Source organism: Pecten maximus, chromosome 18, assembly GCF_902652985.1.
Source record: "Pecten maximus chromosome 18, xPecMax1.1, whole genome shotgun sequence".
Lineage (NCBI taxonomy): Eukaryota > Metazoa > Mollusca > Bivalvia > Pectinida > Pectinidae > Pecten > Pecten maximus.
This window is the reverse complement of record NC_047032.1, coordinates 28,520,836-28,665,014: the sequence shown is the minus strand read 5'-3', so window position 1 is coordinate 28,665,014 and position 144,179 is coordinate 28,520,836. Positions and strand designations below refer to the sequence as shown.

General features: G+C 38.6%; 5 protein-coding genes across 5 annotated transcripts; 2 read left to right on the top strand and 3 right to left on the bottom strand.

Moving 5' to 3' along the window:
• Window positions 1-5,503: 5,503 nt before the first annotated feature.
• LOC117316755 (UNC5C-like protein) lies at window positions 5,504-40,744 on the top strand. Its single transcript, XM_033871517.1, has 5 exons — window positions 5,504-5,680; window positions 33,340-34,398; window positions 35,634-35,776; window positions 36,068-36,545; window positions 38,609-40,744. The coding sequence occupies exons 2-5, from the start codon at window positions 33,406-33,408 to the stop codon at window positions 38,771-38,773; spliced, it is 1,779 nt and encodes a 592-aa protein (XP_033727408.1). The 5' UTR covers window positions 5,504-5,680; window positions 33,340-33,405; the 3' UTR covers window positions 38,774-40,744.
• On the bottom strand, window positions 29,505-33,321 carry LOC117316350 (mucin-3A-like). The gene is made up of 5 exons (XM_033870891.1): window positions 33,318-33,321; window positions 32,227-32,959; window positions 30,964-31,844; window positions 30,082-30,857; window positions 29,505-30,035 (listed from the first exon to the last, which is right to left on the bottom strand). The coding sequence occupies exons 1-5, from the start codon at window positions 33,319-33,321 to the stop codon at window positions 29,505-29,507; spliced, it is 2,925 nt and encodes a 974-aa protein (XP_033726782.1).
• A 2,309-nt stretch (window positions 40,745-43,053) lies between the features above and the next one.
• Window positions 43,054-51,936, bottom strand: LOC117316349 (cysteine-rich motor neuron 1 protein-like). Its single transcript, XM_033870890.1, has 7 exons — window positions 51,666-51,936; window positions 50,014-50,142; window positions 49,244-49,405; window positions 47,998-48,123; window positions 47,385-47,528; window positions 46,343-46,504; window positions 43,054-43,267 (listed from the first exon to the last, which is right to left on the bottom strand). Exons 1-7 carry the CDS (start codon window positions 51,934-51,936, stop codon window positions 43,131-43,133), a joined length of 1,131 nt encoding a protein of 376 aa, XP_033726781.1. The 3' UTR covers window positions 43,054-43,130.
• A 24,101-nt stretch (window positions 51,937-76,037) lies between these two features.
• On the top strand, window positions 76,038-106,783 carry LOC117317047 (neo-calmodulin-like). The gene is made up of 7 exons (XM_033871832.1): window positions 76,038-76,684; window positions 83,216-83,272; window positions 83,597-83,633; window positions 102,836-102,979; window positions 103,820-103,917; window positions 104,875-105,022; window positions 105,779-106,783. The coding sequence occupies exons 1-7, from the start codon at window positions 76,682-76,684 to the stop codon at window positions 105,811-105,813; spliced, it is 522 nt and encodes a 173-aa protein (XP_033727723.1). The 5' UTR covers window positions 76,038-76,681; the 3' UTR covers window positions 105,814-106,783.
• Window positions 106,784-112,981: 6,198 nt separating this feature from the next.
• LOC117316879 (tetraspanin-1-like) lies at window positions 112,982-140,749 on the bottom strand. Its single transcript, XM_033871664.1, is given in 9 exon segments — window positions 112,982-116,453; window positions 116,918-117,001; window positions 118,353-118,541; window positions 124,018-124,128; window positions 124,368-124,442; window positions 129,956-130,135; window positions 130,137-130,172; window positions 135,597-135,759; window positions 140,677-140,749. Coding segments are annotated over 8 exon segments (828 nt in total). The 5' UTR covers window positions 135,666-135,759; window positions 140,677-140,749; the 3' UTR covers window positions 112,982-116,369.
• Between the last annotated feature and the right edge of the window lie 3,430 nt (window positions 140,750-144,179).

Sequence of the window (144,179 nt, the reverse complement as noted above, 5' to 3'; positions counted from 1 at the left end):
TTGCAAATAAAGGTATGGGAATGGTTTGTACTGAATTGTTGTACAAACATGTTCTCAATTTTGTCCTTAGTGCCCAATAGCGATATACAGGTAATATATAGCTTGGACGACCTGTTACAATGATATAGATTATAGAAACTTACCAAAGCAAATAATCGATCAAAGTAGTAAAACCCATAGGAAACAGTTTGTGAAAGGTTAAATATGCCTTATTTGTTATCACAGTACTAGTCTCAAAGGGACTGAACACTCTATTTCCCATCAAGCTTATTTTCATAAGGTGTAATATATTTTTGAGATATCTAATTTTTAGTTTTTCTAGTTTTTGCTTGTTTCCTTTTAAGATTGACTACCTTGTACATGTAGTCATCATACCTTATCTTTGGAAAGTCTGATAAACAAGCGCAATTCTTATGTGTGCAACGTTTTTTTTTTTTTTTTTGTTGTTGTTGTTTTTTTCTGTTATGTATATAACACGATAACAAATGAGCCTGGATCAGGGAGACCTCCAGTAACCATATTGATTTCAGGCAACCAATATTCCTTGTTAGATCCAGGTAACAGGGGAACCAGTCGTCGCTAAGAAGAACTCGCGGATTAATAGACAAAGTGTCATAGAGTTTTCAGTAGGGAGTAAGCTTTGGATTTATTAATGTGAGTTTTCGCTCTTTCGTTTTGAGGGACTGGTCTATTTGGAGTGTATTCTAACGTTTTTATTTCGATTTCTGATCTTATTACTTCAGACAATGCCAGAGGTCAAGGGTCAGTTGAAAGCCCCTGGGTCATACAATAACATATATTATGTAATCATCCTATATCAATATGACGCGTAAAGATCAACATGGAAATGAATTTAAAAAAAAATCATTTGACTATGTGTTATATCCATATTTTCCTCAAATATGATGTAGATCCTATGGTTGTAAGGGATGGGATTAATAGAATCTTTCACCCCCTTGGGGTTGAGACGAGGGAATCCCAACCCGAGAGAAAGATTCTAAGTTGCCGAACACAAGGCTTGCCGAGTGTTTGGCAGCTTAATTATCTTACCCCGAGGGTTGCGATTCCCCTGTCTCACTTCCATGGAGGTGAATGATTATTTTTCTCTTACCCTGTTTACCCTCTTATGTATCTAATATTGACGTTACATCAATGCAAGGAAATGTTGACGTGACGTGATTGAATTGTCGAAGTGACGTCATTGTTCTGTTGCCGTGACGTCATGGTATTGTTTACGTGACGAAATACAATTGTTGAGAACGTGATAAGAGCACGTATGCTTGTCTTTTCCCTAGGATGAGATTAGAAAATATCAACCCGGTAAAACTGCGGATATCTCTGTCCAGGGTAAGAGAAAAGAAAATCTCACCCCAGTAAAACTTCGGATATTCCTGTCCAGGGTAAGAGAAAAATCGATCTGACACAGGGGAGGGGAAGACACCCGACACCCGCTATGACGCTCCTCACAATAGCATAACGTCATCATTTTATGTAACGTCATCACATCGCTAATAGATAATGTGATCAACTTCGACGTACAGTTGATGGGACTTTGATAATATCACGATGAAAAGATCTAACGACACCCTTAAAATCTCTTACTTTTTTAAGTAGGTAAGTAAAATATTCAAACATGGGCCTGAACTGTTGACAGGGATACATGTACCTCAACTCTCGTGTGAGAGTTTGGCTGGTCAGCACTAGGCTTTGAGATACCCCTGTTCATGGTAAGTCTTTGGTGTGTATTACATGTGACATATATGGTCAAGCTATTTTATCACATTATTTGTCATTTTTGATATGTGCGCTGTATTGAATGAGTACAATGCAAATTACAGATAGCTTTCGTTCGAATGTTGCACTAAATGTCATATTTAAATAGTAAATTCCCACCTACATTTTATACACACACACGCACGCACGCACGCGCACGCACGCACACACACACACACACACACACACACACACACACACACACACATATATATTGATAAATGACTATCTTGTACTTTATATATGACAACCGTATTCATTGTACATACATTCATTTTGTATACCACGTCCCGTACACGGTAATGTAGACTCTGATGTAGTATAATATGATAAACCACCACCGTTGCCGAACATGGGTTGTGCTATGATATCGGTACAAGGGATTCCCCATTTAAACATAACAGTTCTGCTGATAATTCTATTAATATAACAACTTCGAGTTATAATTTGAACCCGGAAGGTCATCCCCGATATGATTTCCTAGTTATATAAGCATAGTTAGATTAACGTTTTTTTTTTTAATTATTATTATTTTCTTTTTCAACTTATTTTTAATCAATTATTTGAAAAAGCTTAGATGTATCTTATGTTTGTCGTATTTTATTAATCCCAATACGAGAATTTTTCTGAAAATTCGCTCTATGAATAGTTTACAAACTTGTCTCCTCAGGTTTACGAGACTCAACACAAATTGATATTAGTCAGAGTTATTCTTTACAAACAAACGTGTATTCTAAATTATCATTGGATAGTTTTATGAATTAGTTCTTACGATGTTTTCTATTGGCTAAATCATTGTTTATTATTGTAATAACGTGACATGGTTAGGTAAACAAAGCTACATACAATACATCGTGATGAATCATGCTGGATCTACCTTGTCGTATTCTCCTTGAACTTATCTAATTTCTCCATACAAATCTGTATTGCTGTTCGTATTCTCTCCTCGGTTGTCTTCGGCAGTATTCGTCAGTGAGGTAGTACTTTAAATCGCCAAAAATTCCGGACTACCACCAGGAGACTAAACACGAACATACCGCAGCCTCCCAAAACACACATTCGCACTCACCACAAGGATGTATGTCGCAGGCAAGGAAGGTCGTCCTTAAATGATATTGGCTGTTGATAGGCCGTTAAACAAAGGAAAGGAAAGCCGAGCCGAGCCAAGCCGAGCCGAGCCGTGCCGTTCCCTCCCCTCCCCTTCAGATTTATGTTATGTTTTACTTCAGAAAAAAGAGAATAACGGTATTTACGGGAAACCGAACTTCAACACAAAATCGATAAAACGAGGAAGGGAAGGGAAGGGAAGGGATGGGACGGGAAGGGAAGGGAAGGGAAGGGAAGGGAGGGGACGGGAAGGGACAGGACGGGACGGGAAGGGAAGGGAAGGGAAGGGAAGGGGAGGGGCGGGGAGGGGAGGGGAGGGAAGGGATGGGAAGGGAAGGGAAGGAAGGGAAGTGACGGGAGAAGGGAAGGGAAGGGTGAAAAGGGAAGGGAAGGGAGGGAAGGGAAGGGACGGGGTGGGACGGTGAAGGAAAGGGAAGGGAAGGGAGGAAGGAGGGAAGGGGGAGAGGGAGGGGAGGGCGGGAGAAAGGGAAGGGATGAAGGGAAGGATAAGGGATGGGAAGGGCAGGGAAGGGGAGGGGAGGGAGGGGAGGTGAGAACGGGGAAGGGAAAGGGAAGGGACGGGAAGGGAAGAGGGAAGGGAGGGAAGGGCTGGGAAGGAAGGGAAAGGGAGGGAGAAGGAAGGGAAGGGAAGGGATGGGAAGGGAAGTGGGAGGGGACGGGGATAGGGGAGGGAGGGAGGGGAGGGAAGGGAAGGGAAGGGGAAGGGAAGGGGAAGGGAGGGCCGATTGAGGAAGGGAAGGGAAGGGAAGGGAAGGGAAGGGAAGGGAAAGGGAAGGGTAGGGAAGGGAAGGGACAGGAGGAGAAGGGAAAGGGCAGGGAACCGGGAAGGCGAGGGGAAGGGAAAGGGAAGGGAACGGGAAGGGGAAGCCGTGACGGGAAAGGGCCGAGGGGAGGGAAGGGAAGGGAAGGGGAAGGGAACAGGAAGGGCAAGGGACGAGGGATGGGGAAGGGAGGCGAGAGGGCGAGGAGGGGAAGGGAAGGGAAGGAAGGGAAGGGAGGGAGGCACGGGGAGAGGAGGGGAGGGAAGGGGAGGGGAGGAGATAGGAAGAGGAAAGGGAGGGAGGGTGGAGGGGAAGGGAAGGGAAGGGACGGGAAGGGAAGGGAAGGGGAAGGGAAGGGAAGGGAAGGGAAGGGAGGGGAGGGAAGGGAAGGGAAGGGAAGGGAAGGGGAGGGAGGGAATGGAGGGAAGGGGGAGGGGATGGGAAGGGGAGGGAAGGGAGGGAAGGGAAGGCGGAAGGCGAAGGGGAAGGGAAGGGAAGGGAGGAAGGGAAGGGAAGGGAAGGGAAGGGGAGGGAAGGGGAGGGGAGGGGAGGGAAGGGAAGGGAAGGGGGAGGGGAGGGGAGGGGAGGGGAGGGGAGGGGAGGGAAGGGAAGGGAAGGGGAGGGGAGGGAAGGGAAGGGAAGGGAGGGGAGGGGAGGGGAGGGGAGGGAGGGGAGGGGAAGGGAAGGGAAGGGAAGGGAAGGGAAGGGACGGGAAGGGAAGGGAAGGGACGGGACGGGACGGGGATGGGAGGGGAGGGGAGGGGAGGGGAGGGGAGGGAAGGGAAGGGAAGGGAAGGGAAGGGAAGGGAAGGGAAGGGGAGGGGAGGGGAGGGGAGGGGAGGGAAGGGAAGGGGAGGGAAGGGATGGGAAGGGAAGGGAAGGGAAGGGAAGATTTTTACATAGAGCCCAATTTGTACCTCCAGATACATAAACTATGTAATGGATTTTTCTGTACAACCATTTCTCACATCTTCTGGAATATGGTCATGTTTTACAATACCATAACACTGTAATAACACGATTGTGACGTCATAAATAGATGACATCTTGATTAGCTAACATGCTTTGTTGGAATGTAGGCACGTTACTTTCCGAATCGAAATTAGCCTTATACTAATAGATTTTATATGAATATCATTTGATATTGATTTAACAAGCATTTTCTTTGGCTTGGCCTTACTTTACCTTATCAACCTACAACGTTGAAATGACTTTTATCTTATGCGGTTTATTTAGACTACAGTTTGTCGGTAGTGTGACCCAATAACATAATGACAAGAACAATAATATATTCAAGTTTATCAAAAAATAAGTTGGGCAGTTTTGTTTATATTCATATAAACATACGTGGTTAATACAATATCACATGTCAATAGCCAGAGTGCTTCCGTAGACATACCATTATAACGTCTAAAATGTTATAAATAATTACATTAATTGAAATCAGTTCCACGATACAAAACGCGAACATACAAATGCATACAATTAGATCATAATGGGGTTGTAAATGGTAGTCGCTCAAATCACTAGAAACACATGTACAGTTAGCGTATATATACAAGAAGGGTAGAGCTGACACATGCTAAAATCACCTGGTTAATTTCCAGTCTATTTTTAACCACACAAATATTCTATTGTACCTACGTTTTTCGTATACACATGTACAATGATTTTTAAGCTTTCCCATCGAAGTTTAGCTAAATCAAGTTTAATCATTTTATAAAATAATGTATGTCGGTTAAATAGATTAGCTTCACGTGCTACAATACTTGGGATTTGTAAACCCTTAACCAATGAAATTGCTGGATGATTAAAAACGGGAATTGCCCTAGAAGTTTTCCAGGTAACCAGTCAGGGTAGCTAGAACGCTCTGTGTGACCCGGTTTACCTCATATTTACTAGACTATATTTATCCCTATATTCTGTCTGTAATCACCGAACACCCAGGACTATCACCTTAATGTGGGAAACATTATGGAAGATTGTGGGTAACGTTATGGAAGTAGCACTCGGGACAGGTAGGTTCAAACCTCTGGAAACATTGACTATCAGAATTTGTTATGGTATCCGTTAGTGTTACTCTAAATCTAAGCAATGCCATATACAACTCTATGTAGAGTTTAAACTATATAGCGAACAATGTGTTCTGTTTACCGTAATATCTTCAATCATTGCTACATAACGGAAGACAATGAAAAACAGATGTCAATACACTATACTATCTTACTTTATTAGGAGTGACCAGCCAAGGTCTATTAATAGAAATGTTGTTTAGTAGGTTAGAGCATTCGTTGGCAGCTATTACGTATTCGGTTTAATACCATAATTACACATGATTTTAACGATATAGTACCTACCGGTAAACTCAGAATGTTAAAACAAATACATTGCATCTTAAAACTTACTAATGATGTAAATCAGTGAGACTAGAGGTCATCCACAAAGGAGCTTCGGAGAGGCTTTTTTTTATCTTGCACTTAGAGTTAAAATTATGTTCAGTTGTACAAACTTAACATGAAATACCCCTTTTCTTATAGGCCAAAGCGACCTAAACTAATATTACAATGTACAGATGAAATTCATAGGAATATATATACAATGTATATTGTTATTTCAGAATCTTAGTCTGTCAACTATTCTGTGTTGATTGTGAGACATCATTCCTAAAATGATTTGTTTAAAATCTAAATAATGGTCGAAGATCATGCAAATCTGTATTTTGTTTATCCTTTGCTTTCGTTTAATTGGGATTAAGTTTGAGTTATGTTCATGTCGATATACGGATACTATATCTAGTCGTTCCTCTCACTTTTAATCTCGATTGTGTACGGAAATATTTTCGGGTATATTCAGTCATCTTAATGCTGTCTTATCCAAAAGTCCCATACTGATTTTAACATACTAATTGAGATAAATAGTACCCCTTTTTCGGCACGATTATTTACTGTTTATAGCTGGATTATCGAAAAGCTTAACCACGTCATTCAGATGTACGTTAAAAGATGTCGATGATGTTGTGTCATTTTGTATCTTGTCTATTTGAAACAAATAATCTTGTTCATTGAACATTATGTTATTATTTTTTAATTATGTCATCAGCAGTGACTAACTACATTTGTATAACGATTAAAATCTCTGTGTTCGTACTAAAACAAAAACCGGTTTTGTCCTTCGATAAAGACCAGAACAAAAGAAAAAAAATATTGTGGAATAAATAATAGCAATAAAAACCAAAACAAATTTAAAAAAAAAAAAAAAAAAAAAAAAAAAAAAAATACCAACAAACAAACAAAAAACAAACAAATAGAAAAAAAATGAAATAAGTAAATAAAAAATAAATAAATCAATAAATCAATAAATTGAAGAAAAAAAGTTTATATAATGGTAAGTAGAAAAAAATAGTAGTGTAAGTATGCCTTTACTTTATCGATTATATTGTAAATTTTAATAACTAAAAAAACATGATCCATGGAAAAATACTTAATTTCTTTATTGTTTAAAAACAAGTATGATGCTAAAGTAGCAGTTGGATTTCAATTTTATTCATACCTGACTGCTGAAAAAAGATAAATGTGATTGTTTGGATCCTCAGAAACCCTTTTAACCGTTTAAAAATAATAAAACGTTTTTTTTTTTGTTTTTTTTTTGTTTTTTTTTTTGTTTTTGTTTTTTTTTTTGTAATATTAAAAAACTTTCTTTGATTATCTCATGCAGGCATAAAATACAGGAAGTTCTGAATTTTTGTTTTTTATGTTTTGCAAGCATACCAATCTCTGATATAAACATATTCATTTTGCCATACATTGTTTTCTAATTATTGTATCATAAGACTTTTACCTAGTTTAACAAACTACTGTGAAATATCTTATTTACATTTTTGCCGAAATGAGGAAACATATATATACAGCAACTACGAACATTGGTAGAGTATCCGGAATACATATGATTACATAAAGTATATCTCCGCCTGATCAGTTACCTTTGGTAATATCTAGTCATGGTTAAGAAATAAACAGTATTCCATATTCTTGTAAAGTAATCCAATGTATCAATGTTCTACCAAATTGATTGAATAATTTAATTATCAACTTCCCGAGTTTGGTTTTCCCAACTTCCAATTTGAACCTCCTCATTTTCCTCATATGCATCACAATATAGTTATATATTTATGTTCAGTGATATATGGTTATAAATTCATGTTTATTAATATGAAATGATACTTATATATTTATGCTTAGTAATATTTAGTTAGTTATATTTATGTTTTAAATTATATATAGTTATATATTAATGTTTAGTAATATAGAATTATACACGTATAGTTATGTTTAGTTATATATCTATGTTTAGTCAAATATATAGTTATATATAGTTATATATTAATGTTTAGTAATATAGAATTATACACGTATAGTTATGTTTAGTAATATTTAGTTATATATCTATGTTTAGTGATATATACATGTAGTTATATAGTTATAGTTATATATTTATGTTTCAGAAATAACTCATGTTTGTTAATTATTCCAATGTATCAAATCTGTACCAAATTGATCAAATAATGATTTTAACACTATAATATTTACCGGTATACGCGGAATGTTAAAACAAATACAGTGTACATTGCATTATACTGACATCAGAAATGCCAAAATGATAATTTCTATAAATTCTCTGTTCAGTAGTCGTTCCTTGGTCTATGGTCGATATAGATGCAAGAGCACAATATGACACGTTTTTTTTTTTTTGCAAAGCTCTGGCATCTATATAGACCATAGACACCAAAAAAAGACAGTTTAATGCTTATATTTACATTCTCGACATATTTTTTTCTGTAATTTTTGAAAATTAAATTGAGTTAGCATAAAAATGCCAATAGTCAGCGACTTCGTCAATGGGGTTCGACAAATGGAACAGCCTATTTATTCGAAATTCAGTTGTCACGTGCAGATTGGCAAACAAAAAAGTGCATTGGAATAATACGAAAAAAAAACAGTCTGTTCAATTCTTTTTATTATTTGTGTAAGAATATTGTATAAAATTTCTATTTGATACTTTTTAATTAACATAAAGCCATGATTGTTTACGTTAGTTACAAGTAGTTCCGTTGGGTGAATATATTCATGCGCGGCATGGATTGATGTCACGTTTTGGGTGTCAATTATGCTCACATAGACTGCAAATCTTCTTACTTAGTTTATATCGTGGCTTTGCCACCAAATTGTAAATATATCACTTTTAACGTCGATTGTGTACGGAAATATTTTCGGGTATAGTCAATCATCTTAATGCTGATATATCAGAAACTGTACCACATTGATAAAATAATAAAATATCCTATTTGTATCACCCAGGATAAGTAGTTATTTAGCTTTTAGCAATAATATGATATCTAACTGTGCTATGTGTATATAGTCCATACTGATGAAAATATCATCAAATAGATATTGTATTCTGAAGGAGATCATTTACTTAACTTTCTCCGTAATGAAAAATATCTTCAATTAAAGCTTCCAGTTAACATTTCAGTGTGGATAAATGGCCCTTTTGGTATAAAATAACTACTTATCATATGTGCACATAAATAATAGCCTCCGTGTGGAGTAAATTTAAATGCAAGCAAACTTATGAACCAAATTCCAAAGATATTTCTGTTTTTGTCTTTGATTATACGAACCTATCTAACGTGGGTCTGTTCTGTGGACAGGGATATCTCAATCCGAGTCTAAGAGTTTGGCTAGTCAGCACGAGGCTTCTATCTACATTGCTTCTTGGAATGTGTGTCAACATTGATGATGTAATCATTTACGGATTAAACGTAAAATTAGGACGTTACGTTATTGTGAGTAGCGTCATATAGCGCGTGCAAATTGTATTTCCTGACCCTAGCAGCCGCGGGATAATCCTTTGATGTGTGTGAGAATAAAACACTCCTTTGAAATTTAAAACTATAACTGGACATCTCATCCATGGTGCCACATGTGAAAGGACGGTACACATTCAATAAAATATAGTTCAGTATTTATGTACGCACACGTCGTCTTCTGTCATATCGTATCGGTTAACATTACATTTCCTGATTTATTTTGAGTAAATATCCCTCAATGCTATGAAAAAGGCCTGAAAATAATTCTTCATTTAATTTACACTAAAAGAACGCTGTTATTCAATATCGATGTACAGTGTATAGATATTATCTGCTAGTCAAGTGGAATAAAAGGAATTCTTCAGCTGATTTCGAAACATAAATCAAGGAGGTCTGGGATAACTGTATAGTTAGGAGGTCTGGTGTAACTGTATAGTTAGGAGGTCTGGGGTAACTGTATAGTTAGGAGGTCTGGGGTAACTATATAGTTAGGATGTCTGGGGTAACTGTATAGTAAGGAGGTCTGGGGTAACTGTATAGTTAGGAGGTCTGGGGTAACTGTATAGTTAGGAGGTCTGGGGTAACTGTATAGTTAGGAGGTCTGGGGTAACTGTATAGTTAGGAGGTCTGGGGTAACTGTATAGTTAGGAGGTCTGGGATAACTGTATAGTTAGGAGGTCTGGGGTAACTGTTTAGTTAGGAGGTCTGGTATAACTGTATAGTTAGGAGGTCTGGGGTAACTGTATAGTTAGGAGGTCTGGGATAACTGTATAGTTAGGAGGTCTGGGGTAACTGTATAGTTAGGAGGTCTGGGGTAACTGTATAGTTAGGAGGTCTGGGATAACTGTATAGTTAGGAGGTCTGGGGTAACTATATAGTAAGGAGGTCTAGGGTAACTGTATAGTTAGAAGGTCTGGGGTAACTATATAGTTAGGAGGTCTGGGGTAACTATATAGTAAGGAGGTCTAGGGTAACTGTATAGTTAGAAGGTCTGGGGTAACTATATAGTTAGGAGGTCTGGGGTAACTGTATAGTTAGGAGGTCTGGTGTAACTGTATAGTTAGGAGGTCTGGGGTAACTGTATAGTTAGGAGGTCTGGGGTAACTGTATAGTTAGGAGGTCTGGTGTAACTGTATAGTTAGGAGGTCTGGTATAACTGTATGGTTAGGAGGTCTGGGGTAACTATATAGTTAGGAGGTCTGGTATATCTATATAGTTAGGAGGTCTGGTGTAACTGTATGATTAGGAGGTCTGGGGTAACTATATAGTTAGGAGGTCTGGGGTAACTGTATAGTTAGGATGTCTGGGGTAACTGTATAGTTAGGAGGTCTGGTGTAACTATATAGTAAGGAGGTCTGGGGTAACTGTATAGTTAGGAGGTCTGGGGTAACTATATAGTTAGGAGGTCTGGGGTAACTATATAGTTAGTAGGTCTGGGGTAACTGTATAGTTAGGAGGTCTAGGGTAACTATATAGTTAGGAGGTCTGGGGTAACTGTATAGTTAGGAGGTCAGGGGTAACTATATAGTTAGGAGGTCTGGGGTAACTATATAGTTAGGAGGTCTGGGGTAACTGTATAGTTAGGATGTCTGGTGTAACTATATAGTTAGGAGGTCTGGTGTAACTGTATAGTTAGGAGGTCTGGGGTAACTATATAGTTAGGAGGTCTGGGGTAACTGTGTAGTTAGGAGGTCTGGGGTAACTGTATAGTTAGGAGGACTGGGGTAACTGTATAGTTAGGAGGTCTGGGGTAACTGTATAGTTGGGAGGTCTGGTGTAACTGTATAGTTAGGGGGTCTGGTGTAACTGTATAGTTAGGAGGTCTGGGGTAACTGTATAGTTAGGAGGTCTGGGGTAACTGTATAGTTAGGAGGTCTGGGTTAACTGTATAGTTAGGAGGTCTGGGGTAACTGTATAGTTAGGAGGTCTGGTGTAACTGTATAGTTAGGAGGTCTGGGGTAACTGTATAGTTAGGATGTCTGGTATAACTGTATAGTTAGGCGGTTTGGGGTAACTATATAGTTTGGAGGTCTGGAGTAACTATATAGTTAGGATGTCTCGTGTAACTGTATAGTTAGGAGGTCTGGGGTAACTGTATAGCTAGGAGGTCTGGGTTAACTGTATAGTTAGGAGGTCAGGGGTAACTGTATAGTTAGGAGGTCTGGTGTAACTGTATCGTTAGGAGGTCTGGGGTAACTGTATAGTTAGGAGGTCTGGGATAACTATATAGTTAGGAGGTCTGGGATAACTGTATAGTTAGGAGGTCTGGGATAACTGTATAGTTAGGAGGTCTGGGATAACTATATAGTTAGGAGGTCTGGTGTAACTGTATAATTAGGATGTCTTGGGTAACTGTATAGTTAGGAGGTCTGTTATAACTGTATAGTTAGGAGGTCTGGGGTAACTGTATAGTTAGGAGGTCTGGGATAACTGTATAGTTAGGAGGTCTGGGATAACTATATAGTTAGGAGGTCTGGGATAACTGTATAGTTAGGAGGTCTGGTGTAACTGTATAATTAGGATGTCTTGGGTAACTGTATAGTTAGGAGGTCTGTTATAACTGTATAGTTAGGAGGTCTGGGGTAACTGTATAGTTAGGAGGTCTGGGGTAACTGTATAGTTAGGAGGTCTGGGATAACTGTATAGCTAGGAGGGCTGGTGTAACTATATAGTTAGGAGGTCTGGGATAACTGTATAGTTAGGAGGTCTGGGGTAACTGTATAGTTAGGAGGTCTGGGGTAACTGTATAGTTAGGAGGTCTGGGGTAACTGTACAGTTAGGAGGTCTGGGATAACTGTATAGCTAGGAGGGCTGGTGTAACTATATAGTTAGGAGGTCTGGGATAACTGTATAGTTAGGAGGTCTGGGGTAACTGTATAGTTAGGAGGTCTGGGGTAACTGTATAGTTAGGAGATCTGGGGTAACTGTATAGTTAGGAGGTCTGGGGTAACTGTATAGTTAGGAGGTCTTTGATAACTGTATAGCTAGGAGGGCTAGTGTAACTATATAGTTAGGAGGTCTGGGATAACTGTATAGTTAGGATGTCTGGGGTAACTGTATAGTTAGGAGGTCTGGTGTAACTATATAGTTAGGAGGTCTGGGGTAACTATATAGTTAGGAGGTCTAGGGGTAACTGTATAGTTAGGAGGTCTGGTGTAACTGTATAGTAAGGAGGGTCTGGTGTAACTGTATAGTTAGGAGGTCTGGGGTAACTGTATAGTTAGGAGGTCTGGGGTAACTGTATAGTTAGGAGGTCTGGGGTAACTGTATAGTTAGGAGGTCTGGTGTAACTGTATAGTTAGAAGGTCTGGGGTAACTGTATAGTTAGGAGGTCTGGTGTAACTGTATAGTTAGGAGGTCTGGGGTAACTGTATAGTTAGGAGGTCTGGGGTAACTGTATAGTTAGGAGGTCTGGGTTAACTGTATAGTTAGGAGGTCTGGGGTAACTGTATAGTTAGGAGGTCTGGGGTAACTGTATAGGTAGGAGGTCTGGGGTAACTGTATAGTTAGGATGTCTGGTGTAACTGTATAGTTAGGAGGTTTGGGGTAACTATATAGTTTGGAGGTCTAGAGTAACTATATAGTTAGGATGTCTCGTGTAACTGTATAGTTAGGAGGTCTGGGGTAACTGTATAGCTAGGAGGTCTGGGTTAACTGTATAGTTAGGAGGTCAGGGGTAACTGTATAGTTAGGAAGTCTGGTGTAACTGTATAGTTAGGAGGTCTGGGGTAACTGTATAGTTAGGAGGTCTGGGATAACTATATAGTTAGGAGGTCTGGGATAACTGTATAGTTAGGAGGTCTGGGATAACTGTATAGTTAGGAGGTCTGGGATAACTATATAGTTAGGAGGTCTGGGATAACTGTATAGTTAGGAGGTCTGGTGTAACTGTATAATTAGGATGTCTTGGGTAACTGTATAGTTAGGAAGTCTGTTATAACTGTATAGTTAGGAGGTCTGGGGTAACTGTATAGTTAGGAGGTCTGGGATAACTGTATAGTTAGGAGGTCTGGGATAACTATATAGTTAGGAGGTCTGGGATAACTGTATAGTTAGGAGGTCTGGTGTAACTGTATAATTAGGATGTCTTGGGTAACTGTATAGTTAGGAGGTCTGTTATAACTGTATAGTTAGGAGGTCTGGGGTAACTATAGTTAGGAGGTCTGGGGTAACTGTATAGTTAGGAGGTCTGGTGTAACTATATAGTTAGGAGGTCTGGGATAACTGTATAGTTAGGAGGACTGGGGTAACTGTATAGTTAGGAGGTCTGGGGTAACTGTATAGTTAGGAGGTCTGGGGTAACTGTATAGTTAGGAGGTCTGGGGTAACTGTACAGTTAGGAGGTCTGGGATAACTGTATAGCTAGGAGGGCTGGTGTAACTATATAGTTAGGAGGTCTGGGATAACTGTATAGTTAGGAGGTCTGGGGTAACTGTATAGTTAGGAGGTCTGGGGTAACTGTATAGTTAGGAGGTCTGGGATAACTGTATAGCTAGGAGGGCTGGTGTAACTATATAGTTAGGAGGTCTGGGATAACTGTATAGTTAGGAGGTCTGGGGTAACTGTATAATTAGGATGTCTTGGGTAACTGTATAGTTAGGAGGTCTGTTATAACTGTATAGTTAGGAGGTCTGGGGTAACTGTATAGTTAGGAGATCTGGGGTAACTGTATAGTTAGGAGGTCTGGGGTAACTGTATAGTTAGGAGGTCTGTGATAACTGTATAGCTAGGAGGGCTAGTGTAACTATATAGTTAGGAGGTCTGGGATAACTGTATAGTTAGGATATCTGGGATAACTGTATAGCTAGGAGGGCTGGTGTAACTATATAGTTAGGAGGTCTGGGATAACTGTATAGTTAGGAGGACTGGGGTAACTGTATAGTTAGGAGGTCTGGGGTAACTGTATAGTTAGGAGGCCTGGGGTAACTGTATAGTTAGGAGGTCTGGGGTAACTGTACAGTTAGGAGGTCTGGGATAACTGTATAGCTAGGAGGGCTGGTGTAACTATATAGTTAGGAGGTCTGGGATAACTGTATAGTTAGGAGGTCTGGGGTAACTGTATAGTTAGGAGGTCTGGGGTAACTGTATAGTTAGGAGGTCTAGGATAGCTGTATAGCTAGGAGGGCTGGTGTAACTATATAGTTAGGATGTCTGGGATAACTGTATAGTTAGGAGGTCTGGGGTAACTGTATAGTTAGGATGTCTTGGGTAACTGTATAGTTAGGAGGTCTGTTATAACTGTATAGTTAGGAGGTCTGGGGTAACTATATAGGTAGGAGGGCTAGTGTAACTATATAGTTAGGAGGTCTGGGATAACTGTATAGTTAGGATGTCTGGGGTAACTGTATAGTTAGGAGGTCTGGTGTAACTATATAGTTAGGAGGTCTGGGGTAACTATATAGTTAGAAGGTCTGGGGTAACTGTATAGTTAGGAGGTCTGGTGTAACTGTATAGTAAGGAGGTCTGGTGTAACTGTATAGTTAGGAGGTCTGGGGTAACTGTATAGTTAGGAGGTCTGGGGTAACTGTATAGTTAGAAGGTCTGGGGTAACTGTATAGTTAGGAGGTCTGGTGTAACTGTATAGTAAGAAGGTCTGGGGTAATTGTATAGTTAGGAGGTCTGTTATAACTGTATAGTTAGGAGGTCTGGGGTAACTGTATAGTTAGGAGGTCTGGGATAACTGTATAGTTAGGAGGTCTGGTGTAACTGTATAATTAGGATGTCTTGGGTAACTGTATAGTTAGGAGGTCTGTTATAACTGTATAGTTAGGAGGTCTGGGGTAACTATAGTTAGGAGGTCTGGGGTAACTATATAGTTAGGAGGTCTGGGGTAACTGTATAGTTAGGAGGTCTGGTGTAACTATATAGTTAGGAGGTCTGGGGTAACTGTATAGTTAGGAGGTCTGGGATAACTGTATAGCTAGGAGGGCTGGTGTAACTGTATAGTTAGGAGGTCTGGGATAACTGTATAGTTAGGAGGACTGGGGTAACTGTATAGTTAGGAGGTCTGGGGTAACTGTATAGTAAGGAGGTCTGGTGTAACTGTATAGTTAGGAGGTCTGGGGTAACTGTATAGTTAGGAGGTCTGGGGTAACTGTATAGTTAGGAGGTCTGGGGTAACTGTATAGTTAGAAGGTCTGGGGTAACTGTATAGTTAGGAGGTCTGGTGTAACTGTATAGTAAGAAGGTCTGGGGTAACTGTATAGTTAGGAGGTCTGGGGTAACTGTATAGTTAGGAGGTCTGGTGTAACTGTATAGTTAGGAAGTCTGGTGTAACTGTATAGTTAGGAGGTCTGGTGTAACTGTATAGTTAGGAGGTCTGGGGTAACTATATAGTTAGGAGGTCAGGGGTAACTGTATAGTTAGAAGGTCTGGTGTAACTGTATAGTTAGGAGGTCTGGGGTAACTATATAGTTAGGAGGTCTGGTGTAACTGTATAGTTAGGAGGTCTGGTGTAACTGTATAGTTAGGAGTTCTGGGGTAACTGTATAGTAAGGAGGTCTGGGGTAACTGTATAGTTAGGATGTCTGGGGTCACTGAAGTCTCCTAGACACCCGTCCTCATTTGTCTCTGGCTGTTCAAGTCTTCTTTAAACTCGTCCTCATATTTCTCTAACTGTTACGAAACAGGTAAACCCCGTGCAAACAAAAATGTAAAATAAGCTTATCCAGAACCTTACCGATGTATATTCTAAATACTGACATATAAACTACCTTACAGAGTGCTATCCTTCGTGATTTATATCTATGTTATAACACGCTGGTTTTATAGATTTCCGTGTCTTGTCACGGATCATTCTGATAGCTTTCTTTAACTTTGATATCCATGGCTGTATTTCATGATGTTTGCAAAACTTTAAAAAGGTTTTTACATCACAGTATGGTCATTGGATTACATAATCGGCTTGTTTGTAAGGCTTCACAAGATAACGTGGTGTTGTGTTAAGTATGGAGTCCGAACAAACCAACAATTGTTGGAGTATTATTACATAGTGATTTGGGTTCAGAACATACACACCTAGTTCATGGTTTGATAAAAGAATTTTTATATCCGAGATCTACTAATTAAGAGTTATTTCTAAATCTTGATATCCAAAATTTGCTCATTAAGTTCTTTTTCAAATCTTCATATCCGAGATTTATAATTAAGTCCTATTTCCAATCTTAACGTTTATTTGGGGCATTTTACTTTCTTGATTTCCGTATTTTTGGCCCCTAGCAGCAATGACGAAAAGAGCTCCATGGAAGCCTAACGTTTACATACAGCTATTTATGAATTATGTTGATGTCGAGAAAGTTTTTGCCCATAGCAGAACTGACTAGTCCTAGAACAAAACAACTGGATGGAAACCTATATGTTTTAATTTAGCTAGTTTTAACTATCTATAAAAAGAAATTTTAACTATTAAAACTATGGCCAAATTAGGTTGATTGACGAGAAAATTTATTTTCAATCAATTTAAAGTAACGTATACATACCGATTTTTGAGTATCCAAATTTAAGCGCAAAACCTAATTAAAATGGATTAGCAGAATGAATGATTAGTGCTGCAACAATGAAACTACAATTAAACGCAGTTATACTTTAGGAGGATGCTTCCACCGTGAAAATCGCTAAATAAAGATAAGGTTATCGCCGAGATATGTGCATGTACATCTTATTATGACGTCATAACGGACATGGCATTCATGGTCATATATATCAATCGTCCTGTATTGTTAGCCTATAGCATGGTATCATCACGTAAATGTTTATGTTTACCCTGAACAAAAAGCTGGAGCTCGTACATGGTAGTTTATGTAGTAGGTTCCTATTTAATCATTTATTATTTACATTCGGGTGTGTCATTGTTTCGGAATTTATAATGGCACGCCTGTTCTTATCTCATAATCCTCATAGCTTATCACTTGGTATGTCGATATGACCAATTTTAGGGCTAACTTTGTATTTGTGACGCAGTAGGTTTTTCTGGCTAGACAATTAGGTATTGTTGAATCTTGAGTTTCTAGGCCCGCTCAGAACACGAGTCATAAAATTGTCTTCCTTCGTTATTTGTGCCACTTCATTTAAAGTTTTAACACACTTTATCATATGCACTATTTGTTGTTCATCCGAAATTAAAGATTTGAATTTTCTGTCGTAGTTTCACTGTATTTACATAATAAATATGTAAAATAGATGAAATAATTGTGATAGTTACCTAGATCTCCTATCTGAAAACATCAGCCAATCAGCCACTAGTATTCGGTGATTTCTCCTCTTTTGTGGTGCTATATAATAGTTGATAATGGTAACGTATATTAACTACAGTTTATCTGAAAGGATTGAAACTGGTGAAATATGTTAAAATAAAGATCATGATCCAGGGGCTCCAACCTGGCGATACCTGGGGTTTATCAGACAAACCGGGGTTTTTTTTCAAGCAAAAGTCATATTACATTTATTGTAACCACCTTTCCCCACTGATTTCCCAAGTTTTGGACCCTAAAATCACTGACGATACCAGGAAAGACAACTGACGAGTCCTGTAAAGACAACTGACGAGTCCTGTAAAGACAACTGACGAGTCCTATAATGACGAAACAGCTGTATGATGTCCCTAACATTACTGACGATTCCTAGAAGGACCAAACAGCTGTATGGTGTCCCTAACATCATTGACGAGTCCTAGAAGGACCAAACAGCTGTATGATGTCCCTAACATCACTGATGAGTCCCAGAACGACAAAACAGCTGTATGATGTCCCTACCCTAACATCACTGACGAGTCCTAGAAAGACAACTGACGTGTCCTGTAATGACAACTGACGAGTCCTAGAAGGACGTAACATCCGAGACTATATAGTTGATTTTAATACAGTTTGTGTGACAGGTGGTACTATACAGTCTATATTAATACAGTTTGGGTGACAGGTGGTACTATACAGTCTATATTAATACAGTTTGGGTGACAGGTGGTACTATACAGTCTATATTAATACAGTTTGGGTGACGGGTGGTACTATACAGTCTATATTAATACAGTTTGGGTGACATGTGGTACTATACAGTCTATATTAATACAGTTTGGGTGACAGGTGGTACTATACAGTCTATATTAATACAGTTTGGGTGACAGGTGGTACTATACAGTCTATATTAATACAGTTTGGGTGACAGGTGGTACTATACAGTCTATATTAATACAGTTTGGGTGACAGGTGGTACTATACAGTCTATATTAATACAGTTTGGGTGACAGGTGGTACTATACAGTCTATATTAATACAGTTTGGGTGACAGGTGGTACTATACAGTCTATATTAATACAGTTTGGGTGACAGGTGGTACTATACAGTCTATATTAATACAGTTTGGGTGACAGGTGGTACTATACAGTCTATATTAATACAGTTTGGGTGACAGGTGGTACTATACAGTCTATATTAATACAGTTTGGGTGACAGGTGGTACTATACAGTCTATATTAATACAGTTTGGGTGACAGGTGGTACTATACAGTCTATATTAATACAGTTTGGGTGACAGGTGGTACTATACAGTCTATATTAATACAGTTTGGGTGACAGGTGGTACTATACAGTCTATATTAATACAGTTTGGGTGACAGGTGGTACTATACAGTCTATATTAATACAGTTTGGGTGACAGGTGGTACTATACAGTCTATATTAATACAGTTTGGGTGACAGGTGGTACTATACAGTCTATATTAATACAGTTTGGGTGACAGGTGGTACTATACAGTCTATATTAATACAGTTTGGGTGACAGGTGGTACTATACAGTCTATATTAATACAGTTTGGGTGACAGGTGGTACTATACAGTCTATATTAATACAGTTTGGGTGACAGGTGGTACTATACAGTCTATATTAATACAGTTTGGGTGACAGGTGGTACTATACAGTCTATATTAATACAGTTTGGGTGACAGGTGGTACTATACAGTCTATATTAATACAGTTTGGGTGACAGGTGGTACTATACAGTCTATATTAATACAGTTTGGGTGACAGGTGGTACTATACAGTCTATATTAATACAGTTTGGGTGACAGGTGGTACTATACAGTCTATATTAATACAGTTTGGGTGACAGGTGGTACTATACAGTCTATATTAATACAGTTTGGGTGACAGGTGGTACTATACAGTCTATATTAATACAGTTTGGGTGACAGGTGGTACTATACAGTCGGTATTAATACAGTTTGGGTGACAGGTGGTACTATACAGTCTATATTAATACAGTTTGGGTGACAGGTGGTACTATACAGTCTATATTAATACAGTTTGGGTGACAGGTGGTACTATACAGTCTATATTAATACAGTTTGGGTGACAGGTGGTACTATACAGTCGGTATTAATACAGTTTGGGTGACAGGTGGTACTATACAGTCTATATTAATACAGTTTGGGTGACAGGTGGTACTATACAGTCGGTATTAATACAGTTTGGGTGACAGGTGGTACTATACAGTCTATATTAATACAGTTTGGGTGACAGGTGGTACTATACAGTCTATATTAATACAGTTTGGGTGACAGGTGGTACTATACAGTCTATATTAATACAGTTTGGGTGACAGGTGGTACTATACAGTCTATATTAATACAGTTTGGGTGACAGGTGGTACTATACAGTCTATATTAATACAGTTTGGGTGACAGGTGGTACTATACAGTCTATATTAATACAGTTTGGGTGACAGGTGGTACTATACAGTCTATATTAATACAGTTTGGGTGACAGGTGGTACTATACAGTCTATATTAATACAGTTTGGGTGACAGGTGGTACTATACAGTCTATATTAATACAGTTTGGGTGACAGGTGGTACTATACAGTCTATATTAATACAGTTTGGGTGACAGGTGGTACTATACAGTCTATATTAATACAGTTTGGGTGACAGGTGGTACTATACAGTCTATATTAATACAGTTTGGGTGACAGGTGGTACTATACAGTCTATATTAATACAGTTTGGGTGACAGGTGGTACTATACAGTCTATATTAATACAGTTTGGGTGACAGGTGGTACTATACAGTCTATATTAATACAGTTTGGGTGACAGGTGGTACTATACAGTCTATATTAATACAGTTTGGGTGACAGGTGGTACTATACAGTCTATATTAATACAGTTTGGGTGACAGGTGGTACTATACAGTCTATATTAATACAGTTTGGGTGACAGGTGGTACTATACAGTCTATATTAATACAGTTTGGGTGACAGGTGGTACTATACAGTCTATATTAATACAGTTTGGGTGACAGGTGGTACTATACAGTCTATATTAATACAGTTTGGGTGACAGGTGGTACTATACAGTCTATATTAATACAGTTTGGGTGACAGGTGGTACTATACAGTCTATATTAATACAGTTTGGGTGACAGGTGGTACTATACAGTCTATATTAATACAGTTTGGGTGACAGGTGGTACTATACAGTCTATATTAATACAGTTTGGGTGACAGGTGGTACTATACAGTCTATATTAATACAGTTTGGGTGACAGGTGGTACTATACAGTCTATATTAATACAGTTTGGGTGACAGGTGGTACTATACAGTCTATATTAATACAGTTTGGGTGACAGGTGGTACTATACAGTCTATATTAATACAGTTTGGGTGACAGGTGGTACTATACAGTCTATATTAATACAGTTTGGGTGACAGGTGGTACTATACAGTCTATATTAATACAGTTTGGGTGACAGGTGGTACTATACAGTCTATATTAATACAGTTTGGGTGACAGGTGGTACTATACAGTCTATATTAATACAGTTTGGGTGACAGGTGGTACTATACAGTCTATATTAATACAGTTTGGGTGACAGGTGGTACTATACAGTCTATATTAATACAGTTTGGGTGACAGGTGGTACTATACAGTCTATATTAATACAGTTTGGGTGACAGGTGGTACTATACAGTCTATATTAATACAGTTTGGGTGACAGGTGGTACTATACAGTCTATATTAATACAGTTTGGGTGACAGGTGGTACTATACAGTCTATATTAATACAGTTTGGGTGACAGGTGGTACTATACAGTCTATATTAATACAGTTTGGGTGACAGGTGGTACTATACAGTCTATATTAATACAGTTTGGGTGACAGGTGGTACTATACAGTCTATATTAATACAGTTTGGGTGACAGGTGGTACTATACAGTCTATATTAATACAGTTTGGGTGACAGGTGGTACTATACAGTCGATATTAATACAGTTTGGGTGACAGGTGGTACTATACAGTCTATATTAATACAGTTTGGGTGACAGGTGGTACTATACAGTCTATATTAATACAGTTTGGGTGACAGGTGGTACTATACAGTCTATATTAATACAGTTTGGGTGACAGGTGGTACTATACAGTCTATATTAATACAGTTTGGGTGACAGGTGGTACTATACAGTCTATATTAATACAGTTTGGGTGACAGGTGGTACTATACAGTCTATATTAATACAGTTTGGGTGACAGGTGGTACTATACAGTCTATATTAATACAGTTTGGGTGACAGGTGGTACTATACAGTCTATATTAATACAGTTTGGGTGACAGGTGGTACTATACAGTCTATATTAATACAGTTTGGGTGACAGGTGGTACTATACAGTCTATATTAATACAGTTTGGGTGACAGGTGGTACTATACAGTCTATATTAATACAGTTTGGGTGACAGGTGGTACTATACAGTCTATATTAATACAGTTTGGGTGACAGGTGGTACTATACAGTCTATATTAATACAGTTTGGGTGACAGGTGGTACTATACAGTCTATATTAATACAGTTTGGGTGACAGGTGGTACTATACAGTCTATATTAATACAGTTTGGGTGACAGGTGGTACTATACAGTCTATATTAATACAGTTTGGGTGACAGGTGGTACTATACAGTCTATATTAATACAGTTTGGGTGACAGGTGGTACTATACAGTCTATATTAATACAGTTTGGGTGACAGGTGGTACTATACAGTCTATATTAATACAGTTTGGGTGACAGGTGGTACTATACAGTCTATATTAATACAGTTTGGGTGACAGGTGGTACTATACAGTCTATATTAATACAGTTTGGGTGACAGGTGGTACTATACAGTCTATATTAATACAGTTTGGGTGACAGGTGGTACTATACAGTCTATATTAATACAGTTTGGGTGACAGGTGGTACTATACAGTCTATATTAATACAGTTTGGGTGACAGGTGGTACTATACAGTCTATATTAATACAGTTTGGGTGACAGGTGGTACTATACAGTCTATATTAATACAGTTTGGGTGACAGGTGGTACTATACAGTCTATATTAATACAGTTTGGGTGACAGGTGGTACTATACAGTCTATATTAATACAGTTTGGGTGACAGGTGGTACTATACAGTCGGTATTAATACAGTTTGGGTGACAGGTGGTACTATACAGTCTATATTAATACAGTTTGGGTGACAGGTGGTACTATACAGTCTATATTAATACAGTTTGGGTGACAGGTGGTACTATACAGTCTATATTAATACAGTTTGGGTGACAGGTGGTACTATACAGTCTATATTAATACAGTTTGGGTGACAGGTGGTACTATACAGTCTATATTAATACAGTTTGGGTGACAGGTGGTACTATACAGTCTATATTAATACAGTTTGGGTGACAGGTGGTACTATACAGTCGGTATTAATACAGTTTGGGTGACAGGTGGTACTATACAGTCTATATTAATACAGTTTGGGTGACAGGTGGTACTATACAGTCTATATTAATACAGTTTGGGTGACAGGTGGTACTATACAGTCTATATTAATACAGTTTGGGTGACAGGTGGTACTATACAGTCTATATTAATACAGTTTGGGTGACAGGTGGTACTATACAGTCTATATTAATACAGTTTGGGTGACAGGTGGTACTATACAGTCTATATTAATACAGTTTGGGTGACAGGTGGTACTATACAGTCTATATTAATACAGTTTGGGTGACAGGTGGTACTATACAGTCTATATTAATACAGTTTGGGTGACAGGTGGTACTATACAGTCTATATTAATACAGTTTGGGTGACAGGTGGTACTATACAGTCTATATTAATACAGTTTGGGTGACAGGTGGTACTATACAGTCTATATTAATACAGTTTGGGTGACAGGTGGTACTATACAGTCTATATTAATACAGTTTGGGTGACAGGTGGTACTATACAGTCTATATTAATACAGTTTGGGTGACAGGTGGTACTATACAGTCTATATTAATACAGTTTGGGTGACAGGTGGTACTATACAGTCTATATTAATACAGTTTGGGTGACAGGTGGTACTATACAGTCTATATTAATACAGTTTGGGTGACAGGTGGTACTATACAGTCTATATTAATACAGTTTGGGTGACAGGTGGTACTATACAGTCTATATTAATACAGTTTGGGTGACAGGTGGTACTATACAGTCTATATTAATACAGTTTGGGTGACAGGTGGTACTATACAGTCTATATTAATACAGTTTGGGTGACAGGTGGTACTATACAGTCTATATTAATACAGTTTGGGTGACAGGTGGTACTATACAGTCTATATTAATACAGTTTGGGTGACAGGTGGTACTATACAGTCTATATTAATACAGTTTGGGTGACAGGTGGTACTATACAGTCTATATTAATACAGTTTGGGTGACAGGTGGTACTATACAGTCTATATTAATACAGTTTGGGTGACAGGTGGTACTATACAGTCTATATTAATACAGTTTGGGTGACAGGTGGTACTATACAGTCTATATTAATACAGTTTGGGTGACAGGTGGTACTATACAGTCTATATTAATACAGTTTGGGTGACAGGTGGTACTATACAGTCTATATTAATACAGTTTGGGTGACAGGTGGTACTATACAGTCTATATTAATACAGTTTGGGTGACAGGTGGTACTATACAGTCTATATTAATACAGTTTGGGTGACAGGTGGTACTATACAGTCTATATTAATACAGTTTGGGTGACAGGTGGTACTATACAGTCTATTAATACAGTTTGGGTGACAGGTGGTACTATACAGTCTATATTAATACAGTTTGGGTGACAGGTGGTACTATACAGTCTATATTAATACAGTTTGGGTGACAGGTGGTACTATACAGTCTATATTAATACAGTTTGGGTGACAGGTGGTACTATACAGTCTATATTAATACAGTTTGGGTGACAGGTGGTACTATACAGTCTATATTAATACAGTTTGGGTGACAGGTGGTACTATACAGTCTATATTAATACAGTTTGGGTGACAGGTGGTACTATACAGTCTATATTAATACAGTTTGGGTGACAGGTGGTACTATACAGTCGGTATTAATACAGTTTGGGTGACAGGTGGTACTATACAGTCTATATTAATACAGTTTGGGTGACAGGTGGTACTATACAGTCTATATTAATACAGTTTGGGTGACAGGTGGTACTATACAGTCTATATTAATACAGTTTGGGTGACAGGTGGTACTATACAGTCTATATTAATACAGTTTGGGTGACAGGTGGTACTATACAGTCTATATTAATACAGTTTGGGTGACAGGTGGTACTATACAGTCTATATTAATACAGTTTGGGTGACAGGTGGTACTATACAGTCTATATTAATACAGTTTGGGTGACAGGTGGTACTATACAGTCTATATTAATACAGTTTGGGTGACAGGTGGTACTATACAGTCTATATTAATACAGTTTGGGTGACAGGTGGTACTATACAGTCTATATTAATACAGTTTGGGGTGACAGGTGGTACTATACAGTCTATATTAATACAGTTGGGTGACAGGTGGTACTATACAGTCTATATTAATACAGTTTGGGTGACAGGTGGTACTATACAGTCTATATTAATACAGTTTGGGTGACAGGTGGTACTATACAGTCGATATTAATACAGTTTGGGGTGACAGGTGGTACTATACAGTCTATATTAATACAGTTTGGGTGACAGGTGGTACTATACAGTCTATATTAATACAGTTTGGGTGACAGGTGGTACTATACAGTCTATTAATACAGTTTGGGTGACAGGTGGTACTATACAGTCTATATTAATACAGTTTGGGTGACAGGTGGTACTATACAGTCGGTATTAATACAGTTTGGGTGACAGGTGGTACTATACAGTCTATATTAATACAGTTTGGGTGACAGGTGGTACTATACAGTCTATATTAATACAGTTTGGGTGACAGGTGGTACTATACAGTCTATATTAATACAGTTTGGGTGACAGGTGGTACTATACAGTCTATATTAATACAGTTTGGGTGACAGGTGGTACTATACAGTCTATATTAATACAGTTTGGGTGACAGGTGGTACTATACAGTCTATATTAATACAGTTTGGGTGACAGGTGGTACTATACAGTCTATATTAATACAGTTTGGGTGACAGGTGGTACTATACAGTCTATATTAATACAGTTTGGGTGACAGGTGGTACTATACAGTCTATATTAATACAGTTTGGGTGACAGGTTGGTACTATACAGTCTATATTAATACAGTTTGGGTGACAGGGGTAATATACAGTCTATATTAATACAGGTTTGGGTGACAGTGGTACTATACAGTCTATATTAATACAGTTTGGGTGACAGGTGGTACTATTACAGTCGTATATTAATACAGTTTGGGTGACAGGTGGTACTCTACAGTCTATATTAATACAGTTTGGGTGACAGGTGGTACTATACAGTCGATATTAATACAGTTTGGGTGACAGGTGGTACTATACAGTCTATATTAATACAGTTTGGGTGACAGGTGGTACTATACAGTCGGTATTAATACAGTTTGGGTGACAGGTGGTACTATACAGTCTATATTAATACAGTTTGGGTGACAGGTGGTACTATACAGTCTATATTAATACAGTTTGACCGACGACAGTGTTGGTGTACATAGCCAACATTAAGGTATATTCCTACACTGACCAGATTGAAGCAAACGGTCTAAACACTTCAATTGGTGAAGTAAGGACATACAAACAAAACGTCATGGAATTTTAAATATTCAGTAATGTACATCCGGAGCACTCGGTAAATGATCCAACGTTTAGATGGCCCAGTTCGTGATTGACACGGGGTGGAAGTGTTTAAAATAGAATGCTCCCACCTGATTTTATCTCTATATGACAGGGCAGGTAAACAGTGTGAGCAAGAAATGCCTTTGACAAAAACAAGAAATAGGATCTTCTGTTTGGTTGCGTTATATTATAGAATTAGATCCATACGGTATTTATTGCATATTATGTTTGTATTATTGTGTTAATCGGGTTACAATTAAATGGGCAATCATTCTGCAGAACCAATTGTGTGCATTGCTAATACTACTGACTGACTAAAGACTTAATTAAATGACTCGACTTCATCACTTACCGTCCTACATAATGTTTGTTTTCCTTTCTCGATTAATACATCCACTTGCCTAACACTCATCAATATCAAAGCATTAAAATAAAGAAACTTTCCTGTAATAAGCATATTGATTAACTTTGAATTTTAAAAGTATGTGGTATCATGATTTTCTAATACCACTTTTAGTAAGTTTATCTTCCTGATAAAAAGCTATCAGATTTAACTGTTTAATTTGAACTGTTAGTGACTTTCAGTAGTTCTGGTTCAGTAGCTACTACAGCCACTACTTGAATCGATATGGTTCTATTAATAGCATGATTCAAGTGGCTTACCGACATTAGTGTAAAAACGCTGCAGCAATCCCTGATACAAATGAGTCAGGTGACATGTACTCACGTGACCTAAGGTATCGTGTTTCTGTACCTGGTATATACATGTGTGGAAAGTACAGCTGACACTAGTTGAAATTTCCCTTTTGCTTAGTGGTAGGACGCTTGTCTTGAGAGTGAGAGATCTCTAGTTGGAGACCCAGTACGGGTAGGGTATTATCTTTCCTATTACACGTCTATCTTAGTGTAATACATAGAAGTGTGCCTTCGTCAGATCAAATATATTTTATCAAGTTTTTATCAATGTAGTATTGGCATTCATATCACATTCGCTGAAATCATTACGGCGATAATAAAGATAGCTGAATGCATAATACATGTAATACATTTGTCAAACTTAATTGGATAAAGATTAATTTGAGTTGAGAGTTTGCCTCTTTGACGAAGGCTATCTGTTCTTTTTCCTGGTCGTGACATACCAAAATCATTTAAAATGGTACTCGACACTTCCTGTCTCATGATCAATTACCGAAGGTATGCAATAGACTGGATACTAGTCCCAAAGTTTATTATCATTTTTAATTGCTTGGCTTAATTCTAATACTTGATTATCTCCCAATAGTTTGAACTTAGGGTCTCTAGAATCAGACATATTCTAGGGACCACTATTGTAAAGCTCCATTATATTTATAATTCTATTATTCTGGTGACATTGAACGAGCCTATGAATGTCCAAATTTTGGACTGGAAGAAATGCCATTTCCATGTGCCTACGACTTGACATTTGATTTTAATGACACTATAAACCGTAATTTGGCCACATTGAAGTAGTTACCGTCCTTAATTAGTCTAAATGTGTTGATAGGACGAGTAACAACACCAACCACAATCAGTCTCGGATACTGTCACCAGATAACAGACGAGGGCCGCCATGTTTCGATAGGACAAGGAAGTTATGCTACGATAATAATTGGCCAACGTGCGAGTTTGGGCAAACGTGCTAGCTAACCTTTTTGACAGATTGTCCATAAATATTTTTAGAACCTATAAACAATGTGATGGTCGGTCGATCAGGCAAAATATCATATAGTGAGAATTATCACTGAAACGTTCATTTTAATATGTTTCATGATTTTGAAAAAAAGATTAATCTAAAAATAGAAAGTTATAAATTATTAGCTTCATACGCGAAATGTTAACGACAAAAATAATTTACCAATGTTTTAGACTTTAGAATAAGTGATCTAGTGTTTCTAGTGTCAAAGAACTCGGTAATTGGCCGTTATATAACACAACATTAAAACGTCAAAGGACATGTTTTTTCTTAACAAAATAGTGGACTAAGGTTATAAAATATAAAGTAAAAAGTTTAGAGTAGTGATCTGGAAGCAGTTTACCTGAAACCTGTATTACTTTGTTGTTTACCAAGCACTTAATGAGTTTTGTGTATGTAGCTGAGTGCATGAAATGTTGTGAATTATTTGTCCCCAATGTAACTACCTTGTAGCTGGTAGGACTATCTGTCCCAAGGTTGGCCGTAACCTTGTAGTTGCTAGGACTATCTGTTCCAAGGTTGTCCGTAACCTTGTAGCTGGTAGGACTATCTGTTCCAAGGTCGTCCGTAACCTTGTAGGTGGTAGGACTATCCGTCCAAAGGTTGACTGTAACCTTGTAGCTGGTAGGACTATCTGTCCCAAGGTTGGCCGTAATATTGTAGCTGGTAGGACTATCTGTCCCAAGGTTGGCCGTAACCTTGTAGCTGGTAGGACTATCTGTCCAAAGGTTGTCCGGTACCTTGTAGCTGGTAGGACTATCTGTCCCAAGGTTGGCCGTAATATTGTAGCTGGTAGGACTATCTGTCCCAAGGTTGGCCGTAACCTTGTAGCTGGTAGGACTATCTGTCCCAAGGTTGGCCGTAACCTTGTAGCTGGTAGGACTATCTGTCCCAAGGTTGGCCGTAATATTGTAGCTGGTAGGACTATCTGTCCCAAGGTTGGCCGTAACCTTGTAGCTGGTAGGACTATATGTCCCAAGGTTGGCCGTAACCTTGTAGCTGGTAGGACTATCTGTCCAAAGGTTGTCCGGTACCTTGTAGCTGGTAGGACTATCTGTCCAAAGGTTGGCCGTAATATTGTAGTTGGTAGGACTATCTGTTCCAAGGTTGGCCGTAACCTTGTAGCTGGTAGGACTATATGTCCCCGATGTTGGCCGTAGCCTTGTAGCTGGTAGGACTATCTGTCCAAAGGTTGGCCGTAACCTTGTAGTTGGTAGGACTATCTGTTCCAAGGTTGGCCGTAACCTTGTAGTTGGTAGGACTATCTGTCCCAAGGTTGGTCGTAATATTGTAGGTGGTAGGACTATCCGTCCCAAGGTTGGCCGTAACCTTGTAGGTGGTAGGACTATCTGTTCCAAGGTTAGCCGTAACCTTGTAGTTGGTAGGACTATCTGTCCCAAGGTTGGCCGTAACCTTGTAGTTGGTAGGACTATCTGTTCCAAGGTTGGCCGTAACCTTGTAGCTGGTAGGACTATCTGTCCCAAGATTGTCCGGTACCTTGTAGCTGGTAGGACTATCTGTTCCAAGGTTGGCCGTAACCTTGTAGGTGGTAGGACTATCTGTCCCAAGGTTGGCCGTAACCTTGTAGCTGGTAGGACTATCCGTCCAAAGGTTGTCCGTAACCTTGTAGGTAGTAGGACTATCTGTCCCAAGGTTGGCCGTAACCTTGTAGTTGGTAGGACTATCTGTTAGTCCCAAGATTGTCCGGTACCTTGTAGCTGGTAGGACTATCTGTTCCAAGGTTGGCCGTAATATTGTAAGTGGTAGGACTATCTGTTCCAAGGTTGGCCGTAACCTTGTAGTTGGTAGGACTATCTGTCCCAAGGTTGTCCGTAACCTTGTAGCTGGTAGGACTATCTGTCCAAAGGTTGTCCGTAACCTTGTAGGTAGAAGGACTATCTGTCCAAAGGTTGTCCGTAACCTTGTAGCTGGTAGGACTATCTGTCCAAAGGTTGTCCGTAACCTTGTAGTTGGTAGGACTATCTGTCCAAAGGTTGTCCGTAACCTTGTAGTTGGTAGGACTATCTGTCCAAAGGTTGTCCGTAACCTTGTAGCTGGTAGGACTATCTGTCCCAAGGTTGGCCGTAACCTTGTAGCTGGTAGGACTATCTGTCCAAAGGTTGTCCGTAACCTTGTAGCTGGTAGGACTATCTGTCCCAAGGTTGTCCGTAACCTTGTAGGTGGTAGGACTATCTGTCCCAAGGTTGTCCGTAACCTTGTAGCTGGTAGGACTATCTGTCCAAAGGTTGTCCGTAACCTTGTAGCTGGTAGGACTATCTGTCCAAAGGTTGTCCGTAACCTTGTAGTTGGTAGGACTATCTGTCCAAAGGTTGTCCGTAACCTTGTAGGTAGAAGGACTATCTGTCCAAAGGTTGGCCGTAACCTTGTAGTTGGTAGGACTATCCGTCCAAAGGTTGTCCGTAACCTTGTAGCTGGTAGGACTATCTGTCCAAGGGTTGTCCGTAACCTTGTAGTTGGTAGGACTATCTGTCCAAAGGTTGTCCGTAACCTTGTAGGTAGAAGGACTATCTGTCCAAAGGTTGTCCGTAACCTTGTAGTTGGTAGGACTATCCGTCCAAAGGTTGTCCGTAACCTTGTAGCTGGTAGGACTCTGTCCAAAGGTTGTCCGTAACCTTGTAGCTGGTAGGACTATCCGTCCAAAGGTTGTCCGTAACCTTGTAGGTAGTAGGACTATCTGTCCCAAGGTTGTCCGTAACCTTGTAGGTAGTAGGACTATCCGTCCCAAGGTTGGCCGTAACCTTGTAGTTGGTAGGACTATCTGTTCCAAGGTTGGCCGTAACCTTGTAGCTGGTAGGACTATCTGTCCCAAGGTTGGCCGTAACCTTGTAGTTGGTAGGACTATCTGTTCCAAGGTTGTTCGGTACCTTGTAGGTAGTAGGACTATCTGTTCCAAGGTTGGCCGTAATCTTGTAGTTGGTAGGACTATCTGTTCCAAGGTTGTTCGGTACCTTGTAGCTGGTAGGACTATCTGTCCCAAGCTTGGTCGTAATATTGTAGGTGGTAGGACTATCCGTCCCAAGGTTGGCCGTAACCTTGTAGGTGGTAGGACTATCTGTCCCAAGGTTGGTCGTAATATTGTAGTTGGTAGGACTATCCGTCCAAAGGTTGGCCGTAACCTTGTAGGTAGTAGGACTATCTGTCCCAAGGTTGTCCGTTACCTTGTAGGTAGTAGGACTATCTGTCCCAAGGTTGGCCGTAACCTTGTAGTTGGTAGGACTATCCGTCCCAAGGTTGGCCGTAACCTTGTAGGTGGTAGGACTATCTGTCCCAAGGTTGGCCGTAACCTTGTAGGTGGTAGGACTATCCGTCCCAAGGTTGGCCGTAACCTTGTAGGTGGTAGGACTATCTGTCCCAAGGTTGGTCGTAATATTGTAGTTGGTAGGACTATCCGTCCAAAGGTTGTCCGTAACCTTGTAGCTGGTAGGACTATATGTCCCCGATGTTGGCCGTAACCTTGTAGGTAGTAGGACTATCTGTCTTCGATGTTGGCCGTAACCTTGTAGGTAGTAGGACTATCTGTCCCCGATGTTGGCCGTAACCTTGTAGGTAGTAGGACTATCTGTCCCAAAGGTTGGCCGTAACCTTGTAGTTGGTAGGACTATCCGTCCCAAGGTTGGCCGTAACCTTGTAGTTGGTAGGACTATCTGTTCCCAAGGTTGGCCGTAACCTTGTAGTTGGTAGGACTATCTGTCCCAAGGTTGGCCGTAACCTTGTAGCTGGTAGGACTATCTGTCCCAAGGTTGTTCGGTACCTTGTAGCTGGTTAGACTATCTGTCCTAAGGTTGGCCGTAACCTTGTAGCTGGTAGGACTATCCGTCCCAAGGTTGACCGGTACCTTGTAGGTAGTAGGACTATCTGTTCCAAGATTGCCCGGTACCTTGTAGCTGGTAGGACTATCTGTCCAAAGGTTGGCCGTAACCTTGTAGCTAGTAGGACTATCTGTTCCAAGGTTGTCCGTAACCTTGTAGCTGGTAGGACTATCCGTCCAAGGTTGTCCGTAACCTTGTAGCTGGTAGGACTATCCGTCCCAAGGTTGGCCGTAACCCTGTAGCTGGTAGGACTATCTGTTCCAAGGTTGGCCGTAACCTTGTAGCTGGTAGGACTATCTGTTCCAAGGTTGGCCGTAACCTTGTAGCTGGTAGGACTATATGTCCCAAGGTTGGCCGTAACCTTGTAGCTGGTAGGACTATCCGTCCCAATGTTGGCCGTAACCTTGTAGCTGGTAGGAGTATCTGTTCCAAGGTTGGCCGGTACCTTGTAGGTGGTAGGACTATCTGTTCCAAGGTTGGCCGTAACCTTGTAGGTGGTAGGACTATCTGTTCCAAGGTTGACCGTAACCTTGTAGTTGGTAGGACTATCCGTCCCAAGGTTGGCCGTAACCTTGTAGCTGGTAGGACTATATGTCCCAAGGTTGGCCGTAACCTTGTAGCTGGTAGGACTATCCGTCCCAATGTTGGCCGTAACCTTGTAGCTGGTAGGACTATCTGTTCCAAGGTTGGCCGGTACCTTGTAGCTGGTAGGACTATCTGTTCCAAGGTTGGCCGTAACCTTGTAGGTAGTAGGACTATCTGTCCCAAGGTTGGCCGTAATATTTTAGTTGGTAGGACTATCCGTCCCAAGGTTGGCCGTAACCTTGTAGTTGGTAGGACTATCTGTTAGTCCCAAGATTGTCCGGTACCTTGTAGCTGGTAGGACTATCTGTCCCAAGGTTGGCCGTAACCTTGTAGCTGGTAGGACTATCTGTCCCAAGGTTGGCCGTAACCTTGTAGTTGGTAGGACTATCTGTTCCAAGGTTGGCCGTAACCTTGTAGTTGGTCGGAATATCTGTTCCAAGGTTGGCCGTAACCTTGTAGTTGGTAGGACTATATGTCTAAATGTCTTCAATATATGCCTACCCTATTACTTATTGATCTTATGACGTTTAACACATGTTTGTATATATTCGCAGATAAAATTGTCCAAATGGACACCTTCAACGAAACACCACGAATGAACGATCTGACATAAGACAATAATGGGCCCAGAAGACAATAGGATGAGTGAGAGGGGCGAGTGGTACTTGATAGGGATCCTAGCCACTCTGGCATTCCTATGTTTTCTGATCGTTATTGTACTCTGTATAGCAATATGTAAACGATTGGGAGGACGACGCAGCGATGATTCGCGATATGGAGATCGTAATCGTCCTGGTTGTAACACCTGTTATACTCCACAAAACCCGTATCCACATTATTGGGAATATAGGGAAGAACCACGACCGTTCACGACACGTCATCCTGTATCCCAGCTTCTTCAATATAACAATCCTGTTTTTATCCCCGAGGAACCAATTCGTGCGGTAGAGGTAAACAATCCACAGTCTCGAGTCGCTCGAGAGGAGGAGAGACGGTCACACACTTCGATTGAAGGGGAAGCCATTGGAGGACACAGTCAATCCTCATGGAGGGATATACAAAAGACCACAGACAGAAGTATCACCAAAATGGTAGGGGATAAGTTAGTAGTTTATATTACCAAGAGTATTGGTCACATTGGAGGCTTCCTCGTTCTGGATAATATGGGCATCTCGGTTGAAGTTCCTCAAGGAGCTGTTAATGTGGGCGAAACGAAGGATATCACATTGTTATTAAACTGGGATTTAGGTGATAATCCGGAAATGCAGTCAAGCCAAGCCCTGGTGAGTCCCGTGGTGTTTGTAGGACCTCACGGGATGAAACTCAACAAACCATGCGTTCTGAGTTATATGCACTGTTCTTTTGATTCTCGTCATATTCAAGTGATGAAAAGTGAAACGGATCTTTTCTCAGCAAAAAAATGGGAAGTGATGTGTAAACCAAATGACGCAAACGGTTCATGTGTACTGACAACCAGTACATGTCAATTAAACATTAACACGTTCACGTTATACACGTGTCTCCAATGTCCACCAGCTGGTGAGTTAGGTAGGAAGTGGCTCCAGATTGCTGTGTTCTCTGAAGGCATTAAGCCAGGAATAGAACACCAACAGGTAAGTAAAAAAACATCACAATGATAACTGTATCTGTTAAGAGGTTCACTGTCTCTGACAAAAAAGTCCAGTTCACTCTCATCGATCTTAAGTCCAGTTCATTGTCTCCGAAAATATTTTCAGTTAACTGTCTCCAACAAAAAGTTCTGTTCACTGTGTCCAAAAATAAGTCCAGCTCATTGTTTCTGGAAAGAAGCCCAGTTTGCTGTCTCCAGCAAGATATTATGTTTAATGTATCCGGCAATAAGTTTAGTTCATTGTCTTTAGCAATAAGTCAAGTTCACTGTCTCCAGCAATAAGTCCAGCTCACTATTTTCAGCAATAAGCCAAGATCACTGTCTTTGTCAATATTGTTTCTCTACTGAATCCGGCAATAAGCCTAGTTTACGGTCTCTGGCAATATGTTCAATTCAGAGTCTGCAGCAATAAGATCAGTTACATGTCCCCCGTGATAAGTTCAGTTCACTTTGTTTTGCCAATAAGTCAAGTTTACTGTCTCTAGCAATAAATCAAGTTCACTATATCAAGCAATAAGCTCAGTTCAATGTATCTGGCAATAAGTTTCCTCTACTGAATCCGACAATAAGTCCAGTTTGCTGTCTCCGGCAATAAGTGCAGTGCATTGTCTCTTGCAATAAGTCAAGTTCACTGTCTCCGAGAATACGTTTAGTTTACTATCTCCGGAGATAAGTTCAGTTCAGTGTGTACGACAAGTCCAGTTTATGTTCCAACAAATAAGAAGTCAAGTTCACTGTTTCCCTAAGGAAGTCCAGTTCACTGACTCTGGCAATAATATCAGTTCACTGTCTTCAGCAATAGGCTCCAGCTCACTGTCCTGTCTATAGCAATACGTTTATTCCACTCTCTCCGGCGATAAGTTTAGTTCACGGTGTCCGACAATAAGTCAAATTCAATGTATCCAACAGTAAGTCCGGTTCACTTTTTGTTCCGACAAAAGATTAATTATGGTCGATAGAAAACATCAATAGGGTGTTGTATATTTCTATACAATATTAAAAGTTACATATTATCATCGGGTGTATTTTAGATATAAAATTAATACAAAAGACCTTGTGCTCCTGCTCCTGCTCTATATTTGGTACGCAACTTTCAGTTTCAGTCTCGGTTGTATGGACGCTGTTCTTTTTTTGTTTTGTTTTGTTTTGTTTTATTTTTCGTTTGATATACATTGTAGTCCTAAACCGCACTCTTAGCTCAAATATTTACCGTTGTAGGTCAGGGTGTATTTCCTCAACAAGACTAACTGTGCTCTACAGTGGGCCATCCACAACGAGGCACAGTATGGCGGGAAACTTATATGTCCTGAAAAGCTCTTTTTGCTGTCCGGAACAGAGAAAGATGTTTTCGTAGTTATTACGTAAGTTTTTGTTTCAGATAAATTTGTCGTTTGTGTTACATTTTCAGTATGAATAAATTGTTGTCCAAGACAGTTGAAATGTAACAATGTTTTTAATACTATGGTACTGTCCTTTAATCTTAATATGCTCGGTCGATATTTTTTCTCCGTTTATAAAACCATGTGTCGACCTTACTAAAATGCTATAATTGTGTATTATATTACATTTTACACGTGCTGGTTGCTGGACCAAAACACATACTTTGTATGTAAAAATGCACGTGTGATAATGATACTTATTTACGTTTGTAGATATGTATCCCGGGGATGGACGTTGATTGACAACTCTAGACAAGATCGTATCCCGTACCTTAACATCTGGCATGGACAATGCCCTCACGTTAATGTAGGTTTTCGGCGGGAAAATCCGTCCATGCACGAATTCAACCTTAACTTAGATGTAAAGCAAGATGGTCGAGAAAATGAAAGTGAACGTATAATCGCACAAATTGTCCAACCGGAAGTGGCTCCACCGGAAGTGGCTCAACCGGACCAAGTGGCAATCTCGACACCTGTTCCCAGAAAGAGAACGATTCCTCAATGTCTCAGAACGAGGCTTCAAGTTTTGCTTGATGTCACATGTCCATTAGCACAAAATTGGAAGGGGCTTGCGGAGAAAATAGGCTACGATGGAATGATTCCATTTCTTGAGAGTAGGATCGGTTCTAGTCCTACAGAGGTGCTGTTGCAGGCCATGGAACAAAAAGCATACACGCTTCAGGAACTACAGGTATTAACGTTATTTAAAAATCATACACTTCCGTTGGTATAAAATTCCAAGATTTTCAACAGAAATATCAGAACACATTATTGGTATTTGCGTAACGTTTAACAAGTCTTGAAGTCGAGATCAACGGAAATAGGACTAAAACAAGGATATCATTAGTATTTTACAGTATTGAATGTCAGTAAATAGGATCCGTATCCACTTAAATTTTATCATCTGCTGTACATTTACTACTCAGTTATAATACACCAGCAGTCAACAATTCAAATTTCCCTTTATAACTGGCGTGGTGTAAACACGTGTCATTATTCTACAAGCAATAATAAATAATAAGATAAAGTCTATCATTTTTATTGTACAGTAATTAGTGATTAATATTTCCTCTATCAAAGAAAACAATAACAGATAAACTTCTTGCAAAGAAAAGAAATTGCATTTTTCAATTACCATATCTTTATCTCCATCTCTGAAAAGTTAATATTACATTGTTGTACACCTATCTACTTCAGGAATTTGAACAATAATATTTTTTATTTCCTTCAAATTGCCTTTTAAATCTCACTTAGAATCTGTAGAATTAACAGTATTTGACGTTGATAATATAGGATAGAAAGCTCAGGATTTCTACACCAAAACAAAGAACACAGTTATAATCAAATGCATTAACAAACTATGGTTTATTTGACAAAGTACAATCTAAGAACTTAATACACTAACTGAAAACTTCAATTATTTCTTTGATAACGAAATTTTGTTTATTTTTGTGAGTTAGTGTTTTTTGTTTTTGTTTTAATTAGAAATATATCATTTTGCGATATGTTTTCCTTATCTAAGACGCGTTCAATACCCGATAAATATACCTTATCTGCACAAAGACATGTCTGTTTATTGCAAAGTTTACAATCTATCCTCGATTCAGCCATGTGTCAAGTGACATTGTGTTCTTAGAGTGCCTTACTCTGGCAATCTTCAGACAAGTTAAAACAACCGAAACCTGGCTCATGACAACATGATAGAAAATGATTTAAAGTAAACCAATCGTTGCTTACAACTCACTCCTATTACACATACGGCTACTTCCATGTGAATTATTTCGATTGAAGTCAATGTATATAACGACAGTCTGAACACAAGGCAGGTCCCACTCATACATTGACAAGCTGTGTACACCTGGTCCAAAACTGATTGACCCTCAAATGATTATATCCACAATTCATTGCTCAGGGAAATCTTGATTAATCTTACTAAGTTATTAAGTTATATTGCTATACAAATGACTACCGCAAATATGTTCTGTACACAAAAACGCGAAATATTGACCCTACGAATTATAAACATATTTTATTGTGTTTATCTGTAATGCAATCTTATCATAATAAAGCGCTACATTGTATTTTGACAGCTGAGCTATGTGCAATAAATGATAGAAATTAAGACATGTTAAGTTTCCATTCTTTGTCATATCTTCGCTTGATTAAACAATGGCCACACTATTTAATTATCCACTTCTCATTATCGCATAATTTGACCATCCGTTATGATTGTTTTTGTAAAATGGATTTTGCCAATCAACGTACCACCCAATTATAAGCAACGCTTTAAATTCAAAAACAATATGCCTAGGTATTATGAATCATTTTCATGAAAACACGTGTAATAATAGTATACCATGTATAGCTTTGATAGTTTGTACTGCTGTATGAACTTGATGATTAGTTTACCAAGTTATGCTTTGATGTTTAAGTCCCAAATGTTTGCCGTAGTCTGCTTGTGGAAATCCTATATTGGAAATTATGAAATAAATTCATTTATTGAAAATATTAATCATTTGAATCCCACCGTCCAGATATTTCTTTTTGTCTATTTCGAGTATTTGATCGCCCACTACTATCACCTTCGGCCCCTAGCATCACTGACGAGTCTTACAGTAGAAGGACGAAACAGCTGTATGATGCTGTTCAATTCATTCTTGCTATAAGTTTTTAAATCTCAATTTATTTTTGAATGGTGCTAATACCCTGTGTGTTTTTTATACAAACCTTATATTATAAAACCACATGTTGTAGAGAATCCTTGGTGAGATGGGTCGGACAGATGCCGTCAATGCTATTCACGAGTATGTGGAGCCCTCGGAGGAACCCGATACTATGCTGCTCAAACCATGTCGCGAGGCTGTCGAAAACGAAAATGTGGGACATGCCTCCAGCGATCAACCTCTTAATGAATTCTAGTATTTACCGTCATATCTTTGAGGAGGTGTTAGAAAACATTAAACTCAGTCTGAAAACATTTTGATACAATGTGATGTAGTGTGCAATAAGAAATATAAGGCTTGGACTGATTAGATTTTTCATGTTTCATGTTTTACTGCAAATACCTTTAAAGTATTAAATATCAATAAAACCGCTTACATAAACTACTCCATGATAAACCAACTCCATTGATTGGCCAACAAAGCAGCAGAACAATCTTCCAATATTACTTAAATTGTCATATACAAAAAACGTAGGTTCAATTCAAAAGTAAATAGAATAGATATTTTTTCCAAGAAAATCTGTTGTTAAAAACCAGAGATGCGTATTTTTTAAGATGCCTATTGAGGACAATGTTCTGCAAAATATCACGATTAATATTTAATATCACTACTATGGATAGCTAAACAGACAAATAATCAGAGGGCAACATCGATTAGATATCAAATATTAAATCAAATGATACAAAATATATGATGTTCGATATGTTCACAAAACATATCATACAGAATGTTTGTATTGATTCACTGAATGAATGTTTACTTTGATTGCTACACTTTCCCCCCACGTACAGGAAAATACGATTGGGGGAACACTGTTCGACAATTTTATACCAAACTGCTGTTTCGATTACGCTATCAATTTTCACTAGAGACATAATAAGGAAGTCTGTCCTTATAACTAAACCTACACAATCCCTTATTTTATTGGTGGACTACTGTCTCTTAGAAATTACTATGCCGCTTTATTAGCCAATCAAAAGCGACATTACAACTGGCGACGTTATTTTAACGCGATTGACTGATACAGCTGTATGGACATTCCTCTGTAAAATTGATAAAAAAAAATGACAGTCGTCTTCTGATAAGTCTTTTTTGTCGGAATGGTACAATGGTACTGTGGGTATTGCCATGTAGGTGTTGCTTTTATATTGTGACATTGGCAAAAGCTGTTTCATTTTGATTTCATATTTAGTAACATTTGAAAGATATTCCTATCCTTTTAGCTCCTACCCGTCCATTAACGATAGGGATAGTTGGCAAAAAATGTTATTTATCTGCTTGTTCATTGATCATCATTTGCTAGATTGATTTGAGGATATCTTTCATAGTAAATGGGCATTCATGGAATAAACTACATCAAAATAGTAGCATTCTTATAAGTTACGTGGGCATGTGATGAATTTGAACTGGTCGAGTGAAAGTTGTATGGACTAGAGGATGAGTGGAATTATGAATGGGAAACGAACCTGCGCTCCTTTTCGGATTCGTATCAGTTGAACCGGTACTCGTCTACTGTATTCGTAATAGAACGCGCTGTAACAGTAGAACCAGTTCTCGTGGATCGCTATTTCAAACGTACCACTTGGATCCAAGATGGCGGAACTGTGGTTCTTCATTTGTCATGCAAAAGTGCTTTTTGTTAAAAACGGGGCCTCTACATTTGTCTTATTTGACGTAAGTATTAAGGTATTGACTGAACCGAGCGAGGGCCGCCATCTTTGGAACTCGCTTGATATTCAAATGCGATCCATTATATGATACCGTGTCAACTTGGTACAACTGGTACGAACCCGATAAAGAAACACACGGAAAGAGTTTAATCACAGGTTATTCCAATTAAATCTCTTACAGTTGTAAGAGAATTAGTCATTTCTATTTCAGATATCAACCCAACTTCTTATTTTTGCAAAGTAATATAATCTATATAGCAACTACATAATCATTATCATTATATTTCCCATTGTTGATAATTCTGTAATTATGGTGTAAATCTAACATTTAATATCTGGTGGTTTTTTTAATTGAAAATATTGAAGAGCTGGTCTCGACAATATTACATGACTGCTAAATGGTACGCACACAAAGCATTATTTATGGAGTTAATTTTCAATAGTCATGGTGTTACGAAAGATACGTTTTATTTTTAGAATAAAAAATGCCAATGAAACTTTGATTTGTTTTTGCTTTTGCGGTCAACAACATCACTTGGTAACTGTCATACAGGAGTTACCTCCCTTTACTTAACTTAATATACCTACATCTTGTGAATTAAAATACAGTACATTCAGAATAAAAGAGAATATATAAGATAATAAGAGTTTTATTCATCCCTACTTTATTGAGTTGGGGGCTACAACAGATGTGGCATTTTACTAGCCTTCGGTTAGGCCGGGGTAAATTGGTTGTTGCATATTTAGTTCGGTAGGTTCAGTTCAGTTCAGTTCTTTATATAACCTTCAGAGTTACGGCTCATCGATTAAAAACAACCATGCTAACACATAAACAAATGTGAATAACAAAAAACAAATAAATTTTAAGAAATGACAATCTCTTTCACACGCACAGTACCAAATTTACAGAGGGATATTACATTTCTACACTTCTTTTTCTTATCATATTTCATTTAAAAAAAACATAGGTGAAACTGTTGGCCGACTCCATGAAACTGAACGGAGCAGATTTGATAAGATATTTTGGGGGACTTAAACATTATATAATACATAAGATGCCCTCTTACAGCTAGGTATGTCATAACTATCTCAAATATATTCTGAATGATCATGTTCTATGAAATGTATAAGGTAGAGAGTTATTAGGCTGTTTACTATTAATTATGAAGTACATGTAATTGGATATTTCGTATTCAATTATAAGTCTCTATTTTCCAATTCAACCGTACTGGTTTTATTATAGGATCAATACACCTCATTTCCTGCCAGTCATCCTCTACTTAGACCCAATTTTCACATCTTTTCTGAAGTTCTTGACAATTTGTATCCGGGGTTTTATGTTGTATCTGAGATTTTGCAATAGGCAAACAGATAAATATCACTTTGAAATGCAAAATCAGTAAGAAATACATATTATAGCGATTTTCGAACTGGAAGCATTACGCTAATTACTATTTCCATAAACTATCCTGCAGCAAAACCTGTCGATGCGCCAATTCATCTCTGTGCTAATATGTTAAATTTGACAACGCCTAAAATTTGAGCCAAAATATGTTTACACTATACTGAGTCATGCCTTTTATATATGTATAGGAAATCACCCGTCTATACTCGGTATAAACATAACATGGAATATTCGGTAAAATACATTACTTTAGTATTTTAGTCTTTTCGCATACGTTTAAAATTTATTCTGTAAGTTGATGGTATCAAGAATGGTAGCATGAAGCTGCTAACACTAACAGACCATCGCCTGTTTGAATGACTAGGGACCAGCTGTTCAAAAGATGGTTAGGCAAATCACAGTTAAACAACAATTGAAAATTCCTGATAATATAATTTCTTATCAAACTAACTTGACAAAATTTTATGAAACTATAACACTCACCAGTCTGTTTCTACATTAACCTGCTTAATTTTCAGGAATACACACACTCAGGTTTTGAAGTAAGGGAGAAATGAGATGTTATTAAGATAATCACCGTTTGAACAACTGGACCAAGAGCTCTTCATAGGACGTTAATAAAACACTTAACCAGACCACCCCTTAATCACTGTCCTGTAATGACCGGAGCTGTTGATAGGACGTTAATAAAAAAATAATTCCGACCATCCCTTAATCACTGTCCTTTAATGACCACAGCTGTTGATAGGACGTTAATAAAAAAAACTTAACCAGACCCCCTTAATCAACATCCTTTAATGACCAGAGCTGTTGATAGGACGTTCAACAATACACAACCATCCCAAACTATCCCTTACTCCAACACCCAAGGGCAAAATACAACATATAAATTTGATATTTTAATGCGAGAAAGCCTAAACAGGTACATATAAAGGAGTCTGGAACTGAAATTGCTGGATGAATTTTTCAGCTGAAGTTAATTTGGTCAATTTTAATGCACAATATAATGTCATAATATGCTTTATGAATTGCCAATCTGTGCCGATAGTATGATAAATATAAATAGGGCAAAAGTATACTTATATACCTAGGAATAAATAAAAGCTTATATGTTGTTTTCCATTTCTACTGACAGATGTAATCGCATTGTGATTAAGTGAATTTGAATAAAAACTTGTCTAGACTAATATGGCTTTGAAGGCGAAATCATCATTTCTTTTGGACTCTGGCGGCGGCAGGATAGATGACAAAATTTGTTTCCACAATATGAAACATATGAATGATAACATTTGCAATATCATGTTATAAAACATGTTGATAGAAAACAGAACAGAACTCAAAACACTTTTAATGAGACGTTTAGTGAGAGTAAAACCCCCCAAAAAAGACAAAACAGTGATATATTATCGTATATAACATTTTTACTAACTTTTAATAAGATGAAATACAGGCAACAAACATAATCACTAACGATATTGTTATTGACGGTCGAGATCAGCTTCACAGTGGGGACAACAGTCACCGTCCGTCAACTTAGGGTTAGGACAAAGGAGAGGGGTACATTCCGGAGGGTTACACCAGGTGGATCCCAGCCATTGACACCGGTGGGGACAGGCTGTAGAGGATTGAAATATACATTAACCAGACAGATTGATTTACAAACAGTTTAAACATGTATGATTTACTAATGCCGCAACAGTCCACCGTTAGAACCAATCTTTCCATGAAACACTATCATAAACGTATAATTAATTTTCCATTATTTGTACGCAGAATGCGGCTTTCTGATTGGTTGAGATATTTTTTTCATACCACTATATTTCAATTTGTATTCAAGTTGGACTCAATGAAACTACCAAACTTAATCTGTTTCATTTGCTCATGAATTTGACCAGATTAACACTGATCAGTGCGTATGATTACATGGTTTAAATCCTTCCGCGGAACGATTTCACTTTTTCTACATTGTTGTTATAAACATGGAATAATTATTAAAATTATCAGATTTATAATGTATTCTTGTATTTTATGAAAACCAGATATGCTAGATACTTCTATTTTGACAAAATAATGTTGTTTTTAATCCTAAAATTGCGGACTATTTTACTCGACCGACTAGACATGCACAATCCGGAACTCCTCGGGCTTTTCCGCATTTGGACTTGCACAAGCTTCGAGACATTCATATCTAGACCGACTTTTTTTATTAGAAAAAAAAACAACAAACAATTGAATTGGAAATTCAACATGAACTGCTTCGCATTTCATTAAATTTGTCTCAAGAGCAACTCAATTCATGACCCCATGAAATCGACCAAATCAAGATTCAATCCTTAAATGAAAAAAAATTCCGAGAATGGCGCGAAAAATGTGACGTCACAATACGACAATTGACGTTACGTATTGATTTGAGAAAAAGAATCCCATATAAAACCAGTAAAATTGTACATGAAACATGTTTTAAATTAGAAAATTATTTTCAAGAATTAATTATAAGCGTTGATGTCAATTGTTTTTTAGCTTCATAGGGGTATGAAACAGATTTTGTTTGCAAACTTCTCTAAGAATCCGCCACGCGGATTCATACAGTTTGCAAACAAAAGTTTTTTCATACCACGATGAAACTAAAAAAAATTGACATCAATGCTTAAAAAGAGGGCAAAACGTTGACTAAATAGAATACACAATTTTCAAAATAGGCGAAATCGGAATAAAAGTCAGGAAATTCTGGTCTAATCATTAAATGTTGGAACAGTTACCAAATAAAGGTTAGATACCGAAAAAGTTAAAATCTGAATTTCTAATGGTGCCTTGCATTTTGGCCTTCATTAATGTGTTTAAACTATTTAAGTAGGAAAAATAACAGATGTTGATTTTATGCAATAAAAATGGGTGACAACCGAATGTTAATGTTTCTACCTTAAAGGGACATCTCGCACAAGATTTCTGGCTGTTTTGTTCCTTTTTGTACCTCTTTCTCATTACCATTAAAACTATTGTCGGCATCAAAATATCGTACCTGCAGTTGGGACAAGCGAAATTGGAGTGAATATTCTCTGCCAATGTGACATAAGACTGATTAATATTGGGGAATCCAGAAAGTCACAGGAGGGTAGAACGTATGCCATGTTTAGGTTAAATACACAAGGATGTACACTGTTTACTTATTAGTTCCGTATTTTCATCACTTGTAAGGCTTACAAAAAATTTATACCGTTCGGCTTATACAAATTAACGATTTCCATACGAACAAAAGTAAACGTTTTTGTGCAAATTGCATAAAAAGGCCAAATGAAATACTAACTTTTGCAATTATCGTCTTAAGTATCCTAATATACTTCATACACATCAGGATAGGTTAAAATACAAAAGTATCGTGTTCCTGTGTCCAAGTGTCCCTGTTTCCCTGTGAAACAGTTTCCCTGTGTATGAGTGTCCCTGTGTGTCAGTGTCCCTGTTTTCATGTGTGTCAGTGTCCCTGTGTGTCAGTGTCCCTATGAAACAGTGTCCCTGTGTGTCAGTGTCCCTGTGTGTCAGTGTCCCTGTGTGTCAGTGTCCCTGTGTGTCAGTGTCCCTGTATGTCAGTATTCCTGTGTGTCAGTGTCCCTGTATGTCAGTGTCCCTGTATGTCAGTATTCCTGTGTGTCAGTGTCCCTGTGTGTCAGTGTCCCTGTGTGTCAGTGTCCCTGTATGTCAGTATTCCTGTGTGTCAGTGTCCCTGTGTGTCAGTGTCCCTGTTTGTCAGTGTCCCTGTATGTCAGTGTCCCTGTATGTCAGTGTCCCTATGTGTCAGTGTCCCTGTGTGTCAGTGTCCATGTGTGTCAGTGTCCCTGTGTCCCTGTGTGTCAGTGTCCCTGTGTTTCAGTGTCCCTATGTGTCAGTGTCCCTGTGTGTCAGTGTCTCTGTTTGTCAGTATTCCTGTGTGTCAGTGTCCCTGTGTGTCAGTGTCCCTGTGTCTCAGTGTCTCTGTGTGTCAGTGTCTCTATGTGTCAGTGTCTCTGTGTGTCAGTGTCCCTGTATGTCAGTGTCCCTGTGTGTCAGTGTCCCTGTATGTCAGTATTCATGTGTGTCAGTGTCCCTGTGTGTCAGTGTCCATGTGTGTCAGTGTCCCTATGTGTCAGTGTCCCTGTGTGTCAGTGTCCATGTGTGTCAGTGTCCCAGTGTCCCTGTGTGTCAGTGTCCCTGTGTGTCAGTGTCCCTATGTGTCAGTGTCCATGTGTGTCAGTGTCCCTGTGTGTCAGTGTCCCTGTGTGTCAGTGTCCATGTGTGTCAGTGTCCCTGTGTGTCAGTGTCCCTGTGTGTCAGTGTCTCTGTTTGTCAGTGTCCCTGTGTGTCAGTGTCCCTGTTTGTGAGTGTCCCGGTGTGTCAGTGTCCCTGTATGCCAGTGTCCCTGTGTGCCAGTGTCCCTGTGTGTCAGTGTCCCTGTGTGTCAGTGTCCCTGTGTGTCAGTGTCCCTATTTGTCAGTGGGCCCTGTGTGTCAGTGTCCCTGTATGTCAGTGTCCCTGTGTATCAGTGTCTCTGTGTATCAGTGTCCCTATATGTTAGTGTCCCTGTGTCCGTGTGTGTCAATGTCCCTGTGTGTCAGTGTCCCTGTCTGTAAGTGTCCCTGTGTCCCATTGTACCTGTATGCCTGTGTCCGAGTGTCCCTGTGTCCCAAAACTGCAACATTAGACATCAATAAAGCATTACCTGTGTCACAGACTTCGCAGCACAGATCGTATGGCGCTATGATTGTGGTGTTACAGTAGGGTGGGGGAGGGGGTGGAGGACAAGGAGGGGGTGGGTAACACCTCCAGGGGTCAGGCCAGTCACTTGACCTTGCAATAGGTCGGTGATGTTTCGTTACGTCGCCTGGAAATACAAAACTCTTCCATTAACAAATAAGCCATTATATAATTGGTTTAGTCCCATTCATCTAATGAAGAATAGAATAACAGCGAAAGATTGTTCGCTTAATTGGCGTCTTTAGTACGCAGACAAGCGAAAAGGCAAACTATCCTAATTGAGCCATCATTGATGCTCGTGTAATAAAGCGTTAATGATGACCAAGGTCAAGGTTGTTCCATTTCATGTTGACGCCTGCCCTATTGAGGCCAAATGATGTCTTAAATTAGCAACATGTTCAAATTATTCTATCTTTATTTAAAGAGTTTTACGTCCGCTATTACGGCCTTACGGCCTTTCAGCTGACGGCAATTATTCTATCCGTGACTGCCGATTGAAATACTGTATCTAAGATGAAATCTGATTGGCTGTTACGTACAACCCAATCAAAGTTAGCCATGTAACAGGCAATGGCCGAATAGAATATCAGACATCATTTTTTCATAACATATGGAAATTACGTAAGAAACTATACATGTATCAGGAAATCGTCAATACTAGTTTCTTTGGAAGTCAATACAATTGTCAAACAACTGTATCCGCCTGCTGTACCCGATTTTCGGTCTATTTCAGACAAAAGCTTCTAGATTACCTTGATTCACAGCATGCATACACCGTACAAAAGATGTGAACTAAAAAGGCTGAACCTATTATTCCCAGGTCTTTTCATATTGATTATTACTATTTTCCAGTCCGCCGTTCCCATTTTAATTCTTTATAGACTCGTCACTCTGAACGGTTTTATTATTATTAACAAGCCATTCATTCCCTATTTAATTCTTTATAGATTCGACACTATGAACGGTTCCTTTATTATAAACAACAATTGTAGGAAAGAAGACGTTACCTTCGGGGCAGGTTTGGCAGCACTGGCCCGGGAGGGTGACTGGATTAGAACAAGGCGGTAGTGGACAGGGAGGAGGGAAGCAGAAGTGATGACCATTTACCTCGCATGGGTGAGGACAGCTCGTCTTCACCACGTCATTTCTACCTATAAATAACACAAACCACACAGTTAACAATGTTGGGAATCTCGGAAGAGTTACTTCCCCTTGTGTGGACTTTCCTGTGGCGGGAGATGCGATTCGCTCTCTTCGACCCAAGCTATGAACCAGCAAGACGTGTGATAATTCCCCCTGTCATAAACTTCGACGAATTGGAGCGTTTGGTGGCCTCTCCGGGTCTTTGTGAGTGGGGACGGCTACAACAGGGATCTGTGTGACCCTTTCTGTGTTAATGTAGACTTGTTTAGTTGTTGTATACCTGTTTTCGTAAATAAAGTCTGTTGAAATCTTACAATATCCTAATCTCATATCGATATCAGCCTAACTCACAACAGTGAATCTTTAGTCGTGTTTGTTATGTCACCATTTGAACAAAATCTAATAATTCGCCCATTGCCGACCCTGTCATCGAGTGAGGTGCCACAAAGGTAAAAGTTTTGCATTAACACAACTTACCCTCCCCTTCGCAATGATAACAGCAATCGCCAGGTGTGCGCACCCACTTCGGACATGGTTCCGGTGGGGGACATCCGGGTGAGTAGCAGTAGACCTTATCGTCGACCTTACACGAGTGAGGACACTCTGTAACGAAGCAACAGATTGTAGGAATCTTTAACAAAATACAAACACAATCGAAAATTATGCAAACTAGTGAATATATTTACCGCGGTAAGTCAGATCAGAACGACATTCAACGACCAAACAGGTTACAGGCGAGTGACGGAATAATCATTTTTTATCGATAGAGCAATGGCTCAAAGTGAGTGACAGCCCGAATATTATAAATATATATTCGAGCCACGCTTCACCTTTCAGAGATGTGACTATTTGATAGCACTTTTAACATCAATATTTAGATTCCGATTTCTTTTTCTATATATAAGCCTTATATAGAGCAGTGCCAATGATTAAGTTATAAAAGCAGCTTAACTCAACAAATATACAATCTAAAATGTGTTCAATTTTCTAAAAATAAGTAAGAATAGACAGTCGGGTATCGAAGAGATGGGTATCTCGTGTGACTCCAGACATACGTGACGGATCGAGAGCGACATACACACCACATTACACGGTGTCTCTGCCACTCAGAACAACTACTACTATGGCAGTTTATAATTATAGGTTTAGTGAATGCTAACCGGATCGACATTAATTAGTAGATAGTGTGGTTTCTGCCTGAAATGTCGTGTATATTGTACATCGTTAAACTTGTAATAAATAATTAATAACATCATTTTAACTGGAAATTAGAAAATTTTAAAAGGTTGAAGGATTGAAATTGGACTTGAATAACATTCATTATCGGCTATTCTGGAATCACCACATTAAACTACAAATACTGCTCCGAGACGAGAAATGAAACAACAAAATAAAAAAAATGGAATCGAAAAAAAGCTGAACGATCAAAAAGATAAAACCAAGAACCGGATGTAAAAGAATTCATTGATAGACTCCACGAGCCGCCATGTAAGGAGACCCGGATAATGAACCCTCTTAGAAATATTTTATATACATATATATGTAATATATATTGTCAGGCATCATCCTTGTACATTGTTTTACGTCACACATCACACACCTACATCAATGTATATACAACATAAAGATACATACACAAATGGTACTACTGACATACCTATATAAATCGATAGCAATGTGTATCATCTGGCTGTCCGCAAGTCCACTCAGTGTGGTAACCTACCTGTACGATTAGGACAATGTGGACAACACTCCCCGGGGGTGGTGACGGGATTATCACATGGTGGGAGGGGACATGGTATAGGTTCACAGAACTTGTGCCCGCCTTGTGTACAGGGATGGGGACAGTCATGGTCCTCCTCGCGTTTGCCTACTACAGCACTGTCTGCAACAAAACAACAAAACAACCGGTAATTACGCTACTTTCAGAGTTTTACCGTTTGTAGCAGTTATATACCGATATCAACGCGGTTATTAATCGGTACTATAGCGGTTATTTAGCGGTACCATAGCGGTTATATACTGGTACCATAACAGTTGTACGCCGGTACCATAGCGGTACTATACCGTTCCAATAGAGGTTGTATAACGGTACCATAGCGGTTATATACCGGTACCATATCGGTCATATACCGGTAATATAGCGGTGTTATACCGGTACCATTGAGGTGATTTAACAGGTTCCTTCGTAGTTGCGTTATAAGTGGACAGAAAGTGTTACTAACGAGCTATTCCCCCGATAGATTATCTGTTATGATGGAGTAAACAATTACACTTGTATTGTATGCTTTACTTTAGAAACGTTCCTTTAATTCGTAGTTATTCGAGGTATGGGTTTACGTTATTACTTTTTTTCACTTCAGTCGTCAAAAATGTTAATTTTTTCCTGGAGAAAATTAGACAAGTATAAATCCTAATAAAAACGTGGTTGCAGCGTTTAATACTGTACATCCACTTTCCGTCCTCTTTGGTTCACAAGGCTGTCTAACTTACCACAGTGAGGGCAGCATTCCCCAGGGGTGGTGACAGGATGATCACAGGGAGGGAACGGGCACGGGATAGGGTGGCAGTACTTGTGTCCTCCTTGTGTGCATGGGCTCGGACAGTGGTCGGTCGTGTTATCTGTGTCAAATAAAACATTGAAACAGAGATGTAGCAATCATAATTCTCCAAGTCCAATAAAAACGCCAAACATACTTCAGACTTTGAGCACCACAAATTGGATATGTTAATTCATATTAACATTTAAATCTAACTTTTCTCTGGCAGAACATTGGTAATAACCGTCTGACCTATGACATGTTACCGCCTAAACTTGACTTCGGGACTAGACGCCATGTTACCGTTTTACCTTGACTTCGGGACTAGGCGCCATGTTACCGTCTAACCTTGACTTTGGGACTAGGCGCTATGTTACCGTATTACCTTGACTTCGGGACTAGACGCCATGTTACCGTATTACCTTGACTTCGGGACTAGACGCCATGTTACCGCCTAACCTTGACTTCGGGACTAGACGCCATGTTACCGCCTAACCTTGACTTCGGGACTAGACGCCATGTTACCGTATTACCTTGACTTCGGGACTAGGCGCCATGTTACCGTATTACCTTGACTTCGGGACTAGGCGCCATGTTACCGTATTACCTTGACTTCGGGACTAGACGCCATGTTACCGTTTAACCTTGACTTCGGGACTAGGCGCCATGTTACCGTATTACCTTGACTTCGGGACTAGACGCCATGTTACCGCCTAACCTTGACTTCGGGACTAGGCGCCATGTTACCGCATTACCTTGACTTCGGGACTAGACGCCATGTTACCGTCTAACCTTGACTTCGGGACTAGACACCATGTTATCGTATTACCTTGACTTCCGGACTAGACGCCATGTTATCGTATTACCTTGACTTCGGGACTAGACGCCATGTTATCGTATTACCTTGACTTCGGGACTAGACGCCATGTTACCGCCTAACCTTGACTTCGGGACTAGACGCCATGTTACCGTCTAACCTTGACTTCGGGACTAGGCGCCATATTACCGTCTAACCTTGACTTCGGGACAAGACGCCATGTTACCGCCTAACCTTGACTTCGGGACTAGACGCCATGTTACCGTCTAACCTTGACTTAGGGACTAGACGACATGTTACCGTCTAACCTTGACTTAGGGACTAGACGCCATGTTACCGCCTAACCTTGACTTCGGGACTAGGCGCCATCTTACCGTCTAACCTTGACTTCGGGACTAGACGCCATGTTACCGTATTACCTTGACTTCGGGACTAGACGCCATGTAACCGTCTAACCTTGACTTCGGGACTAGACGCCATGATACCGTCTTACCTTGACTTCGGGACAAGGTGCCATGTTACCGTCTTACCTTGACTTCGGGACTAGACGCCATGTTACCGCCTAACCTTGACTTCGGGACAAGGTGCCATGTTACCGTCTTACCTTGACTTCGGGACTAGACGCCATGTTACCGTTTAACCTTGACTTCGGGACTAGGCGCCATGCTACCGTATTACCTTCACTTTGGGACTAGACGCCATGTTACCGCCTAACCTTGACTTCGGGACTAGACGCCATGTTACCGTATTACCTGGATTTCGGGACTAGACGTCATGTTAATTTTTACCTGTGGGACAGTGTGGACAACAATCTCCGTGCGTAGTAACTGGGTTGGAACAGGGTGGATGGGGACAAGGTAAATGGTGGCAGTACTTCACTCCATCATGAATACAAGGGAAGGGGCAATCCTGTGTGTCCCCTCCGCCCCCACGGGATCCTGTGTCCCCTCCGGACACTCCGTCCCCATGGGATCCTGTGTCCTCTCTCGACACTCCGTCCCCATGGGATCCTGTGTACACCGTAAACAACAGAAACACTCCGAACAGTATACGTAACATTATTACATTGTCTATTGCCTATCTTTACACTTATATCAAGGTGTGAAATTACCGTATTTACCAAATCAAGTGCTCTGTACATTCACCTACTTGATTTTTTAATAAATATCATTTTCTATCTTTTATATAATGGAGAAAAATATGATTAAATCGAGAACATTATCAACAAAACTGTGTGTCTATACCTTGTAGTTATTCTGTATATAGAATCCCTTTTTTCTGCGTTCTGTTAATAATAAATTAGATACATGACTCCACTTAATGACGTCATTGCATAAGGTCATTGTATCACAATCGTGTCTATCATCCTATATATAGATTTGTCTGATGTGATGAGAGAGAAAAACATATTGATAGCATGTTATTATAACTATTAATCCGACGTGACACGCCCTTTGAATGGATACCGGATAGTCACGACGGAAATGTACTACTGTTCACAACATTGAAATAAGAGTTTTAATCCTGAGATAATAGCATAATGTGAAATAATTAGACAAACATGTCCTCAAGTGAATTCCTACTTACTGAGAGGGTGAGCACCTTTCAAACATATTTTCAGTAGATCACCATTTAAACGTGTATATTTAAGCATTGAACGGCTTTCAGTTGGCATTCATATTGACTATGAATGCCAACTGAAAGCCGTTCAATTCTTATATTTACCATCTGCGATTTTTTATTTGTCATGCGATTTTTGTTTTGAAATTTTCAAATTCAAATTTCCCGCGCTTACCAGTAGCAGAGATCACTTCCTGTTGGCAGTTCATAGGCTGGTGAACACGCAACTGAATTGGTAGGGTTATATAGTGGCAGTGCCATACAATGGTAAATATATGCTTATGACTATTTTCCTTTATTCCCCCCCCCCCCCCCCCCCCCCCCATTTTTGTTGCACGGCAATGTATCTGACAATATTTACATTTGGGGTTCATTGCAATTATATAGACTGTTTGAGAGCTGTGTCGTTGATGTACGTTTGGATACCATGCATCATGCTCAAAATTGAAGTGTTTATTATATTTTCCATGTACTATTTTGTTTGCCAGTCAGCACGCGACCATGTTGCATCTGTTCCATCTATTGGCCAAAAAAACCCAGATAACTGTCGGTAAGGCGGGAATTATGAATTTAAGATATGATCTTTTAGAGAAAAACATTTTTTTAAAGTAAGAGGAATGTAAGTGTAAAAACGTTGAACTGTTTTGGTATGGTATTTATGATATTTATATTTACATTTCCACTGTGTGTTCTCTATATGAAGGTACTAACAAAATTAGCGTTCATTCCTCGGTGAACAATTAACCTGCCGCGTATGAATACATACAGTACATTGTTGACGGTGCCAATGCAGAAGTGTGAATATAAAATCGCGTTTGATTACACATGAAATAATGTTTTATCAACTTTAAAACTTGTTAATAATTGTAAAATTGAAGACAACATTTCAATATTTTTCTTTCATGATGATTAAAATAATGAATTTGTGTGGAACTATATTTTGTGTACTTGTGTACTTGATTACCTTTCCCGCCAAATTGGAACTATCTGTTACGCTGTTACATCGATCATTCAGCTGTTTTGTCACTACGTATAACGAACGTAGAATACTGTTTCTTATGATTTTTTTCAAAGATTACGTTGAAAAATAGTTTTGAAATGTAAATATAAGAAATAACAATTATTTCTTAATTGAACGCCAGAGCCTTGCAGACAAACAAATCATTATTCCGATATCGCGCATTATGATTTGCTAGCTTACAAAGCTCTGGGGTTCAAAAAGATTATTAATACCATACAAAAAACGTTCAATGCTTAAGTGATGATCGCCAGTTTTACCGTTATCTCTGGCGGTGGTGTGTGGGCGCGGTTTATTAGGTTAATATTGGTACGTAGATGAAAATCTGAGGTCAATGTTCCTTCCTTATCAGCCTTGTCTTAGTTGTAAGTTTTAATCTAAGACTGTCAATTTAGGTAATATTTTGATCCAAGTATTTACATATAAAAAAATCATCGATGTAGTCTCCACCGACGGTTCCCATAATTATCAAGCTCTTTGTTAGATACTCGTTAATGCGCCTACTTGTTCCGTCATACCGCCCTACATACAATTGTACAAATATATAGTTAGTTCTCATTTGAAAATCTTACCTAACCCAGTGGGTGTCGTAGATAAACCATATAAGAGGTACTTACCCTTCCGAAACGCATGGTCTTGTCCCCCTGATACATCTATACAAAAAATAGCCTTGTGATTATTTTTCTTTCGATTGTTGCCGTCGTCTTATAAAATCTGATTCATGGCTTCGTTTGTATGTCGGTATTCTATTTTGTGATTCTCACTCAAACTTAAAATCCCACATAATACTACCCAGAAAAATCAACAACACAATACAATTCAGAATAACAACACATTATATCTTAGAAAACATCAAGACAACTCAGAAAAAAATACAATTCAGAAAAAACACACAACTCAGAAAAAGTAAAAGCACAAAATAACTTAGAAAAACAAAAAGCTATCTAAATTTATAAGTTACGAGGTACATTAACGTTGTTGATGACGTAAACAACACTTTTTTCTGTAGATACTGAGGTGTGTTGATATGTCCAATGGTTGTCGTACAGGTTGGGTTTGTCCTTTAATTGTTACCGAGTGCAAAAGAGTATGTTTCATTAACATGTTATTAACAAAGGGCTATTCAGACAAATAACTACGTTATTCCATTTGTCAGTGGTTAGTACAGTTTATTCTAAGCTATTTGAATCAGCTTGATCGAGAGTAATGACGTCAAAAACAGATGTATCTGAAGTAACCGGGATTGAGAATGTAAATATTCACTCTTGTACTTCAGGCGATCCCAGGTGTATTTCGTATTTCCTTTGTTGATATGTGGTACAACCACACCCTATCAGTCCTTACATTTAACAAAATAATAACTAAATGAATAGAAGCGTTTTTGTCTGCTATGTTGTGAATTTAAAGATAGAAAAAAATACATATCCAAATCATATCGCAGTCACCATGAACAATTTTAATATAGCAACAGAAAAGTGAAATATATACAATTGTATACAGATGTGATCAATATATCAGATAATAATGGCACTTTGTTTCTAATGATATGATGATTTACGGAAATCAGATAACCAATCTTAACCTTGTCTTCAATTAAATTCAAACTTTATTTATAGTCGGTACATAACAAGTCATCAGTAGCTCTAATGAGCCATTACAACCGACTCAAACAGTAAACGACATGCACAGATACAAAATAAATACAAATAAATAAAAAAATTAAAGTGTATTCACCTGATTGTGAGTTAAAGAAATATGTTTTGGAACTTAAAACATTATAAAATTGTTAAATCAGATAATTGCAGAAAACAATTGTTTGGATATATATTTCTTTTAGCGTTATCTTTTTAGATATAGCAGTAGCACTTTGAGACTATTTATAAAAAAAAACGTCTGATGTTATGTGTATGTCTATATGTGTTGTCTGTATGTATTAACATTGTGGCCCATACCAGCTGTTTGTCAGTGTCCTGAATTGTGTGAGTGAAGTTGTTGTTCTGAAGTGGTCTGGTAGGGCATTCCAGATTTTAGGTGTTTTAACAGAAAACAGTGCTTGCCATGTTTTGTTGTCCTAACATGTGGTATATCTGCAGTGTTGTGATATCTGAATATGAATAAGATGAGAGTATACAACCATATCCATCGAACTTATGTTAAACAAAGCATGGCTAGTACATTTCGCTTTGTTTAACATAAGTTCGATGGATATATATATGGTTGTATATGATTGAAGTATCTGGATGTAACTCGATGTCCTGGCAAATCAGATGTAAGGTATGCCGCCATATCGCTTTATCAACACTGAACTGCGAATTTGGAATACTCTTATCTTATTTAGTTTCAGAAACAAATATTGTTTACAAGCAGTTCGTGTTTTTCATGAAATTAATGTCTAATACTGTTTATGTTCAGATAGGCATGTAGGAAATTTCCAAAGCTTAGATACGTGTTTAAATGTATTAAGGCATTTTGGCGTTTTTAAGTCAGTATCCACCATATTTTGGACAATTTTTATGTTCAGGATGTATCTATGTGTTATGGCATATTTTGATTACTGGCCTTTAAGCTAATAAATGCTTAATTTCGACATTGTTTGTATTAGTGTTTTTTTATATATAATTATGTCCAAAACATAGCAGAGGATTACTTGTGTGCAGTCTAATACTTCCATTAGCATAGCACGATGGTTTAACAGCTGGTTCAGAACAAAAACCCCATTAAAAAGCCGCGTCGTAACGAGTGACGCCTCGTATAGTGAAATAAAAGACTTGTAATTATCGATATAAATTAATTTGAGGATAATAGTGTAGATAAAACTATTTTTTGGCTCACCAGTTTCCCAAGCCAGGCGATGCAGTGATTTATACTCGCGCTTCTGACGTACGTTTTTGCAGTTGAATGATCCAATCGAAACGCCTCGCTTGCCGAGAAAATGACGAGGTCTTCCGATTGTTAAACTATCAGGACGACTTTCATCACGCGCCCGAGGAGTTCCGATCATGTGTATACTGCTTGTACTGGAAGAGAGTTTTAATCAGGGGCGAATAAAAACACTCCTCCCTCCTCTATCTCCAAATAATTCGTTTTCTTCTCCCTGAGTAAAATAAAAAGTTCGAGCATGTCGATTGGATATACAATCAGGACTTTGCTAACACATCTATATACGTTCTAAAAGAAGAATCGACTGAAAATGACCGAAACACCAACATACGAACTGCAGCGAACACATCATCTGATTTAATTGTTTTGATTCAACAAAACCTAAGGCCCATTTACAAAACTAATTACAACGAGTATATGTACATCTCTGAGCAAAACCCGATTTAAAGTGTTTGATTCAACAAAACCTAAGGCCTATTTACGAAGCTGATTACAAAGAGCAATTTAAAATCTGTGAGCAAAACGCATTTTGAATTGTTTGATTCAAGAAAACCTAAGGCCAATCTACAAAGCTTATTACAATTGTTGATAAATGGATTGTCACGAATTAATTTATTCTTTTCATGCTTTTTGATACGGTGGTATTTTGATATCATGCTAGTTTGATACAATGGCTTTTTGATATCATATGTAATTTTTATGCAATAGTTTGTTGATATCATGCTATTTTGATATCATACCATTTTGATATCATGTTTTTTTCATTTCATGTTATTTTTATATCAAGCTTTTTTAAGACCATGGTATTTTGATATCATACTACATTGATATCGTGGTATTTTGATATACTGCTATATTTTTACAATGGTATTTTAGTATCGTGCTATTCTGATATCATGCTATTTTGATACAATTGTGTTTTAATACCATGGTATTTGATATCATACTATTTTCATATAATGATATTTTGATATCATGCTATTTTGATCTCAATCAGCATAGCTATTCTGTTTTCTTTCTACACCAGATAATTTGTTGCCATGAAGTCTCATTATGCTGTGATAAGTCTATGGTAACCAAAGCGACCTCCTGTGCACGAGATAAAGCTAATTAGCTTGTTAATCCACAGAGATTACACCATCCATACACGATCCTTTATCGAATCCCAGGAAATCACTTCCTCTATCAGCTATGTTCCATCATCATATGCTACCTTTATGCAATTACCATCTTATTATCTCACCGATTTAGGTAACATAATGTTGGTTTTAGTAAACAGTGGTCAGGGCAACTACATTGGCAGTGGAGCATCGTTGGTTAGTATTGGTTTTTTGGTTAACAGTGGTAAAGACAAATATATTGGTAGTGGGACCTCGTTGGGTCAGTATTGGTATTTTGGTAAAAGGTGGTCAGGACAACTATATTGGTAGTGGGACCTCGTTGGTCAGTATTGGTATTTTGGTAAAAGGTGGTCAGGACAACTATATTCGTACTGGGACCACGTTGGTCAGTATTGGTTATTTGGTAAAAGGTGGTCAGGACAACTATATTGGTACTGGGACCTCGTTGGTTAGTATTGGTATTTTGGTAAAAGGTGGTCAAGACAAATATATTGGTACTGGGACCTCGTTGGTTAGTATTGGTATTTTGGTAAAAGGTGGTCAAGACAAAGTTATTGGTACTGGGACCTCGTTGGTTAGTATTGGTATTTTGGGAAAAGGTGGTCAAGACAAATATATTGGTACTGAGACATCGTTGGTTAGTATTGGTATTTTGGTTAACAGTGGTCAAGACAAAGATATTGGTAGTGGAACCTCGTGGGTTTAGTATTGGTATTTTGGTGAAAGGTGGTCAGGACCACTACATTGGTTGTTGTATATCTCGTTGGTCTATATAATACAGAGAACCTTCCGTAGTTTACCCAATTTGGTTAACAGAGGATTATTGGTGATCCGGAGATGGTAGAACCTCGTTAATTTGGGCAATTGACTTAAGATTATCACTTCGTCAAAATATACAGTTTTTATAATAACATAACACCATTCCACATTCAATGAAGTTAAATAGGCAGCTTCAATAGTCCTGTCTCTATCGCACAAAGGGCACGCACAACCTTTATATCAAATTGAGAGTTTGAGAATAAATGCATCCTACAGCTGCTTCGTCCTTCTAGAACTTAAGTATTAAAAGTGGCTTAAGTGAAACTTGACCGACGGAAATGCGAAAATGAAGATAGGGAAAAAGAATGTCTGAAACTTCGCCCAATTTTAAATTCTCTTCCATTCAGCCCTCCGGCTTACCGGTTACATTGCACTTGTCACCCTACAAGGTGCGCGACACTGACTTTCACAGTTCAAAACATACTGTGTGTGCATGACCCCTACACCCGAGGTCAGCCTATAAAAGACACGACCACCCGTGTACCTGCGCTTTTTAGTCATTCAGGTGCGCTAGACAGTTGAAACACGTAGTGTTAGTCATCTAATTTTTCAAACTTTGGTTTTATATGCGGTTTGAGTTCGCATTTAGAAATCTTTATTTATTGTACTTACGGTTCGTGGGTTCAGGGATACACGAGTATGGTTCGTGTAAAAGCGGTACGGGGCAAAGGCACGACCGCTAGTTCAGGTAAGAGTAAGTTATCTGTGAATTTCGACAACGACTTGGTCGATGTCGATGATAACATTTCCCTCCATCCAGCGGAGGAGGAGGCTTTGGGCTGTGACGATTTTTTCGTCAGTATCACTCAGCCCTCTGAGGACGATGTCCCGGAAGTTGAAATAGGACATGTTGTAAGCGGCGAGGCCCCTTATGTACCGACCAATAGTTCTAATGGCGGAAAGAAGCGTGTCGCTTCCGCGGCGTTGGGGGGGGGGGGGGGGGGGGGGGACCCTCGCAGGTAAGTGAGAGTGAATTGAAACGTCGTAAGACGGTTGACATGTCTGTGAAAATGAAAGAGCTAGAAGCTAGGGTTGAATCGTTAACAAAGGAACGCAGTTCCGAGGAAGGTTTACCGAGAGTAACCAGCCCTATAGACCCCGTCCATGACCCGTTGGGTCTGGCTTGTGGAGACTATGGCTCCGAGTTCGGGGACGGGTTTGTTGACGATATAGTACCTGATGGTAATATTAAATCCGGTGCAGAGCTGGATGAGATTTATTTAGACATTTTCCCGGCGATAGAGGCCGAAGGGTTCGATATGCCAGACATATTTGGCGATGTCAAGTATGGGCCGGAGGCTCATGATGGTATTGCACGGCTCGTGAATTCAGCCTGCAGAAAAACCGCGGATACTAGTAAAATGGTAGATAAGTATCAGATACCACAGAACTGTGAGGGTCTGACGGTTCCGCGATGCAATAAAGAGATTTGGGGAAAGTTGAATAAGAATATGCAGTCTAGAGATGCACATTTACAAGAGGTGCAGAAGTCCCTGGCAGCAGGGCTTATACCCATGATTAAGCTAACCCAAATGTTGATGGGATTGTCCCAATTTAGAAACACATTTAGGCCACTGTGTGTGGATTCCCTGTCCCTAGTAGGAAATGCTTTCCAACAAATTTCAGTTAAGAGAAGGTATGGTATGAGGCCTGCCTTACCTGCAGCCTATCATGCAATTTGTTCTAAAGAGATGGTAGTGTCTAAACTGTTGTTTGGTGATGAACTTGGCAAAAAGGTTAAAGAAATTACGGAAACGTCAAAGGCATTTAATTCTTTGAATCAAAATAACCAAAGGGGTCGAGGAACATGGGGTAACCAGAGAGGCCGTGGGGGACGAGGGCGTCCTTTTTTAAGGCAAGGCCATGGTCAAGGGTACCAGATTCACAGAGGCAGAGGGTACAGGAGACCGTACCAGCAGAACACAGGTTCAAATAACCAGCAGGGGCCTCGCAAATCGAAGGAGTAGAGTCTGAGGTAAGTGAAATTCTACCTTCAGGTCGTTTGAAACTGAAACTTCCTTTTTGGAAGACTATTGCAGATGATGAATGGATTTTAGAAACTATTCAGGGTCTAAAGTTAGAGTTTAAAGAGACTCCGATACAGACGAGACTTCCTGGGTCCATATCTTTCAGTATGGATGAGATGAAATTGATAGATAGTGAGGTTGAAGATTTGTTGAGGAAAGGGGCTATTGAATACTCAGAATGTGAACAGGGAGAATTTTTATCGAATATATTTTTGGTAAAGAAAAAGAATGGTAAATTTCGGCCAGTAATAAATCTGAGGAGATTGAATGAGTACATTGTGTATCACCATTTTAAACAGGAGACATTAGAGGTGGTGCTTGAATCGGTAGAAAGAGGATATTTTTTTGCATCTATTGATCTTAAGGATGCATATCTAAGCATACCTGTTCACAAACATTATAGGAAATATTTGAAATTTAAGTGGAGAGATTGCTTGTATGAGTTTGTGTCTATGCCCTTTGGACTTACGAGTGCTCCTCGAATATTTACAAAGGTCCTGTAACCTATTTTTGCAGAGGTACGTAGCTTCGGAATAACAGCATTTTATTATATTGATGATTCTCTGCTTAAGGATAAGAGAAAGGATGTTTTGAGAAGAACTGTGGAATTTTGGCAAAGAACTTTGAGTTAGCAGGGTTTCAAATTAACCAGGAGAAATCTGTTATGGTAGCAGAAAATACTATTGTTCATCTTGGTTATTTGATTGATTCGATTGCCTTCACTTTATCTCTTCCCGAGGAAAAACTGCAAAAGATTTGCACAACATGCAGGGTGATTCTAGGAAAGGAGAAAGTCAGTTTGAGAGAGTTAGCATGTCTGATTGGTTTGTTCACTTCTGCATTGAGAGCTGTAAAGCTGTCTGGGCTTTTCTATAGAGTCACAGAGAGAGAAAAGGTCTCATATCTACAGGATAAGACTTATGATGATCTAGTTGTTCTTTCCTCACAGTCTAGGGAGGAGATCAGGTGGTGGATCAATAATGTGAGAGTGATGAACGACAGGAGTATTACGCCGGAGGAACCTTCTGTGGTAATTGAAACTGATGCCTCCTTGGTAGGATGGGGGGCAAAACTAGGGGAGATTTGTACCCAGGGTTTCTGGTCGCAGGAGGAGCGAGTGAACCACATTAATTTCTTAGAGTTGAAAACTATTTGGTTGGCAATTCAGGCATTGTGCCCTGAAGTGTACAATAGGCATATCAGAGTCAGGTCAGATAATGTTTGCGCTATAACCTATATTAACAAACCTGGAGGAAGCTCACGATCATTGAACGAGTTGGCCAAGCTAATTTGGATTTGGTGTAATGAGAGAAATGTTCATTTGTCGGCATGTCATTTACCGGGCTCAGACAATGTTGATGCAGATTTTTTGTCAAGGTCATTAGAGTCATCAGGAGAATGGTCGTTGCATGCTGATGTTTTCGAGAGAATTTGCAACCATTTCTTTGTCCCAGATGTGGATTTGTTTGCAAGTAGACTTAATTGTAAATTACAGAAGTTTGTACCTTGGATGCCTCAGCCAAATGCTGTGTTTTATGATGCTTTTATGATGTCATGGAGTGACCTTACACCATATACCTTTCCTCCTTTCAGCCTTATAACCAGAGTCCTGCAGAAAGTGAAAGAGGACAAGGTGAGTTCAGCGATAGTAGTGATGCCTTTATGGCGAAGGCAGGTATGGCTACCTATGCTGTTAGACATTGTTGTGGCTGTTCCAGCACGACTGCCAAGGTGGCGGCAGCTACTTCTATCCCCTCAAGGTGAGCCACATCCCTTAAGAAACAGTCTGAGAGTGATCGCTTGTTGCGTATCCGGAGATCCTTGCAGAGGAAGGGACTTTCGAAGCAGTCTGCCATGTTGGTCTTTGCTTCATGGAAAAAATCAACATCAAAACAATACGATTTGGCCTGGAGAAACTGGGTATCTTGGTGTAGTGAGCGACAAATTGGTTCCAATTGTCCCACTGTCTCGCAGGTGATATCATACTTAACACATTTGTTAAACATTGGGAAGTCCTATAGTGTCATTAACACCCATAAATGCATGTTGGCCCAGTCCACAGCCCTGTTAGGAAATACTGGTTTAGTTGGGGATTGGGTTATTTCTAGGTTTATGAAAGGAGTTTTTAATGCTAATCCTCCCAAACCTCAATATAAGGCGACTTGGGATGTTTCTGTTTTGTTGAAGTATTTGGAAACCTTGTATCCACATTCAGAGCTCAGTTTGCCAGTGTTAACTAGGAAGTTAGTGAGTCTGATAGCTTTGGTGTCTACCCAGAGGGCTCAAACCCTAGTGAGTTTAGATTTAGACTACATGCAGGATTTGGGGGATACTATTTTTTTCACCATTCCAGAGTTAATGAAAACAGTGAGAAGGGCAGATCCTTTTTATAAAGTAAAATTAGAAAGGTATTGTGACCCTAAACTCTGTGTTGTTAAGGTGTTGAGGCGATATATTGCTGAAACAGCTTCGATGAGGAAATGTAATAAACTTTTAGTTTCTTTCAGAAGAGGCAGCTCAGTATCCACCTCAACAGTGGCAAGATGGCTGAAAGAAGCAATGTCAGATGCCGGACTGGACACTAATGTATTCAAGCCACATTCGGTTAGAGGAGCAGCCACATCAGCGGCCTTCACAAGGGGCACATCCTTGAAGTCATTCTGGATACGGCTTGTTGGAGTTCGTGTGAAACCTTTCGCAGGTTCTATCTGAGGGATGTCCAGGAGACAGGCTCATCTTCGCCGTCATTTGCGGATAGTGTGTTACAGAAGTAACTGTAAAACCCATGGACTTTGGGGTTGTTTCTATCCATGAGAGTGTTGTGAGGTGTAACTGTGTATAATGTTCTTTATAATTGATGATTATCGATTTAACATTAATCTATTAAATATTGAATTTATATTCTGTCTTGTGGTTTTCTTTGAGTGTTCATAAATTTTGCGTGGATTGTTGTCAAACACTTTGAATGTGCAATGTAACCGGTAAGCCGGAGGGCTGAATGGAAGAGAATCTCCCCCTCATCCAAGCATCACCATGTGATGGATGAGAGGGATTCTCTGTAATGAAAGCCCGAAGGCTGGACGGTTACATTACCCACCACAATATATATTGGTTTCCCGCCCAGTTGGGTCAGGGTTGGTTTGCCAACAATGAGTTGGTCTTTGAATAAGCGCAGGTACACGGGTGGTCGTGTCTTTTATAGGCTGACCTCGGGTGTAGGGGTCATGCACGCACAGTATGTTTTGAACTGTGAAAGTCAGTGTCGCGCACCTTGTAGTGCAATGTAACCGTCCAGCCTTCGGGAGAGATTTCGTTTTATAGATTTACCTACCTTAATTAACTACTTCACTTTGCTTAAAAACTGGTCTTAAGAGGAACCCTGACAGTTAGCGTAGTCAGCAGGGCAACTTTGTTAATATGCACATTTTGGCTGATTGACATATAAAAAAAACTTGTCTACAGTGAAAATGTCTGTCATCTTCATCAGTTGACCAACAGTGTATCGATAGTAGAACCTCGTAAGAATAAACAATGGTTCACAGCGAAACATTGCGAGCCATGAAAAATAGTTCGCAACGAAACATTGCGAGCCATGAAAAATGGTTCACAGCGAAACAATGCGAGCCATGAAAAATGGTTCACAGCGAAACAATGCGAGCCATGAAAAATAGTTCACAACGAATCATTGCGAGCCATGAAAAATAGTTCGCAGCGAAACATTGCGAGCCATGAAAAATAGTTCGCAGCGAAACATTGCGAGCCATGAAAAATAGTTCACAACGAATCATTGCGAGCCATGAAAAATGGTTCACAGCGAAACATTGCGAGCCATGAAAAATAGTTCACAGCGAATCATTGCGAGCCATGAAAAATAGTTCGCAACGAAACATTGCGAGCCATGAAAAATAGTTCCCAGCGAAACATTCCGAGCCATGAAAAATGGTTCACAGCGAAACATTGCGAGCCATGAACAATGGTTCACAGCGAAACATTGCGAGCCATGAAAAATAGTTCGCAACGAAACATTGCGAGCCATGAAAAATAGTTCCCAGCGAAACATTCCGAGCCATGAAAAATGGTTCACAGCGAAACATTGCGAGCCATGAACAATGGTTCACAGCGAAACATTGCGAGCCATGAAAAATAGTTCACAGCGAATTACTTTTGTACTTGAACGTGAAAAACATCTGGTAAATGGTAAAAAGCCCTCGCTCATTTCAAGGAAACTAGTATGGGTTTATACGATCTCAAAAAAGCATATCTAAAAGAAACAAAGTGCTGAAGGATTTATAAGGGTATGATAGTTTGAGGTATATATAGTTTTATGATATTATCTATCGTAACATTATCATAAAGCAAAAATAAGGGGGGGGGGGGGGGAGAGGCTTTGGCGTTCGCGACATTTTTGTTGATATTCTGAAGAAAGGAAGTGAGAATCTGACAGAATATGTATAATTCGAGCGCACTTTTCTCCGTTAACACGAAACGACATGAGCTTGAGCTCCTGACCAATTCTCCTGAAGACTTGAAACAATTTTAGGAGCGAAAAAAATCGCAAGGTCTGTATCAGTGTCTGTTAACGACCTCTGTTTATCTATAATCCCCACACACGAACAGACTAATGATGCTGTTATCGATCTATTGGAAATTACACACGCCACTCGTTTACGATTAGTATGTTGAATGCGCCTGTATATCAAATGATTACACTAATTACCTCGTGCCGTTGTTACTCTATATACCTTCCTATTTCCCACGTGTCGGAAATATCAAAGCAAGCACTCTGTTGGATGATTATAATTGATAACAAAAAGTTTTGATTATGTATTTCTTCTCGACGCAGTATTATCGCTTGGAGGACCAGAAAGGTGCATATTTTAAGCCATGACCCCTTTAAAAAGATCAGTAAAGGATAGCACAAAGATACAGCAGATTTTAATACCATTGAGAATTAGATTAAACTCACCAAACATGAAATTAATTGCACTATACAGTTTTTTACAGAGTCTTAAAAATTGATTTGGTGATTGAATAAAATCGAAATGATTTTTTTTTAGATATCAAAAGCTGAAGGGGTCCAATAGCATCACCATAAAATAGATTTCATAATTTCTAATATTTGATTACAAAGTACGTCAAGTACATGTGTATCTTCTTATCCGTGTTACGATACAAATGAATTAAAATGTGATGTATAAAAAGTCTATAAACATCACCTGCAATCCCAAAGTAATTTACAAAAGCACTCAACAATAAAAAGTTCCTTCAAATTGCTAAAATCTTTGGCGTACTTGTATACATGTATATCTTTAACATATTCAATTGTTCTGCGTGATTATTGTTATTGCTAAATGGCTTTTAATACCGATTTTGAATTACCATGATCCTAGAACTACATTTCAGCATTTGTTCAGGTCAAGGTTTTGGTTTGGTTATTTTGTTTAACGTCCTATTAACAGCTAGGGCCATTTAAGGACGGCCTCCCGTGCGTGCGACATGCATGCGTGTGGTGAGTGTGTATGTGTATTTTGGGAGGCTGCGTTATGTTCGTGTTAAGTCTCCTTGTGATAGGCCGGAACTTTTGCCGATTTATAGTGCTACGTCACTGAGGTATACTGCCGAACACACCCAGCAGGACGCCCCACCCAGTCACATTATACTGACAACGGGCGAACCAGTCGTCCCACTCCTTATATGCTGAGCGCTAAGCAGAAGCATTAACTAACATTTTTTAAAGACTCTGGTATGTCTCGACCAGGGGACAGAACCCAAAGCCTTCCTCACAGGGGCGAACACTCAACTAAAGGCCAAATGTGAGGCATTGGCAAGAGAGACATTAGGAAGAAAAAAATTATTCAGAAAGAAGAGAAAATATAATATCCCAAATTTAGTCGCCTCCTACAATCATGCAGGTACAATGCTTACGCCCTACTTGCAGGGCGGTTCAGGTCAACCAGGTTGACCTACAAAATGCAAATGATGATTTGTTGACGATAATAAAAGTACGGAGGTCACGACGGAAGATAAAAATGTATAGATAAAGGCGTTTGTGTCGACGTTACATGTACTTCTGTTAAAGGCAGTGTCACAGTATACTACTTTAGCGTGTATATGATAGAAGTAATATGACGCAATCAATATGATATTTAAGAGTGTGACGTTTCGATGACTACACTGTCATCTGCAACGCTATAGATGTGAGTTTGCTCTTGTTTCTTGTCTTGATCTTCCGTGACAATCGTACGACGTCCAACTTCTGGTGTAAGGGGTGATACGATCGGAAGTTGAGGTATTGGTCCGGATACAGTACGTTATACCATCTCGTACACTTTTTTGTTCTTTTTTATTTTTACCATCTCGTCACACTATTTTCGAACTTGGTGTAAATAGGATCATAATAAAGACGAAAAATCCTTCAGAGTAGATCAAATCTTTTACCATCTCGGACACTGCATAAGACAGTGTCAGTACGCTTCAGATTGGTCATTAGTCTGATGAAGGTGATAGTGTGGTTATCGAAACGTCACACTCTAAAATATCATATTGATTGTGTCATATAACTTCTATCATATTTAATTTACCAACCTGAAGAATATGAATACTTTGATGTTTCACTTTAAATTTCATTTTTTATAAATGTTTATAAAAGTTTCGCCTGCAGGACCACGTGGGTTTTCCCGGGGAGCTCCGGGTTCCTCCCACAGTAAGACCCCTCGCACGCTTCCTGACGTGCCAACAAGAGTGGTAAATAAGTTGACATGACTTGTTTTGCAATTGTTGTAAAATGATCATTTTAATATCACCAATTATTATCGCAATCATCATTTTAAGACTAGCAAAAACTATTAATCATCTCCTGGTAAATTACAATTATTGTATTGTTAAATGATTCATGAAACCAAAAAGCGATAATGATGAAACATCTATTTAATTCTGTTCGATTTACCATTGCCTACCAGGAAACTACAGTGGAAATATTTGCAATAAAGAACCATAGAACTATTTAAGAGGGATTTGTTTGTTTGTTTGTTTATGTTTTACGGCCCTTCGACAACTAGGCTCATTTAGGGCCAAACAATATACTATTATGTTTTATTTTTAAAGTTAAAATCAGATCAAATTTGTCATTTTTAAAAGCATTCGTATTGTATATCTAGATCATTATGATAAAAAAAGTTGGTTAAAAATGGTAAAATCTATATATGTACGAATAGATTATGTCAACTTTGTGATATAAATAGAACGTCAAAGAGAATAACGTTAAAGACATCAAAGTCTATAAAATAGATCGATTTCTACATGTAGCTAAATATTGTTTTCGAATTCACGCAACTGATAAGGGTTTTCATATCCGGGACTCAAAGTATTTATCACGAATGTGCTTGAAATCGGAACATTCTATTAAAACATGCTCCACTGTGAATTGAGCATCACATGCATAACACACCGGTGGATCCTCTCGTTTCAAAAGGAACGAATGAGTAGGATACTGTATGTGTGCCCGGTACGGAGCCGAGAGAGGACTATTTCCTCTCTACGATCCTTCCGACTTGGTGTTGATGTTTTAAGTTTCGGTTGTACTTTAAAAAGTGTGTTGCTCGTCTCGAGAGACCAGCGTTGCTGCCATTTACTCCAAATGGCAGAACTAATTACAGGTTTGAAATCTGTATATGGTATTTTGATATTTGTTTGTTGCAGATTTAGAGCATGTTTTGCTTGGCAGTCAACAAGTTCGTTGCCTTTAATTCCGACATGGCTCGGAATCCAAAGTAATGTTATTTTGCATTTTTTTAAGATACGAGATATTCGTAAAACAAGGTTTTATATGAGTATATTCTTTGGATCTCGTAACTTTAAATTCTGAAGGACAGATAGAGAATCAGAACAAATGATTGCCTTTCTAATGCGTTGTTCATCGATATGGTCGAGGGCCAAATCGATGGCACATGCTTCCACAGAGAAAATTTAAGAGGGAATGAATAAAGTTAAACTGTATTTAGTATACGTGCGTTAATGTTAGATAAAAGTATTGTTTAGATATAAAGAAGAATATAGTTGGTTGGTTTACCCTCCATGAACATCAGTGCCAGCTCCTTCTTGAGTGGGGAAAAGTCTGTGACCATTTTGACCGGCCATTTCACCAGAGTTATATATGGTATTCTATCACCACTCCCCAGTCCGGTATACAACATCAGCTCTCAGTTATTTTCCCTTGTGTTTTGGACTGTGTCAAGGGAGACTTGATAAAAAACAAGGGGCTTTTATAAAGGAAAGATAAACATTTAAAATTTAGTCGCCTCTTACTAATTATTCAATGGGGACAGCACAGCAGGTGACGCACGGAGTCTGGCATCAGACACAGCTCATACGTTCTCTTGTTTAAGGGCGGGTAGGGAGAGACACTAAAATCACAATATTTGGGTTAAAATGTCATGTTAGAATGGTGCGGTCACACGAGCGTTTCAGGAAAATGGAGTAACATGTTATGACAAAAAGCTGAGTAATACACAGACAGTTGATAAGTAAAGACAGTAGTGCTGAAGAGAGCCATTCACAATGGTGGCAGCTTCTTTGATGAACGGTATATATTGACGAGATACGCCATGGACATCAAAAGAAAAGTTTTCACCTAGAAAGCGGATATCACAGTACATGATCTCTTAACCCAGGCGTGTACGCCTTGATAGGTCTATGATAAATCGGATCTTCACTCTCGCTCTCTTTATCTCTACCTATGTGCTAAATTTATCATGAGATGTCCTAAATAATTCAACAGACCTTGACTTGTAGATTTGTTTTACTATCTTTGCTCGGTAAACGCTAGTTCTACTCGTACTCCATCGACAGAGAAATGTTTAATCCGTCATAATGTATTCAACCTGGCATACATTTTTGTATCTGAGACATACTAAGACTTAATTAAAATTCTGATTGTATTGCTGATGCAGTATGTAATACATAAGCATGTCATGCTTACGCCAAAACTGTACTGTATCAATACGTGAATACCGATATCTTTAAAAACCGTCATTATAACTCAAATCGATAAACTAGGAGAAAATGAATACAAGAAATTCGAATTTGATATTCCGGAAAATTGGGATTTCTATTCTTCATCACTGACCCACTACGTGTAAAATCAAGATGATGCGGCGTTTTCAAAATAAGAGTCGTAGTAGAAATGACGGAAAACCAGCTGAATTAAAGAACGTCAACATATCAAATTTCTTTTTGCTCAACAAATTAGTATACAATTCTGTAATATAAAAGTGATTACAATACATTCCCACAGTCTTCATCAATTTTATTATCATGTGTTACCAATATACATGGAATCAACAGTAGCATTTGAAACACCTATTTTGGAAAACATGGATGTTACTACCTAGAAATGGAAAACATATTGAAATTTTATTAATCGTGCTAATAGGTATTTTATAAGTTATTGTAATATTTATTTATTTGATAACAACTGTAAAACAAGCCATATCAATTTAAATCAATAACGCTTGCTGGCTTGGGTGGAAGCTCGAGAACGGGTCTTACTGTGGAAAGAAACTGCAGTACTTCGAGAAAGCCCAAAAGTAGGGCAAGTGACCCACATACCGTTAAACGTCTAGTCAGGGAATAGAACAAGGTGAAAGCCAAGTGCGCTATCGTTGTCTAACCTGACCATCCTATCAAATTACTTAGATGTTTTATCTCATAAATGTTCAACTAAAGAGTTATCAACTTTACAAAAAGTCTTCAGATGTGTGTCTTTAAGCAAGAAAAAACGATAAACGATTTATGCTTACATCATCCTTTTAAAGAAAATAAAAGTCACACCAGGCTCGTTTATTGGGTGCTTACATCGATCGTTACTCAAGCCGAAACAAAAGGGGATATATTACAAGTAGGCCAAAAGGTACTACTGTAAGCATTTTAATTGATTTTAATTGTTCTTTTTGTGAATTGTTCATTTTCTCAATAACAACATGCCTGCTTCCCTTGACTTCGTATTTACACTTCGGGATTCTGTTGTTTTACCTGTTCAATTCACTTTCACACTGAGCTACATCCAAGAATTTTGAAAATGTTCTTCAGTTTCAATTCTATTGACCGTGAGCCCACACGACGTTGCATGCTTTCAGCAGTTTTTCAAGAAAGTGTGTATCCGGGGTACTCTTGCACTTTGTGTGCTGGTAAATAATTACATATCGAACATTGGAACAGTACAGATCAGTTAAATGGGGCCGCGATGGCCGAGTGGTTAAGGTGTCTAGACACTTTATCACTAGCCCTCCACCTCTGGGTTGCGAGTTCGAAACCTACGTGGGGCAGTTGCCTGGTACTGACCGTAGGCCGGTGGTTTTTCTCTGGGTATTCCGGCTTTCCTCCACCTCCAAAACCTGGCACGTTCTTAAATGACCCTGGCTGTTAATTGGACGTTAAACAAAAACTAACCAAACCAAATAACAGATCAGGTACACAACAATTCTTGTCGATGCAACTGTACAGCAAAATACTGCGATTGAGTAAAGTCGATAGGGGTATGGTCATTGCTCTGATAATGCAGGGACATTCACAACGTAATGTATTGCAGCAATATGGTGTACGTGAGACAACAATCTCCCGTTTAGCAGAGCATCTCAGAGCTTCAGGTAATTTGGATGACCCTACCAGGAGCGAACGCCCGCGCAGTCTCTCGCCTCTTCGTAACCGACTTCAGACGGCGAAGGTAACGGCAGGTCAAGATGTCGACACTCATGGTCGGCCAGTGTGTCCAAGAATGGTTAGGAATCGGTTGCGGGAGTTTCATTTAGGGCAACGACGTCCCTAAATTGGTCTGTCACTTACGTAGAGGCGACGTCAACGTCGAATGCAGTGGCTGAGTGCACATGCACCTAATCTGTTTCGTTTGGCCCATCGGGGACAAGTGTTGACTACAGTAGTCTCGCTTTACGCTTTAGAGGTCAGATGAACGACAACGTGCCTATCGACGTCGAGGTGAGCGATATTCTGACGCTTGCGTGACGGAAAGCGACAGATGCGGGGGAGAGTCTGTTATGGTATGGAGTAGGGATATCTGAAGGCGTGAAAACACCTCTCGTGGTTATCGATGGTAGAGTTCGCCGTAACTTTCTGGCTCAAAACAACCGTTACCCTTGTTTTAACGTTATTCACTCAAAAACCATTTGTGATAAGACAACAAAAATCATCAAAATGTATTCAGTAATGATGAAACAATCGAGAAACCCACACCTTAAACACATCAACAACGAATTATGTAAACAAATAATCATCGAACATGAACTTGTGTTTCTTTTTTCCGCTAGTATATGATAATATATATTGAACTATTTTTAAAAATATACCATGTGCTGTAGCAGAACACGGTAAAACATCCAAAGGCACTGTTTCTATACACATATTGATGAAGTATCAGAAGTTTGTTTACCGTACATGTAATTCGCCGTGTATTACCTGAGGGCTTTATCATTTAAAACACTAAAAAATGTCTTCCGCGGGATATCAGATGAAGCGGGCCCTCTGACAAAATAGTTTCCTAAAAGTTTTAAAACTGCGGGCAATACGATACTTGTCAAATCCAAGTTAATGTTTTGGCTTCTCGCAGTTACATCTCTGACAATATGACCATCTCCTCTAACCGTTGTGTCGTATGGTTTAAACTTTGACAATGATATGAAGACCATTTCCTTCTTGCCTGTCGTATACCACAGTATTCGACTGACCTGGCCGTATCATAAGCAAATTGCTGGTGTTCAAGCCTATCCACTTCGAAATGACAACTACAGCTTAGATAAATATACATTTTCATTGAGCAAATCCTAAACTTACAACAAATATTAGCATGTTTCAATATGAATTGAGTTAGACACGGCAGAGCGAAAGAAAAATTCAACTGCATCATTTAATGTTTCGTTTTTCTCATCAGAGATCATATAGCTATTTCGTCCTAATAATCTTCAACGAAGTTAGTGGCATCAGACAGCTGTTTGTCTTTTCCAGACTCATCAGTGATGTTAGTGGCATCATATAGCTGTTTGTCCTTTCGAGACTCGTCAGTGATGTTAGTGGCATCATGCAGGCGTTTGTTCTACTGTGACTCGTCAGTGATGTTAGGGACATCATACAGCTGTTTAGTCCTTCTAGGACTCGTCAGTAATGTTAGTGGCATCATATAGCTGTTTGTCCTTTCGAGACTCGTCAGTGATGTTAGGGACATCATACAGCTGTTTCGTCCTTCTAGGACTCGTCAGTAATGTTAGTGGCATCATATAGCTGTTTGTCCTTTCGAGACTCGTCAGTGATGTTAGTGACATCATACAGTTGTTTGTCCTTCTAGGACTCGTCAGTAATGTTAGTGGCATCATACAGCTGTTTGTCCTTTCGAGACTCGTCAGTGATGTTAGTGACACCATACAGTTGTTTGTCCTTCTAGGACTCGTCAGTAATGTTAGTGGCATCATATAGCTGTTTGTCATTCTAGGACTCGTCAGTAATGTTAGTGGCATCATACAGCTGTTTGTCCTTTCGAGACTTGTCAGTGATGTTAGTGGCATCATACAGTTGTTTGTCCTTCTAGGACTCGTCAGTGATGTTAGTGACGTCATACAGCTGTTTCGTCCTTTTAGGACTAGTCAGTGATGTTAGTGGCATCATATAGCTGTTTGTCATTCTAGGACTCGTCAGTAATGTTAGTGGCATCATACAGCTGTTTGTCCTTTCGAGACTTGTCAGTGATGTTAGTGGCATCATACAGTTGTTTGTCCTTCTAGGACTCGTCAGTGATGTTAGTGACGTCATACAGCTGTTTCGTCCTTTTAGGACTAGTCAGTGATGTTAGTGGCATCATATAGCTGTTTGTCATTCTAGGACTCGTCAGTAATGTTAGTGGCATCATACAGCTGTTTGTCCTTTCGAGACTTGTCAGTGATGTTAGTGGCATCATACAGTTGTTTGTTCTTCTAGGACTCGTCAGTGATGTTAGTGACGTCATACAGCTGTTTCGTCCTTCTAGGACTCGTCAGTGATGTTAGTGGCATCATATAGCTGTTTGTCATTCTAGGACTCGTCAGTAATGTTAGTGGCATCATACAGCTGTTTGTCCTTTCGAGACTTGTCAGTGATGTTAGTGGCATCATACAGTTGTTTGTTCTTCTAGGACTCGTCAGTGATGTTAGTGACGTCATACAGCTGTTTCGTCCTTCTAGGACTCGTCAGTGATGTTAGTGACGTCATACAGCTGTTTCGTCCTTCTAGGACTCGTCAGTGATGTTAGTGGCATCATACAGCTGTTTGTCATTCTAGGACTCATCAGTGATGTTAGGGGCATCATACAGCTTTTTCGTCCTTCTAGGTCTCGTCAGTGATGTTAGGGGCATCATACCGCTGTTTGTCCCTCTAGGACTCGTCAGTGATGTTAGTGGCATCATACAGCTGTTTGTCCTTCTAGGACTCGTTAGTGATGTTAAGGATACATTTAATGTATCATACAGCTGTTTCGTCCTTCTAGAACTCATCATTGAAGTTATTGACATCGTACATCTGTTTCGTCCCTCTATGCCTCGTTATTGATGTTAGGGACATCATACAGCTGTTTTGTCCTTCTAGGACTCGTCAGTGATGTTATTGACATCGTACATCTGTATCGACATTCTAGTACTCGTTATTGATGTTAGGGACATCATACAGCTGTTTTGTCCTTCTAGGACTCGTCAGTAATGTTTGTGGCATCATACAGCTGTTTCGTCCTTCTAGGACTCGTCAGTGATGTTTTTGACATCGTACATCTGTATCGACCTTCTAGTACTCGTTATTGATGTTAGGGACACCATACAGTGGTGGTTTGTCCTTCAAGGATTCGTCAGTGACGCTAGAGAAATCAAACAGCTGTTCGTCCTTCTAGGAATCATCACTGATGTTAGGTACATCATGCATCTTTTACGTCATAGGATTCAGGGAATTTTGCTGCCAATTTAGGGATTCGGCGAAATAGCTGTATTATTAGTTATGTATTCATTATTTTATGATTTTGTTTGTTTGTAACAAACATTTTCATTGGCTTAAAAATTGACATTTTTTAGCAATAACGTAAACAAAGAAGTCACCTATTGTAACATCGCTTTTGATTGGTTGATAAAGTTGCGTAATAATTTCTAAGAGAAAGGTGTTCATTAATAGAAATGGATTTCCACAGTGATTACGTTGAGTAGATTATATTATAAGGTTTAGATTAAATATATTTTAATATTATGAAGCAATAACACAAAGTTCCGGTGTGCACTCTAGCCATGTACTGTTTTGAGGTCGGTTTAGAGTTCACTCCGTTATTTGTGGAATATTTCCATAATATGAAAAATGTACCAAGTTCATCTTTTAGTAATTGCTGTACTCTATCACTTGCTTCCTATTAATTAAGGTATTATGACTTGTACACCATTTGAACAAACACTATACTGTTACCTGTATTACAATTTCACACCGGATACATGTATTTCATGTCGCTTTATTTTGCCTTTCAATATGCGCGCCTCACCAAACAAATGACACGTTAACGCATCAGTGTATTTTGTGTTATCAGTCGATAATCGACCATTACCATCAACAGCGTATGTACTTTACCGTACAATGGGACGGACGCATGTTACTGCCGTGATTGTGTCTGCGTCATCGACACGAAGTGCTTCTAAATGATACATCTCTATCGAAAATTAACCGATGTCATTATAGATATGTGAGATAAATATATATACAAGTGACAGCTTGTATTTGATAATTACGCGGAAGTCCTTTTTCACTTTTTTTTCTCCTTTTAGTAAAATAATAAAACAAACGAACCAAACAAAGAAGTAACACATCAGTAAGAGTGTGCTTATAAACTACTAGTATTTAACACATATGTACGTGCTTATATTTGGAGTGGGACGACTGGTTGGCCCGTTGTCAGTATAATGTGACCGGGTGGGGTGTGCTGCTGGATGTCTTCGGCAGTATGCTTCAGTGAGATAGCACTTTAAATCGGCAAAAGTTCCGGCCTATCACAAGGAGACTTAACACAAACATACCGCAGCCTCCCAAAACACACATACGCACTCATCACACGCATACATGTCGCACGCACGGGAGGCCGTCCTTAAATGACCTTAGCTGTTAATAGGACGTTAAACAAAATAAACCAAACCAAAGTACGTGCTTTTCATATACAATGTACATGTTTGATCCCTTTTTCTCGTCCAAAGCTGGCCATTGGCGATTGTATGAATGGTGTGGACTGTAAGGATGCATGTAAACTATTTATACTTCGCATGTAAAAGTTTTAAGAATCATCTTGCTTCGAACCTTTTAATTCTAGGTTATACATAAAGGTTTGGTGAATGGTTTAATGAGATATAAATGTTGCTTTAAAGTTGAAACTGGTATCAAAAATATTTGGTTATTTAAAAGATATTGAGAACACTCATCCAAAATTATTGTGTCAATTTTGTATATTGGAAACTGCTTAAAGAATTATCACGCATGCCTGTTGTAACATGAATGAGTGCATCATGCCCATGTACAAGCCATAATAGATTATATGTACGTGATGTTTAGTATGGAACTCTTCTGATAAAAGAGTTACATAACGCATGAGTAAGATAGTGAACTAGCATTTGTTCCCTTGGAAACCAAAGCCGTGTAACGCGATCTGACACTATGCTGCCGTTATTATGGAGGTATAGTTTCAAATCAAGTCGTTTATTATGATGTTAGCCGGTGTGTGATTTCTGATGGATACGTATGGCATACCTAGCTCAGTAAATAATGAATACTAGTTATATAGCCTACATGCACTTCTGTAGCGGTCAATTCGCTAGCTGCATCACCAGGCGATATCGATCAGTATATACTGATTTGTCGGTTATCATTTGACCGACTCAGTCGTGTTTTCAACAGGACCAGTTTGATTTTTTAAAACACGATTCATATGACAAATTGTTTAGAACTGATCACTGGAAAGAGTCATCGATTTTCACCAAGCACTTGCTGCTGAATGTTTAAAAAATTGAGAGGCTATTCAATATTGTAGTGCGGACCGGGAAACATTTATTTATAATTCTCGCGAAGACGGTGTCAGCCGAGAGGGACATTCTGATCATCAGGTTCCCTCTGTATTGATTAGTGTCGAGATTTAATGTCTTTGAGGGAGATTATCGGACGGAACGAAATTGACACGTAAACGATACAGGATTGATCGATATTTTTTCAAAACAGAAATCTAGTGGGGAAAAGAGAAGAAGCTTCTGTTCTTGGTAGTGGGAGCACTTCATATCATTATGGTAAGTAGAGGTAATTGCATTTCAAAATTTAATATGACGTTTTTTTCAGATTTCCTTGATTATTACAAATGTTTTTTTTAACAAATACAATTTTGAGTGTTCGTATGAATTATACAATTACAAGTAATAGGCGTTGAATTGTACATGCGTCTAGAACAAAGTGTCGATTTGAATGAAAGCTTGGTGACAGAAAAATTAGGAGATGATGCTATTTATCTGTCATCAATATTGCCTTCATATCATATTTTTTTTGTTTTGTTATATATTTGTATCAGAACTATACAGGTTTTTTGTGTGAATCTATATTCCTGCGAGAGCTTTATATAATCATACTCGTAAAAGTTTATCTCAAAAAAGTATGTGTGTTATCTGTGGCGACGTGCAAAGCGTTATAAAGTTACCATGTCATCTTATTCTCATATAAATTTTTGTATAATGAAGTTATGCTCATGTGGATACCATGCAAATTAACAATGGAAAAGCTCCCTAGGGCGGTTAACCAGGAGAAGGGATACACTATACCCGAGTCGCTTCTAAAGTATCAACACTTCAGGTCCTTAATATCACTGATGACGAGTCCCAGAAGAACAAAACAGCTGTATGATGTCCCTAACATCAATGACAGGTCCTAGAATGACAAATCAGTTGCATGATGTCCATAACATCAGTGATAGGTCCAAGAAGAACTAAAAGCTATGTGATGTCCCTAACATCACTGACGACGACTCAAAGAATGACAAATCAGCTGTATGATGCAGTCTATTGTTTACTGTTTCTATGTTTGTTTATATTAAGTATGCCTTAATTTTGCATTGAAATATTGAATCATAAGAATAGCTTGATTTGACATACATCAGAATAATTTGATTTTAATATTTATAACAAATTATCTACCAATGCCTTCAAAAAATATTTTAAATGTCAGAGTTTTGAGACAGGAAATCATTGCAGACCCATAGTTTGTATTACTGTCCTTCTTGCTAGAACAAATTGAGATATTACAAAGTAGTTCATCTGATTACTAAAAAGATAAATAACATCTCCGTTCGACTTGTTTCGTTTTTTCAGAAAGGAATTGTTTGATAGCAGGCCATTATTAATTATATATTATCCACCTGTGCATTATCTGTTACTACATTACATGTCATAATTATTGACTCTTTTGCCATTGTTAATCGCTTAATGAAAGCTAAAAAAAAAACTGCATCATTTTAGCATAACAGAAGTTAAAATGGGCCACTACATAACCTTTTCTCCGTCTATTACATTATATCTTTACTTATTGTTTCAGAGCTTTACGCTCAGACCACAGGCTTCCGTACCTGGTTAGTATTTTAAACAATCTATTAGCCACTCTCTTACTCAACAAGTAGTAGAAGGGGATAAATGTGGGTTTTTTTCTATAAATACTAACCATATACAGACGCTGGTGTCACACCTACAGTGTACTACTCCAAACAATGCCCCTTTATCACATTTGTATTATTTTCAATAATCTACCTCTCTTAAATCTAGTAGCACATATAGAAACTAGTAAATTAATGAAATCTTCAGAGCAAACAAGCCAACAAGAAATCAAAATAAATGCGAGCGGAACTGTTTAAATGAAGCTTCCTTAGCAATAGGGATTTAAAGGATTATCAAGGAAAATGTGTAATAGTCGACATGGAGATCCATTGTAGAACATCAAATATGATATATGGTGAGAAGTCTGAACATTTGGTTTATGTTGGTGAAACTTCAGGGGTGATGAAGGAACAAACACATGGCCAGGAGAGTGGTATAATTCTATACAAGTACATTTTAATAACCATAGACTTACCGAAGACATCAAAAGGTATGGTACATGATCATGATCACCCAATTCAACAGGAAGAAGTGAAAAAAAAATCACGCTTGTTGGCCCGGATGGAAGCGCGCGAGGGGTCTTACTGTGGGAGGAAACCGGAGTACCCGGGGAAAACGCACGTGGTCGAGCAGGTGACCGCATACCGTTTCACGTCTGATCGGGGAATCGGACCCCTGCCGCCTAGGTGAAAGGCAAGCGTGTTACCACTGTGTCATCCGACCACCCCCCACATTCTCTACTTGAAGAAGAGAGCTGTGATCTCGGAACGTCGTGGGATAATTTAGATAAACTATTTCATGCATTTTTTAATCCATTAATTGACAGCATTTTGTCACTGAGGAAACTGATTTTCAGCAAAATTGGGTTTTTTTTTTTTTTTTTTTTTTATTACGATTGTAAGAAATATGGAACTACGTAATGCATGCGTTCACGTACTAACGCGAAACACGAAGAAGACACTACAAATCCGGCTTTTCATCCCAAGCGTGCTTGGTGACATAAATGAACTACACGTATGATACAAAACACGTGTTGCTAAGCTCTTAGATTAAGTCATGGCCTGTCTTGTTTAAGCTGTCGCGTAATTATCGGTTTTAATTCCAATGTAACTATAATTTTATGATATCAAATATAGACCAGCAGATCAAATTGCAATAAATATTTAATGTCAGTGTAAGAATTAATTTCTAGTGAGTAAAAAAATATTGTTTTGTCACCAGTCAAACCTTAGTGCCCATCCTCGTTTTCCATATACATGTATGTAAACACGATACAATTGTTATCTCACCAGTTCCGTGGACCCCGGATGTAACCATGATCTGTATATGATCCTCAGCTGATAATGTTTATCTAAGATAATAATCAGCAGCACGTGTAAACATACAAAACGATATCAATTTGCTTTGGATCACGTTTCTATTGTTTCCATAACGAAGGACGGTTTAATCTGAGAAAGGAGGGTGTTTATCATTGCTAAAGACTATATTGATCCACCGCAGCCACCAAAGGCCGACCAGATTGATATTAATGTTATTAAGAGACATGATGGTGTTATTCCTAGCTAGTCTGTCTCCCATGTTCTAGAATCAAACCATCAAAGTCTAACTTCACTTTGAAGAATGCGACATTACGTCTGTACTCTGGTTTGGTCATGCCACAGCTGCCTTTCATAAGGTTATAAGTCGCTGATATGTTCACCTATTTGTATACTTTCCTTTCCAGACTTTTTATTTTGGATCAAAGTGCTGAGATTAACGCCATACTCGGTATATGCCAACATTTTTATGTTTGGCATCATGAACCAGTGCTAGAAAGCACAAACAGCTGTGCAATGTTCGTTTTGCCCATACCTGATAATTCACCTTGTCCATAACTGATAATTTACCATGCCCATACCTCATAATTCACCTTGTCCATACCTGATAATTCACCTTGTCCAGACCTGAAAATTCACTTTGTCCATACCTTATAATTCACATTGTCCATAACTGATAATTCACATTGTCCATAACTGATAATTCACATTGTCCAGACCTGATAATTCACCTTGCCCATACCAGATAATTCACCTTGTCCATACCTGATAATTCCCCTTGTCCATAACTGATAACTCACCTTGTCCATACCTGATAATTCCCCTTGTCCATACCTGATAACTCACCTTGTCCATACCTGATAATTCACTTTTTTTCCATACCAGATAATTCACCTTGTCCATACCTGATAATTCACCTTGTCCATACCTGATAATTCACCTTGTCCATACCTGATGACTAACCTTGTCCATACTTTGTTTCTACCGATTGTTATATCGCCCTATACTGGTAACAGCGATTGTTGTGGTGTTCAAAGGCGCCTTCCAAATATCATCATTTTCGCATATGTCGACAGATGATAAAAAAAAGTTTGATTCTACGGATAGAGGTTAATGGAGATCAAGGATCTGTTTTATTATCCATGTCATGTTTACTTTCTGAATAATTCTCTTTATTACATTTTTACCAGTGAAATATCAAAAATTCTTCATTCTATAAAAGTGATATTTTTCACTAGTGAAAAATATCACTTTTGCTGATTTGACCAATCAAATTAATGATTAGAAAATACCAAAATAATTGACCAATCAGAAAGCCCGACATATATGTCAGCACCTGGACAGGAGGAACTACTCTAAACGTATGCAAACATTCGCTGTAGACCTAGTTAGCATACGGGGTAGGTTTTTCGTTGATAAAAAATGTAATAAACAGAATATCTAACAGTGTCTTCAGTAATACCAAATATATTTCACTCGTGTGGCTAATATTTTTATATTTTTCACTCGTGCTGCGCACTCGTGAAAAATATCAAAATATTAGCCCCACTCGTGAAATATATTTGGTATTACTGAAGACACTGTTAGATATCCTCTATTTCCTTGTGCGATATTTAGACGTGTTTAATGTTCGTTGATGAATACTATACACTGGATAACATGCATGTTAATACACTATAGTGTAGTATATAATTATCGCTACAATATTACTGTAAACATCACTGAGGTGCAATAACTAGCTCATGCTTACATCATACCGTCGAACGTTTTTCATTCATAAGAAAACTTTATTTGTCTGGCAGCCCAAACTTTGCAGGTAGGGCGTAAGAATTGTACCTGCTGCCCCCATTGCATGATCGTAAGATGGGGACTAAGATGGGGGTGCATGTCGCACGGACGGGAGGCCGTCCTTAAATGACTTTAGCTGTTAATAGAACGTTAAACAAAATCAACCAAACCAAACGGTGCTCTGTATACCGTTAATTTTATTTCATTTTTTAATGTCAAATAAAGTAAACTTAGAGATTATTCAGAGAAATTTCATAAAAATGTGTTAAACTTAATGAGATCGTGACAGAAACGTTTTGTTACATTTTATCTACGGGAAAAACAAAAACCTTCAACATTGAATACATTAATTAATCACTGACGAGACTAGTCCAAAAACAAGACCTGACGTCTTTCAGTATGAATTAAAGATAAGTAACAGTAGAATAAAATTTTGATTTACAAACTGTTTCGTCCTTTCTATGACTCGTCAATGACGATAAGGGTCTGAAGTGTTGATACATAGGAGGCTTCAGGAAAGACTCCACAGCATCTTAAAAAAACTAACACAATATTTTGACTCGTTGAAATATTATAAGTGCATCACGAACTTTAACTTTGCAATTTCTTGAAGATTTCTTTATTTCGGTAACAATGAGTAAACGAAAGGACTTGTATTCTTAGATATTCAAAGAATACATAAACAACTTTTTAGGATGCATTAATAAAATTACACTCAAAGAATGATCCCTTCAAAAAACTGTTATTCTGTGAAATTTGCTCACAATTTAACAAAATATCTAAATATAGATAGCATTGCATGGTTAGGATTTATTGATTATCATTAACCGTATCGACAGTTCAACGGCTAAAAATGCATAAGGATGAGAGGTTATCAGAAAAAAAAATCTTACAGTATATAATATTATCATCATATTGCGGAATTTTAAAATGTCTGGAAACTGACCTTATGGATGGCTGTGCCTATGAAAATAATGGCAAAAACTGAACGGAGGGGTGCGATAGACTCGTTGTTTTAAAGAAAACTTTCTATAAATATTTTCTCATGAACATCGGGCACATATGTGTATATTATTATTATTATCATCATCTTTATTTCCTCCACAAAGAAGAGCATGATAATACAAATACAATCAATGTAACGTAGATAATACGTGAATATTTACATAGTGATATCAAGCAAAAAAGTGCATGCGAGTTCACAATATATGGAGAATACATGGTCAGTGTCTTAAAATATAAGCTGTATTTTGGCGAGGGTTAAGAAAGACAAAAGTGGCGAGCCTTGGCGAGCCACTTTTGTCTTTCTGTCCCGAGCCAAAAATTAAGACACTGACCATGTATTCTATTTATCTTGAAACAGACATAAAAATGATCATTTTGAAGTGAAACGGTGTCAAAAATGACAGAAATATGTTCGCCTTTTAAACGTAGTTTCACTTTGAAGTAGGTCAGTCGAACTGACGCACGTGCTAAGATTCCAAAATACAGCTGTGTTCCGTCACTGCCGTATACAGCAAAAATATATACGGTGGGTGTATTCCGACAATGCGGTGGCAGTTGCAGGATAAAATTTTATATACATATAGTTAATTATCATAGATATAAGTTGAGTAGTATATATGTCTAATATTCCATGTACATAAAAAAAAACCGGCCCCGGGTGAAAATCTTATAATCGCTGATTTAATAAGTGATATTGTGATTTTCCACCTGGGAGAGAAGATGTGGATATAACTAAAACGATTGATTTTTATTATTCGACAAATATCTATTACTTAAATAGATGTCCCCGTTTTGGGGGATATTACTCACGGTGAAGACATAACCTAAAAATACTTTTCATTGTTTTGTTTTCACCGTTTTGATCTCAATAAAGGAGATACATTTTCGACTGTTTTCCGCCAACTCATATTTATCGTACAGGTAATAACTATCTACCTATCTACCTGGCTCAGTTTAAACAAACGATATTTTTGTGTGGTACTATCGTAGATCCTGTGTGTTTATATGTACTTTTTACCTGTGTGAAATCATTTTAGATGGCTTGGTGTTCGTAATTATTTGACATATTTTTCAGAATTTTGGACGAAGGCGGAATGACGATCAACCAACCCAACAAACAAGCTCACAGAAGGTAAACACCGGTTGTTTCTAAATGTAGATACATCGTGTGATCCATTGTCATCCATTGTTTAGTAGTAGCGCATTTTTGATGATATCATTAAATACTATTTGTCAATATTTAGAACGTAAAGATAATGTTTTACCCACGTATTATACACTGAAACCTAAAGATATTTATTATAACGTTCATGTTTTTCACAAATTAAATTAACACAATATATCAAACATCATTCTTTGGTTAAAGACCTTTTATTAAGTGTTTCACGACACAATATATGATTTTAATGAGACTGAATAAAATAGCTTTATTGATGTGACGTGTTGATTATTCTAGGAGCCACAATCGCCTGCAACACGGAAAATGAGAGAAGGTATGTGATGTGTCTCTATCTCAGGCAAGCTCGCCACTTACCCTACTCCGACTCTCTCTTACCCTACTCCGACTCTCTCGTACCATGCTTCCGATACTCTCACATAACCTCTCCCTCCACATCCAATCGGAACACCTCACCTCCGTCTATTTTCTGAAAATGACGAGGAGTTCCGACTGCCTCCACATCCTGTCTATCTATCGCCCTCGTACTCCTATTCTTTCACAATCTAACACTCTCTCCGACTTTGGCTTCCTCTCACAATGTCACACTTTCTCTCTCCGACTTTGGCTTCCTCTCACAATGCAGGTAAACCATCGCTTCCATCTTGGTGAAATCAGACACCATATGGTTACCGACGTCATCATCCGATTCCTAGCTGTCTCTTCCAGTCATTACGTTATTAGAGACGTATAATAAACAATATCTTTCTGTGCCTTATAACAAAGTAATGTATACCTATTACTGATTGTCTATGGAATATGTCGTATCTTTGCCGTTACTTTTTATATGGCCTTCTCATGCCAGTCGCCAAATCAACCAAAATACAACAAAAACCCAAAGATGTATTTACGGAATTAAGTACAATGTCACAATTGCAACCAGTCAATCGCTCTCTGGATCTTTAATAAATTATATGAGTTCAAGGTCCAAAGTTTTATCTAATGAAAAGAAGCAATTTAAATGTTGATTACAAAAGTCAACAGTTAATACTACTTTCGATGGGTTTTTTTTTTTTAATTTGTTTCTTCATTTATGAAATAAAGAAAGAAAGAAACTTATTACAGAATTTTTTTTTCATTTATGGCCATTTTGGTGAAAACGAAGATATGATGAAGTGCATAATCTTACAACTGTATATCTTAAACTGTACAAGGAGAAACGCTTTTTGTTTTTAGCCCGATTAAGTTGCTTTCTATCATGTATAACTTTTCAGTTTCGTCGCATCACATTACTCAATGGATCAAAGACTACAACCCCTAGTTTCTCAGAATGTTACACACTTTCTCTTCGTTCTATCTTCCTCAAAATCTCAATATTCCTTCATCACACCCACACACACTCTCTCACACTCACACGTCTGCTTACATGCCAACATTTTGTCTTTTGTACAACATCACATATTTCTTACTGTGCCATGCCCTCTAAAACCTTCACGTCCATATAACAGGATTCTATTACCTGTTATTGTGTATTCCTATAAACACACCTAACGCTCGATCATTCTTCCGTGTCCCTTCCACAAACCCTTCACCCATCACTCGGTGTACGACACACTTTACTATTGTGTCGTTCGTACCTGAAGCCCTGCACGATAGTAATTTGAACTATTATATCATAATGTAACACAAAGAGCACGGTCAATGTTCGCTTACGGGCTCATTGTCATCAATCTGGAGTCATACAACTTATCACGTCTATCTCCGTCCAATCTATTACTAAATAGGTTATCAGTATCAAGCAATGTCTGAGTCATCGTCAAAATGTTGCCTTTAAACAAATTTTAGAATAATGTTGGGGGTTTTTATGGTAAAATTGGACTTTATTAAATTGTGCCAAAACGAATTGCCGTAGTTGAAACTGATCCGGATCTCCATCTTGTTTTCTAGTTTAACTTCTGTTTGGGAACAGAAAAGAAAAAAAATCGAAAAACACACGGGTTTCTATGCTTTTTGCCAATCATGAAGTTCTGAAAAAAAAACATGTACATAAAATGTATTTTGAGCAAAATTGAACAAAATTAGATTAAAGTTAATGTTAGTAATTTCCATGACAATTAAAATTTTAACCTTATAAAGCGACGTTACCATGACTCCTTTAGTGTCGTTGGCTCTGCCTATCATCTTACAGCACGATTCTGGAATACCCTATCATAGTCATCATACAAGTGTTGTGTTGCTAATCTAGACAAGGTTGTTTTCCATTGTATTGGCGGTACACCATATATAAAAGACGAAAACTCTTATGGTCAATGCCATTTGGTTCATTAAGTCAGAATGCATTGGAAAGTTCACCTTAGGCAAGCTTCGAATAACGTAGTTTAACTGGCAAACATAATCATAATAAAATCCTCATTAACACCTGGTGACGGACACTTTGGTTCTGACTGCCACCTCACCTGGACAGTATAATTAGTATTACTCGGATATGTAGGTCAAGTGTCACATTAATGACCGGAAGAAGTCCACACTTTGTCACATGATGGCTTTTTTATGTTAGGAAAGGTTAATATGCAATCATTGTTAACATATTATCTGCTTATTACCTCGTACCGTACGTTCTGTAAGTCTCCCATCGATATACTGTCACTTTCAATAATAAATCGTAATTACCTCGGAGCACCTTTTCCTTTTATCTACTGTGACTACCTTGGGTTACCACGCCTCTTAATGTAGAGTGATTACCTCGGGTCACCTCGCCCCTATATGTACTGGTGATAGTCACGGTATATAAAGGGGAGATATGACTAGAGGTGGTGACGGTACATACAGGGGAGATGTGATAGTCACGGTATATACAGGGGAGATGTGATAGTCACGGTATATACAGGGGTGATGTGACTAGAGGTGGTGACGGTATATACAGGGGAGATGTGATAGTCACGGTATATACAGGGGAGATGTGACTAGAGGTGGTGACGGTATATACAGGGGAGATGTGATAGTCACGGTATATACAGGGGAGATGTGACTAGAGGTGGTGACGGTATATACAGGGGAGATGTGACTAGAGGTAGTCATGGTATATACAGGGGAGATGTGATAGTCACGGTATATACAGGGGAGATGTGATAGTCACGGTATATACAGGGGAGATGTGATAGTCACGGTATATACAGGGGAGATGTGATAGTCACGGTATATACAGGGGAGATGTGATAGTCACGGTATATACAGGGGAGATGTGATAATCACGGTATATACAGGGGAAATGTGACTAGAGGTAGTCACGGTATATACAGGGGAGAGTGACTAGAGGTGGTGACGGTACATACAGGGGAGATGTGATAGTCACGGTATATACAGGGGAGATGTGATAGTCACGGTATATACAGGGGAGATGTGACTAGAGGTTGTGACGGTACATACAGGGGAGATGTGACTAGAGGTAGTCACGGTATATACAAGGGAGATGTGACTAGGGGTTGTCACGGTATATACAGGGGAGATGTGACTATAGGTGGTGACGGTATATACAGGGGAGATGTGACTAGAGGTGGTGACGGTATATACAGGGGAGATGTGACTAGAGGTGGTGACGGTATATACAGGGGAGATGTGACTTGAGGTGGTGACGGTATATACAGGGGAGATATGACTAGATGTGGTAACGGTATATACAGGGGAGATGTGATAGTCACGGTATATACAGGGGAGAGGTGACTAGAGGTGGTGACGGTACATACACGGGAAAGGTGAGTAGAGGTGGTAACGGTACACACAGGGGAGATGTGACTAGAGGTAGTAACGGTACATACAGGGGAGAGGTGACTATCACATCTCCCCTGTTTATACCGTGACTATCACATCTCCCCTGTATAAACCGTGACTATCACATCTCCCCTGTATATACCGTCACTACCTCTAGTCACATCTCCCCTGTATATACCGTGACTATCACATCTCCCCTGTATATACCGTGACTATCACATCTCCCCTGTATATACCGTCACCACCTCTAGTCACATCTCCCCTGTATATACCGTCACCACCTCTAGTCACATCTCCCCTGTATGTACCATGACTATCACATCTCCCCTGTATATACCGTGACTATCACATCTCCCTTGTATATACCGTTACCACCTCTACTCACCATTCCCCTGTATGTACCGTCACCACCTCTAGTCACCTGTCCCGTGTATATACCGTCACCACCTCTAGTCACATCTCCCTTGTATATACCGTGACTATCACATCTCCCCCTGTATATACCGTCACGACCTCTAGTCACATCTCCCCTGTATATACCGTTACCACCTCTACTCACCATTCCCCTGTATGTACCGTGACTACCTCAAGTCACATCTCCCCTGTATATACCGTGACTATCACATCTCCCCCTGTATATACCGTCACCACCTCTAGTCACATCTGCCCTGTATATACCGTCACCACCTATAGTCACATCTCCCCTGTTTATACCGTCACCACCTCTAGTCACATCTCCCCTGTATAAACCGTGACTATCACATCTCCCCTGTATATACCGTCACCACCTATAGTCACATCTCCCCTGTATATACCGTCACCACCTCTAGTCACATCTCCCCTGTATGTACCGTGACTATCACACCTCCCCTGTATATACCGTGACTATCACATCTCCCCTGTATGTACCGTCACCACCTCTAGTCACATCTCCCCTGTATATACCGTCACCACCTCTAGTCACATCTCCCCTGTATATACCGTCACCACCTCTAGTCACACCTCCCCTGTATATACCGTCACCACCTCTAGTCACATCTCCCCTGTATATACCGTCACCACCTCTAGTCACACCTCCCCTGTATATACCGTCATCACCTCTAGTCACATCTCCCCTGTATATACCGTCACCACCTCTAGTCACATCTCCCCTGTATATACCGTCACCACCTCTAGTCACATCTCCCCTGTAGATACCGTGACTACCTCTAGTCACATCTCCCCTGTATATACCGTCACCACCTCTACTCACCATTCCCCTGTATATACCGTGACTATCACATCTCCCCTGTATATACCGTCACCACCTATAGTCACATCTCCCCTGTATATACCGTCACCACCTTTAGTCACATCTCCCCTGTATATACCGTGACTACCTCTAGTCACATCTCCCCTGTATATACCGTCACCACCTCTACTCACATCTGCCCTGTATATACCGTCACCACCTATAGTCACATCTGCCCTGTATATACCGTGACTATCACATCTGCCCTGTATATACCGTGACTACCTCTACTCACATCTGCCCTGTATATACCGTGACTACCTCTAGTCACATCTGCCCTGTATATACCGTGGCTATCACATCTCCCCTGTATGTACCGTCACCACCTCTAGTCACATCTCCCCTGTATATACCGTCACCACCTCTACTCACATCTCCCCTGTATATACCGTCACCACCTCTAGTCACATTTCCCCTGTATATACCGTTACTACCTCTAGTCACCTTTCCCGTATATGTACCGTCACCACCTCTAGTCGCATCTCCTCTGTATCTCCCCTGTATATACCGTTACCACCTCTAGTCACATCTCCCCTGTATCTCCCCTGTATATACCGTTACCACCTCTTTTCACCATTTCCCCTGTATATACCGACACCACCTCTAGTCACATCTCCCCTGTATATACCGTCACCACCTCTAGTCACATCTCCCCTGTATATACCGTGACTATCACATCTCCCCTGTATATACCGTGACTATCACATCTCCCCTGTATATACCGTCACCACCTCTAGTCACATCTCCCCTGTATGTACCGTGACTATCACATCTCCCCTGTATATACCGTCACCTCCTCTAGTCACATCTCCCCTGTATATACCGTGACTATCACATCTCCCCTGTATATACCGTGACTATCACATCTCCCCTGTATATACCGTCACCTCCTCTAGTCACATCTCCCCTGTATGTACCGTGACTATCACATCTCCCCCTGTATATACCGTCACCTCCTCTAGTCATATCTCCCCTGTATATACCGTCACCACCTCTAGTCACATCTCCCCTGTATATACCGTGACTACCTCTAGTCACATCTCCCCTGTATATACCGTCACCACCTCAAGTCACACCTTTACAGGGGAGATGTGATAGTCACGGTATATACAGGGGAGATGTGACTAGAGGTGGTGACGGTATATACAGGGGAGATGTGATAGTCACGGTATATACAGGGGAGATGTGACTAGAGGTGGTGACGGTATATACAGAGGAGATGTGACTAGAGGTAGTCACGGTATATACAGGGGAGAGGTGACTATCACATCTCCCCTGTATGTACCGTTACTACCTCTAGTCACATCTCCCCTGTATATACCGTGACTATCACATCTCCCCTGTATATACCGTGACTATCACATCTCCCCTGTATATACCGTGACTATCACATCTCCCCTGTATATACCGTGACTATCACATCTCCCCTGTATATACCGTGACTATCACATCTCCCCTGTATGTACCGTCACCACCTCTAGTAACATCTCCCCTGTATATACCGTGACTATCACATCTCCCCTGTATATACCGTGACTATCACATCTCCCCTGTATATACCGTGACTATCACATCTCCCCTGTATATACCGTCACCACCTCTAGTCACATCTCCCCTGTATATACCGTGACTATCACATCTCCCCTGTATATAACGTCACCACCTCTAGTCACATCTCCCCTGTATATACCGTGACTATCACATCTCCCCTGTATATAACGTCACCACCTCTAGTCACATCTCCCCTGTATATACCGTGACCACCTCTAGTCACATCTCCCCTGTATATACCGTCACCACCTCTACTCACCATTCCCCTGTATATACCGTCACCACCTCTAGTCACATCTCCCCTGTATATACCGTGACTATCACAGGTCCCTTTACTATTTCAGGTCACTAACCACGCTCTATATTATTTATTTTTCTAGTTACAATATATCAATTATTTGTAAGCACGAGGGCTCATTGTCCATGAAAGATGTAGTAAAAGCAAAGTAAAATTAATAAGCTTAATTGATCTCTATAGAGTAATGATAAAGTTAATGATACAATTACCAACATTATAATACCTCTGTAATGAGTGTATGAAACGTCTCCTTGTCACCTTTAAGCCTTCTTTGTGTAGGGAGTAAGTTCGATATACCAAAACTCGCACATGCGAGATATATGCGTGAAGCGCATATATCTGTTGTGAGATGCGGGATATTCTTGTTTGTCTCAGGGGGCCGCGGTGGCCGAGTGGTTAAGGTGTACCGACACTTTAACACTAGCCCTCCACCACTGGGTTGCGAGTTCGAAACCTACGTGGGGCAGTTGCCAGGTACTGACCGTAGGCCGGTGGTTTTTCTCCGGGTACTCCGGCTTTCCTCCACCTCCAAGCCTGGCACGTCCTTAAATGACCCTGGCTGTTAATAGGACGTTAAACAAAAACAAACCAAAATCTTGTTTGTCTCCTTGTGTTAGCGCGAAACGGATGCCACTTTTAGAGTGCTTCCTCAAGGAAGCATACTGGCTGTACACCTCCATTCGGTTACATGATACTTACAACAGGTGAACCAGTTATACCACTCCCAAACACTATGCGGGAGCATCAACTTTCATTTTCATAGACTGGTATGTCACAATCTGATGACAGAAGCAAAAATCTTCCTCACAGCGACGAAAATCTCAACTTAAGGCCAAAAGTGAGACAATGTCAATTAAGACATTGGGAAGAAGAAAGTTGAGAAAAGATAAGGCCCGAACTTAAGTTGCTAACAACAATCTGGAAAGTCAAATTTCGTGAAAAGTGTGTTCCATTTATGTATCTTTCTTTTAAACATTTTGATATGTAGTAATGTACTAGTAGTTTGGAGTCAGGAGTATATAGTCGTGCATCAGGAATAAACTTCTTTTATCTGATATCATACCTACACTACAATCTGGCAGAAATCGTCCGTCCGTCGTCCATGCAGAGCCACGTTATCCCAACTATTGTAACGTGCACCTGGTCCGTCCCAAGTGTCTTCTGGGATACGCTGTGCCTTAAGCGCACTTGACTAGTCCAATCTCAATCGGTATGGAATCAGTAATATTTACAAATGATTAATCTATATATGACATACAAGAACAAATGAAACGGTCGTGCTGCTTGCCACGGACCTCTAAAACTACCATACAAATATAACTATAGCAGGCACTGACGCTCGCAAACGCCTAATGCATGTGCACAGCGCACCGGCTACCCCGCGCACCAACACTGCCAGGTCAAGCACGTGCTCCCGGCACTGGTACGTCGCAATGGCTATCTAGCGCACCAGTTTATACAGCGCAGCAGCCACACTGACCTCCCTGCTGCCTTACGACCACTGGTCACTTATTCAGCGACCACTACCTGTACAGTCTTTCCCCAGAGACGTATTCAGTCTCTGCAGTATTACCTGTAGTCTGTAGTCTGTTCCAGTCGCAAACAAACCAGCTTCTGTCAGAGTTTCTCCTCCAGAATTGATTGATTGATGAGGCTTAACGTCCTTGTTCCGGTTATAACCGAGCCTAGGACACTCTCCTTGATTGATTGATTGATGGGGCTTAACGTCCTTGTTCCGGTTATAACCGAGCCTAGGACACGGACACTCTCCTGAAATAAACCCGCTCTTATATACAGCCGGCCTAAACCATTTCTCGGTAAATCAGGTTATCCCATTCCTCGTGACGTCACCTGTATTCTGGTCTTACGAGCGCTTTCATCCTATACCTACTAGCATGCACAAACAATCGAACGCCACATGACAATGATTAGACGTGGTTTATTTATAGATCATACATAACATACACATATAAACACGAAACATGGTTAACTCTACTATACGTGTTCATTACACTACCCTCCCCTGAAGATTAATGCGACCTCGCATTTGCAACACTCGTCACTTGCCTGAGTGACGGCAGAAATAAAATGTAATTAATTAACGATGTAGCGGATGTGTAACAACTAAACTAGTAACAAGTAAAATGTCTTCTAAAAGTATGCTGCCTAAGTAGAATCAAATGGTCCTATGGTTAGTCTTCACCATATCATTCCCACCATTCCTCTTCTGAAATTTCGTGTAGAGTTACAGGACCCTCCACCGTTGTCTTGGCCCTTTTTCTGAAATGGCGATGCTTGGAACTCTCCACGTCTGACTGCGTCGCAACATCCATCATTCTCTTTTTCCTGTTATGTGTTGTAACCATGATGGAAGGTGAGGAAATACTGCCTTCCACAGCCTGTACGCTTGAAGTTTGGACTCCGATTCCGTTTACCGTCGGTCTCGGCAGGAACCCAGAACTGTTGGCTGTTGTGGAACTGACGGGTACCACTACAGATGCGGTCGCTGGAGTATCTGGACATGTAGGAACGTTGACATCATGAGCAGTGGCGCCTACCTCACTGACACTAGCCAGCAGGGTCCCAAGTACACTGCTCGTCATCGGAGGGCGTCCAAGAGCAATGACAGGAGGAATGATCTTCTTAACTGTAGAAGGAGCCGGAATGGCTTGTGGCTTAGTGGACTTTCGGATGGTCCGTCCTAGCTGCACGCTCGCTGGAGCCGGCGGCACAGATACATCTGCGGCCACCGCACCTCCGCCCAAAACTAAACCCAGCTCACCTGGATCCTGCCTCTCCCATTCACTCTCACTGCTGAGCGCCGCTGATGTCGTGTCAAATCTGCCTTCTTAGCTGTGGCGTAGTTACAGGTGCCAAAATTGCAGACATATGCCTCCTTCTCCATGCGCTGCCTGCCGCAACGAACTAGGTGGCTCGACCAGTTTTTCTCGTCCAAGAATTTAGCACCACAGAGAGGACATCTGAATGGATACGTCACAGGGGTGGTCTTGGTGTTCACCATCCTGAAACATACAAATGAAACCAAACTAAACAACTGTTTCCCTGACAGTGAATGTACAATTATTGATATAGTCTTTCATCCAGCGTGGTGGTCGTCGGCGTCGCCGACTTTTGGCAGTGAGAGGTTCAGTGTCTGACTCAACGCTACTTCTATCATCTACCTCAGACCAACCCATTTCTAATTCTACTAGTGGATCAGCTCGTAGCAAAGGGGTTTCTTGATCTATTTCATCTGCACCCTCTGGAGCAGACTGATCTTGGCCACCGCTCTGTTCCCCCCTCAGATACTGATCGTATTTCTTTCGAATGCGGTCTACATGAATCACTTGCGGCTTTCCCCTGGGTCCGCAATTGACTTTGTAGTTCAAATCCGAGCATTTTGCCTAACACCTGGAAAGGCCCCCGCCAGAAACTTGTAAGTTTGGATGATAGGCCCTGCTTCTTCTGAGGAAAGAAGACATATACCAACTCGCCAACTCCAAAGTTCTGCCAGCTAAGTTTCTGGTCATGGTACTGCTTCTGTCTGAGCATAGCACCAGCTATTTGCTCTCTGACAAAAGAATGTGCCTCCTCCATTCTTTCTTGCAGCTCCCAAACCCATCTATGCTGAGGGATAGCTTTTGCAAATCTCGGCATTTCGTATATCAAGTCTAGTGGTGTTGCAACCTCCCGACCTAGCATGAGCCTATTGGGCGTATATCCAGTGGTTTCGTGTTGAGACGAACGGTAGGCCATCATTACGTAAGGTAGGTAGGTGTCCCAGTCGGAATGGTGCTCGTTGACGTAAGCGCTGAGCATTGTCGCTTATGTTTTATTGAAGCGCTCGACCATTCCATCTGACTGAGGGTGGTAGGGCGTAGTTCTGGTCTTGTTAATGTGCAAAAGCTGACACATTTCCTTGAAAAGTTTGCCCTCAAACTGCTTCCCTTGGTCGGAATGTATGTACCGCGGCATCCCGAACCGTGCAACAACCTCCTCCACAATGATGGTCGCCACAGTTTGGGCTTTTATGTTAGGCATGGCAAAACTCTCTGTCCATTTTGTGTAGTAGTCATTGACTACGAGGATATAGCGATTGCCAGAGTCTGTTTCGGGCAGTTCCCCAAGTATATCCGTCGCGATTCTTTCCATGGGTATTCCAGAGTGGACAAGTCCCATTGGTGCGCGCTTGGTCTTCGAAGGACTTTTTCGTTTGGTGCATTGCTCACATCCTGCGACGTAATTTCTGGTATCAGCTTGTAATCCAGGCCAATGATAGCGCTGCCTAATTTTCGCAATGGTTTTTCGTATGCCAAGATGTCCAGAGGTCTTTGAGTCATGACACTGATGCAAGACTCGTCTTCTCTCTAATCTCGGCACAATACCTTGTAGCCAGGCCTTCTTTGTTTTCATGTCGTCCCACCGTCGGCAAAGTAATCCAGCCTCTATAACAAGTCTGTCCCATTGCGACCAAAGTGACTTGATTGTGAAACCCTCACCTCTGATTTCCTTATATGATGGTCGCCTCTTTTCCTCTAGCCATTTCTTCACTGTTTGGAGATCGCTATCGGCATCCTGACAATATCGCAATGACAGTGTACTGTCATTATCGTCATCTACTCCTGTAGCCGGTGCATCGTCCTCACAACCTTTAGTTACCTTGTGTATTACGTTCGTTGCCTTTTCCCAGTCAGGATCGTATCCACATTTTTTACACGGTACTCTACTCAGAGCATCTGCGTTCTGGTGCTTAGCGCCGGGCCTGTGTTCTATATCCATATCATATGACCCCAGGATCTCCAACCACCTCGCTAACTGGCCTTCCGGGTTTTTAAAGTTGAGCAACCACCGCAGTGACCTATGGTCAGTTCTGACTCGGAACTTCCTGCCGTACAGGTAGTGCCGAAAGAGCTTTACGAAAGCCACAATCGAAAGTAATTCCTTCCTGGTCACACAATACTGGCGTTCCGCCTTGGTCAAGGTGCGACTGGCGTATGCTATCACTCTCTCTTGACCTTCAATATCCTGGCAGAGAACGGCACCTATCACCCCGTTGCTCGCGTCTGTGTCCAGAATAAAGGGTCTTGTGAAGTCGGGATGAGCAAGAATAGGAGCACTGACAAGCCGCTGCTTTAAGTTGTTAAAAGCGTCATTGCATTCTTTTGTCCAAATAAATGCTCTTCCCTTCTCTGTCAATGTGTGTAAACACTTTGCAATTGCTGATAACTGGTGAATGTACCAGAGTCCAAGAAAAGATCTCAGCTCCGTAACATTTGATGGTACGTGCCATTCGCTAACAGCCTTCACCTTTTCTGGGTCAGTAGCAATTCCTTCCTCCGACACAACATGACCCAGAAAACAACAGGCGAACAGGCGACATTTCTTTGGTTTTAGTTTCAAACCAGCTCCTTTGAGCCTGTTAAAAACAGTTCTTAGATTGGACAGCATGTCCTCGAACGTCCGCCCCACAACAATAACGTCATCGAGATACACAAGGCATATCTGCCATTGCACTCCTTCAAGGACTGTTTCCATCAGTCTCTGGAACGTTGCTGGCGCCGAACACAAACCAAATGGCATCAAACGAAACTGATATAATCCTTTTCTCGTTGCAAAGGCAGTTTTTGGTCTATCACCTTGCTCTACTTCCACCTGCCAGTACCCCGAGCATAAGTCCAAAGTAGAGAACCAGGAATTGCCAGCCAGTTGATCAAGCGAATCATCGATCCGTGGCAGAGGATATGCGTCCTTTATCGTCACACTGTTTAATCGCCGGTAGTCGACACAGAAGCGGGTTGTCCCGTCTTTCTTCTTAACTAGTACGATTCCTGAGGACCAAGGGCTACATGAAGGTTCTATGACCTTTTTGTCTAGCATGTCCTCTACCAGCTTATCTACTTCTTCACGCATGTGCACTGGAACGCGTCGAGCAGGTTGTTTAATCGGCCTTGCCTCTCCTGTATCTATACTGTGCTGGACAATATCGGTACGGCCCAAATCGCTGTTGGAGACTGCGAACAAATCTGTATACTCCTCTAGCAATTGCTCAACATCTCTTGCTTGTTCCTTTGATAGATTCCGAACAGACTCGTAAACGTTGCAGCTCTGTACTTATCTCTAGTTGTCCCCCAGTACTGTGGCGAGGTTTTGTCTCGATGACCCGATTCACCTGAGCCAGCTCACCAATCATGGTCCCTCCATACACAATCTGTGCCTCGTCAGAGAGATTCATAAGCCTTACCGGTACTATGTCTTTTGACTGCCACCAGCCCCTTGTCGGATCTAAGGAATCGTTCGGTCGGCTCTACGACACCCAGACCCTTCGGCCTCATGCCATCCGCTTCTAGTACTTTACCGGGGCAAATGAATTCTGATCTTGGAGGAATGCTCACGGTTTCCAGTGCAGTAATCTTGAAACACCCAAATGGTCCCTGAAACACGAGTGGGGTTTCTTTTGCGCGGACGCTCAGTATTTCTTTACTGACATCCACCACACCATCGTGGGCCTTCAGAAAATCCAAGCCAAGAATACCATCTATGCTGATTTCCGCCACTATCATGTCTAATTTAAATATCTGGTCATCCAACGTAAACATGAAGTTTCCTTTGCCAGACAGCACAAGGTAACTGTCCCCTGCTGCTGCAACCTTGTACTTTATACTTGACAATTCTGGTCTTCTGTCGTTAGCCAAACGGTCGTACAGCTTCGTTGAAAGGAGGGAGAGGGACGCACCGGTATCTACGAGGAAGGTCGCCTCGGTCCCTAGAATTGATGCTTTAACGTACATGCCCGCTTCATCGGCAACGGAACTTACTCCTATAGCAGGCTTGGAGCCTTTCCGTCTGTTGGCGCCTCTGACCTCTCTTTTCCTTCAAGGTTTCCATATCCTTTCCTTAAGCATCTAGCTTTTCTTGCATGGCCTTTATAGCCTTCACCATTTCGTCACTGGCACATTCTTTGGCCTCCTGTTGATTATCCGTCGCACTTGCTACTCTCAAGTGTCCGTGCCCTTCCTTACGCCGCTGCTCAGCCTTATTGAAGGCCTCCAGTTCTACAGCAAGGCGTATGGCATCATTCAACGAGGCTGGTCGCGACTGTTTGATCCGAATGCGCACCTCAGAGTCAAACAGTGCATCGATAAACTGTTCCATGGCCAAGGTATCTTGCAATTCCCTTGGAGCAGTAGGGTAAGCCAAACTCGCGAGTCTTCTTATTGCCTGACCCATCTCTGGAAGTGATTCTGATGCCTTCTGGCGCCTTTCCCTCAGCTGTACCCTGTACAGGTCAGTTTGGCTTGTCGGCGCGAATCTCTCAGCTAAGGAAGCAACCAGTGTTGTATAATGTTGCTTTGCATCATCTGGTAAATCTCCAAGAAGTCCTTGTGCTTGTCCGCGTAAACAAACAGCAAGGTGCATGCCCTTTTCTTCAATGCTCCATTTGTTGATCCGCGCACAGGTATCAAAATGTGATTTGAAATCCTTCCAAGAGCCCGTGCCGTCATATGTGGGTGATTTAACACGTACTGTGTGTCTTTCAGTGTTACCGGTATCTCTAGGCATTATTCCACTGCCCAGTTCTTGGATCGGAGGTGGTGAAGGAAGATGTCTCCTTCTGTTCCTTCTCTGTGTGATATGCGCCATACCACCGCCCCCTGCAGGGGGATACTCTGGTTCGTTCATGCCCAGAAGGCCTTGCTCCGTATCCACAAATTGCACCTTGGGCCGCGCCTCTTCGCCGGGCGGTACCTGCCCCGTTGTACCTGTAAGCAGTTGGTAATCTCCATCTATCCCATGATGGGTCAATGGCGAGGCTATGTCAGGAACCCTCGCAGCCGCCTGCTGTGATTGCCCTGATGGTGGCGCACTGGCAACACCGGAATCTCTAGCCTCACTTCGCCTTTGAGATACCTTGGGCGTTGAATGCCGGATTTGTTCAAGGATCTCATCGCGCTCTTGTTTCAAAACCGAGAGCTGGGTCTCAATAGCGCTTATGTCCTCAGCAATAGTTTCCATTTTGCTTAAATGGTCCGATGGTAGCGCAACGAATCAAGTGCACAGCAGTATCCCATCGCTGCCGCCAAAATTATGTAACGTGCACCTGGTCCGTCCCAAGTGTCTTCTGGGATACGCTGTGCCTTAAGCGCACTTGACTAGTCCAATCTCAATCGGTATGGAATCAGTAATATTTACAAATGATTAATCTATATATGAGGCACTGACGCTCGCAAACGCCTAATGCATGTGCTCTCTCCGTGCACTGGTACGAGCCGTGGCTGTCATGCGCGCCGGCAATGACCAATCAAGCACGCCGGCTACCTCGGGCACCGGCAGTGCCAGATCAAGCACGCCTATTACAAGTGCTCCCGGCACTGTAACCTAGTGCTCCCGGCACTTGCACAGCGCACCGGCTACCCCGCGCACCAACACTGCCAGGTCAAGCACGTGCTCCCGGCACTAGTACGTCGCAATGGCTATCTAGCGCACCAGTTTATACAGCGCAGCAGCCACACTGACCTCCCTGCTGCCTTACGACCACTGGTCACTTATTCAGCGACCACTACCTGTACAGTCTTTCCCCAGAGACTTATTCAGTCTCTGCAGTATTACCTGTAGTCTGTAGTCTGTTCCAGTCGCAAACAAGCCAGCTTCTGTCAGAGTTTCTCCTCCAGAATTGATTTGATTGATGGGGCTTAACGTCCTTGTTCCGGTTATAACCGAGCCTAGGACATTTCTAAACCCGCTCTTATATACAGCCGGCCTAAACCATTTCTGGGTAAATCAGGTTATCCCATTCCTCGTGACGTCACCTGTATTCTGGTCTTACGAGCGCTTTCATCCTATACCTACTAGCATGCACAAACAATCGAACGCCACGTGACAATGATTACACGTGGTTTATTTATATATCATACATAACATACACATATAAACACGAACATGGTTAATTCTACTATACGTGTTTATTACACTATCATAAAACATGATCAGAATGGATCAGCGAACATTAGCGTCGAAAGCCATCACGTAACTTCATGCTTGAATGTCGACGGATTTCTCAGCAAGTTTAACTTTTATTTGTTATCCTCTTAGTGCGAAAATTGGAAAACGTAAAATCATTGAAAGCAATAAATCTACAATATTTCACTTCAATAGATTTAACTGGTGAGTATTACCAAACATATTCCTGCGCCGAAGCATCGAGATCGCCAGCAGTTTGCCAGCAACTTAAAATTTGTCAAAAAAATGTATGCTCTTTCAGAATATCATACGTATTTTTTTTGTAAAAACCGCAGATTAAGAAACTTAAAAAATGCAGAAAAGGGATGGTTGGGCCATTTTATCAGATATTTGGTAATGGGAGAAAAATACTCTTTCCTATGTATGTACATGTATGTAGGACAGGGATATTCCATATTCGGCAAGCCTCGAATTTCACATCTGTGACACCCACTTGGAATATCCAGATCATAGATACACAAAAATGACAATGTATCACACTCATCAAATAATGTTAATACCGAATAGATGGATTTAATCCGAAGTATTTAAGCATGCTGTCATACATTAATCTACTACGTAATATCGATAAAATCTCCTTTGAAGTACATCATGTAACAAAGTCGGCGACGGCTTCTAATGCAGCAGTATTGCACTGTTCCATCCCGTCCATATTTTATTATCGGACCTGTGTGTAGCAATTTCCTTTTTCACCTTTAGAAGCCGTTCTAATTACAAACATAATTATCGTGTAAATATCTGAAAACTTCTAATTACTTGGCATGTCGCCAAAATTGCCTTACCTTTGATGACGTTAAGCTATGCGATTCTATTTTAGATTGACTCAATTAGGAACGATAGTGGAGTGTGCTCTCCAGTGAAACCGTTTATTTGTTACATTAACGAATTACACAACAGATTGAAAAATGGTATCGATGGATAAACATTTAGTTATAGTGATTTAATCTGATTGAATACACCCTTAACACGACAGCAAGCCAACAACATCATCAACAACGACACAGCATGGGAATACCAGCAGGTATACAATTTAGTCGAAAACAAACAGTTGGAAGGGTATGCGTCTTATGCTTAATCCAGGTAAATCGATGTCAAACCTCAGGGTAAATTATGGTCAAGTCTCCAGGTAAATTTAAGCCAAGTCTCCGGGTAAATCTAGGTCAAACATCTAGGTAAATATAAGCCAAACCTCCAGGTAAATCCATGTTCATTCTCCAGGTAAATCTAGGTCAAACATCTAGGTAAATATAGCCAAACATCCAGGTAAATCCATGTTTATTCTCCCGGTAAATCTTTGTCAATTTTCCCGGTAAATCTAGGCCAAACCTCCAGGTAAACCTAAGTCAAACCTCCAGGTAAATCAAGTTCAAAACCAGGTGATGCTACGCTACCTTCTCAAAATGAACAACTGATCAGTGATATCAAAACACGGGTATATAATACTAAGGAACATTGAACCCGATCTACTGCTTATCGCCCAAGTTAAAAGAGTATTTCGTAATAAACTTGTGATGCTAACTATTTAATTCCCCGTCTTCTTTATCAACCTGCATCTCGTTATTGCAATCGTCGAGCTAAGTATAGAGCTTTTTTATATGTTTTTTTTTTTATTTTCAAAAGTTTTTTTTTCAATACAGTGACAATAAAAGTTCTTATGTACTAAATACTAACCCATTTACACCAAACTGTCTTTCATATAGTCACAGCTCTCATACCATATCAATTATACCAAAAAAAAGTAATGACTGCATAAAGAAAGTTAATATTTATTTAAAATAATACTGTATTGCTAAAAGCAGGGAAAAGGGGGATAAAAAGGAAGAACGTGAAGCTGATGATGAGACAGAAGTGAGAAAGAAGAGAAGGAAAGATAAGGACAGAACAAACGTATCATGGAAGGAAATTAAAAGTTAATTTAGATTAAATCACAGAATAGTTATGATTATCATTTCAATAGTTGAAGAATTTGTAATCAGTCGCGTAAGGTCTAAACAATACAGTTTTTGTATCTATAAGTTTGACCCATTTTTCCATTCATTTACAAAAAACCTTGTAGACATGGGCCTCCTTTACCAAAAGGAAATACATTTTTTAAACACACAGTTTTCTTTTATTACATTTACTAGAGCCGTGTACCATGTATAGTTTTGTGGGAAGAACAAGTTCGTTATCGACACGATTATAAATGCCTGTATTATTTACCATTCCAAATAACATTATTTCTTTATTAATTGATAATGTAATTGTTAGTACATCTAACAATCTGTCAACACTTGCAAGACTTGACGTTACAATACATTTCGCTGGTGTCCTATTAAGTGTGTTAGTTATAACAATATGTATTATTTAAGCAATGAACATCGGTTTTAATGTTGTTATTGTCGATATGGCAGCAAGATGTATGGTGGACAAATGGCATGGGAACCCGTTAGGATTTAACGGGTTCCCATGCCGCATTTGCCCACCATACATCTTGCTGCCATATCGACTATAACAACATTAAAACCACTGTTCAATACTTATATTTACATTGTCTTACCATTTTCGTCAACTTTGAAAAAAAACTGAACCACAAAAAAAAAATCCCGCCTTTTTAAATGTCACATGACCCACTGGGTGTTACAGCCTGAGGTACTGGGTGTTATAGGCGTATGGTGGCAACTGCCTCTTAGCATTGTGTCAATGGGGAAATACGGCGCAAATGTAAATATAAAACTATGAATACATTTACAAGTGTTTAGCTATCACGCATCGGTAAGGCGTATAACAGTTCTAAAGAGGTTTGTGTTAAACTATCGATAACTATGTCTGTTATAGGATAGCATGACACAATTTATAAAGCATGCATTACGTACCAGCTCTGTCTCAAAATGTTCCGACAGTTCAGTCTTGTTACTACATGTATGTAGATGTGGTGAAGTTTAGTTCAGGATTCTAATTGGGTAAATTGTCGGCACCATTTCTCTCTGGAGTGCCAGATTATTCAACTGCTCGTGCAGAAATGATTAGCGTCTTTAATAACTTGAATGCTCAAATAAGTTTATTTGTAACTATTTGGTAAGGAAAACCAATTCATGTTAATTGTAGTTCATTCAAACATGTTCAGTCCTTCATAAAATCTAGCGGAAGATTTTGAACATAAACTACATGTATATCTTTATTATCATTAACAGGTATGTATGAATTCTTTCTTTCAATTGATGAATTTAAAACTGTATTTGTCATCACTTACATAATATTTTGTTGACACAAGTTAGTCTACAAAAGTTGTCATAACTTGTGCCTAATCCTTTTTACCTGTTTTGGACAACGAAACATGTTTAAAGTGAAGGTACTATTTATCTCATAATCAGTCTGTAATCCAACAAACAATGTAAACAATGACGTTTCTTCGTGAATGGAAACAAGTGCACAACGAAATGCCTTCATTCGTGTAACGTTTCCTCCACATTTTGACTTTCAACCTGTCTTTTTCTGAAATATGTGATAAAACTTTATTTCCATTTCATGTGAGATTTTGTAAAACTTGTCTCGGAGTTTTCAATTGCACTATATTTAATTAATTTGATGATGTTTTAAAATTATGTTAAATTCAATTTTGTTTTATTTTCAGAAATTAAAAGAACATTTGAACTTTTCGATAAAGACAAAAATGGTAAAATAACGGAAACAGAACTCACTGACGTCATGCGAGCTTTAGGTCAAAATCCTACGTCACAACATGTGCGGTCAATTATAGCGGAAGTGGATAAGGACAGTAAGTGTGGGTTAACAGTGACGTACAAATATGAATCTCGTCGTAAAATCATTAACTGTTATAACTATTACTATACACGATACTTATTTCACAACAAATGCCAAACAAATCACATGCATGGCATGTTAATAACTGTTGTCGGGTCGGATGAGTGTACGCGGGGAAGGTAACAAAAGAACCTGTAAAAACCCAACTTGGCCGGGGAGATGGAAATATTGATATAATATCACAGTGTTTGATGAAATCTAACATTTAGTCAGGCCATAATAAGCTGTTTTAATGGCTCGCATTGGACAAGTAGCTTCCTATCAGTTTATCTGACGACAGTATCGCGTTACAGTCAATCTGATCATCCGATACCAAGGTAACGCCTAATGTCACATAGATCAGCTGGTCAGATTGATAGTAACATGGTTCCCATATTGAATATATTCAAGTTAGATGATAAGATAAGCTTAACTTTTTTGTAGTTCACCAAATCAAATTGTACGGTTTAATTTTGACTTAATTTGCATTACATTGTATGAGTTTATTTGAGAGCGAGTATTTTGGTAATGCAGAGTTATCTGCTCTTTTGAGGGTTTTTTAATTGTTACGTCATTACTTTGCGTGATAAAATTACGTCATTCGTCTAACCCCGACAGATTAACGTAGGGTACCGGAATCTGCCGAGGTGAGCCGAATGAAAATTACGTCGTTTTCTCATCAATTCATTACGATACACTCACAAGCAAATGACGTAATAAACAAGCTTACTTACAAGAGCAGATAACCCTGCATAAAGAAATACGAAAGATGCCTTTAAACAATTATCAGCTATTCAATTATATTTCTATTCAGACGATGGTGAGATTGATTTTGAAGAATTCGTTTCTATGATGTCAAAAAAATGGCGTGACCTAGAAAAAGAGGAAGAGGAAATAAAGAAAGCTTTCAAGGTAGAGTTATCTCCCTTTTACCTATTGTTTGGACTGCCGTCATTTTACGTGCACATCTGACAAAACATATCATTTGTAATCAGATATAGGGAAGATGATGATGTAGACATCTTCACACATCATATGACAGTATCATTATGTAAAAAGTGGGTCCGTTAATAAACGTTATTTACTCATTTGTTTGAATGTTACATCCTAACAACCATCATTACAACAATTGCATAAATGTCTGATATTTGTAAATAATCTGGAGCGGTGGACTTTACCCATCGTCTATCGTACATTTCTGGAATTTGACTATGTTAGCATCCCTCTCGGAATGAGCGGTTGTGGATTTAAAGATTTTCAGGATATCCCATTTAAGAGTAAAAATAGATAGTGTCTTAACAAAAACAAAAAACAAGGAGATACCCTGATCACTATCTGTGTCGTTTGTAAGCTTAGAAATGCCGCCCGAACACATTACCGAGGGAAAACGCTTCAAAGATCGCTATTCTGAAGTCTCGGTTTTCTAATTGTTTTTAATTTTTTACTCGGTTCATAGAAAACTGACCCCAAACTTTGATAGATGATTGGGTAACATTTTGTTACACACTTAAGCAACTTCATATTGTACTGTAGCACTTACTCTGCTCTTCAAGAGATTGAACATGTATTAATCACCCCTGATGGAACCGCGCATGCGTACCATAAAGCGTTAACTTTGGAATGAATCAGGATTACCCATAGGAAACATTGTATGGGCCCAATAATTCTGCACGTCTTAGATCGGGTTATCAAGCCCCACTGATTCAGGTAAAAGGTGAATGTGATATCTAATACACCACCTAACCTCCAAATACGGTAGTCCACAGACATGATCTACAGGTCAGAGAGTGGAACTCTTTTGTGTTGGCTTTATTTGAGCTACCTGCTACAGTAAGATAGATATCCTAATAAATCTGTTTTGGGTTGAAGGTTTTTGACAGAAATGGAGATGGTATGATTGAAATGCGTGAATTGAAAGCTGTTCTAACTGGTTTGGGTGAAAGGATGACAGAGGAAGAATTTCAGGATCTCATGCGCGAGGCAGATCTAGACGGAAATGGCGTCATCACATACGAAGGTAGATCCACGTTATTTTGGGAAACGTGACAGGGAAGGGAGAAAACTCCTTACACATAGGTATTAGATTACCTGAAGTTGGTTCCCAGTTTCTAGTTCTTAGTTCTGTTTAAGAAAAACGAAATTAGGAACCAGAACACAAAAACTGATGCAGAAAAAAGTAATAAAGAGGCTTGATCCAAGATTGCACGTCTACATACTTACCACATAAAAACAACAGAAAGTAGTTTTAACCTTCCAGCAAGTAAATCAGGCTTTTAACACACATATTGTTCCGTTGATATTTCTGTTGTTAATGTTTTGCCATAAATTCAAAATTCAAATTATGTTGTTTTAATGCGATATTCCCTAGAGTATAGTTTGCTTCAAATATCAGACCTTATATAGGGAACACAAATTAATACCAAGAAAATAACGGGTGAATATTAAGTATGTGTCGTTTGATGAAAAGGAAATAGTTATCTAAGTTTTGAACTTTCAATGATGTTTGGGACAAAAGTGGGAAATCAAGAAAGAAATTTCAAAATCCAGTCAATTGCGTTCTTTTGGAAACCTTTGAAAATATCAAAACGTGGTTATACTGTGTATTTACTCTGAAGTAGAACAGCAAAGCTCAACACATCTAAAATGATCACTTGCTACAAATATTTTCCAATTATCAGAAATAAGTAACAATTTGATACACTTTTCACTAGTTTTCCATTCATTTTAAATGTTAAAGTAATTATATAAGACATGTGTGCTTCTTTTTTTTCAGAATTTTCCTCCGTTCTAGCTAACAAATTTATTTGATGTTTCATATCATGCCAGGAATGATATGTAGTTTGATCAAATTACGAACTGATGCTGGGGAGATGGCGAATACAGCCAGCCCAAGGTCCATGGATTGTGGGATCATCGACTGATGTCTAGGTACTGCCTGGACCATCCTCCAAACAATGTAGAAGACCAAGCGGTCGTACAAAGGCTGCTTCCTATACATATTTGGTTCGTTGTGTTGGTTTACTAAATCATTTTTGCCGTTGTTCGTTAAAAGTATAAGGAAAACACACGTGTCTATTGTAAGTATAAAGCTTTTGGTGTGCCCAGATTTAACACAATGTAACTTGATAAAATGTTAACGTATGTCAGATTTTGCGTACCTCTATAAACATCTAAAGTCTTAGAAAATAAAATTACAGTAAAAATGTTTGGGCTTACAGTGATATAATTAATACGTGTTATGTTCCCACTTGTAGGCTATTTTAATTATTTATTGGGAGGTCACCCAATTTTTTAAGATATTTAAGTCTTCTTTATATACATTGTCGTTTTACTAACGAAAAAAAGGTCGAAATATGAAATAATAATCTTCCAATGTAGAGCAGATCACTTCCTTTTATTGACCAATCAGATTAGGCATTATGGATATCTGCATTCAGATACAAGGGACTTTTATATTTAAATACAAGGGACTTTTTTATATTTAAATACAAGTTGTTTTTTTATATATTCAGATACATTGGACTTTTTATATTCAGATCAAGCGACTTTAAAAAAAAATGATTGTTTCGTATATTTGTGTCCTAGTTTAAAAGTATCTACGTATATACATTTTAAGGTAAACGTTTTTGTAAGAAAATATTACTAAACATGAGCAGAAAATGGTATAATCAAAACAATCAGCTCCTATAAGTGGGAAACACAGCCTTGCTGTCGTGCCATCATATGTAATTTTTGTTACTAAAGATAGTTTCTTACGAAGTATTAGGTAAAGTATACGTCGAGGGGGGGGGGGGGGGGGGGGGGGTGTATTTTTGTGGGGACTTATTTTCGCGATACCGATAGGTAAAGTATACGTCGGGGGTATTTTTGCGGGGCTTATTTTCACGATTTCGGTAGAAAACTATTTTTCTTCATCTGTTCCTTAAATAGAACAAATATCACCAAATCATACGCGTTGAGGAGGGGGTGGGTGAGGGAGGGGGTATTTCTGTGGGGACTTATTTTTGCGATTTCGATAGGAAAACTATTTTGCTTTTTCATCTGTTCCTTAAATAGAACATCTATCTCCAAATCATACGCGTGGAGGACATTTTTGCGGCCGAATAGTTTTCGCATGATAAATGTAAATCCCCTCTTGTGTGTGTTTTTATGTTAATAATAGTTTTACCGTGTGTTTCAACCCATGAAAAATATAGATATTGTGCGATGTTTTTAAAAATGTTCTTCAATCTGCACTTTATATTTATATAACGTATGTTACAATTATGGTGTCAGTTGCGTTATGTGGAGAGGTGGCTGCATTATACAATTATAGCTTTTAAATAAGGTTGATATAGGGTTTTATCATCATGTGAAAAATATCAACCGGGACTGATACTTTTCTCAGATTAATAAAATCATGTAATGAACGAACTGCAAAGGTTTTAATAGTTTTATTGTAAGATGACTATTTCGATTTTCAAAAATCAAGAAATGAAAGTATTACTTGTACGTTTAATGATAGAGACTGATTTGTGACGTAACACTTGTACATGTAATGATAGAGACTGATTTGTGACGTAACACTTGTACATGTAATGATAGAGACTGATTTGTGACGTAACACTTGTACATGTAAGGATAGAGACTGATTTGTGACGTAACACTTGTACATGTAATGATAGAGACTGATTTGTGACGCAACACTTGTACATGTAATGATGGAGACTGATTTGTGACGTAACACTTGTACATGTAATGATAGACACTGATTTGTGACGTAACACTTGTACATGTAATGATAGAGACTGATTTGTGACGTAACACTTGTACATGTAATGATAGAGACTGATTTGTGACGTATCACTTGTACATGTAATGATGGAGACTGATTTGTGTAACACTTGTACATGTAATGATAGAGATTGATTTGTGACGTAACACTTGTACATGTAATGATGGAGACTGATTTGTGACGTAACACTTGTACATGTAATGATAGAGACTGATTTGTGACGTAACACTTGTACATGTAATGATGGAGACTGATTTGTGTAACACTTGTACATGTAATGATAGAGACTGATTTGTGACGTAACACTTGTACAAGTAATGATAGAGATTGATTTGTGACGTAACACTTGTGCATGTAATGGTAGAGACTGATTTGTGACGTAACACTTGTACATGTAATGATAGAGACTGATTTGTGACGTAACACTTGTACATGTAATGATAGAGACTGATTTGTGACGTAACACTTGTACATGTAATGATAGAGATTGATTTGTGACGTAACACTTGTACATGTAATGATAGAGACTGATTTGTGACGTAACACTTGTACATGTAATGATAGAGACTGATTTGTGACGTAACACTTGTACATGTAATGATAGAGACTGATTTGTGACGTATCACTTGTACATGTAATGATGGAGACTGATTTGTGTAACACTTGTACATGTAATGATAGAGATTGATTTGTGACGTAACACTTGTACATGTAATGATAGAGACTGATTTGTGACGTAACACTTGTACATGTAATGATAGAGACTGATTTGTGACGTAACACTTGTACATGTAATGATAGAGACTGATTTGTGACGTAACACTTGTACATGTAATGATAGAGACTGATTTGTGACGTAACACTTGTACATGTAATGATAGACACTACCGCAGTGGAAGAACTGTAATTCTATAATCAGTTATGTGTCAAATGTCCCTGGTGACTGAATGAGAAAGCTGGCCGCGCTTTCATCAATATTTCTTACATTAAGGAAATTCCTTAACTTAGAGTTGCCCATAGGGAAGCATCACATAATTTAAGGACAGTTCCCTAACTAAGAGTTACCCACAGGAAAGTTTTACGGAATTTAAGGAAAGTTCCTTTTCTAAGATTGTTTTCCTGAAATCCAATAATGCTTCCTATGGAAAATTTTAAGTTAAGAAATTTTCTAAAGTAAAGAAACGTTGATGAAACCATGACCTGTTTTTCACTCCCTTACCACGTCTGCAATTAATTTTGTTTTGGTATAAAGTTTGTATTCCATATTATGTAATTAAATGTCAGCCTGATTAAATAATTTTAATACCAAATTAAGAGAGTTTGTGTTGATTTTTCACAACATGTTTAGTATGGACTGCATCAGTATATAAATGTACGGTAGCTTGAAATGGACATCTTTAAAAGTTATTGTGTATGGACAAACTATTACTTTATATGGATCAATTGTTATTGTGTACGGATCAAATATGGTATACAGACAGAATGTTATTGTGTACGGGCCAAATATCATAATATCATTATAAACAGACCAATTTGTCTACGCGCCAAATAGTTTTGTTTACGGACCAAATGATATTGAATAGGGATCAAATATCATTGTGTACGGACATAACATCATTTCATACGGACCAAAATTGTGTACGCGCCAAATGTTTTTGTTTACGGACCATCTGTTTACGGATCAAATGATATTATCACAACGATTTTTCTGGTTGTTGCGATGTTTTTGTCGAATGAATATATAATCCAAGATGGTCAGGTACGGTCCAAAATATAGTATTTATTAAAGGAATGAGTCGGCAGGCGATTTCCGGAATGTCCGTAAATCGACCCGTGCAGTCCGAACTCTAGGTTCTAATTTTTTTTTTACAGCATATAGTACATGGTATTTAACGTAAAGTTATAAAAGTGATTGACAGACTTGACAGGTATCAGTTAATTATATATAATTGCTCAGCTGGTCATATGTCGGACAGGTGAGATATTCACGTTAATTGTCCTTTGTCCGAGGCTAAGGTGTCATACTGGCAGACCAGTTAGTTAATCCGGTAACAATGAGTAAAAGGAATTAGATGTATTCATGTCAAAAGATAGAAACTTGTATCCTCTGGTAGAGATATAATTAATAGCTTGCTTTTAAAGTACAAATTGTCACATTGTGTAATAAAATTACGAAAGTTTGTAAGTGGAAATACATAATAATAACTTCGTTGGAATGTCCAATTTATGAAATAAGATATTAAACAAATGTTCGAAAATAGCACTATTATCATAAATCCTTTATGATAATATTGTGAACAGACCAAATATCATTGTGTACATACAAGATGTTATTGTATAAACTTTATTGCCATCACACCAAAATTCGTCAGTGTCTTCGAAATAGATTTATAAAAATCTATATTCATCCCCAAGATACTTGAGAAAAACATGTGTAAGTCACAAAATTACGCATCAAAGACTCTTAAGAAAGTATCATTTGATAATGTCGATTTATTGGTTCTTGTGTTAAAAGGATGCAACGATGAAGCAGAAATGTACGAAAATAAAATAAAATTACAGGTTTAACAAACAAAAACATGGACATGCCTTCAAAATTATTTACAAGTATCGAGTTTTAATGTTTATACATTAACGACCGAGAAAAACAATAGATTCAAGTATGACATCACAAAGCGTATGCAATCAAATCGCGATCAAGAAACTGACCCGATACGTGTATGGCATTACGCATAATTACTGTTCTACATTATATAACATTAACATTGACATCTTAGTTAATACCATATATAATCGGATACAAATCAACCGGAATTCGAAAATTAAAACAATAATAGCATGCATTTATGGCTCTGGATGCAGGGTAATATGAAAGTGTGTTTACTCGAAGGTATTATATTTCCCGAGGGCTTGCCCGAGGGAAATATGAGAGCTGAGGGTAAACAAACCGCCATAAATTGTTTATTATACTGAAAACTAATCAGTAATGATGATACTTAAGCATTGAACTGCTTTCATTTGGAGCGCGCTTCATGTTGAATTTGCCTTTGTCCAGTTGGCATTCATCAGCCCATAACTTCCAAATGAAAGCAGTTCAATGCTTATATTTACATTTGACAAGACTATATCCAGGAATTTTGCTCCTACGATGAATGAACAAATTATTATCGTCAAAGACGGAACAGCCTTTTTAACAGCCATCTTTCGTTATCGCCGACGTAACAATTATGACGTCACTATAGTAATGACGTCATAATAAAGATTTGAAAGTTATGGACACGTAACCTTCAAGTGAGCTTGGTAAAGTTATATAGTGGGGCTGCAGTGTAAATGTAAATATTCAAAAATAAACTGAAGATATGAAATATCATTTTCATCACAAACCCCTGTGATCGATACGATTCCAAGTCGCCATGGGGGCACGCGGTCCATGGAGATATGACATTTGTCTCCCTGGCTCACGCGCCTCAGGGAGATATGATGTTTTGTCTTCCTTTCACGTGATGCGTTTCGGCTAATCACAGGCACTGTTATAAACATGAGGTATAATAATACACTATGTTTTCACGTAGCTACTGTGTGGAATACTATAAGACTCTTTCATATGTGTATATGTAGGATAGGGATATTCCACCCGAGGGGTCACAAAATGTGGTGAAACCCGAGGCTTGCCGAGGGTTTTACCACATTTTGTGATCCCGAGGGTGGAATATCCCTATCCTACATACACACATAATGAAAGAGTCTTTTTCTCTCATATCATTACCGAATTTCTGGCGAAAGTGTCCCTCAGCCATCCATTTTCTTCAATTTTTTAATTTCTTTATTTGACGTTTTTACTAAATATACTTGTGATATTCTGAAAGATCATACCCTATTTTGCCAAACTATGTTTGAACACAAATTTCATTCATTTTGTGGTTAAGTGATGAACGAATGAACTATTCGCCGATAAAAATTACCATAACTTGACCGACTTTTACGTGGCCGTGATCAAATTGTCAACATCCGAGAAAAAGAAGTTCTATCAACAATACTGAAAGCCAACGCTGAAATGAGTTTTCCAACTTCACATATAATTTGATTTGCACCTCGACATATTTAATCATTTCACAGAACACACTGTACTTTTAAATGTCAAGTCAAATTTTTTTTTATAAAATACTACGTCACTGCATGACGTCACGACTGTCATTGGAATTCCATTCATAGTTCAAGGATATTGAGAGTGATGTCGATCTCGATCGCCATGACGCGGCGATGTTTCGTGGCTGGTAATTTTAAATTCACTGTGATTTTGGCAACTTCGTGTGCGAACCAGCGAACAGTGACTCTATACGAGTATTCGATCTTTTCTGTGACATAGGATTATATGTGTTTAACCGGTTGTCTTGATGGAATGACGAAGGTAGGTCAGTCGATAGGCTAACGATGATCATATTGAAAGGCTAGGATGGCAGTTAGTTTCATGGTTACTCTACACAAATATAGACTCTGAGTTACAATTAAAATAAATATTTTTTATATGAACATCGAGGGGTGTCATTTTTACCGAATGTTCGTTCATTTAAGAGCCAATTCCCAACTTCCAAATACACAGGTTACTGAGTAGGCCTAACAGTTACTGACAGTACAGTACAGTAGAGTAAACAAATTCCAGGGCCCCCCTGCTGACGCAAACGGAATCATTTCATAGGTTGTGACGTTTGACATTTTCTTTTTTATATTTTTTTATGTATGGCTTTTATTTTACTTCCTGTCATTGCCAGGTGAGTGTGTGTGTTTACATGTTTTTAATGACAAATGACAATTCTGTCGGGTAGGCAAGTCTGTATTGTACTGTAACTGTTACAACAGGCCTGTAGGCGTAGTCTAACTGTTTGTTACAGTAACGGAGTTATATGTTCGCTCAGATGAAATGTCTAATCGTTTAACCGTGTAGCCCTATTGATTTACTGCTGATATGATATATATTTATCTAAGAATGTATGTATTTTTATAGTTAAGTCCAACGTTTCAAAACCGACACCGACGAAAAGGACTGTCGGATGTGAACACAAGCAGACGACGTTGTGAGAGTTGTCCCCCTTGAACGCAGATTAATCCGCGCGCGTGAAATGCTATGTAAGATAGATTTATCTTACATAGCTATCTTACATGGGCAAACTCTATCCAACATGGCGAGATATGAGAGAAGTGTCATTCCATGACACCCATCGTGTACACAATGTGACGTCGTGTACACAATGTGACGTCTTGTACCTAGTTTGAAGTCATTGTGTTACCCATAGAAACAGCGATATTTCACCGTGGAATTGTCTGTTCTATCTAAGGCACTCATTTAAAATCATTTTCATGGTATTTAGATCGATGTAAATGACAGGACTTTGCATACAAACATCACATGGAGCGATAGCGTGATATGTTTTCATGTCAAACTATGTCATATCTATAAAATACCAAACTAAGACATGTTTTCATTTAAAACTATGTCAAAAACTATGTCATCTCTATAAAATACTAAAGTGAGACAATAGATGAGCCCTTAAATATCATCAACAAGAGAATAGTGATAGCTTAGTTATATACATTAACATATTGTAAACATCATTGTCCCTGTAACACGACTGTGGTTAATTTCCTGTCAATAGGTTATACCAGTATAATTACACATCGTTACTGTCATCAAACAGGTATCTTCTTGGATCAGATTCGTCAGGTCGTACATAACCTATGTCTCTCACGTGTGATCATAGCATCTCCTCCGATCGATATGTGGTTCACTGTCGGCATCAAAGGACATGCAACATGCTTTTCATTGCTTTACCGTTATTTTGGAGAAAGCAAATTATCATCGAGGTTTTTCATTTATAAAAGACATTATATGTATCCTGCTGTGGTAGATGGACATTTTTTTAAATTACATTATTTCCAAAACTACTCTGACAAAATATTAGAATTCCATCAGATTAGCCATAGTCATGTTACTATGTTGATCCGTATTTTCATTAATAACATATATGCATGGTCTTTGATGTAAAGAAATTGGAAAATATATTTGTGGTATCATTGAAGAAACATTTTAATTAATTTGAAAGCTCATTGAACGGACGAGTATCATGTGAAAATCCATAGGCGTCATCTGATCGGTCTGGGAAGCTGTCTTAATGATGAATACATTTGTATAAGGTTATACATTTATATAGGTATCATCTACACAAACAGGTAGATAGTCTATAGATATATATCATCTACACAAATAGGTAGATGGTATATAGATACAATGTAGGTATCATCTACACAAACAGGTAGATAGTCTATAGATAGATATCATCTACACAAACAGGTATATAGTCTATATATAGGTATCATCTACACAAACAGGTATATACGTCTACTGACAGGTATCATCTACACAAACAGGTAGATAGTCTATAGATATATATCATCTACACAAATAGGTAGATGGTATATAGATACAAGGTAGGTATCATCTACACAAACAGGTAGATAGTCTATAGATAGGTATCATCTACACAAACAGGTAGATAGTCTATATATAGATATCATCTACACAAACATGTACATGTATATACATGTACGTCTATAGACAGGTATCATCTACACAAACAGGTAGATAGTCTATAGATAGGTATCATCTACACAAACAGGTAGATAGTCTATATATAGATATCATCTACACAAACATGTACATGTATATACATGTACGTCTATAGACAGGTATCATCTACACAAACAGGTAGATAGTCTATAAATAGGTATCATCTACACAAACAGGTAGATAGTCTATAGATAGATATCATCTACACAAACATGTATATACATGTACGTCTATAGACAGGTATCATCTACACAAACAGGTAGATAGTCTATAGATACCATCTACACAAACAGGTAGATAGTCTATAGATAGATATCATCTACACAAATAGGTAGATAGTCTATAGACAGGTATCATCTACACAAACAGGTAGATAGTCTATAAATAGGTATCATCTACACAAACAGGTAGATAGTCTATAGATAGATATCATCTACACAAATAGGTAGATAGTCTATAGACAGGTATCATCTACACAAACAGGTAGATAGTCTATAAATAGATATCATCTACACAAACAGGTAGATAGTCTATAGACAGGTATCATCTACACAAACAGGTAGATAGTCTATACATAGGTATCATCTACACAAACAGGTAGATAGTCTAAAGATAGGTATCATCTACACAAACAGGTAGATAGTCTATAGATAGATATCATCTACACAAATAGGTAGATAGTCTATAGACAGGTATCATCTACACAAACAGGTAGATAGTCTATAAATAGATATCATCTACACAAACAGGTAGATAGTCTATAGACAGGTATCATCTACACAAACAGGTAGATAGTCTATACATAGGTATCATCTACACAAACAGGTAGATAGTCTAAAGATAGGTATCGTCTACACAAACAGGTAGATAGTCTATACATAGGTAGTTACATGTATCTACACAGTTAGATACGTCTATCGACAGGTACATTGTAGATATCTACATTGAGGGAAGATACGTCTATAGACAGAAAATAGTCTGTATATAGGTAGATACGCTTATAGAAAAGGTATATATATCTAGACAGACAGGTAAGTACGTCTAAAGACAGGTAGATATCTATACAGACAGGTAAATACGTCTAAAGACAGGTAGATATCTACAGACAGGTAAATACGTCTAAACACAGGTAGATATCTACACAGACAGGTAAATACGTCTAAACACAGACAGAGGTAGATATATGCACAGCAGGTAGATATGATCGTCGGTCATGGATATTTTTTCATTGTCACGATATTCCAACAGATTGAAATGCTTATAAAATCTATGGCGGGGAACTTATGACGGGCGCCGTGTTTCCTCTAACTTCCCATGTCGGATATCTATATCAAATTTAAACAGTGTCATGTTATTACCTCTATTTCATGAATCCGCCAGTTAATCTCAAAAGTTACAATCAAGGATACAAAATCGCGTTTAATCCGGTAAAAAATCGGATTGAAAATAGCTGTCGGGTAAAATACAAAACATGGATTATAAAGCAAAAACAATCGAAATGCTATTTTTCCGCCCTTCGTATTTGTACCGCTTGGTACACACACTTGGTATTTTCATCAACCAAGGCCACCATGTTCGAAATTGGTTAATGAAGTGGTGGAACGATGTAGGAAAGTGTTTGGAGGCAAATTATTATTAACTTGGCGTGAATTAGTGATTGGACCATTTAAATGGGATATATAATACACAAACTGTAAGTGCAAACTGTTGTAATCAAGTTCATCTATATAAATAATGATCATGATATTATTGTATCTTTCTTTCCTGAAATCAGGGCAGAACTTGAGGAGTGTCAAATAGAGTTTGGTTGTTAAAGGTCGTCAGAACAGAAAAGCTAGATTTGTACAGTCCTAACAGAATTGTTAACGGGGAACTGTCGACGGAAAATCGGTCAATAATGTTTCCCCTTATAATCGGTGAAATTCATATTGTTCCTGAAGGAGACGTGTTGTGTTTGAAAGGATTCAATCATATCTGTTTCCCGTCTTTAAATGTGTAGGAGTTGTCGACCTTCGTACACAACATCACTAGAGTCAGAACCATCATCAACAGCTGAAATATAAAATATTCAGAGCTTTATCTAATACAGAAACATATGGAGCCATTTTTAACAATGGTCTTTTATATAAATTACAGACATAAGATAACTAAATTAGCCATTATATGACGATGGAAAATGTATAATCGACATTTACGACCATATCAAGTATCTATATACCAGAGGTCACTTGTTCAAAAGGTGATTAGGCTTATCACAGTTTAACAATTTCTAAATCCCGATAAAATCATTTCTGATAAAACTAACCAGACAAAATTTTACGAAACTTTAACAATCGTCAGTCTCTTCCATCTTTCTATCTTAAGGAATATACACACATAGGTTTTGAATCGAGTGATTAAGCTTTTAACCTTTTGAACAGCTAGGCCCAGGTTGACATTGTATTTGTGAAGTCACTAAACGTTAAACATGCGATGTTGGTTTTACACGCACATCCTTCCAAACCTACATTTCTTACCTGACAAAACACGATAGCAGATGCTACACCAATAATCACACACTCATATCGATAGAATAGGTCCTCTATGGCGCCCTTACAGCCCTGTAGATGAAACAAAATGTTTTACATCCAATAATCTCTAATTATATTATTCGGCCTCGTAAAATAGAACATCGGTCGATTCCCATTACCTCGTGTCAAATTTTCTTGACTATTGCACAGACACCCATGATATACTTATTTTATTGCATAATCAGTAAAACACACTTAGAATCACTGAAATCTCAACTTTCCTGTAGGCCTAGAAGTCGCCATGACTGTCATCTGGCAGTATTTACTTAAGCATTGAACGGCTTTCAGTTGGCATTCATATTGACTATGAATGACAATTTTTATTTGTCATGCGATTTTTGTTTTGAAATTTTCAAATTCAAATTTCCCGCGCTTACCAGTAGCAGAGATCACTTCCTGTTGGCAGTTGATAGGCTGGTGAACTCGCAACTGAATTGGTAGGGTTATATAGTGGCAGTGCCATACAATGGTAAATATATCTGAGTGACTTAGACGCTTGAAAGTGTAGGACGAAATTCTGAAACGTCACAGGTGTTAAATAGTTCGCATGTTACCAAATTCAAAAGCGTCATTGGTGTTCATTAGTTCGCACGTGACCGAGCAATAGTCATTTTAACCGTGCAATAATTCAAAATATAGCTTATGTTCAGAGTTAAGGAAAATCAAACGCATACTTAGAATACAATATAACTTTTATATGAGGAATTTCCGAAAGGGGATTAGCACACATTAAGTCATGGAAGCATTGAAACTCCTTATTGAAGCTTCCGTGACTGAAAGTGTGCTAATCTAATTTTTATCTTCAAAGTACGCCATTTGTTATTCAAGAGGAAACCAGTTTAAGATTAAGACCAGTTCGAAAAATAGTCTGACATTAAAAAACAAAAACCAAAATCAGTTTATTTGTAAGGAATTCGTCCAAAATATGTGTAAAACATTGTATATTTTTTATAACCAGACACTTGATCAACACTTTTTGGAGTTTTGTTAAAAAAAAAAAAAAATGAAAAAAAATTTAATTACTTTGTAATATGTTCCAGGACATTTGGTCGGTAAATGGAAGGATTTGCGACACTGTAGCAATATACCATCCGTAAATTTCGTTTTTGGATTTGATGTCCGGATGGCGTTAATTCACGGCGTCAATTACCTCAACCGACTCCAAAACGTCATGTGAAGAACGTGATAGCCACTTAAGGACAATAACATACTGCCTCATTAAGGACACGAAATATCGTAAAGTGACCTAGGCCACAAAGATAGTGTCCTGTCTTCTTCTTAAACCTTACATAATCTAGAGTTCGAAAACACTTTGTTTTGAAATTCCTAAAACGAAGTAAGATTACCCCCTGAGTAATCCCTTATTTGGGATTTTAATTACCGTTAGGAAGGCGTTGTCCGCTGTAGGGCTGTACACACAGTTCTGTAGGGTAGATGTGTCGTTACTCGAGGGAGAAGGTCTACAGCACGCGGGAGGGATCACCATAGCGACCGACGAGTCCACAGTCCGGTTCCATTTTGTAGCATTGGTAACGAAATCCTTGTAGTCGTAAAATCCACAGCATTCCATCTACAACACATTAAAAAAAATAACAATAGACCTTTTGTTCCTTAGGGTTAAAGTTGTATCATCTGCATGAGGAAAGACTTTTGATTCAAAGTCAGTATGTGGAACTTTAATTCCAGAGATATCCGAGCTCTTTAAAATCATACTTCCAAGAGCCTCCGCGGCAATAACACAAACCTCCTCGGGATAGGACATCCTTACCGAGTTCCGAACAGGGAAGAATCAATTCCCATTGATTTTAACAGAACATGAAATATTTGTAAAACTTCATCCAATACACAAAATCTTCCCCAAAACCAAATGTTTCCAGTGCTTCAAACATATTAATTGGATACTCGGTCGAAAGCCTTATAATCCGCGAATATTTGAACGATCGAATAAAATGTTTTCTACAGTATAGTTTGTTTTCTTAGAAATTCATATTGACTTGATTTTAATTTCAATTTTGAATTTTGATTTCCTGTCGTAGTTGTACTGTGATGAATATTAATAATATGTGATCAATTCGCATCCATGTACGTAAAACATTACGATCCAGGTATTCATATCATCCAATAGACGGCCTGCATAGATTAGGTAAATTCATTGTACAGGCAAATAAACAGAGAACGATTTAATATGTGTTTAATTATATTGCAAATTTATTGATAGTATATTTATATGTTTTAAAAGTGGAAAGATTATTCGACACAAGTAATAAATATCACCATATATAAGTGTTACGATGTAGATTGAACTTTATATTACGTACCTTATGTAATATGTATATCATGTATGTTAATGTTGATCTCAAATATGGTATCCTTTGTATTTTGTACAATATGAAGCTGTCAAGCCAAAGGTAATAAAATGAATTGAATTGAATTGACCTGTCACTATGCTTTTCTGTTACATCGGTTGACCATTCCAAGTGCAAGCTACATTTTGTATATGAAAATGAGAGGCTTCGTTGGGGATAAAACCTGGGTTAATGTGTGTTCGGGGCGAACTCGTTTGAAAAGTGAGGAATAGTGAGGCAGGTTTTAATTGTAAATAGGGTACATACATTCAGTCAGTCGGTAGAGCGATGGAGCAGTAAGCAGAGGGTCGCGGGTTCAACCCCTTGTGGAGGCACTAAATTCGCTTTCCTGTTATATATATCATGAAAATATTGTTGTATCGTCTGCCCTTTTACGTTGTTAGTAGCAAAGAAATATGGCAGTAGAATACTGATGCCATTATTAAGTGCACGATCATTTGGAATCCAACAATGCAAAGTAAAGATAATGAAATTCACATCAGGACAAACAATAAACAATTCTGTCTGACAGTGTTCGAAAGTAAAGGTGGTCCGATGGCCAGAGGCTATAGAAAACCTGATCGGTCTATGTAAAATTTCTTAGTGTTGGCCCCAATGGCTATGAAAAGTTTGAGTCCTGACATACATTACAATTCATGTAAACAACATTCCAATATTTTCTGACAAATGATGATATTTAATCAGAGCTTAAAATAGAGGTTTTTTTTAACCCATAATAGCGTGTTATTACTGGATGATGCAAGCGTTTGCGTGACAGTAATGCTACTTTTCAACAATATGTTTACAAAATGGGTCTATGGAAAAATGACTTGGGCTATGGGATTTCAATTTTCTGTATACATACTGTCTAAGGAATTTTCATATATACTTTCATGTATAGATGTTTAGATGTAATACATAGTTTATGTTACAATGTTTTTACATGTTTAGATTTAGATATTTTTAAAAAGGGGGGTATAATCACCTATTATATTTTGGCCTAAATATGTGGTAGTAATAGAGAGCGCAGCTCGAACGGGCGTACTTAATGGTAGAGATGTCTCGGACCCCCCCTGTTCAAAAACTTTCTCAGTAACCGGAAACAGGAAGTCACGACAAGATCCAGTGTTGCGCAAGACTGTATTCAAAGTCACATTCTCGGGAGATTACAAAATATCAAGATTTTAAAAATATGCAAATGTTTGACTTCACACTAGTTAGAATTTGTTAATAAAATTTATCACGAACAAGTTCTTAATTTTTTTATATTCAAAACGTAACGGTATAATTTTCAACGAAAACATTTCCGGTGTTTAACGAGTGCAGCTCCGGTCCGTTCGAGTTGCATACAAGTTTACCAAATATAGCACATAAAATAAAGAGGACTTCCGAATTTTTTTGTTGCCGTCTGCTGTCCCGTCACCTTGTCATCGCTTAATCAGTCTATTTTAAGACTTATTCTACGATTAGTTTTTGTAGTAAGTTATCTAAATCATAATTCTTGTTGATATATACTTTATTACAAACCAGTGTATAGATCTGTTGGCAATACATGTATATTCATTTTGTAACGTGGGATTTACTATTCTAGTACACTAGATTATGTGTGCTTGTTTCTCGAATTCCATGGACACCGGGATTGCTGCGCTCTCACATAGGCCATGCCTAAAATTATATTATACATGTTACGGTGAGTGATTACTGTCATAGCTGCGCTCTTCTAAGGCTTTGCCTTCATTCAAATTACATTATCGCATAGGTTGGAACGCTCGACACTCGAGTAACATTGTTTAGCGCTGCAAATGAAGCTCATATATTGTGCATGTTCTGGCATTCTGTATCACCGATACGCTTCGTTTGACATGGCGTATTAGAAGCAAGCGTCTGAAGGACCATTAGTGTAATGTTCTAATGTTCATCCAGAAAAGAGGAAAATATCCGGAAAATGTTAATTGCGTTTGGGAAATCAAACAAATAAAATTCTTTTAAAAAAAAAAAAAAAAAGCACCAGTAACATAGATTACAATATAATTTATGAAAGAAAAGGGTAAAGATTTAACAAAAAAATTCATCAATCTCAGATTCCAACATAACTGCTCTAATTTGGTAATTTGAGCCATACTTGAAGCAAAAGTTTTGGGGTACCAGCAAAGTAAACGGCCATAGTGTGAAAAGTAATATGGTGAGGTGTTATTTTTTTTTTTTTTTTCTTAAAGCATACATATGAAATTTTTAATTAAGCAAAAAAAAGGGGGTCATTTTTCTGTTCATTTTTTCAGGAAAAAAATAAACGTGTATTTTTTCAAATCAATTTTTCACTAAAAATAACATGTTTTTCGTATAAAAATAGCCATATTTTTGTTAACCACCCAAAGAATCTTCTCTTTTTTAAATAATTATGAATGATATTGCTCATACTGATGATATAAATAAGATATAAACTTCTGTTTATGCTTGAGGTGAATATTATCGGGGAAAGATAAAATCTACCAAAGTCCTTAAAAATATGGTTCAGCTATTAATTAATACGTATCTTTATGTGGCCCTGGTAGTAAAACGAACGTGGTGACATATGTTTTTTATGTACTTTTTGTGATAAGAGCATAATTAACATTGAAATAAAAATAAAATTAAGGAGATCTATCAGAGGAAACCCGAAGGGTCGGTCTACCTTAAGTAACAACGTAACATGTACCTTAGTCGATTTATCTAAAAACGTATCGATGGCCTTCACATAATCAATATTTCATTTCAACATATCTAATGGTCGAAAGGACATCAAGCTTATTGATGCCGATGTTAAAGCTCTCTCCATAAGATAATAGATGTATTAAATATAATTTCCAGTAATAATAAGGAATGGAAATACAGTGTATACTAGTATATAGAAATTTTATATCTGTACATATACATGTTGATGTTCAGTTTTGTTTGGTCATAGTCTCAGTTTGTTGTGAAATAAAAGGATATCAGCGCATGGTTTCTATGCCGGAGAGAGACAAGTGTTAATAGATACCACAGTTTCCAGCTTCAGTGTTTATCAGGTAAATATATTTACTCATCAATTGCTCAAACACTCACATACATGTATATAGAAATGGATAATAAAAGCTCTGGAAATAGTATCTTTACTCATCCAAATAACTGTTTAGATAAGATTTGGTTTGGTTTGGTTTATTTAGTTTAACGCCCTATTAACAGCTAAGGTCATTTAAGGACGGCCTCCTGTGCGTGTGACATGCATGCGTGTGGTGAGTGCGTACGTGTGTTTTGGGAGGCTTCGGTATGTTCGTGTTAAGTCTCTTTGTGATAGGCCGGAACTGTTGCCGATTTATAGTGCTACCTCACTGAAGCATACTGCCGAAGACACCCAGCAGCACACCCCACCCGCTCACATTATACTGACAACGGGCGAACCAGTCGTCCCACTCCAAATATGCTGAGCGCTAAGCAGGAAAAGCAACTACCATTTTTAAAGACTCTGGTATGTCTCGGCTAGGGGACAGGACCCAAAACCTTCCTCACAGCGGCCAACGCTCAACTAAAGGCCAAAAGTGAGGCATTGTCAAGGGAGACATTATGAGGAAGAAAGTTGTTAAGAAAGAAGAGAAAAGATAAGATCCCAAATTTAGTCGCCTCTTACGATCATGCAATGGGGGCAGCAGGTACAATTCTTACGCCCTACCTGCAGGGCAGGTTTAGATAAGATCATTCATTATTGAATCATTCAAAAGCGAAGTGATATAATTATGTATTAAGTCAACCTGTAAGTCATGCGAGTTACTGACAGTAAATAGATCCGTAATAACTTCATAACTAATGTGATCATATTTACTTGATATAAGTTGCCATGGATATTCATACATAACAATAATTGAAAATCAATATATGGAATATAATGGGAACGAGCCCTTGAATATCGAATCATAGGGAAAGCAGGGAGGTTACTATATGGAAATGGAAAATTAACAATAGGAAAATTGAAATATTCATTCTTATGGTATAGCTTATTTACATGCTGTCCCTGCTGTTTACGTTTTAAGTAAAGATCGAGGTTGAGCAGCTGATGTTGAAGTGTCTACGTCGTCCTTGATTTCAAGTTCTTTGGGGTATATCCGATTGACGTGACCAATTAAGTTTTTGAAATTATAAATCGTCAGTATGTCTACAGGTGAAAATGAAGGACTTTCAAGGCCCCTGTTACCTGTCTTAGAAGCTCTTCGATATAATCGAATAAACAAATTGATATAATCAGCTTCGTATGAAAAATCAAGTCGACCAACAGAAGGAACTTTTTGTTTCTATTCCTACAAAGTTCCACAAGGTCGGTATAAACACCATATTGACCAAATTAAATGTCTTTAATTATTATATTGGATATGAAACAAACCTGTCTTCAAAGGGTGCATTATATTTATCTTAAAACCAGGAAAATTTATATTGGAGCATTGTGACGTCACACTGATTATTATTTCATAAACGCAATATTAACTCGGTATTTTCTAATATGAAATAATAGGGCACTTTTTCATATTATGTCATCTTCCTAACGTCATTTTGTATATTACTGGAATCGGTGACGTCACAAAAAGGTCCACATGATAAAAAGGTTGATTTGAAGCCTTACAAAGGAAGAATGCAGAGTAAATGTTAATAAGTCACATGCTACTTTACAAACATGGATTTTCAGTATTTATATACCTCTTGCTGAAAGTTGTTGTAGTGGTAGGTGAAAAAGTCCTCACTGTTCAGAATACCATCATATCTCTCCGCTATCTTCTCAATCACAGATTCCTCCATGTTCTGTTCCCACTGAAAACCAGGATTATACATATATGTAGTTGATATCTTGATTTGGTATTAAACTCGATTTTTAGTGTGAGGATGACATTATGAATGCATATAACAAGTTAATTTAAACTTAAATATCACATCTTATTATCTTGAACTTAGACCATATCACATGATTTATGATCAGATTATGAGAAATTGAAACAATATTTTTCATTTGGCAGGTACCAGCATCAATTTTAACAGATTGGTCATGTTACCATGTGTTTGAAGACCACACCAAGAACTGTAGCTGCAACTTCAATGGCCATAACGAGTGAAAGCAGCGTCACATACTATAAATAGAAACAACATTATATTTAACGTTATCGGTATTCCTTATTTATCAATACGGACAGATGTTATACTACATAAAGGTAGAATTTCTCGACATATGTTATACTACATAAAGGTAGCATTTCTCGACAGATGTTATACTACATAAAGGTAGCACTTCTCGACAGATGGTATTTACAAACAGGTGGATGTTATAGACAGGTAATAGTTACAAACGGGGGGATGTTATAGACAGGTAATAGTTACAAACGTGGGGATGTTATAGACAGGTAGTAGGCACAAACGGGGGGATGTTATAGACAGGTAATAGTTACAAACGGGGGATGTTATAGACAGGTAGTAGGCACCAACGGGTGGTTGTTATAGACAGGTAGTAGTTATAGACTGGTGGTAGTTATAGACTGGTGGTAGATATAGACAGGTGTAGTTATAGACAGGTTGTAGATATAGACAGGTGATAGTTATAGACAGGTGGTAGATATAGACAGGTTGTAGATATAGACAGGTGATAGTTATAGACAGGTGGTAGATATAGACAGGTGGTAGATATAGACTGGTGGTAGGTATAGACTGGTGGTAGATATAGACAGGTGGTAGATATAGACAGGTGGTAGATTTAGACAGGTGGTAGTTATAGACAGGTGGTAGATTTAGACAGGTGGTAGATATAGACAGGTGGTAGATATAGACAGGTGGTAGTTATAGACAGGTGGTAGATATAGACAGGTGGTAGATTTAGACAGGTGGTAGATATAGACTGGTGGTAGATATAGACAGGTGTTAGTTATAGACAGGTGGTAGATATAGACAGGTGGTAGATATAGACAGATTGAAGTTATAGACAGGTGGTAGTTATAGACAGTGGTTGTTATAGACAGGTGGTAGATATAGACAGGTGGTAGTTATAGACAGGTGGTAGATTTGGACAGGTGGTAGATTTAGACAGGTGGTAGTTATAGACAGGTGGTAGTTATAGACTGGTGGCTGCTAAAAACAGGTGGTAGATATAGACAGGTAGTAGGTATAGACAGGTGGTAGATATAGACAGGTGGTAGGTATAGACAGGTGGTAGCTATAAACAGGTAGTTGTTATAGACTGGTGGTAGATATAGACAGGTGGTAGGTATAGACAGGTGGTAGCTATAAACAGGTAGTTGTTATAGACTGGTGGTAGATATAGACAGGTGGTAGCTATAAACAGGTAGTTGTTATAGACTGGTGGTAGATATAGACAGGTGGTAGCTATAAACATGTAGTTGTTATAGACTGGTGGTAGATATAGACAGGTAGTTGTTATAGACAGGTGGTAGATATAGACAGGTGGTAGGTATAGACAGGTGGTAGGTATAGACAGGTGGTAGATATAGACAGGTGGTAGATATAGACAGGTGGTAGTTATAGACTGGTGGTAGGTATAGACAGGTGGTAAATATAGACAGGTGGTAGATATAGACTGGTGGTAGGTATAGACAGGTGGTAAATATAGACAGGTAGTTGTTATAGACAGGTGGTAGATATAGACAGGTGGTAGATATAGACAGGTGGTAGGTATAGATATGTGGTAGATATAGACAGGTAGTAGGTATAGACAGGTGGTAGATATAGACAGGTAGTTGTTATAGACTGGTGGTAGATATAGACAGGTGGTAGATATAGACAGGTAGTTGTTATAGACAGGTGGTAGGTATAGACAGGTGGTAGGTATAGACAGGTGGTAGATTTAGACAGGTGGTAGATATAGACAGGTGGTAGATATAGACAGGTAGATGTTATAGACTGGTGGTAGATATAGACAGGTGGTAGGTATAGACAGGTGGTAGATATAGACAGGTGGTAGATATAGACAGGTGGTAGGTATAGACAGGTGGTAGGTATAGACAGGTGGTAGGTATAGACAGGTAGTTGTTATAGACTGGTGGTAGATATAGACAGGTGGTAGATATAGACAGGTGGTAGGTATAGACAGGTGGTAGGTATAGACAGGTGGTAGGTATAGACAGGTGGTAGGTATAGACAGGTGGTAGGTATAGACAGGTAGTTGTTATAGACTGGTGGTAGATATAGACAGGTGGTAGATATAGACATGTGGTAGTTATAGACATGTGGTAGTTATAGACAGGTGGTAGTTATAGACAGGTGGTAGGTATATATGGGTGGTAGATATAGACAGATGGTAGATGTTATAGACAGGTGGTAGATATAGACATGTGGTAGATATAGACATGTGGTAGTTATAGACAGGTGGTAGTTATAGACAGGTGATAACTATAGACAGGTGGTAGTTATAGACAGGTGGTAGGTATATATGGGTGGTAGATATAGACAGATGGTAGATGTTATAGACAGGTGGTAGATATAGACAGGTGGTAGATATAGACAGGTGGTAGGTATAGACAGGTGGTAGATATAGACAGGTGGTAGATATAGACAGGTAGTTGTTATAGACAGGTGGTAGATATAGACAGGTGGTAGATATAGACAGGTAGTTGTTATAGACTGGTGGTAGATATAGACAGGTAGTTGTTATAGACAGGTGGTAGATATAGACAGGTGGTAGTTATAGACAGGTAGTTGTTATAGACAGGTGGTAGGTATAGACAGGTGGTAGATATAGACAGGTGGTAGATTTAGACAGTGGTAGTTATAGATAGATGGTAGATATAGACAGGTAGTTGTTATAGACTGGTGGTAGATATAGACAGGTGGTAAGTATAGATAGGTGGTAGGTATAGACTGGTGGTAGGTATAGATAGGTGGTAGATATAGACAGGTGGTAGTTATAGACAGGTGGTAGCTATAAACAGGTAGTTGTTATAGACTGGTGGTAGATATAGACAGGTAGTTGTTATAGACTGGTGGTAGATATAGACAGGTGGTAGGTATAGACAGGTAGTTGTTATAGACTGGTGGTAGATATAGACAGGTGGTAGGTATAGACAGGTAGTAGGTATAGACAGGTGGTAGATATAGACTGGTGGTAGATATAGACAGGTGGTAGGTATAGACAGGTAGTAGGTATAGACAGGTGGTAGATATAGACAGGTGGTAGATATAGACAGGTGGTAGATATAGACAGGTAGTTGTTATAGACTGGTGGTAGGTATAGACAGGTGGTAGATATAGACAGGTGGTAGATATAGACAGGTAGATGTTATAGACAGGTGGTAGATATAGACAGGTGGTAGATATAGACAGGTGGTAGATATAGACAGGTGGTAGATATAGACAGGTGGTAGATATAGACAGGTGGTAGATATAGACAGGTGGTAGATATAGACAGGTGGTAGATATAGACAGGTGGTAGGTATAGACTGGTGGTAGATATAGACAGGTGGTAGATATAGACAGGTGGTAGGTATAGACAGGTGGTAGATATAGACAGGTAGTTGTTATAGATAGGTGGTAGATATAGACAGGTGGTAGATATAGACAGGTGGTAGATATAGACAGGTGGTAGATATAGACAGGTGGTAGGTATAGACAGGTGGTAGATATAGACAGGTGGTAGATATAGATAGGTGGTAGATATAGACAGGTAGTTGTTATAGACAGGTGGTAGGTATAGACAGGTGGTAGATATAGACAGGTGGTAGATATAGACAGGTGGTAGGTATAGACAGGTGGTAGATATAGACAGGTAGTTGTTATAGATAGGTGGTAGATATAGACAGGTGGTAGATATAGACAGGTGGTAGATATAGACAGGTGGTAGATATAGACAGGTGGTAGATATAGACAGGTGGTAGGTATAGACTGGTGGTAGATATAGACAGGTGGTAGATATAGACAGGTGGTAGGTATAGACAGGTGGTAGATATAGACAGGTAGTTGTTATAGATAGGTGGTAGATATAGACAGGTGGTAGATATAGACAGGTGGTAGATATAGACAGGTGGTAGATATAGACAGGTGGTAGGTATAGACAGGTGGTAGATATAGACAGGTGGTAGATATAGATAGGTGGTAGATAGACAGGTAGTTGTTATAGACAGGTGGTAGCTATAGACAGGTGGTAGATATAGACAGGTGGTAGATATAGACAGGTGGTAGGTATAGACAGGTAGTTGTTATAGACAGGTGGTAGATATAGACAGGTGGTAGATATAGACAGGTGGTAGTTATAGACAGGTGGTAGGTATAGACAGGTGGTAGATATAGACAGGTAGATGTTATAGACTGGTGGTAGATATAGACAGGTGGTAGATATAGACAGGTAGTTGTTATAGACAGGTGGTAGATATAGACAGGTGGTAGATATAGACAGGTGGTAGATATAGACAGGTGGTAGATATAGACAGGTGGTAGGTATAGACAGGTGGTAGATATAGACAGGTGGTAGATATAGACAGGTGGTAGATATAGACAGGTAGTTGTTATAGACTGGTGGTATATATAGACAGGTAGTTGTTATAGACAGGTGGTAGATATAGACAGGTAGTTGTTATAGACAGGTGGTAGATATAGACAGGTGGTAGATATAGACAGGTAGTTGTTATAGACTGGTGGTATATATAGACAGGTAGTTGTTATAGACAGGTGGTAGATATAGACAGGTAGTTGTTATAGACAGGTGGTAGATATAGACAGGTGGTAGATATAGACAGGTGGTAGATATAGACAGGTAGTTGTTATAGACAGGTGGTAGATATAGACAGGTGGTAGATATAGACAGGTGGTATATATAGACAGGTAGTTGTTATAGACAGGTGGTAGATATAGACTGGTGGTAGATATAGACAGGTGGTAGATATAGACTGGTGGTAGGTATAGACAGGTGGTAGATATAGACAGGTGGTAGATATAGACAGGTGGTAGATATAGACAGGTGGTAGGTATAGACAGGTGGTAGATATAGACAGGTGGTAGGTATAGACAGGTGGTAGATATAGACAGGTGGTAGGTATAGACAGGTGGTAGATATAGACAGGTAGATGTTATAGACAGGTGGTAGGTATAGACAGGTAGATGTTATAGACAGGTGGTAGATATAGACTGGTGGTAGATATAGACAGGTGGTAGGTATAGACAGGTGGTAGGTATAGACAGGTAGATGTTATAGACAGGTGGTAGGTATAGACAGGTAGATGTTATAGACAGGTGGTAGATATAGACTGGTGGTAGATATAGACAGGTGGTAGGTATAGACAGGTGGTAGGTATAGACAGGTAGATGTTATAGACAGGTAGTTGTTATAGACAGGTGGTAGGTATAGACAGGTGGTAGCTATAGACAGGTGGTAGATATAGACAGGTGGTAGGTATAGATAGGTGGTAGATATAGACAGGTAGTTGTTATAGACAGGTGGTAGATATAGACAGGTGGTAGATATAGACAGGTGGTAGGTATAGACAGGTAGATGTTATAGACAGGTGGTAGGTATAGACAGATGTTCCATACAGACTGTTAGTGTATCCTGGTGGCATTGCTGTCTCTTAGACATGAATGACTTCTAATCATTCTTTGTGATTAATTCATCTCAATAAATATCCTGAAAAAAAATCCTAGAACTTACCACTCCTAGCAATACTGGACTTTCTGTCGCAGCAGCGATTACACCATATATTCCGAAGGCTAATACGCATGCGCCACCAGCAATGACAATATATGCTCCATTCCTGACGAACGACTGATCGACCACTGAAAACTCCTCAAGATGTGTTAGTCCAATAAAACTAGGGTTATCAAAGGCGATCCCACAGACCCATGCCTAACGCTATGGCACCAATCACCTGGTTAAATCAAAAATAGAGTAAGTTATCTAATACATACGTTACTATGGCACCAATCACCTGGTTAAATAAAAAATAAAGTAATTCAACTAATGTACACGTTACTATGGCAGATTAAGTAAAAAATGTATGCTTCTTATGTGTTTGATATTTCTATCAAAACATTGACTAACGATTTTGAAATATCATTTTGACAAACATGAAATTGCACCTATTACTCAGAGACATAGGGTTATACAGAGGTCATATCTACTTATATACTACAGAACCATAGTTCTCAAATGACGGAGTAAGTACAATAATAGGTCTCGAACCTTATCCATTCTAACATGTATCTCATTTTAGCCCTTCTTAGACCTCATTATTTTGATCTCTGTTAATAATTCCTATGAAAATTCCTAAAAAGTGGATATGACATCGGGCGAAGTCTTTATAAGCCATCTCTCAATCAATTCCGGCATATTAGTTATTTTCACAAAACAGTTTTGATATACATCATGATACTGTATAGTATTTATTTCTGTAAGTCATCGACGTTTACTACACTGTGAGGTTTATTTTTACAAATTGAGTTGGCAGCTCGAGGAAACGTGACATCAGATTTTATAGCTTGATAAATAGGTCACCAGAGGTAAACACAATGGATTGGTGATCAATTATACAGTTAATACATTAACACAACACTACCGGCACTGTTGGCGAGTTTACGTAACACTAACGTACGTGAAATTGAAGGGAACAATGCTTACGCTATACCAACTTTATTGTTATTGGGAAAATCATACGGAAGTGTACAGAAAACAGTACATCTAATTCATAATCGATAACACGAAGGCGAAATATGATCAAAATATCAATCTGTTTGAAGGCCCTTGAGGGTAAAATATTATCAAAATATAGATATGTTTGAAGGCCCTTGAGGGTAAAATTATCAAAATGTATTCATGTTTGAAGGCCCTTGATGGTCAAATATTATTAAAATGTATTCATGTTTGAAGGCCCTTGAGGGTAAAATATCAAAATATAGATATGTTTCGAGATCCTTGAGGGTAAAATATTATCAAAATATAGATATGTTTCGAGACCCTTGAGGGTAAAATATTATCAAAATATAGATATGTTTCGAGACCCTTGGGATTTTCATTTGCAACCAAGCAATATCCACTTTTTGTGCCTTTTTTAATTCAATATTCAAAATACTGAAATTTACTCCGTCGCCTCCTAGTATCAAAACTTGACACTAGATGGGACCAAGCAGCTGTACAATGTCCCTGAAATCACTGACGAGTCCTAGAAAGAAGGAACATCTGTAGGATTCCCCTAACATCACTGACGAGTCCTAAACGGACTTAACAACTGTATGATAACCCTAACATTACTCAAGAGTCCTCGAAGGACGAAACAGATGCATGATGTCCTTAACATCACTGGCGAGTCCTAGAAGGACGAAACAGCTGTATGATGTCCCTAACATCACAGACGAGTCCTAGAAGGACGAAACAGCTGTATGATGTCCCTAACATCACTGACGAGTCCTAGAAGGACGAAACAGCTGTATGACGTCCCTAATATCGATATCACTGACGAGTTCTAGAAGGACGTAACAGCTGTATGGTGTCCCTAACATCACTGACGAGTCCTAGAAGGACGCAACATGTTACAACCACCAGAGACTATTTATCAACCCTGTATGACACTGCGGTACCAGCTGATAACGTTACATTATTCTTACTTGTGTGCCCCTTTGTATGAACTGTCGTATTGACAGGCTTTGTTGATGATTGTTTACAATATTCACACTGCTTAAAAACTCCTGTCGACAAACTACCAGAATGACCAGCTAGGGTCACAAGGACCTAAGCATGTCTTGCAGTCTGTGCCTTTGTACTTAACCCAGTGCGCAGCATTAATAATAATAAAATCACTTTATGGTTTAAACGATTAAATCAACATTAGGTAAAATATACCCGTTATGTGGTATAAAGGCGAAAATGCCGAAAAAATAACGAAACTAAATCCCAACTCAAAACCGATTAAACAAATGCAAAACATAAACAAAATACAGATTTATAGGGAAACCCCTGATAGTGGATAAGACCAGGTACCCCAGAAGAGTCAGCGTCGTCTACTTTATTGACGACACCCACCATGCCAATCTAGGTCAAATCCGGGTTTTAGTCACAATCTACAATGGGAGTTAGGGTGGTGACATCGGAGCCACTAGTCTTCGCAACAATCATCAAATACATCTGATTTCACAATGCATAAGGGAATATTTACAACTGAAACCATGATGGCGACCATAAACTTCCCCATTGTCTTCATTAACATGCATCTCTCTAAATCTTGTGTTGTTAATTTCTCAGTCAGTAGTCGACACGGAAATCGTGATAATGGGAACAGGCCTTTAGATATCAACTGTAACCTGTAAACACCGTAGATAGGAGAGGCAGGGATGATGCTATCACAAAATGGAAACTCGACTATAAGGAAGTTAAAGACAACATACTTATCGTAAGGCTTAGTTATAACCTATCGTAAGGCTTAGTTATAAACTATCGTAAGGCTTAGTTATAACCTATCTTAAGGCTTAGTTATAACCTATCTTAAGGCTTAGTTATAACCTATCTTAAGGCTTAGTAATAACCTATCTTTAGGCTTAGTTATAACTTATCTTAAGGCTTAGTTATAACCTATCTTAAGGCTTAGTTGTAACCTATCTTAATGCTTAGTTATAACCTATCTTAATGCTTAGTTATCCTCTATAGTAAGGCTTAGTTATACGCTAACTTAAGGCTTAGTTATAAGCTATCTTAAGACTTAGTTATAACCTATCGTAAGGCTTAGTTATAAGCTATCGTAAGACTTAGTTATAAGCTATCGTAAGACTTAGTCATAAGCTATCGTAAGGCTTAGTTATAAGCTATCGTAAGGCTTAGTTATAAGCTATCGTAAGGCTTAGTTATAACCTATCGTAAGGCTTAGTTATAACCTATCTTAAGGCTTAGTTATAACCTATCTTAAGGCTTAGTTATAACCTATCTTAAGGCTTAGTTATAACATATCTTAAGGCTTAGTTATAACCTATCGTAAGACTTAGTTATAAGCTATCGTAAGACTTAGTTATAACCTATCTTAAGACTTAGTTATAAGCTATCGTAAGGCTTAGTTATAACCTATCGTAAGGCTTAGTTATAAGCTATCGTAAGGCTTAGTTATAAGCTATCGTAAGACTTAGTTATAACCTATCATAAGACTTAGTTGTAACCTATCTTAAGACTTAGTTATAAGCTATCGTAAGGCTTAGTTATAACCTATCGTAAGGCTTAGTTATAAGCTATCTTAAGACTTAGTTATAACCTATCTTAAGACTTAGTTATAAGCTATCGTAAGGCTTAGTTATAACCTATCGTAAGGCTTAGTTATAACCTATCTTAAGACTTAGTTATAAGCTATCGTAAGGCTTAGTTATAACCTATCGTAAGACTTAGTTATAAGCTATCTTAAGACTTAGTTATAAGCTGGTGGTTATGTTGAAAGTAAAGATGGCGTTAAGAGGCTATGTCGATGTCCACAATGACCTTGATTTCTAGTTCTACATGATATATCCGATCGACTTGGTCAATAAAGTGTTGATAATTAAAGAATAAACCTATAGGTTAAATTGATGGACTACGTAAGGTCTCTGTTACCTGTTCAATATAATCAGCGTCGTTTGAAAACAAAATAAGTCATCCGACAGGGGTACAGTTTGTTTCCATGGCTTTGAAAGTACTCGGTCTGGTCACTAAACTCAACAGAGATATCGATCAGATATACGGCCATTCTCGTGATTTTCCCTCGGGTGTAATTTCTATGAACCCTAGTCTTTCTTTACGAAATATGATCCCATATACATATGTAGTTCGCAAGAATGTACAATAAAGCTTTACGCATTTCGTTAAAAGAAAGTTCTCGATATTTTGGAATGGGATTGCTTGTGTTAAGAGGAGAAAACAAATTTTAATGGACAAAACGTTCTTTAGGAGCGGATATTCAAGAATAATTAAAAGATTATTGGAATGTTTGAAAATGCTCATTCCATTAAAACAACTTCTGGAGTAAACAGTATCCCAACAGGAGGTCAGTTCTGATTAAATTCTACTAAGACTGTTGGTAATGGGTTTAGAAAAAGGTTTATTTGAACAACTACACGAATCAGCAATAAAACGTTGTTGATAGGGATTCTAATGAAGACAAGAAATCTAATATAAACCAGGAAGATCCGCCTCACTAACAGGGATTGTGAAAGATTTAGATACTGAAGAATACTTGGACATTATTTCGTCTTCAGAAAAACCAGACAATGTATAAGTAGGGTTAATCTGGTTGTCAAGCAAGCCAGTTATTTTTTGTAGGAAAGCCATGTAATTGTGCTTACATACGATCATCAAAGTATACGATGTCGGAAGGCAGGGAAGATTCATACCAATCAAAAGGAAAGGAAAGCTAAATTCAATACGTTTCTTGTACTCTGACGCCACGTATTGATTCAATACGGTGGAGCTACACGACTGCCATTGATTATTGTATTAAGGATTGGAACAAGGAAATATTGGGACTATACTACAAACATATTTTACAATATTTTTATTAGCATCTTTCAATACCAATTAAAAGGTAGATCCAAAATGAAGAAAGCTACTTAGAATTTCGTCCTGATGCTTGGGCTAGGATTAAGGACTGTGATTTGCTATAAGTGTAAAGCTTATATCTGCTATTGTTAGTTGTTAGAACCTGTTGTTTGAGACAATTTAATGAAATTACCACAGGCTTTTGTTCATCATAAAAATGATAAGCGGGGGTTTATTTGATTTATTCATTTTAATGGTTGTTTTCATTCATGTCTTAAATTTATAAATCATTTCATTTATTTATTATTTTTTGATCATCATTAGTTTACTTATTTCATTATTTATCTTTATTCTCAGACAGACAGACAGACAGACAGACAGACAGACAGACAGACTTTCCTCCTTGTAAAGGTTTTACATAGATCATATATTATCTTGAGTTTACCCCCCAATGTAGTATATACATGTAGGATTAAATTTCGACCAGAATTATGGTCGCCTCTGTGACCCATTAAGATGTATTCCATCCCCTGCACGTTGCGGATTTAGACGTGTTCGATGCTAGATTATAAACCTTATGCTTATTATCCCAGTTCTTTACTGAGAACGTGGCATCACCATGACTTTGAGGTATGTTTACCTGAGCTGTTTTTTTTGTTTTTTTTTTTGTTAATGATTTAGCGTCCCTGTCCTCGCAACAGCCAGTGTCATATGAGGACGAATGTCAATGTGAGAGATAGCATAAGAAAGCAAAGCACAGAAAGGGTATATACTAACATAATACGTCCAATGTTCGTTTGTCATAACTTACAATAACAGGAACGCTTGCTATCATTATTGTCGCTTTCATGCAGTTTTTGGTAGAAGTCATCCCTCCCATCTTTGGTTGCCTGATCAACTAATTGTTACACAATGAACGTCCACTAATAAAATTCACAGCAGGTGGAGGATCTTTGTCTTTGCTTCTTCCTTATCTGGAAAGACAAATAATCTTGTATCAGTCTCAATGAAAACAAATTCAACAGATGGAGCATTTCAAATTAATCTTTTTATATACATGTACTGTACAATTGTTAAATTACACGGAGCTAATGTTTCGTGGTCGTATAAGGCGGAACTAGTTCCTGGGTGTCAAATTTCGATCAACACCGCCTTGTTTACATTCTATAGTAAACAGGCGAACGAGTTTGCACGCTTGTGTGAATATATATCAAATATTTGTAATTCAAAGCATAATTTTTGCTAGGTTTTTATTTATATATATATAGTCATTATTAAATCTATCAAACAGCTGTTGTTTCTGATAGTGAATACATTACAATATCGCTCTACATTTGCGATAAAACACTATGAGCTTTGAATAAAACGTGTTTTTCCGTCATAATGATTATTAGGAAAGTCCTGAATGATAATCGATTAATGCTTAATTGCGGAAAGATAGAATGATGTCAGATTGATGTTAATTCGTCTGGTGGTAATATCGCGACGTTTACGGAAAGTCCCGAATGATTTCCGATTGATGTTAATTCGTCTGGTGGTAATATCGCGACGTTTACGGAAAGTCCCGAATGATTTCCGATTGATGCTTAATTGCGGAAAGTCCCGAATGATGTCGAATTGATGTTAATTCGCCTGGTGGTAATATCGAGACGTTTACGGAAAGTCCCGAATGATTTCCGATTGATGCTTAATTGCGGAAAGTCTCGAATGATGTCCAATTGATGTTAATTCGCCTGGTGGTAATACAGTGACACTTACGGAAAGTCACGAATGATTTCCAATTAATGTGTTTCAATAATATTAAACACAAAAACATACTTTGGTCGGAGGAAATCTGTTTATCCGTTTGATGAAATAGATCGTTTAAAGTGCATAAACAATTAAAAAAAACACAACGGAAAATAAACCAATCTCCTTATTAAGGAATAAAAAAGGACATATAATATGTGTTGTTTATTTATACATTTCCGGTAAATAAAATCTTCTGTATATTTTTTATTAAACTAATATTATTTAATTTGAAGAACAGCAATCAGGTAGGATAAATAATAACATTATAAAAGCACAGTGATACAATACTTGATAACACAGCAGGTGAAAGTACACATAAAGGCCATGTGTAACAGGTGTCCTGGCTTATACCTGGTTGTATTGATTTAGATTTCTTGGGTGAAAAAAAGCCACGTGCCTGACATGGCGTTCTCTCGTATAACTACCGGATTACGTCATATTTGATCAGGATGTTTTCGGAGATATACGTTTGTTATTTGATTTTTTGTTACGAAAAGAGGTCTCGTTTAATAAGATATACACGTACAGCTGTATATACAAGTACCTCTGAAAGGAAGACGGCAAGCATTACTGTCAACGGTTTGTTACTTGTTGTCATACGACATACTGTCTGTGTCATAGTGTCTGTTCAGAAACATTGACGATGTAATAACGGTTGTCATTGGTTAATACACCGAAAGGAAAAAGAACCGCAATTAGATATTGGTCGGTTTACTATAGGGAATGATAGATGTTATATATAAGTTAAGTACATGGTTGTCAAATTTCAGGTTGGTCTATGGGTACACCTTTAAAAATGAATAGTTTTCTGGGTCCTGTTATATATAATAGTATCACTGGTCGGGAATGCTGAAATAAATAATTTTCATTCCGGAAAGTATCCAATCAATTTAAACTTTTATTATGTGCTATGTTATAAATTCCGGACAGCAGTCCGTTTTGTAATTAAGATCGGGAGTCTGATTTCCGGAAGAGAGAAAATAAAAACGCAATATAATACACGAGAAGAAGTTTTTGCATATATCTTAATTAATAAGACGTCCCGGATAAAAGGGATAACAGTCCGTCAATATCGTGTCCAGTGGTTGCACGGACTTCAATTTGGTCAAGGTACTGACCCCTCATTGGTCAACGGTTCCATTCCTCAGGCAGTGACAGCGTCAACAGGGCAACGTTGACTGGAGGGTTCGGCCTACGTCTTATCTACGTTCTATCGGGGAGAGGTCAAGGTCAACATAAATTTGACGAGGGTACTTAACATACAGGGATGAAATTTTCACAGACGACAGAATGGTAACCTATCTTTTAATTACACCATTATTTCATTTTTACAAAACCTTATTTCCCAACAAACCGGACACCTTCTGATTGCGGATTTCTTTGTTTTGTTATCAACATCATCATTAACAGCTTCAACAACAACAACAACAACATTATCAGCGACTGCCATGATACTAGTGTAAATATCCACCTCACATCAACACATCATAACCAACAGTACAGTCACACGAACGACTGCCATGATACTAGTGTAAATATCCACCTCACATCAACACATCATAACCAACAGTACAGTCACACGAACGAGTTTCACAAGTTGACAAAGCTGTCACTGTGAATTATCGATTTTCGGACTTGGTCATGGTATTAATTATCACAACCAAGCGAGGACACTAATGTACAATTATGGCCCTCTGTGGAGGGATATATATCCCGACACAGAGGGTCATAATAGTTTTATTATACCGAAAAAGAGCATATTTTGTGGCCTTTTTGGTGTTTAAAGCATCCTTGCTGTCCAATATCGCTGTTATTTCTACTTCTGTTGATCGGCCAAATCGTGATGACACTGCCATTTCAAAAGCCTGTGTTGTTGTTTGTGTTTTTGGAACCAGACGATAACAAACGCAAAAGAGTTCCACTGCCCGACTTCGATGCAGGCGCGTTCGATGGTTATTCATCGGGCGGAGGGGTTATACACCGGGGTATAATACTCTGCTGCCATGGTTACATGGTTATTCGACGGGTTATACCCCGGCGACGGCATTTGTCGGGGGGTATTCGATTTATAAAATGTCAGGTGATATGTTTTCATCCAATGAAAAGAATTCTAACAAAAGTGAGGTATAATAATGGGGAAGCTAGACTGGATTACCTGCCTTAGAACCATTTCTCTCCGCTAGGCTGCGGATGGTACACAAGTTACGGCAGGTAATCCAGTCTAATATGAAAACCAGGGCCTTTTTCGTCTATTGCGATTCAAACGGTTAAATGGTTATTCGTTAATCAAATAAGGCCGGACCAGGTGGTATTTTGTTGTTTTTTAGACGAACATTGTCAAAGATTTCCAATGCTTAACGAACGAACAGGCCCCAGCACTTCGTTTTAAACCCGGTTGTAACTGGAGCAAAACAATTCAGGACATACAATGAATAAAATTCCGGAATATCGTGAATGCAGGAATAGTGACAACAACAGTACAATGTTTGCTAATGGCCGCAAGCAAATAGTCAAACCTTGTCTCACACAAAAATACATACTTTACATAGACTATTATCGAAAGGGATAATGACGAAAGCAATCATCCTTACCCATACGATCTAAAAGTGATCGCCGCTGTAGGTAACATGTTTAACAAAACAAAACAAAGCCTTGTCCATACCATCCATAAATATGTAACACTCGAAATTCTGTCAACAACCGACATTTATCGCGGAAATCTTTAATCATCGAAACCATAGTCAAAGTTAATTACCGTAAGTAGCAGAAATATGAATCCACCGGTTAGAAGACCCCGGGATTTTTAAAACTTCAAAATCCTAAGTAAGTAATTCAACACTTAAGGATTGCTGTTTTGAGGTTTCAGTCACGTTGGAGTCTCGTTTCGATCCTGCATCAAAAAGTTGAAATGTACAACAAAATATGGGAATTTTATAGCAAGATTGTATCTGAAAAATGTGTCAAAATTTCGGACTTCTTATATTAGTAGATTTGTTTTTAGAAGATTTTTTTTTTTTTTTAAATGGTCCATTTGGCGGTTATTTTCAAAATTGCTGTTTCTTGCATTTTGTGCAAAGCCGAAATTTCACATTTTTGGACTTAACTGTTTTTCACTGAAATTATCATTGCGTTAGCAATTATGAATGTTTCTAATTATTTTTTGCTGTAAAACTTTTTGGGAAATTACAGGTTTTTCATTTTATTTTCACGTCTTAGTGTAACTGGAGCACTACAAAATGTTTTCCCGAAATAATGTATAATAACAAATATAAGTTCAGGACAAAAAAGTAAGCACACTGACCCCACATTTTTGTATCAGTTTTAGAAAGAAAATCTTTTTTCCATTTGTTCTGCAAAATATCTTTAAGATTTAAGAACCTTTTTTTATATTAAGCATTAAACCTAGCAAAGATGATGAAACTTTTTTGGTATCTTATACTTCAAAATTTTGGGGTTGGGGTTACATAAAATGTTATTCTGATTAAAAGTAATTGGCCGGATCAATTTAACTTCTAAATTTAAAAAGAATATGCTAGTTTTGTCACTTCCAACCAAGAACATTCATACATATCTGGGAATACAAATTTAAGATATTGCTTTCACTTGTTGTGTGTATGGTCAAAAAAGCAAAATTCACTAAAATCACATATTATGTCAAATTCTAAAATTTGATCAACAATAACTCGAAAACGAGCATACCGACATAGGATTTTCTTTTCATTTTTATATCTCTATGTTCTCTCCTATAAAATGAGATATAACATTTTAAAAAGTTTGCCATCAGAAAATTTTGACTTTTCACCAGAGCAGAACTTAAACCACCAGTCTTTTTTCGTGTATTTTCCTGAGCTGCTTATGGTTGAATATAGTATTGGTGACTGTTTTTCATTTTAGATAACATCAATTTGGAGTCAATCAATATATGAAAGTGTGATATACATGACAGTGTTTTACCTTAGTCGAGAAGAACAGTGTGATTAATCAATATATAAAATTGTGTTTTCAAGTAAACTGTACTGTATATATTGGCAACAACAACACAATAACATTTCTAACTGAAGTATGAGATTAAAAACAGACATGGAAAAGTTTACTATTACCTGAAATGTCTTGCCTGTAATTGAAGGGACGTATTCAAAGATCCTCTCTCGTCTGAACCTCGATACAAATCTCTGAAACTGTATATGGTATATTACATATGTATAATATTTTCTGTTCTGTGTACGTACATTCCCTGTAAACAGGTGGTACAAATATTCGATATAATCCGCTAGGGAATGGGAGGGGATTTATTTCGTTTTGTGACAAATAAAAACAGGACACAAAACACACTGTATATTGAGTGTATAAATATAAACTTTTCACTTTAAATCAAACAGAAAACGTTTAATATCCCATTAGGGATGACCACGGGGAGTTTATAGGGAATATTAAGTACTCGTGTAATATGTGACTTCATCACGAAAACCGTTATTTTTAGAGCAAGCTTTAGCTATAAATAGTAGTGTAATCCGTTGCCAGCGTACTCTTTAGTCTAAGTGTGTATCCATTTCAGTTGTAGGGGATATTTTCCCCCCGGAAGCTGTTTTATTGTCGTCCCTGAGTTTCCCTTTACGATACCTCTAAACGTTACACCTAGTGTGTGTTATGGCGGTCGATATGTGATTTATTCTCTAAAGAAACAGCGATCGAGTAACAGCTTGTGTGGCTATCTGCTAAAACCACGTCATATTACAATAGTAGTGACGTTGCAAGATGTGTGTACTACGTGTCTACAGTCACTGGACTAAAACCACAATTATTGATTTTCATACAAAAAATCCCCGAACTTTTATACATCACTTTCCACCTTACCTGGCCAAGAAAAACATCTGCGGAGCAAAATATTGAAGTTTCAAACAGCATGTTAGGCATTTTCTGGAGATCTACATGTTCTCCCTAATGTCGACTATATACTCCGGGTCAGGAGTAGAGGTCATAACATGACTCATTACACAGGATCCTGGAGCACAAAATACATAAAAATATTATGACACATCAACATCAAATCTGTAGTAAAATGCATTTTATAATTTTCCTGAAATACGTACATTTTAGGGACTTCATTCGTGGGGCCAGAACTCGGAAGTATTTAATCGTGGTCTCAGTCCTGTAAATACATACAGTGGCAACTAGGTGAAACAAAATCACAGATTCAACCAAAGTTTACTTTAACATTTCAAATATTTCTTTTCTACCTGTTTTATGTTAAGATATGTGCCGTGAAAGTACGTTTACATAGGAATTGGCCTGTTGTTTCTATCCATTTATTTTGAAAAAAATCCTGCAAAAAGGTTTTGTTTAAAGAAATATGTGCAATCGTTTTGATATTGCAGGTGGTATAGCATGTTGGTGGAGGTTTTATTTTTAGTCCCCAAATTTTAAGGTAACCTTCTTATCACGTTTTAATTTATTTAAATATCCTTAAAGTTCTTTTGAATCCAAAATTGAAAATTGTGAAATGTATTATATTTATTGGTCTTTTGCACCTCCCTCCCAAAAATTGAGCACTTAAGCTTAACGTGACGACAACAGAAAAATATCACATTTGAAAAAAAACGGTGTTTATATGCACTCTGAAACATTGTAAAATTGGATTTTGTAAGGTTTTATAATTTGAATGAAAGTTGCATTTTTAGTCTTGCGGTTATTTATGGATACATGTCATATTTTACTCCTAATCTAAAACCGAACACTTTGATCGTATGCAGTATAATAACCGAGATGTTCAGAGCTCGAGAGAAAAAGTGGATTTTAGTCGGAGATGAGCTGAGCATTTATATGGTGTTCCTGAAAAAATTGGATTTTATTATCGCACTGGCGTTTTGGGATGTAAATTCTGATAAAAGTAAGTAGAGAAACATTGATTTGAAAATTGGCGGTATTCGCTGGCCCGAAACTTGTGTCCTCTAAATGTTTAGATTGCAATAGTAGTGTGCCCCTACCAGTCTGTTTTGTTTTATTAAACAGTGTTAAAATTGAGGTTTAATTTCTGTGACCACTAAAATAACATCAAGTATCGCATTCAAGATACAGCTAATCCTACTGTGCTACATAGGTTATTCGCTCGGTGTTATTATGTGTCAGTGGTCTGTCAGATCCTGTTTTCTAAACTGCCTGCATTATACTGGCATTTTTATTTGCACATAAGGCGGCTCTTCTACTTGTGTTTATATACGTTTAAAAACATGTTACACAATTCACAAAATGAAAGTGAATTCAAGTCTGAGGCAGTAGAAAACTAGATCGCCAATGTAAACAGTGAATGTATTCACACGCCAGAAAGTGATTCGTCTCTCAGAACAGAAGCACGCGACCAAAAATCTTCAACGGGAAATGAAGTGATCTGAGTTTGCTAGTTTCATTGAGGCGGAGCGAAGTGAAAATGTATATATTAAAGCATGTAGACTTGTTTACTGCAGAATGTGTACAAAGCTGTGTTGCGCGAAATTCAATACCCAGTTCTAGTTCCGCTGGGGACAACCTTGAGTACTGATGGTTCGGATAAAATACATACATACAGGGCTCCGGAGGCACTGGAAGAGGGCAGCTCCCGGTGGAAAACAGCGATGAAAAGTTACTTACATTACACGATTAGTTTTTGACATTTAAATGAACAATGGACTATTGTGATAAAATCTGTCAATATAAACCACGTTTCATTCAGCTTTTTACATCAGGGAGTCATTTATGTATCCCCGTATCAACATTCCCGTGGCGAATATTCCTACCATAGGTAAAGTTTATCGTGGTAGAAACGAATATTGATTGTCATGATAGGAGTTATATAACACAACCAATATGATATTAAAGAGTGTGAAGTCACACTTCTTAATATCATATTGGTTAGATAACTTTATCATATTTTTATTACCAGAATATTGAAGGGTGTTGTCACAATTTTAAGATTATTATCTAGGCATGATGAGACATTGCCGACGACCAGAACAGGACTCAGCACAGCATATCTACAATATCAAACGTAATGAATGGATTTTACATTTATAGTCTACCAAATGTAACCGAATTTTGTTTTTGCTAAATGCATGTCAAGTGTAGAAAGTCTTAGAAGTGGTAAAAGTCGAGATGGTATGCCATCAGTTGGGACAAGTTGTTTGAGAATTGCTGAAGTCGCCCTTATTGAATCTGGTGATATGAGTGTATATCGGTGGCTAGGGTTGACTTTTGGACAATGTTTCTCAGTAATTATATAATTAACTTTTAAATGGGATGGAGCGTGATCGATTGTGACGTCATAATATGGAAAATGACGGAACGTCATATAATTGTGAATATCGCTGTCTTCTCTTGATACAATCCTCTATATTTTGAAGTTAAAAAAAATCAAAATGGATATTTCTGAGTTATGTGATAAAAAGTATCTTAAATTTGTTTCATTTCAAATGATACTATACAATCTAGTCTATCTAAGGCTCGTAAAAATAAAAACTTCTAAGACTTGTGTCATGAGATATCATCTGAAACAAAAGCCAATGTAAAATTCTATATATTTGGTACTAAACTGTCTTGACACGGTATATGTGGTCGATTTAGATGTCAGCTT

Coding starts and splice junctions, on each gene's coding strand:
- LOC117316350 (XM_033870891.1), bottom strand. Junction 31,845..32,226: donor ATAGTCCTACTACCTACAAG/GTACCGGTCAAC, acceptor ACTACCTACAAG/GTTACGGCCAACATCGGGGA. Junction 30,036..30,081: donor ATAGTCCTACCAGCTACAAG/GTACCGGACAAT, acceptor ACCAACTACAAG/GTTACGGCCAACCTTGGGAC.
- LOC117316755 (XM_033871517.1), top strand. CDS start 33,406: ATGGGCCCAGAAGACAATAGGATGAGTGAGAGGGGCGAGTGGTACTTG. Junction 34,399..35,633: donor CAGGAATAGAACACCAACAG/GTAAGTAAAAAA, acceptor TTACCGTTGTAG/GTCAGGGTGTATTTCCTCAA. Junction 36,546..38,608: donor ACACGCTTCAGGAACTACAG/GTATTAACGTTA, acceptor CACATGTTGTAG/AGAATCCTTGGTGAGATGGG.
- LOC117317047 (XM_033871832.1), top strand. Junction 83,273..83,596: donor AACAAACAAGCTCACAGAAG/GTAAACACCGGT, acceptor TGATTATTCTAG/GAGCCACAATCGCCTGCAAC. Junction 105,023..105,778: donor TGGCGTCATCACATACGAAG/GTAGATCCACGT, acceptor CTTTTTTTTCAG/AATTTTCCTCCGTTCTAGCT.
- LOC117316349 (XM_033870890.1), bottom strand. CDS start 51,936: ATGTTACGTATACTGTTCGGAGTGTTTCTGTTGTTTACGGTGTACACA. Junction 49,406..50,013: donor GGAATGCTGCCCTCACTGTG/GTAAGTTAGACA, acceptor GTTTTGTTGCAG/ACAGTGCTGTAGTAGGCAAA. Junction 47,529..47,997: donor TTATCATTGCGAAGGGGAGG/GTAAGTTGTGTT, acceptor TGTTATTTATAG/GTAGAAATGACGTGGTGAAG.